This window comes from Cnephaeus nilssonii, assembly GCF_951640355.1.
Source record: "Cnephaeus nilssonii genome assembly, chromosome: 4".
NCBI classification, from domain to species: domain Eukaryota; kingdom Metazoa; phylum Chordata; class Mammalia; order Chiroptera; family Vespertilionidae; genus Cnephaeus; species Cnephaeus nilssonii.
Window position 1 is genome coordinate 57097584 of NC_137075.1, and position 144179 is coordinate 57241762.

General features: G+C 37.6%; 1 protein-coding gene across 5 annotated transcripts; it reads right to left on the bottom strand.

The window, feature by feature from the left end:
• Positions 1-5694: 5694 nt before the first annotated feature.
• Positions 5695-120769, bottom strand: ZNF280D (zinc finger protein 280D). 5 transcript variants are annotated; one of them, XM_079768471.1, is made up of 22 exons: positions 120594-120769; positions 102551-102599; positions 89706-89852; positions 85012-85077; positions 84775-84914; positions 73239-73356; positions 65648-65818; positions 65379-65488; positions 53949-54172; positions 50726-50883; positions 49846-49946; positions 48721-48867; positions 43740-43874; positions 41625-41932; positions 41021-41161; positions 35227-35289; positions 28785-28903; positions 28602-28638; positions 18039-18084; positions 12886-12987; positions 10306-10361; positions 5695-7558 (listed from the first exon to the last, which is right to left on the bottom strand). In XM_079768471.1, exons 3-22 carry the CDS (start codon positions 89839-89841, stop codon positions 6946-6948), a joined length of 2991 nt encoding a protein of 996 aa, XP_079624597.1. In that variant the 5' UTR covers positions 89842-89852; positions 102551-102599; positions 120594-120769; the 3' UTR covers positions 5695-6945. The 5 variants fall into 5 exon arrangements, with proteins under 5 accessions (XP_079624597.1, XP_079624598.1, XP_079624596.1 ...); XM_079768472.1 differs by lacking the exon at positions 102551-102599; XM_079768473.1 differs by lacking the exons at positions 12886-12987; positions 18039-18084 and having other exon boundaries at positions 7333-7558; positions 120594-120768.
• Between the last annotated feature and the right edge of the window lie 23410 nt (positions 120770-144179).

Genomic DNA, 144179 nt, shown 5'->3' on the forward strand with positions numbered 1-144179 from the left:
GAATGCATCCACTGTGGAGAACAGTATGGAGTTTCCTCAAAAAACTGAAAATGGAACTCCCATTTGACCCAGTAATCCCACTCCTAGGAATATATCCTAAGAAACTAGAAACACCAATCAGAAAGGATATATGCACCCCTATATTCATAGCAGCACAATTTACTATAGCTAAGATTTGGAAACAGCCTAGGTGCCCATCAGTAGATGACTGGATCAGAAAACTATGGTACATCTACACAATGGAATACTATGCTGCCACAAAAAAGAAGGAATTCTTACCATTTGCAGCAACCTGGATAGAATTGGAGAACATGCTAAGTGAAATAAGCCAGTCAATCAAAGAAAAATTCCACATGATCTCACTCATTTGTGGATAATAAACAACATTATAAATTGATGAACAAAAAGATAGATACAGTGGCAGTAAAGCATCAAACAGACTGTCAAATTACAGCAGGAAGGTTAGGGAGAGGTGGGGGAGATAAGAGATCAACCTAAGGACTTTTATGCATGCATATAAGAATAACTAACGATGCAAAACTTTGGGTGGTGAGGGCATGTATGGAAGTGGGGTGGGGGGGAGCAATGGTAAGATATGTACACATGTAATACCTTAATTAAAACAATAAAAAAAGAGATATTTCCAAAGAAGATATGCAAATAGCCAATGGGTACATGAAAAGATATTCAACATCACCAATCATCATGGAAATGCAAATTAAAACCACAATATCACCTCACACCTGTTAGAATGGCTATTATAAAAAATATAAGAAATAACAGATATTGGTAAAAATGTGGAGAAAAGGGAACCCTTGTGCTCTATTGGTGGGAATGTAAGTTAGTGCAGCTAATATGGAAAACAGTATGGAGGTTCCTGAAGATATTAAAAATAGATCTACCAGCCCTGACCAGGTGGCTCAGTTGGTTGGAGTGTAGTCCCATACACCAAAAAAGGTTGTGGGTTTGATCCCTTGTAGGGTTACCTATTGGAGGCAACCAATCTATGTTTCTCTCTCCCCCTTCCTCTCTCTAAAAAACAACAACAAAACAAAACAAAACAACAACAAAAAACCCCTACATCCTTGGTGAGGATTTAAAAAAATATAGAACTATCACATGATCCAACAATTCCTATTCTGGATATTTATCTGAAAACACTAAAACTTGAAAAGATATATGCACCCATGGTCATTACAGCATATTTACAATAACCAAGGTATGAAAATATCTTAATGTCCATTGATGAATGAACACCTAAAGAAAATGTAAACATATAAACAACACACTGGAATATTAGTCATTCATTAAAAAGTGAAATCTTAATGGTAAGATATGTACACATATAATACCTTAATAAAAAAATGAAAAACTTTTCAAAAGCAAAAAAAAAAAAAAAAAAAAAAAAAAAAAAAGAAAGTGAAATCTTGTCATTTGCTACATGAATAGACCATGAGGGTACTATGCTAAGTGAAATAAGGCAGACAGAGAAAGATAATACCATATGATCTCACTTATATGTGAAATCTAAAAGAAAAAAAAAAATTCCTGAGCTCTTGGATATACAGAACAGATCGGAGGTTGCCTCATTTGAGAAGTGGGTGAAAAGGGAAATGGGGTCAGAAGACACATATTTCTCTGCGCCACACTGGCCAGGGCTGTAAAGTATATCTTTTTTTTTTTTTTTTGTAAAGTATATCTTTAAATTGCATGCTATATTTCCTATTAACAAAATGATTATCTAATCCCTCCTCTTGAGATAAAATTCCTCAATTCCTGCTTAAAAAAAAGGATCGCGAAGTCCTTTTCTTTAGGTTAAGAAGTCCTCCATGCCATATACATATAACTGTATAAATAATAAAACCAACTATAATTGTACCATCAATGGGAGTGTTATTTGCCAAAAAAAGATATTTTAATAAGCAGCATTTAGTATAAATGCTAAGAACTATAAGTTAGAAAATAACTTTAGAATCAGACAAATTGAGTTCAATCTTGGCTTTGTAATCTTAGGCAAATAACTGCCCGCATAGTTGATTTCCTCATCTTTTACTTTAACAAAAACAAGGTAACTCATATCTTACCAATTCTTTTAAAAGAAATGTTTAGAGAACACAAGATGGCGGCATAGGTAAACACCTAAACTGCTGCCTTGCACAAAAATTTCAAAACTACAACTAAAAGACAAAACGTCTATCACCCAGAGCCACGGGAGGGCTGGCTGAGTGGAAGTTCTACAACTAGAAGAGAAAAAAGCATTCAGTGCACAAACGCTGAAAAGCTTAGGTACGGGGGGTGCACGTGATCTGGCCTGGCAGCAGGCTTTGCTTTCTTCAACTAGAAGGGAGACAAGCTCCCGATTTCTCTGAAATCTAGTTTCTGGGGAGACGTGCGGGACCCAAACTCCTACGGGGAGAAGCTGGACTGTCTGCCATCGGGTGGGAAAGTGAGGGTGGCTTGCTTGCAGAGCTGCGAGCAGGAATAATTGCTAGCTGCGCTGGGGCACGAAACGCGGGGATACTGTCAGAGGCGCAGGGATGGCTGGCTGCCAGCGATCGCTGTTTGCCACGCCCTAGCCTAGTGACGCCCTTAGACCCCACCCCGCGCAACCTACAAACCCACCCAAGCTCCAAGCAGCGGCTTTTGCATATGAATGGCCTTCCCGATAGCAGCTTAACCTAGCAAACTTGCAACCCGGTTCAGACAACTCCAAAACCTCCAAATCCCAAGCAAAGAGAAAACTGTAGTTCTCGCTGTAGCTCCTGCAGGGTGGCCTCAGACAGTAGCTGACCTGCACCCCATTGGAGATCCAGAAGCCAGTGTACCTAGTGGTCAGTGTGAGACACCAGATTTCAACTCCTCACATCCATAAGTGACACATTCGGGAGGCAGACTCAGTGAGCACCAAAGCCCCACTGAAACAAGGCCAGCACCATAAGCATGTCTCCAGCGCAGCAGTTCTTCCATTATAGACACAGCGGGTACTCACAGCCAATTGGCCTAGAGGACAATTTCTCCCTTTGTACCAACAGCAATCAAGGCTTAACCACACTGAGACTTTGCACTCAGCCCACAAAGGGGTGTACCAAAAGCGTCCACCTAGGGTGATTGGGGAGGCTGAGCTACTTGCCCCTTTAGGTCACCTACCACACAAAGCCGCTCCATCAACACAGGGAAGCAGCCAAAATGCAGAAACACAGAAACATGTCACGAATGAAAGAAATGGAGGAAAGCAAACTACAGGACAACTTAAGAGTTCAAAACCACATTTATAAGGTTACTCAAGAATCTTCCAAAAACCGCTGAGAAACTTGATGAGACCTTCAAGGACCTTAATGAGAATGCCAAATATATATATATATATATATATATATATATAGAAAAGGACCAGTCAGAAATTAAGCATACACTGTCTGAAATAAAGAATATACAGAAACTCAACTGTAGATCAACGTACCCCAAGAATCAAACCAAAGATCTGCAATATGAGGAAACAAAAAAAACCCAACCAGAAAAACAAAAAGGAAAAAGGATCCAAAAATATGAAGATAGTGTAAGGAGCCTCTGGGACAACTTTAAGTGTACCAACATCCGAATTTTTGGGGTGCCAGAAGAAGAAGAGCAAGCAAAATATTAAAAACCTATTAGAAGAAATAATGACAGAAAACTTTCCCTACCTGGTGAAAGAAATAGACTTACAAGTTCAGGAAGCGCACAGAACCCCAAACAAGAGAAATCCAAAGAGGACCACACCAAGACACATAATTAAAATGCCAAGGGCAAAAGACAAAGAGAGAATCTTGAAAGCAGCAAGAGAAAAAGTTAGTTACCTAAAAGGGAATACCCATACGACTGTCAGCTGATTTTTCAACAGAAACTATGTAGGTCAGAAGGGAGTGGCAAGAAATATTCAAAGTGATGAACAGCAAGAACCTATAACCAAGATTACTCTTCCTAGCAAAGCTATCATTCAGATAAAGAACTTCCCAGACAAGAAAAAGCTAAAGGAGTTCATCACCACCAACTAGGATTATATGAAATGCTGAAGGGTATTCTTTAAGAGGAGGAAGAAAAACGTAAAGATAAAAATTATGAACAAAAAGATATCAAATACATACCTACCAACAAGTGAATCTAAAAATCAAGTGAATAAAAAGTCTGAAGAACAGAATGGACTGGTGAATATAATGGAATCAGGGACACAGAAAGGGAGTGGACTGACAATTCTCAGGGGGGAAGGTGGTCTGAGGGGTGTGGGAAGAGATTGGACAAAAGTCTTACACCTATGGATGAAGACAGTGGCAGGGGATAAGGGCATGGGGTGGGGAATCAGCTGGAGGGGAGCTATGGGGATGGGAATAAAAGAGGAACACCTGTAATGATCTGAACAATAAAGATTTATTTAAAAATAAAATAAAATAAAATAAAACAAGACTTTGTTTGAACTTAAAAAAGAAAAATAAGAAATGTTTAGGTTCTGGCTGGTTGGGTGGGCATTGTCCAGAGCACGGAAAGGTTGCTCATTCGATTCCCAACACATGCCTGAGATAAATAGGGGGTACAGGAGGCAGTCAGTCTCACTCTCACATCAATGTTTCTCTTTCTCTCCTTCTCACTTCCTTTTTCTCTAAAAGTCAGTTTACTGATCAGCTATTTTGAATACCACTATTCTTCTTTTTTTTTACTATCATTATTCCCATTTTTACCACTATTCTTATAGAGGCAGAAAAAGAACAACCCCAAAGCTCAAAAGGGATTATAGTGTCATTTGGACTTATTTTGGTACAAGGCTCAAGCATAGGCTTGGGAACTAACTGAATGACATTCAGAAAGTGGTACTTATATAAACTTTTATCTACTCCCTGCTCTTCTAAGATTTAAATTACTCCCCAAATCTTTTCTGCTATATAGATGTATGTTTCAACAAGGTTAAGGGTGACAGTTAATGGATCCTTTCCTCCCTATTTTTGTTTAGGTGCAGAAAAAGTGAAAATATTTACACTGCTACCTCCCAAATATTCAAGAAAATACGTTGATAATATATTTTGCCATTTAGCATCTTTAATGTACTGAGCAGATAGAAAACTATAATCTATATAATAAAATCCTAAGCAACTGTTACAGTGGCAAGACCAAAATGACCAGTTGCTATGATGCACACTGACCACGAGGGGGCAGACGCTCAATGCAGGAGCTGCCCCCTGGTGGTCAGTGCATTCCCACAGGGGGAGCACCGCTCAGCCAGAAGCCAGGCTCACTGCTGGCAAGCACAGTGGTGGTGGCGGGAGCCTCTCCTGCCTCTGTGGCAGCGCTAAGGAGCAGTGAGCCGAGCAGTAAGGAGCAGTGAGCAGGCGGCGGTAAGAAGTGAGGGGTCCTGGACTGTGAGAGGGCGCAGGCCAGGCTGAGGGACCCCACCCCAGTGCACGAATTTCGTGCACCGGGCCTCTAGTATTAAATAATATATCTCTTGAAGTGAAAGGATTTAGTAAACAAGTCCATTCTCTGTAAATATTAGCAGTATTTTCCCTTATACTTTAAGTACTAACTTATGATATATCATATACCAATTAAAAATACAGAATAAAATCCTACCACTAACTTTAACATGAAAATTCCTTAAACAAATATAGTTTCTAAAGGCGCCAAAGGTAAACTTATTCAAGCAGTTTTCTGAGAAATAAAATTATTCAGGTTCAATTTTTATTGGAAATATTTACTTAAAAACTACTATATACAGCAGGATTTTAACAGACATTTAAAACATTTAATATTCAGTGAAACAAAATTTAAAGATTCAAAGCACATTTTAAGAAGTAAAAATGTAACATTTTAAATAAAAGTTTATTAGTACTTCAAAGCAAACTATGGTTATTCATTTACTCATTTCTAAATCTATTATTTACTAGATGATTAAAAACAACTGAGAAATCAATTTAGCAGCCATCTTATGGATAAATTAGACTAAATATCCCAAAACAATTTTTTACATCACTGCTTTAGGTCCCATTTGAAGTTTCTATTTTACAATTAAAGAAAATGTCACTTAAACATGGCTGGACTCATGCCAGGACATGTTTTCAGTTGACTGCTTTACAATATCTACATTATTCCATACTTTGGTTTGGTTTCCAGACCATTTTTATGGGTCTATTTCTAAAGATCAGTAAAACAACGTTAAAAGCATAATAACTACAGGAGTTTTAACAATGGGTTTCTACTTTATACAACTAGCAACATCAAGAAATTTCTGCACAGTTCACACTGACAAAAATACAAATATAAATTTATGTTTTAATAATTTCACTTTCACTGAAAGTTTAATTAAGGTAAGCTTACAGCCTGGCAGACTAATACATGTATGGAGGTACACAGATTCAAATATTCTGTTTACATGCTTCTGACAGTCTGGAATGTTATATTAAATCCAAAATTGTTTATGTGTATCAAAATTCTCAAGAGATTCATTAATTTCACACTCTATGCATTTACCAGCATCATACTCCAAATAAAGCTTTATTAACAATGCCAATTAGTCATTAGTTTAAAATTCCCAAAAGATATATGGTTTCCAAATTTCTTCTTTTAAGTTAATTGAGAAGAATATAAAGGTAATAAGGATTTTTAGCTTAGGATTGATGGAAGTTTCACTGCTTTATAAACATAAATAATATTCTAATAATAAATTCATACTGGCAACCAAGTTCCATTTCCTTGAGAACTGTTAAATGAAGCTTTTCTATTTATGTTTTAAAACCTCTTGGAAACTCATACTAATCATGCTATTATTGAACTGATTTCTGTAATAACCTAGGTTGGACATAGAGATAAAGTGTATGAATGATCTCCTCACATTTTTCTATTTCTGAACTCTACTGAGCTCACCTGGTAGCACTGATCTGAATGCTCTTACCATTGATACACTAAAACTGAGACTGACAACTAATTTCAACTTCTTTCCTTTTCATCTGCCAGGTCTGTTGTTGTCTCTGTTGTGCTAGGACTATTTTCTCCAGGAATATCATCTTTTTGATCAGACACTACTTCATCAGACTTGGCTGAAGGATCACTACCTTTCTGAAGAATTTCTGTGGCTTCATACTCAAGTACCTCTGACGGAGTCAAAGGTTCCAGATGAATACTGCCTTGCTCACTAACATCAGAACTAACAGATTCAGGTTCATCTCTTTTTCTCAAAAACTGATCAATGCTCACATCACCAGAGGCTAACCGCAAATCCTTAATATTCTTTGAAGAAAACCTAGCTTCATTGGAGCTTTGATCTTTAATCTGATCACATGAAATTATGTTTTCTGAACTTTGGCACATCTTCAACTCTGTTTCCTGATCTATGTGTTCTATTTGTTTTTCCTTTTCCACTTTATCTTTACCAGTATTTGAAACATAACTGAAGATATTCTTTGAGCCAGTTTCCTTGTCTTCAAGACAGGTATTGTTTTCCTTATCTGGAACTATTATGCTTTCTTCATTTTTTGTTGAGCCTTCAAATGCATTTGCATCACATCCACTTTTTTCCTCTGAAGAAGCTTTATCATATTTACTGAAAAGACAAGGCCATTTATTATCTATTGCTTTAAAATACAATATTTTTTAACATGATCAAAATAAAGACATGCTCTAATTAAAAAAAAAAAAAAAGCCAAGGCCCACTTGCCCACCAAAAAGGAGGGGGAAAAAACACAAACAGGTTCACAGTACTTGCCATATTACAATTAGGAGATGGCCATTTTCTGAGGCAAGAATGAAAAACTTCAGAATCCCATATTAAAAATAGACCTATAGAGTCTAACAACTGGTTTTAGTCCTGGTTATCATTTTCATTTGTTAACATCCTTGCCTGTTTTCAGTTAAAATTTATGCTTTCTTATTAATTTCTAAGAGTACTTTAAATAAGAAATAAATAAATACACTATGTAAAAATAACTATTTTTCTTTTATGACTTACACGTCCTGTTATGGTTACAGTGTCTTTCCCTATGAAAATCTGATAAGCATTCACAAATATTTTCCTAATTTTTAACAACCTAATTAAAGAAAACACAAAAATATGCCTGAAAAATATATGTAAATATACATGCATATATTCATAGATGTGTGTGCATGTTTGTATACATATATGTTTGAGTGTGTTTCTATGTGTTTACTCTTACCCTTATGTGTTATAGAAACTATCTAATACATAATAAAACATTAGAAACAAAAGACTTCTAAGAGGATCTCTAGCCCCTTATCTAGATGTAACAATGCTTATTTTAGTGAAAATTAATTTATGATAACACAAGTCTTATTTCTTACATCAATCTACACAAAATTTAGACTTTTCCCTAATGAAATGACAAATATCAAACCAATGGTATCAAATATTTATTATTTACTAAATTATATTTATACTAGAGCCCTGGTGCACGAAATTCATGCACTGGGGGTGGGGGGATGGTCCCTCAGCCCAGCCTGCACCCTCTCCAATCTGGGATCCCTCTCACAATCCAGGACTGCTGGCTCCCAACTGCATGCCTGCCTGAGTGCCCCTAATTGCTTCTGCCTGCCAGCCTGATCATCCCCTAACCCCTCCCCTGCCAGCCTGATCGATGCCTAACTGCTCCCCCCTGCCGGCCCGATTGCCCCCCAACTGCCCTCCCCTGCTGGCCTGGTCACCCCCAATTGCCCTCCCCTGCTGGCCTGGTCGCCCCTAACTGCCCTACCCTACTGGCTATCTTGTGGTGGCCATCTTGTGACGACATGGGGCGGCCATCTTGTGCAAGGGTGTGATGGTCAATTTGCATATTACCTCTTTATTATATAGGAAGGTGATTTCTCTGTAATGCATTTTGCTCTGATCTGTCTTCACACTATTCTTGAGCCAATACTACATAGTCTTAATAATGATACATTTTACAATGTGCTTTGTTATTTAATAGAGCAAACTGCCTTCATTATACTGCTATTCTCCCTAAATCTAATCATTTAAAAATGTAAAGGATATTTGTACAAGGATGTCCAATAAAATAATGTTGCAATAGTGAATACACAAACAACCTTAATATCTAACAACAGGGTAATAATTATATAAATTATGATATTAATAAATAGAGAAATCAGAACCTTAAACTTTGTCAGTTTCCAAACCAAATGTCATTGGAATTTTCAACTAAGTGTTCATTAAACCCACAACATAATTTGCAAATGGCCTATCATGCAAGTTATTAATATATTATTTTCTATCTCAGTAAATTTTTGTTTTTGTTTTTTTTTAGATCTTACATATTTCTCATTTTTGTTAATATTGTGAATTTACTCTTTTGTCCATTATATTTTGTAACTGGTATATAAAAAAGATGTTATTGGTATATAGAAAAGAATCTCAGCTCACTTTTTTTGTTTCTTATAGGTCAATTACATCAACTGAAGAAAATTATATTTTCCTCATTTAGAGTGGTATAATTGTTATTTTTGTTCAGCTCTTTTTGGACTAACTAGAATTTACAAAAAATGTTAAGTAATTCAGAAGTTACTAGTCTGCTTTTTCCCTCTAGTTGAATTTTAGTAAACTCTTCTCCCTCCCCTCCAGGATTCTATCAAAAATGCTAAGTTAAGTCTAAGTTAAGACCTTTCATAAAACCTTATTCCATAATTTGTTTTTTAAGAGCAATAGATTAATCTCATGAGATTAACAAGCAACCTACTGTAAAATATACAGTAGAAAGATAAAAATGGAGAAATTATTTAATTTTAAGGTAAAATAAAATTATCTTTATCTGGAAAGAGTTATAATTAGAAAGTTAGAATTCTTTAACTAAAAGATTGTGAATGTCTTGTGTTCTTTAGTGTTCTGAGCATTAAATTTTTAAAAACCAATTTCTAAATTTTGAAACTTTAAGTTGAGATGCCACCACATAAATAAGTAGCTTTAAAGCTTTTTGAAAATACTTAAAAAAGATTTTAAAATTACCTATTTGTGATAATTGTCCCCATGTTGTAACTTGTAGCTAATTGTAACTGTTTTCATTTAACAAAGGCAATAAAAATCTGTTAAATTTTACTTACTAGTTAGTACTTTAAAACTTTTTAAACAACTTTATACTCTACATGTATAAGAGTATTTCAAAATTAGGGATCTGTAATATAATTTTGCTATATTAAAATTTCAAAAATTTATTTTAATTAAGTCATTATTAAAATCAATAACATATACAAGTATTTACTCCTTTATTTAACTACAATAATACAACTCAAGTGTCATTTTATACACATACTTGGATTTGAGATTCAGTTTTTCCTTATATTTACCTTTCAGAATTTGATGTTTCTGTTTTTCCTTCAGCCATACTAGGTCTTGCGATTTCCTGAAATAATAAATAATAATTTATCATCATGGATCAGCTTAAACTACTTTTATTATACTAACCTTTCTGGATAAAAGAAATTTAAGTGTGCAATCTTATATACCAAGGAACTAGAAAAACAATTTTTAATTAAAAATACAAACTAGAATAATTCTCATTATCAAAAGTATAATTTTTAAAATTGTTTTTAAAGAAACCTGTACAAAATTCTTTGTACCACAAGTTTCTGAATCAGTCATGAAACAGTTATCCAATTATAAGAATACCTGGTTTCCTTAGATTCTGTTTAAAATATGGACCATAATTATAATCACAGTTCCTTGAACAACACGGGTTTAAACTGTGCAGGTTCACTTAAATGCAGATTTTTCTTCAATAAATATATAGTTGGCACTCTAAATCCCTTGGTTTCGTTTTGGTGGATTCAACCAACTTTGGATTAAAAATAGTATTTTCAATCTGCGGTTGGAAATCCACGGATGTGGAAGGCCAACTGTATGCAATATTTTATACTGTTTTATATAAGGGACTTGAATATCCACGGACTTTGGTATCCTTAGGGATGGGAGTGAGGTCCTGAAACCAACCCACTGCAGATACCTAAGAATAATTATACTATAGTTAAATTTGGGGTTAAGTCTAAAGTTATACACGAATTTTCAACTTTCAATTCATTTTACTGGAATAGAAAACTAGTTACAGTTTTAGACAACTTATATTTGAACAAGTTGTATTCACAGTATTTCTTATACAAACATATTAAGTATAGACACTTAAAATACAAACATTTGTGAAAATTATCATTTCATATGAGTCACAGTAACCCTTCCATTGTCAAACTAAGTAATAATAAATGATAGACAAACTCAATATTTTGCTTATTTCCAATCTTTTAGGGAGAGGAAGGAATAGAATAAAACCTCAGTTTGCAAGAGGCCAGCAAAACAGTTTATGAGTTACCAATTAATAAGCACATATAATGCATGTAGTATGAACTTTATATTCACTATCTCATTTAATTCTCATATTAGATATCATAAATTCTATTTTTATAAATGAAAAATAAGACTTCACAGGTTAAGTAGAGAACTAAAGCAATACCACAATAAGTGGTACAGATTAAAATCCAGATCTAGCTCTTAACCAGTATAGTGACTAAAACAAGCCTGTGATAATGGTATATTAATCACATACATTTATTTCCTCACTTTCCCAAAACCCTGCTACAGTGAGGGCAAAGAAAGAAACCATTTTCACTCATAAAGACCAAGAAAACACCAAAGCAAACTTATTGTCAAAGAGATTTCAACAAATTTTTAAATGGAAAGTGGCTGGAAACTGACTTTACAGTGTGGAGGAAGTTACAACACAATATCTGAGTGGGAAGTGTAAGAAGAGAATCAATTTGTCCAGGCAACCCAAGAAATGTGGTATTTGGAGAAATTCAGTACAATATTCAGTACAGAAAAGGTAAAAATGAAGCACAAAGACTGCTGAGAAATCTAAATGCTTTTTCAATAACTCACACAACAGATACCTATTCTTACACAGTGGCTCAAGGTTAACTCTGAACTGGACACAATGTAAACTTGTGAACAAACACCAGGAACAACAAAGGGCAGGCATGAGAAAAAGAAATAAAACAAAAAAATTAATAAAAGTCCATAAACTGAGTGAAGGAATCCATAGTCCCAGGAGCCAGAGGAATCACTCTTCATCCTACCATTCCCAACTGGAACTTAGAAGATTTCCTCTTTGGAGAAAATTACCAGCCCCAAAGAAAAGATTTCCCATAATGGTTTTGAAACCATACTTTCCACCAACGAATCAGCCAGCAGAGCACCCGATTTTATACGTTAGAGTTTAAACAATTCCCATGCAGACTGTACAGATTGTACTGCAATCCAGGAGGTGACCTTTACATATATAAATCCAGGTAAGCAGTTCTTGAGTGCGGTTCACAGACACCTAGGGCCTCCAAAACACCCAAGGCACATGAGGTTAAAACAAAAGCAGTGGTGGGTAAAAATGCTGGCATCTTAACACAAATCAAAGGAATGGCATTAAATCAAATTTATACTGGCAATCATTGTATTCTTTACCAGCACACACCAGCAGGAAATTTTATTATATGATTTTATTATATTTCAATCCTTTAGTATGTCTTTTTAATATTGTGATAAAGTAGAATGTATGCATAAAGTACTGCATACTGAAAATCAGTCTGTGATAAGCTGTGGGCAAAACCTAGCCATATTTTTTCCATTTAACATTGTTTTTATTTTAAAGAATGACTGGCAAAGTATGGGCAAGAATGACTGTAAAACTATGGGCATTTAAACTTGGCTGTCCAGTAGACATTTTCTTGAAAATTGACAAATTGAACCTGCCATGCCAAAGAAAACAACTGATATTATTTGTTGTTAATAATAAAATTCAAGCCAAAACCGGTTTGGCTCAGTGGATAGAGCGTCGGTCTGCGGACTGAAAGGTCCCAGGTTCGATTCCGGTCAAGGGCATGTACCTTGGTTGCGGGCACATCCCTGGTAGGGGGCATGCAGGAGGCAGCTGGTCGATGTTTCTTTTTCATCGATGATTCTAGCTCTCTATCCCTCTCCCTTCCTCTCTGTAAAAAAATCAATAAAATATATTAAAAAAAAATTTTTTTAAAATAATAAAATTCAAGTAAAAATTAAATTTTAGGAAAGCTTGTATTCACCACTGATGAGATTCATGATAATCTTAATGAACGTGATAATTGATATTATATAATGAAACATGTCAACGTTTGGGAGATTTAAGTAACTCAGTGATCCAATATTATACAAATGAGCAATGCCTGACATAAAATCAACCATGGATAAAATATTCAATCAAAGTTTAAGACAGAATAATAGATTTTAATGTAACGAAGTACAAAAAATGTAGTTAAATGGAGTCGATTACACATTGCAATACATATTTAAGAAAACTTCTACTTGTCTATTTTTAAAAATATATATAATTTTTTATTGCTTTCAGAGAGAAAGGGAGAGAGAGAGAGAGAGATAAGAACATCAATGATGAGAGAGAATCATTGGTGGGCTGCCTCCTGCATGCCCCCTACTGGGTATCGAGCCTGCAACCCAAGCATGTGCCCTTGACCAGAATCGAACCTGGGACCTTTCAGTCCACAGGCCGACGCTCTATCCACTGAGCCAAACTGATTAGGGCCCACTTGTCTATTTTTGATGTAATATTAAAGAAGAATAATCAGAATTATCTGAAAAGATTTTTAAAGTACTGGATAAGTCTGATATTCTTTATAAATTTCAACCAAAACAATATATCACAACAGACTGAATGCAGACACATGAGAATTCTGTTTTCTTCTACTAAACTAGACATTAAAGAGATATGCAAAAGTGGAAAACAATGCATATTGTTTCTTTTAAGTTTATTTTGGGAAACAGCTATTTTTTCAGAAAAATGTATGGTATTTATGTTAACTTCAGGGGAGTTTTATTGACATTCAAAGAACTAAAACCTATCCTCTTCAGACTATTCCAAACAATTCAAGAGGAAGGAACACTTCCAAGCACTTTCTATGAAGCAGGCATTACCCCAATCCCAAAACCAGATAAAGATACCACACAAAAAAAAGAGAATTTCAGGCCAATATCCTTGATGAACATAGATGCCAAAATCCTCAACAAAATTCTAGCAAATCAGATCCAGCATTACATTAAAAAGATCATACATCATGACCAAGTGACATTTATTCCGGGGATGCAAGGCTGGTATAATACCCACAAATCAATAAATGTGATACATCACATAAACAAACTGAGAGACAAAAATCACATAATCATACAAATTGATGCAGAAAAAGCATTTGACAAAATCCAACATCCTTTCTTGGTAAAAACTCTCAGCAAAGTGGGAATAGAGGGATCATATCTCAACATAATAAAAGCCATAAATGACAAACCTATAACCAACATCATACTCAATGGGCAAAAACTAAAACCATTTCCCCTAAGAACAGGAACAAGACAGGGATGCTCACTTCCACCACTCCTGTTCAACATAGTATTGGAAGTGCTAGCCATAGCGATCAGACAAGAAGAAATAAAAGGCATCCAAATTGGAAAAGAAGAAGTAAAACTGTCCTTATTCGCAGATGACATGATATTGCAAATAGAAAAGCCTAAAGATTCCATCAAAAAACTACTAGACTTAATAAATGAATTTGGCAATGTAACAGGATACAAAATTAACACCCAGAAAGCTGTGGCTTTTTTATACAGCAATAATTAACTCACAGAAAGAGAAATAAAAAAACAATCCGATTCACCATTGCACCAAAAAAATTAAGATGCCTAGGAATAAACTTAAGAGATAAAAGGCCTGTACTCAGAAAACTACAGGATGTTGAAAAAAGAAACAGAGGAAGACATAAACAAATGGAAGAACATACCGTGTTCATGGATTGGTAGAATCAATATCATTAAAATATCCATAGTACCCAAAACCATCTATAGATTCAATGAAATTCCATTAAAATACCAATGACACATTTCACAGACCTAGAACAAACTTTCCAAAAATTCATATGGAATAAAAAAGACCCCAAATAGCCGCAGCAATCTTGAGAAAGAAGAACAAAGTTGGAGGGATCACAATACCAGACATCAAGCTATATTACAAAGCCACTGTTCTCAAAACTGCCTGGTACTGGCACAAGAACAGACATAGACCAATGGAACAGAACAGAGAACCCAGAAAATGACACAAGTCATTATGCTCAATTAATATTTGACAAAGGAGGCAAGAGCATACATTGAAATCAAGACAGTCTCTTCAATAAATGGTGTTGGGAAAATTGAACAGATACATGCAAAAAAATGAAACTAGATCACCAACTTATACCATACACAAAAACAAACTTGAAATGGATAAAGGACTTAAACATAAGATGGGAAACTATAAAAATCTTAGAAGAATCCATAGGCAGTAGAATATCAGTATTTTAAGATTTCACAATTATAATTTCTAACACAGTAAATATCAATAATGTTTTAGAGTACTAAAATAGTGCCTTCTGGAGTTCTGAGTCCACAACCTGTATGGCTATGCAAAATAGCCCTGTCTCCATCCCAAACCATAGGGTTTTCTATGAACTTTTTAGTGTTTCATTCTTTAATATATATAAAGAGCTAAAATCACCAAATACTATCTAGCATATGAAAGGAATTAATTTTTAAAGAGGAAATGGAAAGCTATACAAATTACATAGTAGTAACAGTAAAATATTACTGGGGTAGGACAACATTGATTCCACTACATTGCACGTGATAAAAATCTAGAAGATTAATTAAAAGTTTTCCAACATGCATACTTAACCACCTGGATCTACTCAAGGGACTATCCAAATCACATGTATACTTGAAAGAAATACCTGTTCAAACTAATGAAGAAAATAAAAATCCAGGTCCAATCACTCTTACATGGACCCAAGTCCCATACTAATGACCCAATGTAAGAAAAGGTATGCCCATTTTAAGATATAAATACTTTTATCTGAGTCCTACACATAATGTCTTGCTTTCAAACAAACATTATACAATACACAGAAAAGCAAGGTGGGGCAGAGGGTGGGGATGCACTAACAAGAGACAAAGCAATCGGCAGAACCAGACTGACATATGACCCAGCAGTTGGAATTATGGGGTGGAAAATTTTATATTACTATTATTATTATGTTAAATGCTTTGGTAGAAAAAGGAGGACAACATGTATGACTAGAATGGGAATTTTAGCAGAGGGTCAGAAACTATAAGAATCAATGCAAATGCTAGAAAAAAACAATCCATAATGACAGATGAAAAATGCCTTTGATGGTCTCATCATTAGACCTGACACAACTTAAAAATAAACCAATAGGTCAACAGATAGAAATTAACCAAACTGAAATACAAAGAAAAGAGTATGTGTGTATTGGGGGATGGGGTGTAGAAACCAGAACAGGCATTTAAGAACAGGGGCTAACATGAAATGATACAACACATGTGAAACTGGAACCCCAGAAACTGAAGATACAAAACAGCTTAGAGAACACCACTCAGTATAAATGCAAAAAAAATAAAATAAAAAAATAAAAAAAATAATACAAAAATGCAAAAATAGATAAACATATAAATAAAAAAATGAACAGACCAAACTTAGTCAAATCATGTTCAAAATAATGAAGACTAAAGATAAAATCTTAAGGGCAATCAAAGAAAAATGACATGTTACATACATACATAGAAACAAAAGATAAAAATTACAGTAAGACATTTCATCAGAACATATGCAAGCCAAGAGACAATACAATACCTTCTTTAAACTACTGAAAGAAAACTGTCAACCCTCTATACTGACAAGAAATATATTTAAAAAAATGGAAAAAAATTTTAACAGCATTACTTATCAGTAGATATGTAATGAAATATATAGCAAAGAAAGTTCTTTAGGCCAAAGGAATATGATACTAGACAGAAAAAAAGAGCTCCATAAAGATATGAAGACTACTGGAAATAGTAGACATGAAGGTAAATGCAATATTATTTTTTTTAAAGTTTTTAATTACCAAATAACTGACTAAAGCAAAAACAATAACATTGTATTCTGTCTTTAAAAGTTATATACAGTACATGAGAACAACAGGGAAAAAAACACAGAAACTACCAATATCAGGAATGAAAGAGAGGATTAATCACTGCAGAACCCACAGACATTTAAAAGAATAAGGGAATACTACAAACAACTCTATACACATAAATTCAACATCTCAGATTAAATGTTCCAATTCCTTAAAAACCACAAACTACCGAATCTACTCAAGAATAAATAGATAACCAAAATATCCTACATTTATTAAAGAAATTTATTTGTAGTTAAAAACCTTTCATGCAAAAGAAAACTTTCTGTGGTATAAAAGCTACTTGGAAGAAGGCTGCTACTTCTGCCTTGGTTTTACTTTCTCTGTATAAGACATAATGCTATGCAAAAGATAAATGCTAAACCTGCCTCACTTAATTATACTCAGCAAAAACATCACAAATAATATTAAGTAACATTTTAAAAAATTAACATCAAGAAAGCAAGCACTTGAGCAAAATTATTTCTAACTTTAGAAATTTCTCATTTATTAGACTGCCCAGTAAATAACATTTATATGATAACCCTGAGTGTTATATTCATAGTGCCTGTTTAAGATAGCTAAAACATAGTTACCATATATCCAAAATATTTTCACTTAAAAAATTAGTTAAATCTTTGACAGTCTAAGTCCCCCCCACCCCCCAAAGTTATATCATTTGGAAAGATTAATTTTCCAATGTACCAAATGTTAGAGGTTTTATGGATTTCAGAATTTTAAAATCATAAATTTATATTCATTACACACTAGTTGAATTAAACAAGCAAGTGAAATATATGTCTTTGTCAAAACAAAACCACCTTACAATTTTACTTAAGATTAGATATTTTTATATCTAATAAAGTTTCTTTTAAATCTCAATTTTTTCCTGATAACATGCCAACAATTGTTATTGATGTAAGCCCATTGAATTAAACCTTTTTCTGAAAAACCACACCAATAATGCTTTCTAATGTATAAATCTTTAAAGTATAAAATAAGACAAAATTTACCTCAGACACAGGTTTTTGTTCCTTAATGGGAGCTTCAGTTTTTAATCTTGAAAACAAAATAAGTATTGAATTTTTTATAATTACAATGAAAACAGATAAAACAGTACAATTTAAAATAAATGGCATAATACATTAGTAAGTTTCAAAAAAAGATTTACTCTTTAAAAAATAAAAGTATGATATATGGTAATTATATGTGATATGCATTAATACTGACTATTATTATAAGACTTAAAATGTGAGAGAATATATATTACCTATGGTGAAGTTCAATAATAATGCAATTTCAGTATCTATTACAATTAACTTACCTAGAGGTAATAAAAATCATGGAAATTTAGAATTTTGGAGGACATATTCTCTTAAAAACCTTTATAAGCACAGTTCAAATATTAACTATAAATTTTTTAAAACTTCTTAATTTCTAAAACTATATTAATTGTAACTTCTTATATTAACAAAGGCATATGCCACCTATGAAACTTTTAAAATAATCAATTCAATATAAAAACTAACTTTTCCAAAATATTTTTATTTCAGAAACTGTTTTTTTTTATTTCAGAAACTGTTGATGACTGTATCATTTGCTGATATTATATATTAAAATCTGCATAATTAGGAGGCTTACCTGATCTGAAATGCCATTAACAGAGTTGAGTATTTCACAACTTTATGAAGGTTTAATAGCTACACTTAAGTATTAATATATTTAACATTAGCAACAACTATACTAACTTAAATTTCATGAACACAAATGAAGACATCTGTGTCAACCATGCTAAAAGCTACTCTCATAGTTAGTATCTGAAATATGGAATTGGTAAAAACCCTTTTTCTTTATGCATTTTCTTAGGATAAATTTTAAAAAATAGGTCTATACAATGCTAGTGCCTTACTATATTTTAATAATGTAACTGTGTACAATTACTTACCTATGTTTTAGTTATTACATAAAATTACAAATAATTTAAAATAGAGCATGTCCTTTTGTGCATGAGAACTATATTGGTAGTATATTAAAATAACTAGAACTAAGTTACTAAACAAATGTAAATGAATAAAATTTGCACAAAAAGTGAGCAAAATGCACAAATGTCAATTGTTTTCAGGTTAAAGATTTGTAATTCTCTCAAGTATTTAATTGTGAACAATATTATTTATAAAAATGAAATAACATCAAATGTACAGTAAAACTTCACTGCTTTAATGATTTTATATATGGAAAAATAATAGTTTTAAGATTAACATGTATAAAGCAGTAAGAAAACATAAAAATTAGTCTGATGAAACAAGTAGGCATTGGGTTAATGAGGTTTTGAAATAAATTTGTAAATTACAATTGATATTTGTTTCTAAGCATTTAATAATCTTAAACTTAGTTTGAAAAACTGAAACAAATTGATCACAAAGTAATTTAAGAGTATTTTATAAAAGCCTTTTTCTTTTCAGCCTATTGTTGAAAATGTTATCAAAGACCTTACATTCTTAAGAAACATCATGATAACCATTTACACATATGGCAATCCTAATAAATTGATGTTATGAAGCAATTAAAATGAAAGCTACTTATTAAGCATGTGTTAATATTATTGCATTTCAACTGGCGATATTGAGTCCTTATCATTTCTGCAATGGAGGTTGGTAACAGAGTTTTTTTGTTACTCTCCATTTTACTGGCTAAGAAACTGATAAATGAGAACAAAATAAATTATTAAAACAACTAGCCTTAAGAAGTTTATCAAAATTGGGATGCCAATTTTGTTTGGGGTTTAACCATGTTGGTATTCTGTTTAATGAATAGAATTATAATAACCAGTAAAAACATTTAAAAAAAAACAGATCTAAAAATATTTAAATGTACATTATCTAAAATTTCATTGAATTATTACCTTCATCACTAAAATGTATACATTATTGTAACTATGAAAGCATACTTAAGATTAACAAATTATAATGCACTATGAATACATCATTAACATTTTCTTTAAAGAAAGAAGTTTTTACCTGTAATTTTTATTCATTAAAGATACTTGCTGAAATAGTCATCATTTGAGATATTCAATTGCTTGGTAGAAGACAGTGAAATTTGCTAAGCTCAAAGTTCTGAGCTAAGAATCTGCCATTACATAATTACACTTTTTACCTGTGAATGTTGTCATAATTTTTTATAGAAAAATGTTGTGTAGCATTTCAACAAACACTATTTAAGACTTCAATGTAAAGAAAACAGGACTGACTGGTGATCAATTTCAACAACAAATAATTAAAGAACATGATTGCAAATAAGTAATTTTTCTTCTGTATATAAACCTGCTGAAATAAACTTTCTGATTTATTTCTCAAGGACAATCTCTTCCCTCTAAAGTTGAAAATGAAACAAATGTCCCTACTTGCATTATTCTGCAGGTCAGATGATCCAAGGTTACATGTAAAATGAATATTTTGGGTCAGTTACATTAGTATATTCTTTTGAAGTTTCATTCACACTATAAACATACCATTGGATGGGGAAAGGAGCTATAAGGGAGAAAATGTTGATTCATTTCAGCCAGGCCACACTCTTTCCAATAATATTTAAAAGCCAAAAATTTCAATGCAATTTTCAAAATTTAATCTTCAATTTAAGAATATTTGTAAGCATACTATAAAAAAAAGCTGGAAAGAGGTTGTACAACTAGCTAGTAGTAAAGACAACCAATTCTTAATACCCTACACTTACTAGTAGACATTCAGGATTAAATTTAAGATACTAATCAACATACTAATAAATAATAGTAAAAATCTAGTGCACCATTTCTGATCATTTGTTCTGAGAGGTGTTAACAGATATTATATATGGAAAGGGTAACTGAGCTAAACATTTACCGGGCTGCACATACATCAGGTAACTGTGCTAAGAGTTCCAGTCCAGTTAACACACAGTCCCTCCTTTCAAGAAGTTCACTGTCATAGAAACATATTGAAGCAAATGTTTACAGAATTGTAAAGTGCTAGAAAAGAGACATCTTATGACTCAGTGGGTGTATAAAGAAAGGACTAAGTTACTATGAAGGTGAAAGAGGACAGAGTGATTACACCACAGTGAACTTGGTTTGCAGCAAGAGCAAAGCTCTGGCCGGTGTGGCTTAGGTTTGTTGGAGAACTGTCCTGAACACTGAAAACTCATGGTTTCAATTCCCGGTCAGGGCATATACCTAGATTGAGGGTTCAATCTTGGTTGGGGTGCAATATGGGAGGCAATCCATCAATTTTTTTCATCCCTCTCTCTTCCCTTCTCTCTCTCTCTAACAATTAATGAATATGTCCTTCGGTGAGGATTAAATGAAAAAAAGAGCAAAACAGGGAAAGGGATTCAAGGCAGAGTAAAGGCAAAGAAATAAACAAGATGGCAATTATATGATACCTTGAGTGATCCCATATGATTGGTTGTAGGGAACAAGGAAGAGTAACTTGAAAATGCAGAAATAGCAAGGGCCATTTCAGGAAAAGTCTTGATTGCCATGCTAAAGTGTTTATGCTAAGAACTTTATTCTAAAAGGAAAATTAATAGGAAAATATGATCAGATTTGTGCAACAGGAAGAGAAAGGACATATTAAAAGAGGGTAGGCTCTAGTCAGGCGTCCATATAAAAAGAACAGTTAATGGCTGTCTTAAGTAAAGCAAGGAGAAGACAAAGTTTAGGCAGATGGTAAACAAGGTAAAATCAACAGAATAGAAGTGCCAACTTGATAAATGTAAATGAGAAGCGCAAATATGAGCCCCCAAATGTCTGCCTTGAGTCACAAGAGAATGGTAATGCCAATAATCAAGAAAGACAATTCAAGGAGAGAAAAGCATATGTTGTAGAAAAAAAATGAATTCCATTTTGTACATACTGAATTTGTGGTGCCTGTAGAACATTCATATGGAAATATTTACCATTCAGACCTGTTCAGTTTTGTATACCTCATCCTTAGGAACAATTCAAATCATAACTTCTGTACAAATAACCCCAAAATCATCATCCAGAGCATGACCAATGTCAAATAAATATTCTCTTCTATATTCACATATTAAAGAATCTCTGTAACTTTAATTTGTATTTCCTTGACTTATTTGACCATGGAAACATTTTCCCCCAGACAATTTATAAATAATTGACATTAGTTCTATAAAACAGAGTTTGGAAAATACTGACCTAGTTACCTTCTTTTATAGAAATATAAGAGAATTACTTTATTATTAGAGTATATGTAGAAAGTTAAATGTACTTAGGAACAATATGAATGATTTAATTTTCTCAAGGTCAAAAAGCTACTGGGGATAAGAATATGTAGCATTCTGAATTCATCTTCTCAACAGAACAAATTATGACATGTAGTTATAACCAATACTGAATAACAGAATCTCAGAACTCTAGAATAAGTCAGCACTCATATTTACAAATAGAGAACCAAGGCTCCAAGGGCACGTGAGCTCCCTTGGTTTTCCTCCATGTCATTAGCCACTCTTTTCAGTTTCCTTTGGCAATTCCTCCTCATCTTCCTAACCTTTTATTAACAGACTAGAGACCCAGTTCACGAAATTCGTGCACGGAGAGGGGTTGTCCCTCAGCCCAGCCTGTACCCTCTCCAATATGGGACCCCTCAAGGGAAGTCGGACATCCCTCTCAAAATCCAGGACTGCTGGCTCCCAACTGCTTGCCTGCCTGCCTTCCTGATTGCCCCTAACCGCTTCTGCCTGCCAGTCTGATCACCCCCTAACAACTCTGCTGCCAGCCTGTTTGCCCCCAACTTCCCTCCTCTGCTGGCCTGGTCACCCCTAACTGCCCTCTCTTGCAGGATTGATCACCTCCAACTGCCCTCCCTTGCAAGCCTGGTCCCTCTCAACTGCCCTCCCTTGCAGGCCTGGTCTTTCTCAACTGCCCTCCCTTGCAGGCCGGGTGCCTCCCAACTGCCCTCTCCTGCTGGCTATCTTGTAGTGGCCATCTTGTGTCCACATGGGGGCAGGATCTTTGACCACATGGGGGCAGCTATACTGTGTGTTGCAGTGATGATCAATCTGCAGATTACTCTTTTATTAGATAGGATAGAGGCCTGGTGCATGGGTGGGGGCCAGCTGGTTTGCCCTGAAGGGTGTCCTGGATCAGGGTAGGGGTTCCCTTGGGGCGTGGGGCGGCCTGAGCAAGGGGCCTGTGGTGGTTTGCAGGCTGGCCATGCCCCCTGGCAACCCAAGCAGAGGCCCTGGTATCTGGAATTTATTTTCCTTCTTTCCTTCTACAATTGAAACTTTGTAGCCTGGAGCAGAGCCAAGCCTGGGGCTCCCTCCGAGGCCGGCAACCATTTCTGTTGGGGTTATAATTGAAACTTTGTAGCCTTAAGCGGGTGGGCCCGGCCAGGGTGTGCGGAAAGCTTTGCTTCCCCTGTTGCCGGCGGCAACCCTGGCCTGCTCTCTCAAGCTCCATTCTGCTGCCATTTGTTTGAATTTGTTTACCTTCTATAATTGAAACTTTGTAGCTTGAGTGGAGGCTTAGGCCTGGCAAGGGCAGGCGGAAACCTTGGCTTCCTCTGTTACCTAGGAAACCTTGCTCTCTGTGGCTGTAGCCATCTTGGTTTGGGTTAATTCGCATGCTCGCTCTGATTGGATAGTGAGCGTGGCTTTGTGGGTGTGTCGGAGGTATGGTCAATTTGCATATTTGTCTATTATTAGGTAGGACTAGTGGCCTGGTACACGAAATTCATGCATGGGGGGGGTGTTGGTCCCTCAGCCCAGCCTGTACCCTTTCCAATCTAGGACCCCTCAGGGCAGTGGTTGGCAAATGCGGCTCTTTGGCCCCTTGAGTGCGGCTCTTCCACAAAATACCATGGCCTGAGCAAGCCTATTTTGAAGTGGCATTAGAAGAAGTTTAAGTTTAAAAAATTTGGCTCTCAAAAGAAATTTCAATTGTTGTACTGTTGATATTTGGCTCTGCTGACTAATGAGTTTGCCGACCACTGCCTCAGGGGATGTCCGTCTGGGATCGGGTCTAACCCCAGCAAGCGGACATCCCTTTCGCAATCCAGACTACTGGCTCCTAATTGCTCACCTGCCTGGCTGCCTGATCACCCCTAACCACTCCTCCTGCCGGCCTGCTCACCCCCAATTACCCCCCCGCCGGCCTGATCGCCCTCAAGTGCCCCCCCCCACAGCCTGATCGCCCCCAACTGCCCCTTCCCACCAGCCTGCTAGCTGGCAACTGCCATCCCCTGTTGGCCTGCTTGCCCCCAACTGCCCCCCCCCCATCTGCCTGCTTGCCACCAACTGCCCTCCCTGCCAGCCTGCTCACCCCCAACTGCCCGCCCCCACCGGCCTGCTCTCCCCCAACTGCCCTCCCCTCCTGGCCTGATTGCCCCTAACCACCTCTGCCTCAGCCCCGCCACCATGGCTTTGTCCGGAAGGACATCTGGAAGGTCTCCTGGTCTAATTAGCATATTACCTATAGATTCCTCAGAGCTCAGTCTGTGGTCCTTGCCCTCTCTCTATCTCTACTGTATCCCTTAGTGACTTCATATAGTCCCAAGACCTTTTAAATGGAATTACTTTTATTTTGGGACAATTGTATATGCACATGCAGCTGTAAGAATAACATAGAGATTCCATGTACCCATTGTGCATTTTTCCTCAATGATGACATCCTACAAAATTATAGTACAATATCATAACCAGGATATTGACAGTGATTCAATACATCGATCTTACTCATATTTCAGCTCTCCTTGTATTCATTTCCATGACACTTTAAAATGCTAAATGATATTTACCACCTAGAACACGCCACTAAACGAATACAGGTTAATGTCATCTCCACTTGATTCTAATAGTTATCTCAAACTAAAACATGTAGCAGATCAGTCCTTATGGGACTTCCCTCCTGAGTCTATTTCTCCAAGCATTTTCTACCTTATATAATATCAATGCCATCTTTCCAGTCGCTCAGACCAGTAAGTGTGGAATAATTCCCAACACTTACTCTCATATTTCACATCCAAATCATCAACAAATTCAAAATATATCCAAAATCAAACCTCTGATGGCCTACATTGCAGGCAGCTTAGCCCAGGACCCCGCCATCTCCTACCTAGATTATTACAACAGCCCCCCTAACTAATCTCTCTGATTCTGCCGTTGGTCTTCTTCAGTTAATTCTCAAGACAGCAGCTAGAGTAATACAGCACTCTTCTGTATTTAAGGTCTTATTGTTGATTGTGAGTTTTACTGAGGTATAAAACACACCTCTATTCAAAATCCTCTGAAGGCTTATCTGAGTTAAAAAGCCAAATGCCGTACAATAGTTGGTAAGGTCCTATACAACATGGCCCACACTACTTTGCAGGCCCCATCTCCTACTAGCCTCCCTCTTGTTCAATCAATGGCAGCCAAATAAGGCTCTTTGGAGTCCCTCCAGGTCTTTACCTAAATATCATCTCTCAGTGAGGCTTCCCTAACCACCAAATTTTAAATGGCAGTCTACAAACTGCCATTTACTCCTTATCCACCCTTCCCTAACTTCAGTTTTCTTCATAGTATTGACCACCATTTAACATAGTATATCTTTTAATTAATTTTTATTATCTTTCACCACTAAATCGTAAGCTCCATGAGGCAGAGATTACAGTCCATTTCTTTAGCACCTAGAACAGGGCCAGGCACAAAGTGGATGCTCAAGAAATAATCACGGAATAAGTAAATGAGGTCCAAAAGAGGTGCAGTGTTTTACCAAAATGTGACAAAAAGGGCAAGAATCCATATCTCTGCAGTTTAGGAGCCACTTTTTCTAAGAGTGCTAATAGGTTCAAAATGCCCCAATCTCAGCTAATAGGTTCAAAATGTCCCAATCTCAATTTTTATTCAGTGGTAATCAAAAGCACACAAGCATGGAATGGTAATTTATGATCAGGTGAATAAACTATTTAAAATAACTTGGTCAGACTCAAGCTAAAACTCGTTAGCACCAAATTAAATCAATTGTCTAAAATAAGCAAGTTTGGTACTTAGCACCTTAAGTGTTTTATTTAAACCTCTTTTTTTAAAACTTATAGATGACAGAACTTGAAGAGTTTAAACAATAAAATAAAGTCCTAGGGAAGAACAAAAAGCAGTACTCCTTTGCTGTTATATCAAGAATGTATTTAATCCTATTTTTAAACTATAACCAAGGCAGAATAGATATCTGTAAATGAAAAAGGAATTTATGTTAACAATGGAAAGATGTTGTTTCTGGGCAAAATTATAAAGTATTTTTTTAAATTGCATAGAAAGATGAATGATAAAACTTTCCTAGAGACAGATAAAGAAATAAAAACTAGTATATCACCAAGTCAATCTATAAACCACTTTCAGAACTTTTGTATAATCATTAATATAGAAATTAATTTGGTAGTTTAAAACTAATGGATTAATTTTTTTATTATTAATTGCAAGGAACACATTACATAGTAAATAATCATTGAAACTGGCTTTAATTTTTTCAAAGTAAAATAGTTCTCATTTTAGAGTAAAGAAACACAACTGAGTCATACTTTTAGAGTCTGTCCATCCTTATGGCAACAAAAGGTTATTTGTCTTTAAAATAAACAAATGTCAATTTTTTAATATACATGCATATGTGAAAAAATATATACATGAAAAAAACAAGTGCATTGTTATCCCCCATATATTTTTTCTATTTTTTTTTACATCCTTACCTGAGGATATGTTTATTGATTTTAGAGAGAAAGGAAGAGAAGGACGGAGAAAGAGAGGGTGTGTGGGGGAGAGAGTGATTGAGGGGGAAGGGGGGAGAGAGAGAGACCTATGTGAAAGGGAAACATCAACTTGTCTCACAAATGTGTCCCAATTGGGGATCAAACCCGCAACCTAGGTATGTGCCCTGACCGAGAATCAAACACACAGCCTTTTTTGGTGTACAGGAAGACACTCCAACTAACTGAGCTAACCGGCTGGGGCACCCCCATATTTTTTTAATGATACCTTTTACCCAAAAAACTTCATTAATGGTTAATTAGATACTATGCATTAGCCAGACAAATATGTAACTTTAAAACTTGTTTTAATATCTATAAGAGGTTTTGGTATTCTTTACAGCTTAGAACCCATAATCATTAAGATATTATTAATAATAATCCCAAAATAAGAGAAAATACAATAATATCTAATGGTATAAATAACATCCAAATTAAAAAGCTCTAAGTAAGGCAGCCATAGAGAATCTGTAGAGAATTATAGGGAATCTCTTGGAAGTCTTGACAAAACAGAGCAAACACTAAACAGATTTAAAGAATAGTAAAAAGTATAAAAACAAACATCATAATATCAGTAAATTTGGAGAACAAAAAACAAACGATTAAAATTAAATTAACTTATTCAAAATAAAAAAGCTGAGAATCAGTATTGTTGAAAACTATAGAGCTAGAACTGGGTAATATATTTTAAATGACAATAAATATAACTGCAATTTTGGAACATAATTGTAGAGACCTGTTGCTCCAAGGACATGAAAATAACTATGGCTTCCTAACAACCAAAGCTTTTATACTCCTTGGACTGCATTCCTGCAAGAGGAATATTAAAGGGCAATAGCCAAAATGACTAAACTTCAACTTGGACTGAAGTATTGATTTGATGGGCTTTTCTTGGCCAGAAGTAACCCACCAGCTTAACATCAAGAGCCAAAGAACCCAGTGGAAATTTGTGCTCAATTTGGTGGGCTTTGAGGCCATCTCTGGGTAAATTAGCATCAACCTTATGGGAGGCCAGTCTTGAAGTAAGGAAGTCTCCTCAAGACCTGATTTCTTGAGACCACAATCTAGAGCAGGTCCCACTGTAAAATTATTCACATTCCTTGGAAAGAGAGAATAGGCACCAGTTGTGTCCATCGAAGGGGGACACTGTCCAGGTGTACCCTGGACATTTTTTGAAATCTCTGGGTTGCTTCTGCATCTGAAAAATAAGAAAAATAGCACAATGACAGACAACGAAAGAGGAAAAAGACAATCATCGGGCCTAAACACTTAAGGCCTATAAGAAATTAAGAAAGCAGACAAAATAGACAAAAAGACAAACAGCCATATCATTTGAAATGTATTATTCTGAAGGCAAGTACAACAGAGAAAAACACAAATTATTTTAAGCAAAGTAAGAAATGACTGTAGCAACAAAAGTTATTTTGGAAAGAGCCAACTGGAGAAAACAACATATGTTAAGATATGTCAACCTGACACAAAGATAAGGTGGAATAAAGAACCTAGTCTCATTTGAAGCTGAAAAAAGCTGAATAATGAGAGCTAGTGTCATGAACTTGGCTGCTTAACTGCCTTTGTGTAAGAAAACATCTCAGAACTTTGAACTTAGGAAATTCCAACTTGTCTCGCACCAGGTCACGAGCTCCATAGAGCAGGAACCTATTTCAACAAGCAGCTTTAAAAAGAACAAAAAAAAAACACAAAATACTTTAATATTTTTCATTTCTATTAATGATACATTTAAAAATGCAATAATGCTAAAATCCATCAAAATAAAATGCACTGAATAAAAATTAAACTTACTCAGAAAGACGTTCAGAAGTTGGGATACGAGCAGAAACTGAAATTAGAAAAAAAGTTTTCTATTTAAAACTGATGAAATATGATGAGAGCAATGATTTTATTAAGAACCTACTATATTGTGGCTGACCAAAAATAATGAGAAAAAAAAATCGAAAATCCCAACACAATTGTCTATATACATACCTTTCTTTACTACAACTTGGCAAGTATGAGTTTCCTGCCGACTCAAGTGTGCCGCCATATTATCTAAGCCAGAAAAATCAGCTAGGAAATCACAATCAAGGCACACCACAGTAATGTCCCTAAAATAAAAAAAAGCAAATAGTATAAAAGAAAAAGTTTTTTTATATTTTATGAAAATCCATAAATAAGTTCAATGATTATTTTTTCATAATTGGCTTTCTGTGTCAAACTGTTGATTTTATTTGTTATATAAACTTGGTATAACAAAAATAATTCTCTAGAAAATGGCATAGCCATATCCAAATTATGTTATTATTTATTTACAGAAAGTATTCTTTTTATAAACTTTTACTTCTCAGACCAGTTGCTACAAGCTGGAAGTTAAGAAACCTAAAGCCTAGGGTTGGTTCCACTAACAACTTGTGTCACTGCAACAAGTCACAATCCATCTGTACCTCCACCATCTGCAATGCAAGGGTATAGTAATCATTCATTCAATACAGTATATTTACTAAGGCTGTCTTTACACATACGGTACTACTACTGTACTGTATTGTGAATATAAGTAAAAAAAATACAGTCTGTGCCCTAACAAAGCTATAATCTAGTGTTTTATTTAGGTGAGAAAAAAATTAGAAGAGAAATTTTAAGGTTTTAAACATATACATCATGTTGTAGCTGTATCAATTGCATACTATGTGTTAAAAGTTTTTCCATGTATTATTTTTATTCTTATCACAACACATATTACATTATTCTCACTTAACACTGAATTAATTAATTAAAGTGAATTAGTTATTTCACTACTGAAGTCCAAAGCTTGAGTTCCCAATTATCCTTGCACTGTGAACTGGCCCACTTGCTGGGGCCTGAACTACTCGTTTCCTTACCAAACACTGAGTGCCATAGTTCTTAAATGAAATATGTAACGATTATGAATTTTCAAAAAGCCTAGGAAACAATTTCCAGTCATCAATACCTTCTGTTGCATTCAGGAACAGTTTTTAGACTCATTAGAATAAACTATGTAGTATTTGCTATTTGAAATATTTAAACATAATTGGTACATTACAGTATGTGACAGTGCCCTTAAGGTTCTCACTAAAAATGTGTTTAAACTTTTGATTTTTAGTTGAAAGGTATTTTTAAATATTATTAAGCCTGCAAAAGTATGTAAATGTTTCCAAAAACTTAAAAATTCACTATATGTTTAATTTATTATATTTTAAGAGTTAAGAACTTGGGAGCTTGTTGAGTCAAGCATGTGAAGTGCTGTTTAAAATAAAAGAAAATATATTAAATGTATAAATGATGTTAAGTTGTTTAAAGGAACTGGAGTTGCAAATGGGACTGTTTAAAAAACTTAGTCTGGCCCTAACCGGTTTGGCTCAGTGGATAGAGTGTAGGCCTGCAGACTCAAGGGTCCCAGGTTCAATTCCAGTCAAGGGCATGTACCTTGGTTGTGGGCACATCCCCAGTAGGGGGTGTGCAGAAGGCAGCTGATTGATGTTTCTCTCTCATCGATGTTTCTAACTCTCTATCCCTCTCCCTTCCTCTCTGTAAAAAATCAATAAAATATATTTTTTTAAAAATAAAAAACTTAAGTCTGTTCAACTTAAATGAATCTTACCAAACATTAAAGGCCCTCTAGAAAGTGATTATTAAAATGTACTTGACTTCTAAATGCAATGTTTTTAAGCTAAACTTAAAAGCTTAAGGGAAGTTAAGATTTAAATACTTAACTTTAGTGACTAAATGTGTGTGTGTATGTATATATGTATGTTCTTTTCTATTAACAAACTGCCCTCACAGACACTAAAAGTGGTCTCAATGGTAAGAAGTAGCTAAATGCCTATTCTACAGGATACAGTTAGGGTGGAATGCCTAAATCAAGCCTTCTCTAAACAAGGATTTGTAATTACAAATTTATAATAAAACTAGAGGCCCAGTGCACGAAATTAGTGCACGGGGGGGGGGGGTTGTCCCTCAGCCCAGCCTGCTCCCTCTCCAATCTGGGACCCCTCGAGGGATGTCCGACTGCCCATTTAGGCCCGATCCCAGTAGGATCCAGCCTAAACGGGCAGTGGGACATCCCTCTCACAATCTAGGACTGCAGGCTCCCAACTGCTTGCCTGCCTGCCTTCCTGATTGCCCCTAACCGCTTCTGCCTGCCAGCCTGACCAGCCTGATCACCCCCAAACCACTCCCCTTCTAGCCTGACTGATGTCTAACTACTCCCCTGCCAGCCTGTTTGCTCCTAACTGTCCTCCCCTGCAGGCCTGGTCACCCCTAACTGCCCTCCCCTGTATGCCTGGTCCCCCCCAACTGCCCTTCCCTGCAGGCCCGGTCACCCCAACTTCTCTCCTCTGCTGGCCTGGTCACCCCTAACTGCCCTCCCTTGCAGGCCTGGTCCCTCCCAACTGCCCTCCCCTGCTGGCCTGATCACCCACAACTGCCCTCCCTTGCAGGCCTGGTCCCTCCCGACTGCGCTCCCCTGCTGGCCATCTTGTGATGGCCATCTTGTGTCCACATGGGGGCAGCCATCTTGTGTGTTAGAGTGATGGTCAATTTGCTTATTACTTTTTTATTATATAGATTCCTTGATCTGGGAAAATGTGTAGGAGGCTCGGATTACTATGTTTGGGTCATCATTAGACAGCAATGGTCTGCACAACGAAAGGAGAATGAAAACCAACTCTAGAGAAAATAAAAAACAAGATCATCCTGCCTCAGTGGATTAGACTAGAGAGAAGCCATGTCAGTAAGTGATGGCTTTCTGTTTCCCTTTTTTGTTCTGGCTGTACCTCCTCCTCTTAGGTGCCCATAAGATTCTTTAGAATCCTGCTAATGTATTATTTTTGCTTAGGTTAAAATAAAGATCATGTAATGCTATCATTGTTATTGTCAATTTAACAAAGTATAAATATACTTTTGAAATTCACCACATACTTTAAATATTTGAGCATTTTACCAATATACAAATACAAACAAGTAACATACCATAGACTGACTTCTTCCATGAAGTTCTAGTCTAACAGTCTCCTGCAAGAATGTCAAACTCAAAGGCTAACACAGGCCAAATAAGCAAGGTTTAAGTTAATGTGGGCCGCAAAAAAACAAAAGCTTCAATTTCATAGAAATGTAGGTTTATTTCAATAGAGACATGCTGAATACAAAGAGGTGAAATAAATGAGTAATCGTTAACATAAAATAGAATATTTTAATAAAAATTAATATTTTTTTCTTAAACATTAACTTACCAGACACTGAATAACTGTACAAATTAATAAGTGTAACGCAAATAAACCTATTTTTCTTGTTCTCCGAAAGTGAAATATTTTCTGTTGTGCACACCAAACAAGTCAGTCCAAGACTAATGACGTGGCCATCGGCTGCTAAAATATTCGCTGCTAGTATTAGTGGAGAGAAATGGTGCGCCTGCATGTAAGGCACATAAGGGAAATGAATGCAACCTGATTATAGTAATCAGTCACTAGCGAATGCTGGAGTTTGTTATTAATAATTATGTGTAACAGAATATTGTAAAAATTAAGTTACGAAATTTTTATTAAAACATTTCTTACATACTGTTATATTGGCTGGGCAGCAAAAATACTTGTTGTAGGCCACATGTGGCCACGGGCCATGAGTTTGACATGCTTGGTCTACTGTATATTTACACCTAGATGTCACACCGGCATATCAAAACTGGCCATAAAACGAAAATCATGTATTTCCTCCCCAAATCAACTCCTTCTGTCTTTCTTATTATGCCATTTCCTCTAACAATAAAGCTCAAACTATAGTTATCTCTGTATCTCCTCTCTTAAAACAGTCAATATGCCAAGCATTTTATAGTATTAACAATTTATTGAGTATTTAATTCTATGCCAGCCTAACAAATTTAGACAAGCATCTCATCTAAATCTTACAACCACCCAAGAAAAGTATTCATTATCTTTTTATAGAGGATAGTTAGCTTAGTATTCTACCAAGAACACAGAGATGGTTATGGTCAGGATCAGGTTTTCAATTGAGCACTTTGATTCCAGAGTCCATATTCTTAAAGATGATGCAATACCACCTCACCATTTTACTCAAGTCCTTATTAAATCATTCAAAACTAGCACAATAGTCCTAATCTAAGAATTCATGCATCTAGAACTCACCCTCCTGTTGAAGGTGAGAAGGGTATCTTCAATTCAATGTTCCTTAAGGTATTACTTGATTCTATATAAAACATCAATGGTTCTCGAGTGCCCTCCAAATTAAGCCCAAACTCCTTAGCCTTATTTTCAATGCTTTCACTGGCTCTAAGCTCAAAACCACTGCCCCAGACTTCAACCTTACTATATTAATTTCATGTTCCATTCATTTGCTACTAGGTATCCCATCTACAAGCCTTTTATTTTTTCATTTTTGCACTATTATTCATGCTATTTCTTCCAATTTCAATGCCACTGTATCTCTTCTATTAGTATAAATAATATTCAGCCTTTAAAGCAAAGTATAATTAACACCTATCAGATAATTTCAAATAATCTCTCTCCCCTTTGAAAAAAATAGCCTTTACTGCACTTATTAAAATCTTCCTTGCATTATTAGTTATTTATGTTCACCTATTTCTCCCATCCAATAAATTGTATATTCCCTGGAGACTGGTTCTAAGACTTCATTACTTTCATCTTTACAGGAACTGTATATTATGTACATGATAGATACATAATAAAGAGATAAAGAATGAATATTCCATTATAATAAAGGAATAATTATAAAAAACATTGTTCTATGTAATTATAAGTATGCTATATTCCATTCATAGGAATTGACTTATTTTCAATTTGATTCCTATTGAAGTAAAGGGGGAAAAATCCAGATTTTTAAAATAATATAGTTCACTTAAAAACAGAACACACAATTAAGCTTGACAACAGTGAGATAAGAATAAAACTAAAATCTCATTTTTGAATGCAAAACTTTTAATTCTTATAAAAATTTTTAGTAAAGGCAACATCTAATAAACTTAATCTATTTCACTGAACTCAATTAATGTTTTAAAATTAGCACTAAAATACTTTTTAAACTGAATCAAATTTCATTTCCCTATAAGCTACTGGTCCAACATCGTAGATGGGAGCTATTGTACACATAAATCATTTTCAAGCTATACTTTAATTTATTCAACAAATATTTGCTGAGTACACTAATCAACGCATGGCATAGACAAAAATCTAAACCACAGGATTCGAGTAATAGGACACAGAAAATTAAAAAGATAAAGCACAAAGTATATCAGATGATGAAAGATGATCTAAAGAAAAATTAAGCAAAAATGGAGGTAGGGAGAGATGGAGTGAAGCACAGGGAAAAGAATACAATTTTAAATTTTTGTTCTCTATTTACTTCATCTTGGCACCACTTGTTATCACTGAAACAAATTTAGCAAAAGAATATAGGCTATTCATACCTCTAGTCTAAGGACAGTAGCAGTAATTTAGATTTCCAAATTGGACATCCCAACATCAGGTTAGAAAAAAAAAAGGTAATAAACCACAACGAGTTACCACCTTACACCCACTAGATAGCTATAATAAAAAAGAGATAATAACAAATGTAGGCAAAGATGTGGATAAACTGGAACCCTCATATCCTGTTAGTGAGAATATAAAATAGTTGAGGTACTTTGTAAAACAGTCTGGCAGATCCTCAAAGACTCAACAGTTACCATATAACCCAGCAATTCCAATCCCAGATATATACTAAAGAGAAATGAAAAAGACATGCCTAAACAGAAACTTTTACACAAATGTTCATAGCAGCATCTATAATAATAAAAGCATAATATGCTAATTAGACTGGACATCCTTCGGGACAAAGCTGCGGTGGAGGGTGGGGGCCGAGGCGAGGCAGGGGCCGAGCCCCTTGCACGAATTTCGTGCATCGGGCCTCTAGTTATTTATAATGGGTTCAAAGTTAAAACAACCTAAATGGATAAACAAACTATGGTATGCCATACAATAGAATACTATTGAGCAATAAAAAATGAAGTATTGATATATACAGATGAACATGTAAAATATGCTAAATGAAGCCAATCACAAAAGATCACATAATGTACCATTCCATTTATATGAAATTTCCAGAGTAGGCAAATCTATACAAATAGACAGAAGATTAGAGGTTACTTAGGGATTGGTGGAATTGGAAGAAAATGGGGATAACCTTAATGAGTACAGTTATTGTTTGCAGTGATAAAAATGTACTAATAGTAACTGTGGCGATGGCTGCACAACTCAGTGAATATATTAAAAAACTATTAATTGTACAATTTAAGTGTGTGAATTGCGTGATATATGAATTATATCTCATTGAGGATATTATATCAAAAATTTAAGTCATAAAATTTTTCAATAGAAAGCATTTTAAAAAATCAACTAGTTACCTGAGATTTCCTGAAAGCTTCTTAAAAATACAAAACCTTTTACTTGGGCGGTTACTGTGAAAGCTGGAGAGACAAAACAGATTTTATTAATTTTATTCTATAATAGTCACATTAATTTATAGCTATATTTCAAGTCTATATTTAAATGTCTAGTTTTGAGTAAAAGATCATGGTATAAATAAAATGTTTGTCATCCCTGTGTAATTCCATATTTTATCTTACATTCCATTTTATCTATTTATTTTCTAATGACACAAATTTCTCTATGTATTTGCTCATATGATCAGTACTCTCATCATTACACAAAAGTAAATATTCAAGTTTTTAAAAAAGTAAAGCACAAATTAATTTTTTTATCTGTTTAAGAGTTGAAAGCAATTTTAATTTTTTGCTAATGTTTTTACTCTAATATGAACAGTTAACAAGAATAATCACTATTTTTTAAATTGTTTTCCAATCTTAACATATTTATGTTGGGAAAGGGGGATAGACTCTAAATGATCTTCTTGCAAGTAAACAATACTCAAGCTAAATGCCACTGTTTACCATTTATAAAATCAAACATTTAGAGTTCTTTGCAGTTACTAGCAGGGGTTTAAAAAAAATTTAAAGCAAAACTCATGAGTTAAAATAATGCTTTCACTAAGCATAGAACAGAAAACCACTAAACAACCTATGTAACCAAATATTGCTTTTATATACCCTTTTATATCTTTTTATTGATTTCAGAGTGAGGTAGGAAGAATCATTGATCAGCTGCCACCTGCATGCCTGCTTTTGGGGGTTAAGCCAAAACCCAGGCATGTGCCCTGACCGGGAATCCAACTGTGACCTCCTGGTTCATGGGTCGACGCACAACCACTGAGCCACACTATATATCTTTTTAAATATGGCAAGGAAAGCTTCCCTGTACTAGAAAGACAGGATTAGTTTAACAATAATATAACTAAAAGTGGAGTCATGGATTTAAAATCAGCATTACCTGGGGACTGTACACAGGCAACGAGCTATCACAATTACTTAACTGTCCTTCTAATGACAATTATTTAGAACCAATAAATCTATACAAAATATACATTAAACTCAAGCATATCTTGTAAAATTTCAGTACTCTGTCTTATTTATTGTATAGGAATAATATGATTTTACCAACATCCCTTTTCTTTGGTAATTTTTAAAATCACTCTTCAAAGCCTAAGTGAAATATCAACTATAGGACACCTTCTCTTATTTCTTCTTTAAAGAATTTGTTCTTACCTCCTCTGTGCTCTCATGGTAATTTGTTTATCACATTAAGCTAGGTAAATAATGTATCTCTCCTACTAAATTGTGAAAATCAATGGCAAGGACTTTACCCACAACAGCTAATATTGACAACTTAGAAAAAAACAATAGCTATAATTACTTGAAAGCTGCCTAAGTGCAAATCATATCATTAAGCACTTTAATTTTACATTTCCTTTAATAATCAAAGTAATTTTCATTTGAAGAAAATAAAATTGGGAGTCAGGTTAAGTAACTTGCCCAAAGTCACAAAGAAAATTAATAAATTGTGAAGCTTAGATTAAAATACAGATTTGTCTGATTCTTCTCCACAAGCCTGTCATACTTCTTAGCAAACAGCAAACTCCGCTAGAAAAAGATATATTAAAATACAGTACTTATGTCTGTTAACTTTATTATATGTAGAGAAAAAGCCTTCTTATACATCACGTTGAGGGAAATTCCAACATACAGCAATTTGTTTGGATTATTCTAGGAAACTCCTATTGCTACCTAAAAGCTAAAAGTAAGTAAGGTGCAATAAAACCACCACACTCAAATAATGCTCCACTTAAATTACATGCTTAATGATGATCTACCTTGAAAGAATCTTATTCCAAAAATGCTCCAATTGCATCACTATTTTGAATATCCTCTTTTGAGATTTTATGTAGAGCCTTTTATAATTATAACAAATAATAACTATCAATTGCTGTTTGTAATGTTGTAGATGTCATCGTAAACACAAAGAGCCCTGTCTTTCAAGGAGATATACAGACACAAACAAATGCAATAAAAGGCAGAATCAATGAATGGTCCACAACTCAAAGGAAGGAATGATCCCTGTGAGTGGTTGTGGTGACCAAACACTTCAAAGAAGGTTAACTGAAAGGAAGGACAGGGACGTTCCAGGAACTAACAAAAATAAGAAAAGCCACTATAAAAAATGAGTACAGGAAAGAGACTTTACTCTGGAAACTTAGGGGGATGGGAGTCTATATAGAAAGAATGACTGGGGCAGATTTAAGACCAGTGGGAAAAAAACCAATTGAGAGTACAGAGGTGGTATGAATAGGAATTAAACATACTCATCCTCTGGAGAAAATGTAACTTCTGTACCTACAGAACTCAAGGTTATAATAAGAACCCAAAATTTGCAATGGTACTGATGGGCCAGGCCATTCAATGGGAGATACCCAAGGCATTGAGACAAGAGCACCAGTGAAGTAGACAAAAAGAAAAAGGGATCTACCACACCCTAAGAGTGGCAATGAAAGCTTTCAGTTCCATATGAAGTTAACAATGAATAAGAGCTTAGCATGTGTGATGACAATGAAATGCAGGGTTGGAGCTCACTGAGGAAGTGGGAAAAGGGTATGGGAGTCAGGCTCATTAAAAGTTTTGGAACAGAATAGATTTGGAGGTTGTATAGGACAAGTGGGAAGCTATGATAAATGAGAGTTGGAAGGGTGGAATGACACAAGATTTTCCAATTTGACCCCCTGTAAATTAAGGGCAGATTTAAAGCCCCATTTTGGGCAGCAGCATATTTGTCACAAAATAAGAGGCTTCACACAGAAGTATACTGAGAGAAAGAATGCCTGGGGCCTGGTTTAGAGGAAATGTAATATAGGTGCAGACCACTGCAATAGTTGGGAGGCAGAGTGGCAAAATTCAGGAGGTGGGTGTTCAGAAAGCCATGCAAAGTGGCAAATCAAGAGAACTTCATGAGCTTAAGAAACTTGGGACAGTGAGTTATTTCCAGCTGGTGTTCCAGTCATACAGATGATGCCCTGAAAGAGTTATCTGGGTGGTAGTTGTATCGTTTCTGCAGATTATATAATGTTTGGCTTAATTTTGTTCCTTTTAGATGCCAGTGAGTCAAAGGAAAAATATCTATAAAAATAATTAAAAATATACAGTTGATATCTGGAAAACTAAGCATTAAAGGGGAAAGATTTAAAGCTGAAAGGTAAAAGTGACAGTGGTTATCAACAAAGGAAATGTAAAGAGGCAAGAAATGTTGAAGGAAGAAAAGGCAATGAAATAGAGGAGTAGCCAAAAAGGAAAAAGAAAAAGAGTGGTAACAATTTAATAGAAGCTGAGGAGGATAGTTTCAAAAGTGAATGACAACAATGTCAAAAACTCTGAAGTCGTGTAGTAGTAAGAATTTTAAAAAGTGAATAAATGTGGTGCATAAATACATGACAGATAATCTTTAAAGGGCATGGTTAGTTGGCAGGTGGGAATGATACTCAAATTTAAGGGTAAAGAAATAAGATAGTAACAAACACTGTGTACCAATGTAAAACAGTGAGAGAAGGACAAGAAATAAGGAAAGTAGGCAGTAAGACAAATCTCCCTCCTCTTAAAAAAAAAAAAAAAAAAGGGGAACCTCAAAATGTGTGTAGCCCTAGCCGGTTTGGCTTAGTGGATAGAGTGTCAGTCTGCAAACCTAAGGGTCCTTGGTTCTGGGTTCGACTCTGGTCAAGAGCATGTATCTCAGTTGCAGGCTCCTCCCTGGCCCTGATTTGGTCACGTGCAGGAGGCAAATAATCAATATGTTTCTTTCACATCAGTATTTCTCTCTGTCTTTTCCTCTCTCTTCCACTCTTTCTGAAAATCAATAGAAAAATATCCTCCAGTGAGTATTAAAAAAAATGTGTGTAAACAGAAGGAACCTGGTTAAGAGAAAGAGATAAAGTAGCAAGTTAACTGAATAAGGTGGTGGAAGAACCAGAAGAGATGAGGAACAGGGTTAACTTTGTAGAAGTAGAACATCAGGGTTAACTTTGTAGAAGTAGAACATCATTATTTCTGAGATCAATGTCTAGATGAAGATAACAGGAAAAAAAATTGTTCAGATATAAACGAGTTAGGTAAAGAATTCTAGAAGAGCCCAGCTGGTAGTCCCAAACGAGTTAGGTAAAGAATTCTAGAACAGCTCAGCTGGTGTGGCTCAGCTGGTGTGGCTCAGCTGGTAGTCGCAAGAGGTCACCGGTTGGATTCCCAGTCAGGTCACATGCCTGGGGTTTCGGACTTGACCCCCAGTAGAGGGCGTGAAGGAGGCAGCCATTTGATGTTTCTCTCTCCCTCTCCCTTCCTCTCTTTCTAAAATCAATAAAAACATTATTTTAAAAGAATTCTAGAACAAAAACAAAGCAACAATCAAAACAGATCACCCTGAGGGTGAGGTTGACTATAAAGTTAAGAGGAATGCTGCTGGACTTTGGAAAGAGGAGTCAAAGCCCTGAAAGTGAAAGGGAAATAGGAATTCAAAAGAAATAAACATATATATGATGAGATTATAATGATACAAGGTAAAAAGGGGATATAATAACTTAAAAGTTGATGTAAAGTGCTTGCACAAATAAGTAAGGTATCATAGGTTAGGCTAATCAAGGGGGGGGGGGGTGGGAGGAAGGAGACTGTGAGAAAGGTGTGGAAGCAATCAAGAAAGGTGAGAGAGCCCTAACCGGTTTGGCTCAGTGGATAGAGCGTCGGCCTGCGGACTCAAGGGTCCCAGGTTCGATTCCAGTCAGGGGCATGTACCTTGGTTGCGGGCACATACCCAGTGGGGAGTGTGCAGGAGGCAGCTGATCAATGTTTCTCTCTCATCGATGTTTCTAACTCTATCCCTCTCCCTTCCTCTCTGTAAAAAATCAATAAAATATATTAAAAAAGAAAAAAAAAGAAAAAAAGAAATGTGAGAGAATTGAGAGGAGCAGCTGATAATTACCAGAAAGTAACATAAAGGTCATGTTATGATCTATGAGAAAATCACTTTCATTATATTTTAATTCTGACTTTTTAAAAAAGAAACAACCAAACTAGTTTATATCTGAACAATTTTTTACTATTTTTAACAAATAAAATCCATCCTAAAAGATGATTCTACTAATAAGATACAAATGAATATGATCTGTGAGGCTTTCTCTGCATAGTGTACGTATGTACCAGGTACTCAAATAATCTAAGTTGAGTGAATTAATGAAAAAATTCCAACAATGGCATCATAACTAGAATAGTCTCTCATTTTACTGATTGAATGCAAGGATAGATAGCTTGACAGATAGGTGGACAGAGGGATGAGAGAGAAACAGATTCAATCAAGTTCTTAGCACCACTGAAAATCCTGGAGTCTCTCAAAGTGACTGCTCTGAAGAGAATAGCACTCATGAGATTACATGCATTTGTTTGGTAAATATATTTGAAACATTTACATTTTTATCTTTAAAAATAACCATTTTGAAAGTCCTATAGGAAAAAGAAATTCCCATTGAAAATCTGTTTCTCTAAAAGACCCATATAATTTCTTTAGTCTAAATGTTCTTACAATTTTAGTTACAGTAATTTTATGAGTTACTATGCTGGAAAACAGTACCAAGCATTATCCTAGAAATTCTCTATTGCTAGATGTTTTTAACTCCTTGAAGAGAAAAATTGGTTTCTAATAGGATAACTGTTTTCAAAAACCAAACCTGATATATTATAATTCAATTGGTAATTACAGATGTTTAACTCATCTTACCTCATCATATGATTCACATATGCTTTGCTACAGCTAGTGTTGTATCTGCAAAAACTACAGTGGACATATGTAGGAAAGTGATTTGAAAAATCTTTTATTTCGGAACAACACTCAATGCACCGGTGAATTCCCAGACGATACCTTATGGAGATATAAAGAAAATGGTAACAATATATTTTAAAACAAAAATAATAAGGGAGAGCTTTATTCATGTTCTGTTAATTAAAACCAAGCTGTTTAAATGAAGATATTTAAACACAGACTTATAACTTGAATATTTGCTATGGAATAACAGCTAGGATTAGTGTAACATCAGTTAATGCTTGTCACTGGAATAAAAGAAATTAACCAATTCAAATGTCATAAGATAGAAGCACAACATATAATAATAGCAATATAATAGATGAATATTATATGAAAAATATAGGAAAGTACTGTTCAACAACAGTTGTTAAAAAAAAAACAACTTTTATTATTTGCTTGGTCTTTATGCCATAAGTAATAGCATATGAAAGTTGAGAGTTGTGTACATTTAGATTAAATAAAGGTTTTACTATTTTACTTAAGATTAAATTAGTATTATATATCAGGAATAAAAGATTACCTTAAGTTCCTCAATGCTGTATTGACTTTACTTTTTCTGTTGCTACTAGCCAAAGTGCTTTGTTTTTTTTGCATATTAGAGACTTTAGATTTGAATTTAGATTTACTTCCATTAGGCTTACTTGTAGTAGGTTTACTTGCATTAGATTTAGTTGTAGTAAGTTTACTTGTGTTAGATTTTGTGGAATTTTTAGCAGTTACACATTTTGTTCTTGGAGGTGAGGCCTGAAGGATAGAAGTGTTTGTACTAATGGAAGGTACAGTTGAAGATCCTGATTGAAGAGGTCCAACTGAAGCTCGAATAGTAACCTACAAAAACAGAGATAATATTTACTTTAGATAATTAACCCTTGCAAAAGTATTAAAATATCATGTAACAAAAAGTTAAATATCAAGTATTTTTAAAAGAGTAAGTATAAACTATAATTGGATAAGTCTTCCAATTATTTTAAATATTTAAATGAAATAAAAATTTGATATTTATTTACTTATACTTTTATATTGATCAGTTTAATGTTGTTATTAATGAATAATTAGGAATTATATGGACATTAAAGAGCACATTCCATAGCTATTTTTATGCTCTGGTATAATTTTAAAAATTCATACAGAGGTCAAAATTTAAATCTTAAAACCTGAAAAATAACTCTAGAAAGGCCTGCATTACCCTTTGCCCTGCATTACCCACAGTAAATGTGACCTCCTCTTTCCAGGGGCTCATTTAGCAGAATTTATGTTTACAAAGGTTGTGGGAGGGGCTACACAATTCAATATACTTCATGGAGAGTGTAATAAAATTTAGAATTTCCTTAAAGAGAACTAATATAAAGCTTATGATATAATATTCAAAAATTATATTAGTTGACAATGGAAAACACAAACGCCTACCAACATTCTCATTAATCATATGACTATTCTCCCCTCCATATATATATTATGAGTAGTCTATGAGGAAGTCCTATAAAACATGTTTGGTAGCATACAAAAGCAATGGACTAGGAATCAGAAGATTTGAAGTTAAATCTCATACAACTCCTTCGTAGCCATGTGGCCTAGAATAAGTAACTTATCCTCTCTAAGCTTCTTTACCTATATACTATGGGGCAATACCTGCCTTGTTTATCACACCAGATTGCTGTATGAATTAAATAAAAGAATCTATGAAAAAGCATACTGAAAGCCTAATTCTAAGGTGCGAGAAAAACATTTAGTATCATTATTATTAATATTATTATTGCTATTATCATTAATAAGGGAAAATATGAGAGAGGACTGCACCGCTTACATTCGTGTTATGCATGTCTAGTCCCAGCATGGAATGAATGGATTGCAGGGAAGGATGCTGGATAGCTTCTCTTGCTCTAGGTCTTCAGAGCATGGCTTTATATTGTTTAGTTAATTCAAATAACAGACATACCCACATTCAAAGGTAAGTACCCAAAGCCAAATATAAATGTTTTGGGGATTATTTCACTTTGGATTATCCATGCCTCTGTTTCCCTCCACTGGAGCAAATATTCAAGAGCTGACTGTATATAAAGAAGTCAGAAAAAAACAGGAATATAAGGCAAAAAGGGAAAGGTAAAATACAATCATCAGTATGTAGTCAGACATGTGTTTGCTCACTTAAAACACAATGCTATCCAGCAGCAGAACTTGTTTCTCTGAGAGTAGACTCAGTAATAACAACTTCAATAAACATCTAAGACCCTATGGCATTCAAAGCACTATACTAGATGCTGAGGACACAAAGATAAATAAATCATGATTCCTGATTTCAAATAGTTTAGCAAGTAAAACTCATATATATATACTGCCTACAAGAATAGCTCAAAAATAGGCTATATAATATTGACACAAACCAGTGACCCAGGCACTTTTTACAAAGGAATACCATTCTAGCATAGCACACACCAACTACTGAAAAAAACAATGGTTAGGTTTTTTTCTAAACATAAGAATGCTAAAATTAAAAAAAAAATGCTAAAATTTGACATTGGAGTCTTCATAAAAATCAGAAACCATTTTTTAAAGTATTATATTCAGTAGATAAAACCAGACAGGAATTAATTTTATTATCATACCATATGTTAAAATACAACATATTTACACTCACTTTTGTTCCAGGAGGTAGTCCTTCTAGCTCTTTAGGTTTTATAAATGTTCGGTGATGCTGAGTCTTGTGATCCATTTTCTCTTTGCAGGTCAAAAATTGCAGTCTGCATTTTGTACAACGATGTATTCCTTTTTTCTGTTTAGAAAACAGGAAAAATAATTTCTGCAATCACAAATCCTGTGTCCAAAAACTGTTCTGATTTAACATTAATGACACCTATATAATTTTTAAAATAGTATCTTGTATCTCTCATCATAAATATTAGTGAAGTATTATTTCAATTTTTAAAATACTCTTTGCATTAGTATTTAGGTTTCAAAAATGTCTGTTACTGTACAGAAGTTGAACATAAAAGTTATATCAATAGCTTCTAATGAAAGGGATCTCAATAGTGGTATTAAAGTTCCATTAATTATAATTTTAAAGTATTTAGACACAGGATACTATAAAAATGAGCAATACTATGTTTTTATCCCATAAAAATATAAATTCTCATTTTTGCTCTTTCTGATTGGTTAAAAGATGGTAAAAGAAGTTCAAGTATCTAACCAGACATTTAAAGAAAGTTGTTATAGAAATGTTTGTATAAAGCAGTGCTAGCTAATAAAACTTCCTTCAATTATGAAAATGTTCCAGAGCTGTACTTTCCAATACAGTAGCCACCAGCCACATGGAGTTAACTGAATACCTGAAATGTGCTGGTCATCTGAGGAACTAGACTTTTCATTTATTTAATCTTAAATAGTCACAAATGATTAGTGGCTACCACATTGAATAGTATGAATATGGAGGGATAAATCAAAACTATCCCTGATACAGTTACTGAGATACCTTGACTGAGTGCCTCCTTAAAACCAACCCTGTCACTATAGATGGGAAATAGGACCCCAAAAAAATCTAAATCATTTCCCCATAACTACTAAGTAATATTGCCAGATTCCTGACCTAACATTCTTTCTACTACATAATATCAACTACAAACTTTATCTATATGGTCTCATTAATTTAAAAATTATTTATGTATATACATATAAATATCATACATATTAATGATATAAACTTAAATTATCACAAAAGAATGTTTTCTCTAAAGTTGCAATCTGCCAGATAAATAATTACCATTTAAGTATAATCAATCACTTATTAACCTCAAATAAGGTAATATCCTGGGAAGCACCTAGCACAGTTACTGGTACACAGCAGGCATTTCATAAGTTCTTTACAAAGTTTGAAATCCAGTTCCCAGAAATACTTTCTATATCTATAATCACTCCTTAAATACCTCATCCAGTTTCAAGGCTTTAATACCATCTATCCAACTGCTTACTTAACATTCCCATTTGATGTCTAATATACATCTCAAATCAACATGGACAAAATTGAATTCTGAATTTCCTCCCTATATCCTTGCCCCCCAAAATCTGTTCTTTCCTGAGTCTTCCCCATATGACAGTATGTGAAAACCTCATTCTTAGGACAAAAAACTTGGTCACTCTCTCTCACCCCCGATACCCAACCCATTAACAAAATCTGTTGGCTTCACCTTCAAAAACCTTCATAATATTTCCACTTCTCATCACCTCCAACCACGGCTACCATATTGGTCCAAATAACTCACCTGGGGCACTATAATAATCTCCTATCTTCTCCCTGTCATGTTCTTTCCTCCCTGTAGTGTATTCTTCCCATAGCTGTCAATGGTACTACAACATGGCAAACCTTTCACATACTTATAATGCTCTGAGGGCTTTCTAAAGTCCTGATTCAGATTTACAAGGCTCTACAAGAACAGGCCCATATTCTATTGCTAAAACCTTATCTCCTACTAGTCCTCTTATTAGTTTACTCTGCTTTGGCCACAACTGGCCTCTTTGGTTGTTCTTGAGTATAAATTCTTAAAATTTATACTTTTCCAGATTTCCACATGGCTTACTCCTTTACTTCCTTCCAAGAGGCCCTTTTTATACCACTCTATATACAAAATGGCAACCACTCCTCCAACACTTCCCAATCCTTGGCACTCCTTATCCTCCACATTTCCTTCCACAGTAACTATCACTAGCTAACATGCAGATATGCTCAAATATAAACACACATTTTTTATTATCTTTCTCCACAATAATCCGAATTCCAGAGGATACAAACTTTGTTTTGTTCATTGCTACAAAATACCTAAAACAGCTCCTGGCACACAGTAAGGCAACCAATAAATGTTTGTTAAATAAACCGATAGTGAGGCAGAAAGAAAGTGTCAGAGAAAATGCGTATGAGCAGCAGGTACAATTTAATTAATTCAAAATATCTGACACTCCATTCAATGAACATTTGTCCAGAGCCCTGAAAGAGAATACATTAATCTATTATTCCCTTAGTTGGACACAAGTCTTGGACATCCCATGTATATATATATGCATTTCAAATTGCTGAGGCTGATATTTTAATAACGTGATGTTCAGTCAACAACAAAAAGTAGTGATCATTCCAAGGGTAGGTAAATAATTGTCTATGTTTAACTTTTGACAAGCATACTACATTATTTGAGAAAATTGAGGGATTTGAGGGTAATTCTGACTATAAGTATTTTCTGCCCTTATACATTAATACCAATGTGAAATCTGACTCTGTGTGAAAGCAACAAAAGGTTGAGCTCTGAAGTCAAATTTTAACTCTGCTTTTTATTAGGTAGTGTGACAGTGGAAAAGTTACTTTCTCTAAAACTTATCTATAAGAAATAATAACATACATAAAGTATAAGGATTAAGAAAGATAATGCATATAAATCATTAATGCTGCTGCCATAAATGATTGCATATTGTTTTAACTGCTTGTGATTTTTATTAAAGATCTAATGAGCATATTTAACACATCCAAAATCACTTTCACTATTTTAAGTCATACAAACTGGGTTGTCAGCTCTAAAATCATCCAGGACTTAATAATAGAACCTCTTAAAGAAAAGTACAACCAAAATCTTCAAAGACAATAAAATGAGCCACAGGGTCAACAACTCTTATTGTTTAATACTGCACTAATAATGTGTTATCAATTACAAGTTTATAATCCTGCTCAGCTAAGGTTTTCCAGTCTTTAGTCAATAATTATATAATTTGTAAATACCTTAAAGAATGCCTGATTATCCTTCTTAATAGATTTCCCCCTCTCTACTGCTATCTACCTCCTAAGTACTACAAACAAACAAACAAACAAACAAACAAACAAACAAAACCCTGGGAACCCAAAGCAAATTAAGACATAAAACTTAGGGTACAAAAACTGATTATAAATCACAGAGACCACAAAGTAGGCCCACTCATTTCTTTCATAATTATCATTCTTCCACATCAAAATTTTACTCTGGAGCTTAGTAAAACATATGGGAAAAATTACACAAAAAGCCCCATAATAAAATAGAACTACTATCTCATATCTCATTTTCCCTTTCACAATTAAAGGCCAAACATTAGAAAGAGTACCAGAAGTAGTGTTTCCCAAACTCTGTCCTCAATAAAAGTTAACAGACATTCTGAAAAGATTCTGTGGTCAAATAAGTTGGGGGTGGGTGGTGGGTGATAATACATACTTATATCCCTTACTTGGAAAGTTATAATGTTTTAACCTATTAAAACCTGAGAAGTCTATTTTAAGAAACAGACAAAACTGTTTAATTTTATAAATACAGGCATTTCCCAAATTTATTTACCAGTAACAATTTGGGGGGAAACATCTATTAACACATAATGGAACACTGTTAAGGAAACCTAGAACAAAAAATCTTGACAGAACTTTTCAAGTATGGGTAGCATCCCAGTCACAATATAGATAATTCCAAATTCATTTGGAAATTATTTTACAATTTTTCCCAATTAAAAACCGTAAGTCAACTTTATGATTATCTAATGATAGAAATGGAAAGCAAAGTGAGCAAGCAATGCTAAATAAACTGCCATGTCAATTTAATCAATAATAAAAATATGGCCCTAACCAGATTGGCTCAGTGGATAGAGCGTCGGCCTTCGGACTGAAAGGTCCCAGGTTCGATTCTGGTCAAGGGCATGTACCTTGGTTGCAGGCACATCTCCACTAGGAGGTGTGCAGGAGGCAGCTGATCGATGTTTCTCTCTCATCGATGTTTCTAACTCTCTATCCCTCTCCCTTCCTCTCTGTAAAAAATCAATAAAATATATTTTAAAAATATGATGAGCACCATTAGTAGTGAGGTGTCAAAACTTGGTTACATGATCAGATTCCTAAAAAACAGATTGTGTTGCATCAAAGTTTTCAGCCCAAACAAAGGATGGTTTAATTGCTTCATGGAAAAGAACCAGTAAGCAAAAAATCAGAATTCAAGATAAAGGTATAAGCACTAATCCTGGGTCCCAAAAATTACATAGCAGAACTGGCAGAAGTCACCCACAAAACAAATTATGACCTAAATGCAGTTCTTTGGCAGTGCTCATATATCCAGCAAAAAGTGTCATTACTATTTCCTTTGTCACCAGCAGCTATAAAAGACCACTGCTGGTCAATGATGACAACATGTTTTCTCAGAATAAGGGGGCTAGAAAGTAGCAATAAAGTAGTAATAAAAAGGAAAATAAGATTATGAGTCCCCAATCTTTTCTTTCTCAGTTCAACTTCATCTTTTCCCATGTTCCTATTATCTACCTTCAAAATCCCATAACCACTCTCAGATCCTGAGATATTTGATCTTTTGGATATTCCACTCATCTTCCCTTTTTTCCTTCAATCCTTAGGTTTTCTATTTCTAGCTATCTTTCAGAATTTTCATTTATGAGCCACAACATCACCAGAAAGGAAGCAAGGTAAAGTGGAAGTTTCCCAAGTAATTTAGCACAAAATGCAAATTAACAGTGTCATTTGGAACAATTTTACTTCCCTTATAGAACAAATCTTACGTTTCTAAGTCATAATCTATCTTTTAGCTAAAACAACATGAACAAATAAGAACTGGTCATCTCACCTGATGCTTCATATAATGATGCATATAGGGTGTGGCAATTTTAATAACTTTGAGGCAAAATGGACATAGCAAGTTCTTAGTGTTTTCGTGGGATGATCTAAAATGAGTTTCTACATCAGAAAATGATGACGATCTATAATTGCAAACCTACAAACAAAAAGAATGTTAAGTTTACCTTGAAAACGTACTTGATATACAATTATAGCAATAAGTCATTTATTTGGAAGAACATTATGTACAACTAATTTAGCTCTGATGCCTACACAACCAAGAATCCCATTAACGCAAGCACTAGAAGATGATCTTTGAGACAGAAAAGTTATCTTTCCAAGTTTAGGAATATTTCCCAAAATATAATTAGAGTCCCTTCTTTTCATTAGATGTTTTTATGTATCACCCCCTTTTCTGACTTTTCTCAAGCTGACACTTCTTGTACTATAAAGTTTTTTCTGCTATGTAAAACAACATCTTCCTTTAGATTATAAATTACCTCCAGGCTATGGCAATGGCAATTTTTTATCATGCTTTCCTATTCCTTCAAATTCTGGAAAAATACTAGGCCCAGAGAATTTTGTAGTATGCTCTGTATCTAAAATAATTTCATATTTCCCTTGTATAACTATATTCTTCCCTATATAGTAAGATAAGTTCATAGTTTGTCTTTTCCCCTAAGAGCTTTTCTTTGTCCAGTATAGGAATGAGTAAACAATGGCTTGTGGGCCAATTCCAAATCTCTACTGACCCTATATACAATACATGAATTATGTCACAGGACTTTCTACTAAAAAATCATTTACAAGAGGAATTTTAACAGCAAATTTTATCTAAATGGTTAGAAAATAAAAGAATGTATTTCATGACACAAGAAAATTATATGAAATTCAAATTTGTGTGCATAAATAAAGCTTTATTGAAACACAGCCACATTCATTCACTTACTTATTTTCTGTGGCTGCCTTTGTGCTATAGTGGCAGAGTTGATTAGTTGCAACAGAGACCGTATGACCTTTAAAGCCCCCTTTACAGTATAAGACTTGCTGACTCCTGGCCTAACAGGTTTAAATCTTGTAACCAAAATAACAGAAAACAAACAAACACTAAGTACACAATAAAATATGTGTATACCTGGCAAATATATGGCATTTCACCGGGTTTATGATTGTCCTTCATATGTTGTAAAAGAATATGCTCTGTTTCAAATGATAATTCACAGATTTTGCAAATGGCTAAAAGTGGGGGTGGGGGAAAGACATTACATCATTTCAAGATATATAAATACACACACACATATCAAATCATTATTTGTACACCTAAAACTAATCAAATGTATGTCAATTATACTTCAAATTATTTTATTTTTTTAATTTTTCAAATAAAGTATCCTTTTGAGGCAAACAAAGATATATATATATATATATTTCATTTTATGCATCTATAAACAATAATAGTAACAGTAACAACAGCAGACTTGGTGGTGGTGGTGGTGAACAGTTAGTTTTACAGTTAACTATGTTCTAAGGCACTTTACTTACAATAACTCAATTCCCACAACATTATGAAGCAGGTATTTCTATTATTACCATTACTCAAATATTAGGAATAACTTGCCTGAGATCAGATAGCTGTATTAAGAGGAAGATCTGGGATTTGAACTCAAGTGGTCTAGTTCCAAAATCTATGATTTTTAACTACCACTACTAGTTCCTTTTCTTATTCAAGTTTAAATAAAGGGCATTAATTTCATATTTGAAAACTATGATCTAAGGCTTCTAACTTAGCCCCCCACTTATAACGTGCAGGTTATTTTCCTTAATTATTTACAAGAATGACTTTAATTTTTGTAATTTTTATTTAAAAGTTTATATTAATCAAAATGTAACTTTTTCCATTTTACCCTCAAATTCCAGTCTTATTCTTATTGTTCTAACAAGCTTAAGAGGTTTTCTCAGAATCAATATTGACAAAATCAGTAATATTCGGAACTTAAAATGAAACTGTAACTTACTAGAAAATTCATGGGGTGTGTGTGTACTTTCAATGTGACATTGCAGTTGAAATGGTGTGGGAAACTGACGGTAGCAGTGCTGGCAGGTGGTGTGGTTTTCCCAGCTTTCACTGCTCTGCTTCTCAAGTTCCAAATGGTGTTTCATGTGGTTCATAAACCTATAAATGATTGTCAACAGGTGCAAAATTCAGATTTAAAAACAAAAATCTCACAAATAATTATCTGAATCTTAGAATATACATATATTACATGAAATAAAATCCCAAAAGCCTTAAATTCCTCTAGAAAAGTGTGCACTTTAAATAATCACTTTCATTAAGTGACTACATAAACATCTTTTTTAATCTTTGTTTTAAAAATCCATTAATGTAATTAATCTGAAATATCACTAATTTGCTGTAATTTAATAATTTCAGATTTAAATGTTTTTTTAAGGTGAAACAGCAGGCTTCTTTTTCATACATGAAATACTATTTACATTTTTCAATAAAATACTAAAAGTAAGGAAACCCACCAAAAGCAGCTACTCAGTTATGAGAGTAATCCTTTAAGGCCATGAAGATATACAATAGATTCCAGTTGCTTAAAAGACAAATTACTGGTATTTTTACTTGTGTCTTAGTTTCTAAATGTATGTACTAGCAATTTTAATGCCTACAATTATAAAAAACTTTTTGTTTTATTTAATGATACTGGTTTACTGTTAGCACAGACTGTTCATGTTAACTTGCGGACTGTACTCTTTGTAGGCAAAGTCCATTTTTCAGTTTTACATCCTGCTATGTCAGCTTCCCTAAAAGGCTTCTTATGAGTAGGAACTATGACCTTCAACAACAGAGGGTGCAATATAAAAGGGAATACCAATTTAAAAGAGCTTACTGAAGCTTTTTGCTATAGTTTAAAGTAAAGTTATTCAATCAAAATAACAATTTTTAGGCTGGAGCAACTATTAACAATTATTCACTTTGAGTCCCTAAAGGAAGTAATCTTAAAACAAAGTAATAATGTCATCAATATGGATAGTAATCATCATGAAGATCATAACATTTATCTCTTTTTCACATATTCACAACACTACTTCTCTTTAGAATAGGTTATGACACTCCTTGAAAAACCTTTTGTCCTCCTTTGGTTTTAGTATCAACTCCATGAACACCTAGAGAAAATCCTAGACTTGGCTAAATATTTACACATAGAGAAAAACGAGCCATTAAAATTTCAGCTTACAACTTTAAGCAATTAAAAGTTTATCTATACTTAACTAGCAAGCTTCCCCTCACTTATTATATGAGCCCCATCAGGAGCTCATACTACTTAAAAAACAGATGGAAATGAGGGAAACAAAAAAAAATCCAATCCTCTTGCAAGGATGTTCACAGAATAAATAAAACTAAGTGTTTTTGGTGAGACTCAATGTAGGGAAAAAAAAATACCATACCACAATATGTTCAAAGAGCAAAGCGTAAAAACCTAGATCTATGAGTATTGTGCCATTCTCTACAAGTATCAATTTGCCTTTCCATTTTTTTTACCATAGGTAAAATATTATTTAACATATATAACTTCTTCTATTATCAAGTGTTTCATTAAAGTTACATTTAATAAATAATCAGTATTTCAAAAAAAAAGCTCAATTCCTGGACGTTATAAAAAATTGTTTTTGTTTAAAATGTCTATATAATTCTGATATTCTAGAAATATGTAACTAGTCTTCTGAAACAATAGCAAAAAAGAAAATATTTTATTTTCATATGTTTAATACTAAATGGGCTAATCTTAAAGGAAAAGCCAAAAAACTGTTGCTGAAATAACTTCCAACATAATATACATAATATTTAGTTATAACAAGGAACTAAGTCAGTGACCATATTTCTATGCAATTTAATATATTTACTAGCATAACTTTTTGGTGTATTCTACTATCAAAATGGTGAGAATATGGAAACATGTGACAATTCTATTGTATACTATTTCAGTGTTATATCACAAAGTACAATACCACTTCTGTTAAATGGCTAGAACCATTATCTACTAATGGCTGTTAAAGTTTACTAAAAGGAGATAAATGTGAAAACTCATATGAAATAATATATGTGAAAGAACTTTGCAAACTAAAACACTACCATAAACAAAGCATTAATAATTGCTATAGAAGTACAGGATAGCATAGTGTATTTCAGGATTTTTCTGTCTTCTTTTGAACCCAATAGGAACTGACAGGAAAATAAAATAAACACTGGGTCCAGAAGTAAAATACTGATGCCTAAGAATGCTAATTATAAATAATAGTTACCAAGGATAAACACAGAAAGGCATATTTATATATGTTTGTGCACACAAACACACAACTCACCTAAGGGGAAGTATAGAAGCACAATTAACAAGTAAAATGTTAATGATAGAATCAAGGTGATAAGTATACAGGTATCCACTGTAAAATTTTAAAAACGCTGCTAAATGTTTAAAAATATTTTACAATAAAATTATGGAAAAACAACCTTACCTAATATACATGTAAAGCTATATAGCCAATGAAAAATATTGATCAACATATCTTATTACTTTGTTCTTTAACTCATTTATGAGATGACAGCTACTAGAGTTTGCTGTGTAACTCAAAGATTATGAAGTCTAAGTTTCTAAAATTTATAGCATTCATGAAGAAAATCTTCAAAATTCCACTGGAAATTAAATCTCTAATTTTTAAAGGGGTTACATTTTAAAATAAAGCAGACATTCTTTCTAAAGAACTGGTACTTCTCTAAAGAAGATCATTAAAGTACTTACCTTACTTTTTATGCAAGGTATTTTAAAAAACATAAATATCAATTGACAAATTGGAGCATTAAATTAGTATCAAGAAAGTCAAACTGGGGAAAACATAAAAAAGTGGTTCTTATAAAGAAAAATAAAATTCAAAAGCAGCTAAAAATACAAATTATCTCATGAAATTCCTAGATCACAGATAATATAGGGAAAATAAGTTAATTTTGCTTTATTTGAAATAATGTTCATCCTTTCTTAAGTTATTTATAAGAAATACAAGTATCTCCAGGAGTCAACTCTAAAACACAAGAATGGACAAAAGCTTTTCAACAAGAGAATCTGCTTTTGTTCTTCGTAGGAAGTGTTAAAAATCTATGGCACAGACAAATATCAGATAAACACAAAAATTTTATCGGCAGCATTCCAATTTTCAAATAGAAATAAAGTATTTACATACCTAATATTATTTTTAAGAATTTTCAAGCAACTGAAGCATTTAAAGGTTGTGTGAGTCTTCTGTTCTTCTTGGACATCTCCTTCATGTTTTCCATAATAAAAGTCATTAACTAACATGATCAATTTTCCTTTCTCTGAATCGACAGTGTTATCTTTATCTGCTGTACTTGAAAATTCAGTTTTAGGCAGTCCCAAAAAGTTATTTATCATGTCTGGACAACAGTACTGAAAGAGAGAGAGAAAAAAAAAGAAGCCTTCTTTACCCTTTAAAAACACAGATACCCCCAAATTTTCTGTGTTTAAATCCATTGCCAGACCATATAAAACAATGCTTGGTAATGTAGCTAGAAAAATATTCACCAAAAGTTTGTGGTGCATATACAAGTCTAAAACAATTCAAAAAAAGAAAACCTTAAAATCAGAACTTGCTATTGATCTACAAGTGTCTTCCATGCAATTAACCATTTCAGATGTATTGATAATAATAATTTAAATACTTTAATTAAAACTAAACTAAAAATCACTTATTTCATATCCATGTCAAGAAAGAGTCTAGAAAGAAATTGTAGTTTTATGTGTCATAATGTGTATGTTAATTATTAAGTGACATAGTAAATTTCATAATCTGTGGTTGGAACTGGACATTGAGCACAGCTAATCTGCATTCCCCATACTCAAAGTGCTGTACAATGTATGGTGAAAAAGAAAGAAATATCAAGTATGTCTTGAAAACATCAACAGTTACATCTTGATATATAGAATGGTTAAATATTTGAAGGGGAGATTTAATTCCTCATAAGTAAAATCAGCATATTACATAAACTGATTTTAATATGGAACACTTTCATACATGAGCTTTTTTTCCCTGGCAAGATATAACTAATTCAATTATTTACATAATTTTTAAGTGCAAAATTTCCCTACAGCAGATTTTCTCAGAGGAAGACCTACATTAGAAAAATCAGAAATGCTAGTCAAAATGCTAATTTCTGGGCCCACTTCAGACCAATAAACCACAGTGTCAAGAGGTAGACCCTAGAAATCTGCATTTTTAATAGCCATCCAGATAATTCTTTTAAAACATAAACCTACTGACTTAAACTCTTCCTAAATGTGTTATTTAGTAAATTAGTAGCAACATCAGAAAGTTTGAAAATCTAAAAGCAACTCTATTCCATTTCTAAGATAACAACATCCACTTCCTCTCCTGTCACATTGAAATGTTAGATCATCAGTGAAACTTTCTGTGTCACATGAGAAGCTGGGCCTTTGATCCAAAGCAGACCTATAACGTTTCCTTCAATTGCACTTATTTTGTTCACTTGTCAGTTTTGAAACCTATAAAGGAAAAGAGACCAACAAAAACCAAGCCCACAAAATCTGAAGTACACCGAAAAGAGGGGGAAAAAATACTGAATAAAATGGACTGAAAAACAGGGACAAAAATTAAGTGTTTAAGAGTTAAGGTTGTGCCCATAAACTAAATCAAGATAAATATATTAGCTCTCCAATACAAAATGATCATCTGCAGTCCACTACTAAGAATAAACACAGTGGGCCCTAGCTGGTTTGGCTCAGGGGATAGAACGTCGGCCTGCAGACTGAAGGGTCCTGGGTTCGATTCTGGTCAAGGGCATATGCCTGGGTTGCAGGCTCCATCCCCAAGAGGCATCCAATCAATGATTCTCTCTCTCTCTCTCTCTCTCTCTCTCTCTCTCTCTCTCTCTCTCTCTCTCTCTCCCTCCCTCCCTCCCTCCCTCCCATCCATCCTCTCTGATATCAATAAAAATATATTTTAAAAAAAGAATAAATATAACAGAGGAAAATGAAAAAGGTATTTCTAGATTCTTCTTGAGACACATAATATTTAAGAGCTCAAACTTAGGAAAGTCAAGTTATTTCTAAGGACTTTTGTCAGGCTAAATTTCTTCTTAAAAATGCTGTTTTTTACTTTAAGGAGAAAAAGATGGTTCAGAGTAAATCTACCAGCACTATTAGAAAAACGATTCAAAATATATGTCTTACTACTACGAACCATGTTATTAGTAGCATCAGCTTGACAGACAAACTTATCACCTTTCTACAATTTTACTAGAGAGGATCTCAAACAATGGGAAAATGTTATAATGCACAAAAATGATATAATACAGGATAGTCTCCCTAACCTTATATATTCAAACATTAAATCTGACTTTCAGACTGTAGAAGTTATTCTGAGTCATATGTGATACTTCATTCTTTTCTGAAACCAACAAAATAATCTAGTAATCTATAGTACAATGTGCTGCAAGATTTATATTCTTTAAACATTTCTAATTTGGTACATTTATAAAAGTTAAATATAACTTAACTACCCATTAATTATGATACGTATAACAAATGATTAATTGCTTGCTGTTCTATTTTCTTTTTTTAAAAAAATACAGAAAAGTAAGATAGGATCTTCACAGTATCTTTTAAACAAGGTTTCATATCCTTATAAAATAGCTGAATTGATAAACCACTGACAACTAAGAATGGACAAAGTGAATTGAACTAGGTTAAAGGATTTAATAACTGAGAAGACAGCAAAAATATCCTAAACAAAATATTCAAAAGGCAAGACAGAAACTGAAGAAATGAAAACTAGTCTTGATTTAAGGTTTTATAGGAAGACAGGGTAGTTATGGATATGCACGGCTGACCTATGGTTCAAGATCAATTGGTCATCTTTATTAAACCCTAGCCCTTCACTATTGCCCCTGGTTTATCCCTCCTTTTCATGGGTTAGACATTCTGCAATATTAAAAACTTTATTTCAATGTACTGTAATTTGACAAACAGCAGACACCATCTGAACTTCATTCTCATTCCTTTCCATTGATAGACCATGCTCTGTTACTTATTCCTGTCCATTGATAAATCATGTTCTGTTTCTTTGTTAGTACTAAAAAATTTAGATAGGATTTTCAGAGCAAAGAAGATAGGTACCATTTTTAAATAGTAAAATAGTACTTCCCTATATGATTATCCTAGGTAAGTCTAAATTTCCCCCTTCTTTTTCTGGGATTCATCTGAAAGCCCCAGCAACCAAATTCTAAAAATTTTATTTTCATTGAAACTAAGTGCCAGACTAAACTCCACAGACTCCACATTGAAAGCACTGCTCAAAGCAGCCAAGTTCAGACAGAAGACATGCAGTTGGACGTAGATCAACTCAGTCACAGGGCCTAATAAAGATCTTAGAAAGCCTCAGCAAAAATATACATTCTAAAAGTGAAAGGCACATATTGAAGTCCAAATCTATATTCTTTGTTTGCAAAAATGGGTATGGGTGCTGGCGCAAGGAGGATGGCAGAAGTCCCCCAGGACTCATTTGGTAGAGAGAAGTAGAAAAGGCAATGCTACTTATAAAAGCAGACACACAAGTCACACTTTCAGGAAGCTTTTTGTCCAGCAAAGAGTAGTAGGCTGTGAGATTATCCTGGAAACCTATGCTCCTCAATAGGAGCCTTGCACAAAACAGTTAGCCCAAGAAATCCAATTTGTTCAATTATAGGAACTTACATCTACTGGTAAACAAAAATATTTTAAATTAAAAAGAAGGAAAATGTAAATTTCTGACAAAAAAAAAACTGGAGCAGATGCATGCAAGATGGTTAACAGGCTAAAAATTTTGCTATAGTTTGTAAAAAACTTAATAAAGCATGGAAGATCCCATGGGCAAGAGGAAATGGCAAGACAAAAAGAAGAAAAAAAGAGAAGCAAAACTGAGGTGGAAAATCAACTTATAGAGAGATAAAGACAAAGTAGAAAGAATAGAATATAGTGGTAAATAGACACTGTAAAATAAAATAAAATAAAATAAAATAAAATAAAATAAAATAAAATAAAATAGATGGCACGGGCTAGTAATGAGAAAAACATATAATTGCTTTTTAAAGAAAGAGTTAAAACTACTAGAAAGAAAATGACAGCTATGCCAGACCAAAAACATTGAACAAATATACTGGACAACACTCCCCCAACAAAAGAGCAAAACAACTTTATGGAAAAAATACTTAAAAATATAAATCAAGAAAACTGCATTAAAATAAAGGAAGACACCAATATAGAAGTTGAAAAAAACATGTATGCTAGAGAAGAAATTGACCCAAAATTTACACTAACCAGTACCAAGTCAGGTTAGTATAAATTTATCAGTCTTCCAAAATAAAAAATCCTGTGAACAGCCAGGGCAAAACATCAAATTACTTATGAGCAGCAAACTAATTAAGGCTTATCCCAGATTTCTCAACAGCGACATTCAATATTGTAAAACAGGAGCACCACCCACAAGATCTTCAGATTGGGATCCAACTTACTTTATAACTGGCCAAACTGGTGTTTTTTTTGGGTTTTTTTTTTACAAAAATGGAATACAGTGAACACGAAAGAACTCAAAGAATGCTGTTCCCAGGACCTTCTTCAGGAAATTACTAGAGAATGAACTTCAGCAAAACAAGAAACAACCAAAGAAACCATGACAAAAATACTAGTGATGAACACTGAATATATTTACTGTAAAAGAGGTATTAAGACAAATGTGGAAATAAGGTTAAGAAAATCAAATGCAAACAAAGGATATAGCTTTGTGCTTCAATATGTTTATTTCACCTTTAGAATGCATATATTTGCTCACAATAAAAAAAATGATACATCCAACAAGTAAAAACTGGGAAGGAGATAAAGGACAATGATTATGAAATTTAGATAGTTCACAGAGTGTCACATATATGCTAGCAACACATCGAGAAATATCATTTAAAGCTATCAAATAAAGTAGTATACGTATGAGAATTTTTAATTATAGAAAGGTAAACACTAAGTTGTAAAGTCAGGTAGGAAAGGAGAAGTAAAGATAGACGGGTTAACAATAATTTTAATAGTAGAAAATGGCCAAAGGAATAGAGTACTGGAATTACATTAACAAAATTATGAAAGATAAACAGAACAAACAAAAAAAATCCAAACTACATATATACATACAAAGCAAGCACATAGTGAAAAATATTTTTAAAAGATAGGATAACAAAAAATTGTGACGGAATGAAGATCATATAAATCTATCATCAGAGAATATCTATCTATCCTATATAATAAAGAGGTAATATGCAAATTGACCATCACGCCAACACACAAGATGGCTGCCCCCATGTGGCCAAAGATGGCTGCCTCCATGTGGACACAAGATGGCCACCACAAATAGCTGGCAGGAGAGGGCAGTTGTGGGCGATCAGGCCAGCAGGGGAGGGCAGTTGAAAGGGACCAAGCCTGCAAGGGAGGGTAGTTGGGGGCGACCAGGCCTACAGGGGAGGGCAGTTGGGGGGGACCCAGGCCTGCAGGGGAGGGCAGTTGGGAGGGACAAGGCCTGCAGGGGAAGGCAGTTGGGGGCAACCAGGCCTGCAGGAGAGGACAGGGGCAACCAGGCTGGCATGGAAGGGCAGTTAGGGATGACCAGGTCAACAGGGGAGGGCAGTTAGGCCGGGAGGGGAGCAGTTAGGCATTAATTAGGCTGGCAGGGGAGTGGTTAGGGGGTGATCAGGCTGACAGGCAGAAGCAGTTAGGGGCAATGAGGCAGGCAGGCGAGTGGTTGGGAGCCAGCAGTCCTGGATTGTGAGAGGGATGTCCGACTGCCCCCAAGGGGTCCGAGATTGGAGAGGGTGCAGGCTGGGCTGAGGGACACCTCCCCACCCCATGCACAAATTTCATACACCGGGCCTCTAGTTTATATATAAAAGCCTAATATGCAAAGTGTCCCCTCGGGAGTTCGACCAACCAGGAGTTCGATCATTCGCTATGACATGCGCTGACCACCAGGGGGAAGTTCAGAACAAAGGAAGGCCCCAGCCAGCATCAGGCAGCCAAGGAAGGGAGGCCAGCCACTACGGACCTATCCATGCATGAATCTCATGCACTGGGCCTCTAGTGTTTAGTAAATAAATTTAACTCAAAAAATATTTTCATATAGGATTGCAAGGGAAAAACAAATATGCTGAAAGCAAGACACATATTTAAAACAAAATGATGCAGAACTGTTAAAATAAAAGGATAAACAAAGAATATATCAGGCAAATGGAAACCTTAAGAAAACAAGGGTTATAAACCTAAAAGGCATTGAACATTATGACAAGAAAGGACATTTTATAAACATGATAAAGGATGTGTTATAAGAGTTAGTTTTATATTACAAACAACAGCATCAATGCAATCTTAACATGGAAGTACAATAATATATCAAAGAAAATACTGGTAATCAAATATGTAGACTGAGGTATGGTGTTTTCTCAATTCATGACAGCTCAAGTAGACAAAAATAAGTGAATATATAGAAATATAAATAATGTAATTAATAAGCTAGATATGATACATAAATATAAAATGGCCTAAAAAATACAGTATACCTACTTTTAAGTTTCCATGTAACATTAAATGGCACACACACTTTCAAAAAAGAAAAATTATTTGTGAGAACTTGGGTTTCATTAACTGGCTATAAAAAAGTGAGAAAAAAAGCCCATCTCAAAAAATTTCCTAAAAGTAAACAAAATCACTATTTAAAGCTTAGTAGTCCAGGTATGAGGTGATATTTCATTGTGGTTTTAATGTGCATTTCTCTGATATTAGTGACTTTGAGCATTTTTTCAAGTGTCTCTTGGCCATTTGTATGTCTTCTTCGAGAAATGTCTATTCAGGTCTTTTGCCCATTTTTTAATTGGATTATTTATCTTCTTTTTGTTGAGTTTTAAGAGTACTTTATAAATTTTGGATATTACCTCCTTATCAAATGTATCATTGGCAAATATGTTCTCCCATTCAGTCAGTTCCCTTTTCAACATGACACCTATCAGAATAGCTATCATCAAAAACTCAACAAGCAACAAGTGCTGCCGAGGATATGGAGAAAAGGGAACCCTAGAGTTCACTGCTGGTGGGAATTCAGATTGGTGCAGCCACAATGGAAAACAGTATGGAGTTACCTCAAAAAATTAAAAATGGAACTTCCATCTGACCCAGAAATCCCATTTCTGTGAATATATCCTAAAACCCCCAAAACACCCATCAGAAAGAATGTATGCACCCCTATGTTCATAGCAGTATTATTTATAATAACTAAGATTTAGAAATAGCCCAAGTGCCCATCAGTAGATGAATGGATAAAAAAACTGTGGGACATTTTTACTATGGAATACTATGCAGCTGTAAAATAAAAGAGGGATCTTTCACCCTTTGGGTCAGCATGGATGGACCTGGAAAATATTATGCTAAGTGAAATAAGCCAAAACTGAGAAAGACTAATATCACATGATCTCACTTATTTGTGGAATCTAATGAACAAAATGAATTGACCAACAAAGTAAGACCGGAAGCAGGGAGGCATGGAACAGACTGACATACCTCGATGTGGGGTTTGGGGGACAAGAAGAAATAAATCAAAGAACTTATAGGCTTATTTGCATAGCCCATGGAGATGGGCAATTGGGGGGGAGGGAGGATAGAGGCAAGGAGGAGAGGGAGAAAGGGGTGGGGGAAATGTGAGATATCTATAATACTATCAACAATAAAAAAAATACTAAAATGTTTTTAAAAATTAAAAACTTAAAAAAAAGCTGAGTGGTCCAGCACATGGTCTCAGATAAGTAAATTGTTCATATTACTGTAAAATTTGACTTGCATTTTATGTATTTTTCATTAAAAAAATTACTTAATTGGTATAGAAAAACCATTTACATATAATCTAAAGATCAATTTTTCAAAATGGAAATTATTTTAAAGATTTACTTAATTATTTATTTATTTTAGAGAGAGAGAGAGGAATAGAGGGAAGTTGAGATAAAGGGAAGGAGGGAGGGAGGAAGGGAAGGAGAGAGAGATCAATTTGTTCCATTTATTTACACATTTATTGGTTGATTCTTATATGTGTTCTGACCAGGAATCGAGCTCACAACTTTGGAGTATGGGGACAATGATCTAATCAACTGAGATACGGGGCCAGGACCATTCAAAATGGAAATTATTATAATACTAAAACATTAACTGATATATAAAAATGCATAAGCAACAAGGTAAAAACTCTACATACTTTTAAACTTCCCTGTCCTAGGATAACTATATGATATAAACACACAATAAATTATTCATATTAGAGTTAACTTAATTCAGTATGTCTTAGAGACCTTCTGATATCATTATTTATTATAGAAATTCATCCTTTAAAAAATGCTGCCAGGGGTTCTATTATATGATACTGTATAAAGTTTTGATTGTTTCTAATACAGTAATAACAAATAATGTTAAAATACATTTTGGAAGTAAAGCTACATTTTGAAAAATAATTGACAGTTTCCCCAGATTCATAAATATATATATCTATATGCTACAATTTGTATACAAAATAAAAAGAAAATAAAAACAATTGTGTTTACCTGTGTATGCAAGATAAAAAATAAGCTAATACAATTTTTTTTTTTTAGTGTTTTACTGGTAAAACCAGGTACATAAGACAGGAGTAAGTTTTTTATTTGTATGCTTTTGTAAATTTTTTCATTTTTAATCATATGACTGTATTACCTACTCAAATAATTAAATAAAGATAAATAAAGCATTTAACCCTTTCTTTTTTATTTATATACAAAACGTAAAACATTAAGGTAACTCATCAAAACATTACATAGATAGGAAAATTGAAAGCACTTGTACAGGTTAATCTATTCCAGTGATGGCGAACCTATGACACGCGTGTTAGCACTGACACACGTAGCCATTTCTGATGACACGCGGCCGCCAGAGGCCGCATGCCGAGGATGAAACATTTGCTGCTCCTGAGGATGAAACATTTGCAAAATAATGTTTTTTCCTCAAAGTGACACTACCCGAGTTATGCTCAGTTTTTTGGCGAAGTTTGACACACCAAGCTCAAAAGGTTGCCCATCACTGATCTATTCTAATAAAAGCCTATGTGGTCGTCACGCCCTCATGCCATGATGCCCTCATGCCTTAACAATCCATCACCAGGAGGCTGCGTGAGCAGAGGGCGTGCACGGGTGGGCGGGGACTTGACACTGTGCGCGATGGAGAGGCAACACCGGGGGTCCCGCGGCTCTGCGCAGCATGGAGGCAGGTCCCGGCGGCTCCACGTGGCGACACCGGGGGTGTGACACCCGGCTTGAGTCTACCTCTTTGGGGCAATCCATCAAGGAGCCCTGGATGGGTAGGTAGGGCCTACCTCTTTGGGGAGATCGATCACAGGGCTCCCGCACTGTGAGAGGGCAGAGGCTAAGCTAGGCTACGGAACCCCCCCAACTGCACGAATTTCGTGCACCAGGCCTCTAGTTCTCATATAAGAACAAAGCACAAAGTACAGTTATCAGGGTCTACAATTTAGGAGCTGGAAGTACTGACAGTCAAAATAGTTTTGTACATGAATATATTGTATTTACTATTCCAAATATATTACCTTTTTCTACTTGTTTTGTAAAACAAATTTCAATAAAAATTTGTAAATCTCTGAAATAGTGAAAAAGAACTTTTTCTTAGTTATTTCTTTACCATTGCACCCTTCTCCTTCCTTTTCTTCACATAATCTACACTGCCTTTTCTTTCCTTTTACTCCTTCCTGACATTTATACTGGGCATGCAAGAAGAATACAGGCTATCTTTACAAAGACAGAGCAGAATACTATAAAATGTAATAAAATATTTTAAGTGAAGTGTTATCTAAATCTTATATTTCATTTGTACTTTGCAGAATTTTTAAATCTAATTTTAAGAGCTTCCTGTACCAATAATAGCTCAAATTGTTTTGTAATAATTACACAAACAATATTCTGGATTGAGTTAAAACATTTATTTTATATGAAATGCTCCACCATTTGAATTTTATGTTTGAGTGAAAATTAAACGTAAAACTCTGATTTTGATTGTGACATGTACATACTAGCATGGATGGACACAAAATTAACTGAAGAAACTGTTAAGTTATACAAAATGTTTAACATAAAAAAAAATGTCAGCTTTTTAATGTTTGAAGCATGGCATAGTCTAGTAAATAAAATAATCTGATTAACGCATTTTTATTTAAAATTAGAATACAATAAGCATCGTATATAATAAAGAGGTAATATACAAATTGACCTTCATGCCCTCACAAGATGGCTGTGTAGGACCAGGCCAGCAGGGGGGTTAGTGAGGGATGACCAAACGACTGAACAAGCAGGCTACATGGGGAAACCAGGCCAGCAGGGGGGTTAGTGAGGGACAATCAAACTACTGGACAGCAGGCTGTGTGGGGCGACCAGGCTGGCAGGGGGGTGAGGGACGACCAAATAACTGGACAGCAGGCTGTGTGGGGCGACCAACATGGCAGGGGGATGGGGGCAGTTGGGAGCAACCCGATGGCAGGAGGGGGCACTTAGGTGTGACCAGGCCAGCAGAGGAGGGCAGTTGGGGGCAACCAAGCTGGCTGGGGGGGGGGGGGCAGTTAGGAGCGACCAGGCCGACAGTGGGGGGGGGGGGCAGATGGGGGACATTAGGCTGGCAGGAGGGGCAGTGAGGGGCAACTAGGCTGGCAGGGGGTGCAGTTAGGAGCAACCAGAGTGACAGGGAGAGGGCAGTTGGGGACGACCTGGCCAGCAGCGGAGTCAGTTAGGGGTGATCAGGCAGGCAGACAAGCAATTATGAGCCAGCGGTTCAGGATTGTGAGGGATGTCCTCAGGATCGGGCCAAAACAAGCAGTCTGAAATACCCCCAACGGGTCCTAGATTGGAGAGGGTGCAGACTGGGTTGAGGGGACCCACCCCACTGTGCACGAATTTTGTGCACCAGGCCTCTAGTTCTATATAATAAAAGGTTAATATGCAAATTGACCGAACGGCAGAACAACCAGTCACTATGATGTGCACTGACCACCAGGGAGCAGTCGCTCAATGCAGGAGCTGCCCCCTGGTGGTCAGTGCACTCCCACAAGGGGAGCGCTTCTCAGCCTCAAGTCAGGCTCACAGCTGGCAAGTACAGTGCCAGTGGCGGGAGCCTCCCCTGTCTCCGTGGCAATGCTAGTAGGGATGTCCGACTGATGGTTTAGGCCTGCTACCCATCAGTCAGACATCCCCCCTGGGCTCACTGACTGCGAGAGGGCACAGGATGGGCTGAGAAACCCCCGAGAGCAAGATTTTGTGCACCGGGCCTCTAGTACATTATGATGTATATGAACTTAATTTTTTAAATTTAATGATTAAGAAGGAATTTTAAAATCTTCTATGAAAATAATGATTATTCATATAAATTTTTACCTGTTATATGGAAATATCAATAGGAAATTTCTTATCTAAACAGCTGAACCATTAATTACTATAAATCAATCAATATTTTTAGGGATTTGCAAACCTTTTTAAAATCAAACTTTGAAAAGTTTTACCTTCATGTGATTTTTCAAAGGATCCAAAAGATTGAAATGAATATTGCACTTTGGACAAGCTCTTGGAAAAGGTGTTCCATTTTTAGATTGAGTTGATGAGTTATTTGTACCTAAAATAAAGTCAAAATGTATGGTTCAAGATTTATCACTTTTTAACCTTAAATAACCACTAATAGTTTGTAAATTTACTATAATTTCTAAATTGTATGTATATATGTCTTTCTTATATGCCACATTTCATATTTACCTTTTTTTTTTTTCATATTTACCTTTTGATGACATAGCCTGGGGAGATGTCACTGAAAGAGACTTAGCTGAAGGAAATACAGCTGAAGAATTTGCTCCAGAAACACTTTCACTGGGCTTAGACTTTTTTGGATTAACACTGATTACTTCAGAAGTACAAGGACGTTTTGGTAATAACGAACTTTCATTCACACCTACAATAATTTAAACAGTGGAAAAAATATTTTTAAACACTTTAGAATATTGCTTATAATTAAATAAAAATACTTTAGAACTAAAGTAAGGTATTATAACTGAATTATTATATTAAAAATGACAATAAATTATAGAAACTGATGTGATTAAGTCAGGAAAATTATGCAAACATCTATATATACTCAATTCATAAAATAATATTTCTATGCAAGAAAATATTACTTTGAATACATATATAAACAGCTATGCTGAAAGAAGTCAGACCAAAATATATCCAAAAAAAATTAAAATTAAAGCACAGAGAATATTCCCAATTATGTTCTTACAAATGAATTATCTTTAAATGGGTAAGGACATTAAAGTTTGTTTAAAAAATTTTTTCTTTTATTCTGAACATTTAGAGACTCTTTACAAACTTTTGATTTAACAACTGAAAAGTTCTTTTCCCATGTTTAATGAAAAGTTCTTTTCCCATCTAACAAAGAAGTAGTCTATTCATGGTTTCAAATTATATTATTCATTTATTCCAAAGTGAAATCAACTTCTCTTGAGTGCCAATAATTCATTCATTCATACAAACGGACTCATAATGAAAGGAGTTAAGTTTTGAAGTTATGTTCCCAGAGCTTCATGGGCTCCTCTTAGGGACAATTATACATGTCTGACTGAGAAACTGACCTTTTATTTTTTATAAGACTGTTACATAAAATTATGTTTGTACAAAGATTTCATTTCTAAAAAGAATTTTAGTTTAAAAACCATCACCTTAAATCTAAGAGCTATTAGTCTTATTCCGAGCATTATCAAGAAAAATGAGAAAATTTAGGCCAGGTAAAAGTTCTGAAAATAACATACAACTGTTCTTGGTAATAAGAATTCGAAACCTGCACATTATATTTTAATGCTCCCAACTATACACTAAAAGTAGAATAAATAAAGTAAATATATCAGAAATATCCCAGCCTTGCTCCCATAAGACTGTCAGTTCATTTATCAACAGAAACTTTGCAGGCCAGAAGGGATTGTCAAGAAATATTCAAAGTGAGGAAAAGCAAAGCTATCATCCTATATAATAAAGAGCTAATATGCAAATGGTTGTCACACCCTCACATCGGGGGACCTGAGGCCATGACCCCTCGCCCCAGCGCCGGGGGACCTGAGGCCGCACCCCCCACCCCACTTGGCGGGGCTTGACAGGACACCTGAAGCTACAACCCCTGCCCAGTGGGGCTTGATAGGGGACCTGAGGCTGCGCGACCTGAGGCTGCAACCCCCACCCAGCGGGGCTTGATGGGGATGGGGCCAGCCGGGTCTCGGTCTCGTGTGATTTCAAGGCGTACATGGGTGGGCAGGAACTCAACTCTGGGTCCCAAAGCATCCCTCAGAATCTGATAGGAGGGAGATTTTCATATATATTTTACTAATTTTCTTTCATCGTTGACACTTCTATTATAAAGGGCAAATAGCAATATTAAAATACTTGCTCTAATTAATTCCCTGTTAATGTGCACGAATTTCATGTACTGGACCACAAGTCTATATATATAAAAGCCTAAGTGACCTTTCAACCGTTTGACCGGTAGCATAACACGCAATGATCACCAAGGGGCAGACACTCAACACCAGGCATGGAAACATGAAACAGACTGATGAATTTCAGAGGGAAGGGGGAGGGTGGGAAGAGATTAACAAAGATCTTATATGCATACTAGAGGCCCAGTGCATGGATTCGTGCAGCGGTGGGGTCCCTCAGCCTAGCCTGTGGGAATCGGGCCAAAACTGGCAGTCCAACATCCCCCAAGGGGTCCCAGATTGCGAGAGGGTGCAGGCCAGGCCGAGGGACCCCACTGGGGCAGAAATCCGTGCACTGGGCCTCTAGTCCTACCTAATAAAGAGAAAATATGATAATTGACTGCCACACCCTCAAAGATGGCAGCACCCACAACCACAAGATGGAGGCGCCCAATCCCCTCAGCCCCACCGGGGCGGCAGACATAAGGCAAGACCAGGCCCGGGCCCGGCTGCTCCGCACACCTGCCTCCAGAGTTCCCCAGTCCCCTCAGCCCCCAGCCCCCCAGGGCCGGCCTGAGGAGCAGGCAAGCCTCGGATGGTGACTGCCCAGCTGCCCAGGGCTGGCCCGAGGCACAGGCAAGCCTCGAATGGCGGCTGCCCAGCTGCCCAGGGCTGTTTGAGGCTTGCACTGCCAGCAGTGGCAGTAGCAGAGGTGTGATGGGGCGTCGTCTTCCCCTGATCACCAGGTCGCTTCCCCCCATGAGGGCTCCCGGACTGTGAGAGGGTGCAGGCCGGGCTGAGGGACTCCCCACTCCAGTGCATGAATTTTCATGCACCAGGCCTCTAGTTCTATATAATAAAAGGCTAATATGAAAATAGAGTGAATGGCGGAACATCCAAACAACTGGTCACTATGATGAGCGCTGACCACCAGGGGGCATGCAAAGAACACAGCGGGTGTCGGCAGCAGGCAGCAGAGCATGGAACATGGCAGGTGTTGGCCACTGAAGGATGGTGGAGCAGGTGAGCAGGAGCGCCAGACCAAGGCGGGGCACCAGTCACTATTATTGGGGCAAGCCTCTGGTGGTTACCGAAAATTCTTTACTCACGCGTGTCATGGTCCCACTTGGCGCTCGCACCTGCTGCCGACAGCGGCCCCGCTTGCACCCACTACCAGAGCTGCTGCTCGCACCTGCATCCAGGGCTGGCCTCAATCGTTTGGTGCCTTCAGCGGGTGTGAATGGCTGCTGCTGCCCCAATTGCCCCTCAGGGCTTCTCCACCTACCCCTGCTCCTGAGGGGTGATTGGGGCCAGCAGCCACCTCTCGCACTCACTGACAGCACCAGAGCAGCCCCCAGCCCTGCTTGCACCCGCTGCTGGTGCTGGCCTCAATCGCTCCACGCCATCAGTGGGTGCAAGTGGGTCCAGAGCTGTCAGCGCATGGGAGCGGCAGCAATGGAAGCGGAGCTGCCAGCACAGAGGAGACTGGGGACTGTGGCGGGAGGGGACAGGAGGGAGTGCAGAGGATGGGCCAAGACCCACCCCTGTGCCCACCACAGCCTCGCAGCCTACAGTTCCTTTCAAAGTGCACGAATTCGTGCACTGAGCCCCTAGTTTAGAATAAAATGACAGATAAAGAACTTCCCAGGCAATAAAAAGCTAAAGGAGTTCAGCACCATTAAACTAGTACTATATGAAATGTTTGGGTCTTGTTTAGGAAGAAAAAATATATATATATAAAAAATATGAACAATAAAGTGGCAATAAGTACAAATCTATCAATAATTGACTCTAAAAAAAACAAGATAAACGAACAAGCAGAACAGATACAGAGAACATTTTGACGACTGCCAGAGCATCGTGGGGTTGGGGGTAAGGGTGAAAAAGGTGAAAGGATTGAAAAGTACACATTAGTTATTACAGAATAGACGTGAGGACATAAAGTACAGCATAGGGAATATATCCAATATTCTAAGAAGTATGCATGGTGTTAGATGGGTGCGAGATTTATTGGGATGATCACTTAGTAAGTTATGTAATGTCTAATCACTGGGGTGTACACCTGAAACTAATATATGTCAACTATAATTGAAAAATAATGATTTACAATTGGAAATAAAAAAATAAATATTCCAGGCTCTGTCACTGACTAGCTATATGTATTCTTGCCTTATTTAATTAACTTCTCTGAGCCTCAGTTTCCTCTTTTGTTATTATACCTTGTTTTACAAAGCTGTTTTAAGATAAAATAAGATAGAGCATTTAAAGCACCCAACACAATAGCTGTCACACAGAAACCATTCAGTAATAAATAATAGATATAATCATTACTAAAAAATATTTCAGATCTTTAGAAGAAAAAAATTATTCTAATAGATTCACCTATCTGCTTTTTAATAAGGGGAAACATGTCAGAAAAATAAGCCATTATATTAATTGGCTCCTCTGTTTCATCCTTTGAGATAACATAAAAATGATTTTTTTTCCATCTTCAAAGCACATAATTACTAATGGCTATACTATGGGGACCTGGGAAAGATTTTGTAATCACAGTAGCATTCTCATAAGATGCTCAGGTTACTTGAAAAGCCAATGAATACTGGTATTTTGGATTAAGCACCTGATTATATAACAGGCTGAACAATAGAAATAAAACTGTTTTACTTCAAAAATATTTTTAACATAAGAAATAAAATCCCTCTGCATTTAAGAGTTTTAAATTCAGACCATTTAACTTATTTATCTCTGTTGTCTTTGGTTTATATTGTTTCCTATACTCAACAGCCCTTTCTCTGCCAGTAAAAATCCTATTCTCATTCAAGATCAAGTTCAAATCTAATCTCCAGCATTCGTGATCACCTAACAGTGGTCAGTTAATCATGCTACTGAACACACAGTACATATTGTCATTCACAGCAACTATTTGTTGTCAAGTCCTTTAAAGCTCATAATGCATTTTCACATTTTATCTTATTTGTACTTCAAAAAGCTCCGAGTAAAATAGAGAAAGAATTAAAAATTTATCTCCAAATGGCTGATTCCATGTCTACAGAATGCACTAAATAAGAAAAATAAAAGTTCCATTTTAATAACATGAGAAAACTAAAGTGTAAAGACTTGATAAAGACTACAAAAATCTCAAGACTAACATTTCTAAATCATCCTACTTACTGCTCAGGCTGAAATCTTTCTTCAGTAGGAAACTTAAAGATTAAGTGCCACTGTCTTTACTGCAAGAAGTTTCAAGAATTCAGACCTTTCCTATGAATAAAGTCCATGTGTTTTATAAAACTCGATTTAAAACAACTATTTTTTTTTCCATGTTCCTTTTGGTTCCTACCTATTTTTTATTTTTATGGATTGACTTGAGAGAGGAAGGGGGGGGGGGATAAAAGGGGAGAGGGAGGGAGAGAGAGAGGGAAAAGAGAGTGACAGGAAGGAGAGAGGGAGAGAGAGAGGTTTGTTGTTCCATTTATTTATAGATAAATTGGTTGATTCTTGTATGTGCCCATTCAGGGGATCCAACCTGCAATCTTGGCATATTGGGACAAAGCTCTAACTAACTGTATCGGGCCAAAGCTGGTTCCTACCTATTTTAAAAACTAGATTTCTACAAGTATCACAAGTAAGTGACACCCAAAGAAGTGAGTATCAAATAACTGTTATCTAAATAGAAAAGCATTTTAGCCACTAATATTACTATTAAAACATTGGGGGAAGTTTGGTAAATTTTCTACATTGATTTGTTAGAAAATAATTTAAGAAGTCCCAAAAACCTTGTGTATCTCTATTTAGTTAAATATTTGAAATATTTCAAAATTGCTAATATACAAAGCATAACTGCTTTGATTACAGGTAATTTTCAATTATATAAAATTTTTTCATAGCAAACTATTTTATATACGTTAATGAAGATTTTTGTTATCTACACTAATAAAAGAGAAAGATGCAAATTGACTGTATCTCCACGACGCCCACCAGCCAATCAGGAGTGACTATGCAAAGTAACCTGACACAGATGGAAGGTTAATTTGCACACATGGGCGCGGGACCCAGGCCACTCCGAGTCTATAGGCCCTGAGTGGCTGGGATCCCAGAACGCCCTTGGCCACCAGTGGCCTACAGGAGCTAGCACCAAGCAGCCCAGGTCACGGGACGAGTGGCCAGGGCCGTCAACTGGGCTGGGTCCCAGGACAAGCGGCAGGGAGCACCAAACGCAAGCAATAAGCAGCCCAGGTCCACGCACCTCAGCCCAGCGGACACAGTGAACACCGGGCCGCCAGGCTTGGGGGCGTGCCCCCAGCAGCCAGGGACACGCCCCTAGCCCAGTGGACACAATGCAGGGGATCCTCTGCGCATGGGCTGCAGAAGAAACCGCTTTTCTTTTCTTTTTTAAAAAAATATATTTTACTGATTTCTTACAGAGAAGAGGGGAGAGGGGTAGACTGTCAGAAACATCGATGAGAGAAACATAGATCAACTGCCTCCTGCACACTTCCCACTGGGGATGTGCCCCCAACCAAGGTACATGCCCTTAACAGGAATCAAACCTGGGACCCTTCAGTCTGCAGGCCGATGCTCTATCCACTAAGCCAAAACAGTTTGAGCGTAAACACCTTTTCTGACCGGCTTATTGGCTAAGCTCCCTGTACACAGAAACTTGCAGTATTCTTGGTAACTTGGGTTATAAGAATCCAAGAAGGTGATCTACGGTTTTTCCACCATACTCCTGGAGAAAAAAATGAAGGTCCGCTGCTGGAGGGGCTAAGAAATATCATATCCTGCCCTAGCCGGTTTGGCTCAGTAGATAGAGCCTCAGCCTACCAACAGCAGGGTCCAGGTTCGATTCTTATCAAGGGCATGTACCTAGGTTGCAGGCTCCTCCCTGGCCAGGGCCCAGGTCAGGGCTCATGTAGGAGGCAAGCAATCAAAGTGTCCCTCTCACACTGATGTTTCTCTCTGTCTCTCCCTCTCTCTCTCTCTTCAACACTCTCTAAAAATCAATTGAAACATATCCTCAGGTGAGTATTAAAAAAAAAAGAAAGAAAGAAATGTCATATCCTATGAAAGACACATCTTGAAAATGCCTAAAGAAAGTTGTCATTTTTTCATGGTGAAGGGACTGGAGTCTGTGTTGATGAAAACACCTTGGCAGTTGCGGTGGCTTGCACTGGCTGCAGAAGTGGGGTGATGGGGATGGTGCCTTCCTCTGTTCAGCCTGGTCACCTCCCAAAGAGGGAGGCTAGACTGCAGCTTAGGAAATCCCCTGAGGGCTCCCAGTCTGTGAGAGGGGGCAGGCTGGAATGAGGGATAACCCCCCCCCCCAACCCAGTGTAGGAATTTCATGCAGCAGGCCCCTAGTTAGTATATAATCAAAGAACTTTAACTCTTCTTCAAGGGTATTTCATTACTCCTTCAAAGACTATTTAACGAATACTAACTATATACAAATTTATTATAACCACTTTATAATAGCATTCTATAATCATATTTATCATATGTCAATCATTAAGTTAGTAGAAAGACACTAAGTTAATTAAAACATTAACTATAATCATACTTTTTCACACTCATCATCATAGAAGGTAATTAGTACTTCCTTTAACAGAGTATTCAGGTTATCAGAGGACTTCTCTAACTTATGGAAATTATTTTCAGCGCATGTTTAGTGCAAGTGAGAACAATCTCAAAGTCAATTAGCCTACTTAATTAAAAGGAAGAAGTAAAATATGCTATCATTAAATAAGATTTAAAATGACCCAAGAAAGGCATGCAAGGTTAGCACCATTCTACTTTACTATATAAAAAACTGAACATGAAGAAAAAGACTTCAAACAGAAAGTCTATTTCATATGCATATTCACCAAGTTTCTTTTTATAATTTTTTGGAAAAGTGCTAAAACCAACCTGTTATAGAAAGTGTCGGTCCCCCTTGGTAATGTGATAATCCTGTATCCTGGGTCAAGTCAAACAGCAACTCTGTAGAATTACTAGATGCAACTCGTGATGAGTTTGTTATGTAACCCTGTTAAAATATTTCAAAGGAGGAGTATTACATTTATTCAACACAGTTATAATTATCCTGTTTCATACTTTTATAAAAGTAAATTTAACTGCATGCACTATTATAATAATCATCTTTGATGACTCAATTACTAATAACTTATAAAACACAAAGGTAATTATTACCATCTGCCAAAATTACCATCTTCTAAAGCTGAAAGCAAACTGAGAGTTGGCTTATTCCTGACTAGTTAATTAAAACGAGGGGGCAAGTTCTAGCATAAGTTTTTTTTAAATATGTTTTTATTGACTTTTTACAGAGAGGAAGGAAGAGGGATGGAGAGCTAGAAACATCAATGAAAGAGAAACATCGATCAGCTGCCTCCTGCACACCCCCTACTGGGGATAAAGCCTACAACCAAGGCACATGCCCTCGACCAGAATCGAACCCAGGACCTTTCAGTCCACAAATCGACGCTCTATCCACTGAGCCAAACCAGTCAGGACATCTAGCATAATTTTTTCAAGGTAAAATAAATATATAAACCCATTTTAAGTCAATGAGATTACTGTACTTTATAAAGCTCCTAAAAATTCAGTATTCCCATAAAAAAGCAAGTAACAAAACTTAGCAAAATCTTTGGGTAAATGCAAGGAAAAGTAAATACGAATTTAAAAACTTCTACACCTGTATAAACCACCACCCCCCCACCCGACAAAATATCAGGACAAACAAACTGGGGATCAATCTGCAGTATTACCCATTAGGGTTAGGCATGATTATATCACACTAGTGGCCTGGTGCATGGATTCGGGCACATTGAAAGGACTTCAATGGTTTTAGCATTTTATATCCATAGTTATTTGTTATATGTGTTCATTTTATATTTAGTGTGCCTTTTTAAAATTGTTAACTATTTTTGTATGTATTTTACACCCTTGGATTGCATTACAGACATACCATCTCTCAGCAAGTCAAAATGCTGCCAGTTTTATTAACTTGAAGCCTTATCTTCTTGATACGACATTAAAGAAACAAGAGTAGTACTATTTCAGGCGTTAAAAGAGGTAAATTAATTCCAAAGGGAAAAAATAGATTGAGCATCTTGGGTGTTAAAAACAATGTTCAGAAACTTAAGGTCTAAAATAGTGAATTAGTTATACCCACAGTCCTCAAGTTCAATTGTTATAGTGACTCTCTATGACAAAGTCAGATTGAATAGTGTCCAAAAGGAGATACAGACCAAATGCTGTTTGACTTTAGAGGAAAGAGCTCATGCTGTTAAGAAGAACCTTGCCAGAGAAACCTTCCTTGAAATAACTTTAAAATTGGATCTAGCAATATGCTTGGGATTATATAAGTTGGAGATCTATATAGCCAGGGAAAGCAACTCCAAGCAGAGGAAGCACTTTGAACAAGGTAAGGGCAAGACTCAATAGGGACTTACATTATATACACTTAAGGAGTGTTGCTCTAATGAGCAGCATTTTCTCTATCAAATCACAACAGTCTTTTCCTGTATCTCTTTCAGATATATTCTATTTTCTCCCAGCTTTCAAATTGAGCTGTGACATATAACATTGTGTAAGTATAAGGTGGCAATGTGATAATTTGATAAATGGGTCTATTGGAAAATGTTAAAAAAAAGAAAGTTTGTTACAAGAAATATTTTAATATCGCTATTTGCCCTTTCTCTATAATAGAAGTGTCAGAGATGAAAGAAAATTAGTAAAATGTATATAAAATAACACATAAATTGATTAATAAACAAACAATAACAACATGATATAACAATTACAAAGACATGATATAAAAACAAAAACATTATATAAAAAATTAATAAAAACAATGGCTGATAAATTGATTAAACTTATTTTAATATCTCCCTGTATACCACATTAAGAGTAAAAACACTTTCAGAATGCTTGACTAATTTCTCTTCTGATGAAGTATTTACAACTTTAACTTTAACATCCCATGCTCTTTGAACTCGAGAGAAAGCAATGTATAACTGACCATTTCCGAAAACAAGTTCAGGTAGGAATCTTCCTACTCTGTCTAGAGTTTGTCCTTGTGATTTATTAATAGTCATTGCAAATGCTGGCATCACGTAAACTGTCTTCAAATTAATTTAAATGGGAGGCCAATGTCAGATGGGGTAAATCAATTCTTGGAATCAGAACCTCTTCTTCCGCAGATCCTGTTAATACTTCCGCTTCAATTATGTTAGGTCGCAATTTTTTTATAAGAAATCTAGTACCATTACAAAGACACCATTTACTATTAAGATTTTTCAGTACCATGATGATTGCACCAATTTTCAATTTTAATTTATGACACAGCATTCCCGAAGGAGTAATACTGTTAAGAAACGTGATAGGAAAATTCCTTTTCCGCATCATATGTTGAATCAATGGAATCATCAGGCAAATAGGTGTGAAAATCTACATCGAGTATATCCAAAATTTCTTCTTTTATTTTATGAACATGCTCATTTTTAGGACAAAGAATCGCCCATTTAGATATATTTTTAATATTATCTATAGATATACTATTTCCAAAGGTAGCTTCAATAATAGATCCATTACAAATCATTTCATGGGGAATTTAAATAATATCCAATCCAAGAGCTTTATATGTATCGTGCATGTGTGAGTCGTTTATTTTTAAACGAGAGGCCCGGTGCACAAAATTTGTGCATGGAGGTGAGGGTCCTTTCAGTCCAGCCTGCACCCTCTCCAATCCTGCATCCCTCTCGCAATCCGGAACCACTGGCTCCAAAGCACTCCCCTGCCTGCCTGCCTAATGCCCCTAACTGTTCCCCTGCTGGCCAGATCGCCCATAACTGCTCTCCCCTCCTGGCCTGATCCCCCCAACTGCCAAACTGCTCTCCCCTCCTGGCCTGATCGCCCTAACTGCCACTTTCTCCCTTCTCCCATGGTGCCAGCCTCTTCCCTTCTGCCTTCTCGCGCGGCCTCTGCAAAAGGGACTGCGGTGATGGACCAGCCCTCAGAAGGATGTCCAGAAGGATGTCCAGTCTAATTAGCATATTACCCTTTTATTAGTATAGATGGTATGAGTTTTAGAATCATCTTTGTTGGAAAAAATGTATAAGCCAAGGATCAGGAAGAGAAAGAATGGGTTCTTCACTCTTTCCACCACAGAAACCTATGGTGGGCCATGGAATCTCCCATCTCACAGGGTAAAGACAAAAGCTGCCTGATCGGCAAGGTGAACAAATAAGAAAAACTGGCAGGCAGGATTTAGAATGGAAGCTGTTTAAAAGAACGATCTAGGCCAGCTGGAGGCCTTAGGGCTCAAGGGAAGCTCCAGCCCTTCCATGAGGATGGTCCCAGTAAGCAGAATGATCTCAAGAAGAGTAAAAAGTATGAGATGAATCATGTGGTAAAGTATAAGGCAGTGTAAATTTACATTAACACACATGTTTAGTATAACTAATTATGAAAAGTGTGGTTATATAATTTAGAGATATACTGTATACTCCAATACTATTATATATTAAATATACTGATACACACAATATATTCAAATGCTATTTATAAAAGATCATCATTGAGGAGAATAAACTCTGTGACTTCTGATCATTCTATACATCATAACATCTAACATGCAAAAGCTTTAAGATTAGCAATGCTTAAAAATTTAAAGGGGCCCTGGACAGTTTCGCTCAGTGGATAGAGTGTCGGCCTATGGACTAAAGGGTCCCAGGTTCGATTCTGGCCAAGGGCACATGCCTGGGTTGTGGACCAGATCCCTCCCCCCAGTAGGGGGTGTGCAGGAGGCAGCCAATCAATGATTCTCTCTCATCATTGATGTTTCTATCTCTCTATCTCTTTCCCTTCCTTTCTGAAATCAATTTTTAAAAAAACTAAAAGGAAAAAGTCACTTTAAGAATGGGCAAAGGACATAAACTGAGACACTTCAAAAGCAAAATACAGCCTGGCCGGTTTGGCTCCGAGGCTGAGCATCAACCTCTGAACCAGAAGGTCATGGTTCCATTTCCAGTCAGAGCACATGCCTGGGTTGCAGGCTCAATCTTCAGTGTGAGGTGTGCAGGAGGCAGCTGATGGATGATTCCCTCCCATCACTGGTGTATCTATCTCTCTCTCCCTCTCCCTTCCTCTTTCTGGAAATCAATAAAAAAATATTTTTTTTTAAAAAAAGCAAAATACAAATGACCAATACATAACAAAAAATTTTTTTCCAACTTACTAGTCAAATAAATACAAATAAAGGCAATGGCAACTTGTAAGTACTGAACTGGCATTGTTTTAAAGATGATAATATCAAGACACTTGGGGGAGAGGGCAAGTGCCGAGGGGTAAAGGGAGGCCGGGGGGAGGTCAATGGAGAAAAAAAAAGGAGACATATGTACTACTATTTGTAATACCTTAAACAATTAAATTAAAAATATATGTGATAAAGTTAATTATTAGTTAATATACATTTCAATAAATAAATAAATAAATAAATAAGATAATATCTAAAACAAACACTATCCAGGTCATGAAGGACAGAATCAGTAACTACAGAAAATGATGAGAAGACTAAGAAGAAATAACTAATTGCTATAACTACCTATGATCCTGAATAGGATCCTGGGAATGAAAAATGACATTAATGGAAAAACTGGTAAAATTCAAATAAGGTCTGCAGTTAGTTAATGTTGACTACTGATTATGATAAGAGAGATGTTAGTATTATGGTAAACTGGGTTAGGGGTATATGGAATTTTTCTTTTTTATGGAACTTTGTATTATTTTCCATGTAAGTCCAATATTCATTTGAAATCAATTAAACATTTAAAATTTTAAAAGTAATGATAACATTTTAATAGCAAAGAAATTTAAATGCAAATAAAGTAATAGTAAATGTTATCATTACTTTTTAATTTTTGCAAATAAAGGCAATGGCAATCTATATGTCCAACAATGGCAGAATGGTTAAAAAAACTGAAGAACAAACTATCATGCAACCACTAAGATCATATTTTTTAGAAGAATCCAAAGAATATTCAAAGTAGAATGTTCAGTGAAAAAAGAGGGATACATGTCTGTATATAGCATTTGGCTCTGATTTGATACACTGTATACCAGTGGTCGGCAAACTCATTAGTCAACAGAGCCAAATATCAACAGTACAACAATTGAAATTTCTTTTGAGAGCCAAATTTTTTAAACTTAAACTTATAACGCCACTTCTTCAAAATAGACTCGCCCAGGCCCTGGGTATTTTGTGGAAGAGCCACACTCAAGGGGCCAAAGAGCCGCATGTGGCTCGCGAGCCGCAGTTTGCTGACCACAGATCTATACTATCTGAGGAGGAAAATATTCAAAATACATCTGTCTCTTTCTAAACTTTCCCCCCAAAAATAAACATTATTTTAAAGTAAAAATGTAAAAGTTTTGTTTGTTTTGTGCTAATAAGTTGAGGAATAACTACATTTTTAAAATTTTGTTTTGCTACCAACTTTTCTATTGACATGGATTTGTTAAATTATGAAAACAAATGGGTGAAGGGAATCAAAGGTAAAAAATTCCACCCATAAAATAAGTCACAGCAATGTAATTTACAGCATTGTAACCACAGTTAAAAATAGCCCTGGCCAGTGTGGCTCAGTGGTAGAGCGTCTGCTGCTCACCGACGGGTCTCGGGTTTGATTGACACTCAAGGGGACCTTTCTCGGTTGCAGGTTTGTTCCCCGGCCCTAGATGGGGCACCTCCCAGAGGCAACCAATTGATCTGTCTCTCACATCCACATTTCTCTCCCGGCCTCCTTCTTCTTTTCTACTCTCTAGAAATCAATGGAAAAAATATCCTCTGGTGAGGATTAACAAAATATCAATAATAACATACTGAATATTTGAAAGTTGCTAAGATATTAAAATTTCTTATTTAAAAAAACTCCATACATATGGTGATAGTTGTTAACTAGACTTACTATGGATATCATTTTGCAATATACTATAAACAAATAATCAAATATTTATGTTGTACACCTAAAATTCATATATTGTTAATTATACCCCAAAAGTAATTAATTAAGAGAAAGAAATGGGTCTTTCTTATCACAGCCTGTACACATTGCAGATCTGTGACTAAATAAATGAAGGCTATTGTTTTAGAAAAAGTTATAGAAATAGGTATTGAAGTAACCCAAACCACCCTTAGTATTTGAGGCCTAACAGGAAGATAGCTGCATTTGAGCTTTACCATATAGTATTTAAAAAATCAATAATGCCAGTCATATGACTTAATTGTAACCAACCACAATCTCAATTCAAGATAAATATTTTCTCCAAATATTTGCCCTTCAAAAAATGGAAAATATTGACTTGCATTTTCCAAAATAGTACTTTAAAAGAAATATAAAGTTAATACTGATAACACTTTCTTAGGGGACAACTCTGGTTAATTACCACAATTTCAGAGCCCAGGTTCATGTTATTCAACATTAACTGATTAAAATAATTCGGCAACAGGGTATTTTAACATTTTATAAAATAGTTTGGAAAGATATCAAATACAACAGTAAGGCATTAGACTGGGATTAAGAAAACCTGCACATTTATTTATGAAACCTTGGGCAAGTCACTTCTGAGCTTCAAGTTAGTCACCTTTCAAATTTAAATGTACTTGCACTTTAAATATACTTGCACTACACAGTACATGTATGTTTCAAATGTACTTGCAATTCACAGTGAATGTATGAATTAAATCAAGTACTTGACTAATAAAGGCCAAATATTATACACCATTCTATAAATGTATAGACTGGCTAGTTATGTAAGGTTCCTGATATAGCACCAACTTCTTATTGCTGGGGCTATAATTAGAACCCAGATCTGATTACAAAGCCTATGCCCTTAGGCTATATCACACTGACTTTATAGGTGATAATAGATCCCTGCTATCTAAAGGAGATGCTAAAGTATAGAGACATTCCATAAAAAAGTAAACATGCAAAAACATGACATAAAATGGAAAACTATAATTTATTAACAACAGTTGCTTCCAAAATTCAGAGTAAATTCCCTTAAAGTGTATTCTCAATTCATTCCAGAATACATCTGTCATTCTTAACTTTAAATGCACATTAGAATCACTTGGGAGAGTTGTTTAAATGCATAATTTGAGGACCCACCCAGACCAATTGGTAAAATCTCTTGTTTAAATACTCTCCAAGATTGGGAAACACCAATTGAGGTGCTTTGATTTAAAAACTATGCCCATATAAATAAAACACCATAATTTAGAAAGTTTTAGTTTCTAACTTTTGTAACACCAAAGATACCACCCCACACTTCATTTTTTTTCTGTCTGAGTCCAATGCTGGAAAGATTTCTCTAGCAAACTGAATTAAATAACTAAAATTCTATTTTTGGTTTTCTATTCTCCAAATGCCAAACAGCTTACGATAAGCATTAGAAAACTACTGACTTAATGTGATTCCAACTAATAGCAAATAATCTTTATATTTTGGGTAGCTTTCCATCTATCTTAGCATTCAATATAGCCTACGGAACTTAAGAAGCCAAAATTGAGAGTCAGTAGTCTGGGTAAATGTCTCATTTTAGAAATAAAGAAAGTGTGGCTCAGAGAGGTTTGACAATGGTTAAGAGGAAGGCAAAATCAGCATTCAAGTCTCTTGCTTCAATCTAAGTCTTTTAAATACTAGTTTAGGGCTCATTTCACTATTAATCATTACTTCAGAATGCTGAAACCACAGAAAAGAATTCGCAAAGGGGGAGGAGGAGTTGGTGGGAGGTAGGTGTCTGCCCAAAGACATTCTTATTTTTTATGATATACTGTATAACATCTTCAAAATATAAATGGAAGGTGCATTTATTCAGCCATAGTTTGTAAAGGCTGTAGTCTTCCTTTTCATTTTTATGTAGGCTAAAGTTAAATTTAATAACTCTTCTATAAAAGATACCACCTCAAAATATCTATTTTTAGTGCTAAGAGGTAAGTGGATTACCTTATAGTAATAAGATATGAAATACAGAAAAAAATAAACTATTAATACTAAAAATATTTGGGGTCAATTGTGGTGTTAAACCTGATTATTTGCAAGAAAATGTATAGGTGCTTTGGTAGTTGTTTCCCTTACTGCCAAAACAACATAAGGAAAATTTACTATGTCTCTAAGGCCAATGTCAAATAGCTTATTATAAACATGAAAAAAAAAAAAAAAAAGAGTGAATTTGATTTTAACTTATAGCACAGAATATATTTTGGGTAACTTTTTGTTTTAATACTCTAACTCCTTGGTTTTAGGACCGCTTTACACATTTAAAAATTACTAAAGACCCAAAGGAGTTTTTTATTCAGGTGGGACATATTCATTAATATTTGCCATATTAGAAATTAAAACAGAAAAATTTAAAAGTATGTATTAATTTTATTTTAATCAAAACCTGCTATAGTCTGATATCTACTTCTGCTTTTAATTTGTTAGGAAATGTTTGGTTGAAAAATATAAAGAAAATCTGGCTTTATAAATATATATAGTTGAAAGGGGGAGTATTTTAATAGCACTTTAGGATAACTGTAAATGCACTTCTTTAATACTACACCAAAATTCAACAGTTGCTATTTTCTTAAAGGTTTGTTGGAATGCAAAATCTTACTCCTTATCACTAAACTTTGTATCTTGTTACATTAAAATCTATTAGTCTATCTTACACTTTGAAAGGATCTTTCTTTCATGCATGATTTTGTGACATCATGCATTGGTTATATGGAAAATACTGGTTTCTTTGAATTATGCACATCTTCCAAATCTTGACAGAGGTCAGTATACAGTAACAAAAAAATTTAATTATTAATACTACCTATAAGTAACTGGACTGTATGGTTGCGGGTAGAACTCGAGGGCTGCTTTCTCTCAGAGGTGCTTGCAGTGATTACCGAGAGACACTGAGACCCAGGGGCCTTTTAGGGCAGGGCTGACGGTCAGCCATTGCTGTTTGCTCCGCCCTGAGACCCCGCCCCACCCAAGCTGTGCGCAGAGGCTTTTGCATATGAATGGGCTAGTCCTTTGAAATCTAAAATTACCTAACAAAGTCAGAGACCCAGAACATCCAAAAGAAGGACCAAGGCCCCACAGCAGCTTGCATTGCTTCACAGCTGGGCCTCATCAGGGCACCTCCAAACCCCAAACAAAGAAGAGGAACGTGCAGATCTCTCCGTAGCTCCTGCTGGGTGGTCTCAGGCAGAGGCTAAATTTGCACCTCCTAGAAGATCCAAGAGCCAGTATACCCAGTGGTCAGAGTGGGACCATCCAGATTACAACTCCTCAGATCTATAAGGGACACACTCAGGGGGCAGACTCAGTGAGCACCAAAGCCCCACTAAAGCAAGTATTGCCCCATACGGGTGTCTCCAGCACAGAAGTTCTCCCATCATAGACACAACTGATCCTCAGACAATTGGCCTGGGGGTCAATTCCTCCCAGTGATACCAACAACAATCAAGGCTTAACTACAACAAGACTGTGCACACAGCCCACAAAGGGGTGCACCAAGAGTGACCACCTCGGGTAACTGGGGAGGCTGAGCCACCAGGCCCTATAGGACACCTAGCACACAAAGCCACTCTATCAACTCAGGGAAGCAGCCAAAATGCAGAGACAAAGAAACAGGTCACAGATGAAAGAAATGGAGGAAAGCAAACTACTGGCTATGGAGTTCAAAACGACGGTTATGAGGTTTTTCAAGAATTTTCTAGAAAAGGCCGATAAATTTAGTGAGACCCTTGAGGATATGAAAAAGGCCCAACTAGAAATTAAGCATACACTGACTGAAATAAAGAATAATATACAGAGATTCAACAGCAGACTAGAGAATCCTAAGAATCTAGTCAAAGATTTGAAATGCAAAGAAGCAAAAAACACCCAACCGGAAAAGCAAAAAGCAAAAAGAATCCAAAAATATGAAGATAGTGTAAGGAGCCTCTAGCAACTTCAAGCATACCAACATCCAAATTATGGGGGTGCCAGAAGAAGAGAGAAAGATATTGAAAACCTATTTGAAGAAATAATGTCTGAAAACTTCCCCCACCTGGTGAAAGAAATAGACTTACAAGTCCAGGAAGCGCACAGAACCCCAAACAAAAGGAATCCAAAGAGGACCACACCAAGACACATCATAATTAAAATGCCAAGGGCAAAAGATAAAGAGAGAATATTAAAAGCAGCAAGAGAAAAACAGTTAGTCACCTACAAGGGAGCACCACTACGATTGTCAGCTGATTTCTCAAAAGAAACTATGCAGGCCAGAAGGGAGTGGCAAGAAATATTCAAAGTGATGAATAGCAAGGACCTACAACCAAGATTACTCTACCCAGCGAAGCTATCATTCAGAATTGAAGGGCAGATGAAGAGCTTCACAGATAAGAAAAAGCTAAAGGAGTTCATCACCACCAAACCAGGATTACATGAAATGCTGAAAGGTATTCTGTAAGAAGAGGAAGAGGAAGAAAAAGGTAAAGATAAAATTTATGAACAACAAATACATATCTATCAACAAGTGAATCTAAAAATCAAGTGAATATAAAAAACTGATGAACAGAATAAACTGGTGAATATAATAGAATCAGGGGCATAGAAAGGGAGTGGACTGACAATCCTCGGGGGGAAAGGCGTGTGGGGAGTGCAGGAAGAGACTGGACAAAAATCATATACCTATGGATAAGGACGGTGGGGGAGAGGGGTAAGGGCATGGGGTGGGGTGGGAACCGGGTGGAGGGAAGCTATGGTCGGGGGGAAAAAGGAACTACTGTAATAATCTGAAAAATAAAGATTTATTTTAAAAAAATAAAAATAAATTTAAAAAAGATAGGCAGCAAGGGAGGGCAGTTGTTGGCAATCAGGCCTGCAGGGGAGGGCAGTTGGGGGAACCAGGCCTGCAGAGGAGGGCAGTTGGGGGTGACCAGGCCAGCAGGGGAAGGCAGTTAGAAGTGACCAGGCCAGCAGGGGAGGGCAGTTAGGGGTGACCGGTCCAGCAGGGGAAGGCAGCTGGGAGGGACCAGGCTTGCAAGGGAGGGCAGTTGGGGGCGATCAGGCCTGCAGGGGAGGGCAGATGGGGGGGAACCAGGCCTGCAGGGGAGGGCAGTTGTGGTTGATCAGGCCAGCAGGGGCGAGCAGTTGGGGGTCATCAGGCAGACAGGGGAGCGGTTAGGGGGCAATCAGGCTGGCAGGCAGAAGCAGTTAGGGGCAATCAGGCAGGCGAGCGGTTAGGGGCCAGCAATCCCGGATTGTGAGAGGGATGTCTGACTGCCTGAGGGGTCCCAGATTGGAGAGGGCTAAGGTACACCCCCCTCCCACAATGCACGAATTTTGTGTACCCGGCCTCTAGTTTGTAAATAATATCCAAGGTATGCCTGAGCTGACTGTGTAGTTTCAGAAACACTTACATGTTTAGACAAAGGCTGAACAATAACAGAATTATCTGAAGATCTAGATTCAGGATGAAAATTTACTGGCGAGGCAGCTACTGGATTTGATGTTGGGTTCGTGTAGTGTTGACTTGTAGGCTTGAATGCAGCAGTAATACCTGTATTTCAAAATTACAAAATATATTGAATATATTTCTTTATAATCAATATCAAAATACTTCACTTTAAAATTAAAAGAGTAAAATAATACTGTACCTCGACTGAGTGCGCCATTCTTTATTCCTCTTGAGTATGAGCTGGGGTTTACTCTATTCAAAATATCTAAAAAAAATTATATTTATTTTAAAATTTGTTTGTTTGAATGAAATATACATTAAGATAATATAAATCATGAACTGAAAACAAATAGATTCCTGAAAAAAGTTTATAAGTTATCACTAATTTTAAAATACAGTTAAACATATATATATATATATATATATATATATATATATATATATATACACTAAAGGAACAAGATTATAAGCTTTAATTGTTGCATAGTATTAGAACAACCTTTTTAACTATAACTCAAAATCCAAAGGCCAAAAATAAAAAATTGTTAAATCTGACTAAATATAAGTCAAACCTTTTACATGGCACAGAAATATTCCACATTAGTAAAACTTTTCCAAAAGTACATTCATATACAACTTATAATTGAAGTATATGTCTTTCTTTGAGTGATGATAGGACTGTATATACACTCAGGTTCATATAACTCAAAATCAAAACCTTGCCCAAGCTCCATATGCCACTCACATCCCTTAAAGCCTTTACATGACCTTATGAGGGATCTCATTGCATTATCTGCACCATTACTCTTGATTTCTGAAAGGGAAACTATCAGAGGCTACAGACTAAAATGAACCTACAGTTTACCAGAGTATCTTATAACTTAAGGAGTTTCAAATCTACCACTAAAACAGAAGTCAATGTGAGCCTAATATGACTTTCAGGATCAGTTTAAAGCTCCTTATTCTTACATGCATATAAACTCTTTAACTCTTAGGTTACTCAATAATCAAACTAAAATTTGGAAGCGTGGGTTTTGCCTAAAATTGTTGGTTAGAAAAAGGTAAAAGCACAAACACTCGAAACATCATTAAAATGTCCTTTTCTTATGTCACAGTAAAAAATAACCAGATCCCATAAAATAATCCTATAAAGTAAAGGGGCCACACAGAAGTAGGCCTATTATCTGATAATGACAATGTAGTGTTCTATAACTAAGCCCTACATATGTCTTATTGAAGAAACAACTCTGCTCCAATAACTTAACACCATTTTCATTCTGAAATTCAAGATTAAGTATTTACCCAAACCAACAAAGAACGATTATTAATTAACATTTTATGGCCTACACATAACCAACAATACAATCATATAAATTCTATATCTTAACAGTTCAGAAAAGAAATTCTATTTTTTGACGTAATTATTTTAAAACTAATATACACTACTAGAGGCCCAGTGCACAAAATCATGCACCAGCGGGGTCCCTCAGCCTGACCTGCAAGATAAGGCTGAAACCAGTTCTCTGACATCCCCCAAGGGGTCCCGGATTGCGAGAGGGCGGAGGCCAGGCCAAGGAACCCCACCAGTGCATGATCGGGGCTAGGGAGGAACTGATAGGGGCTGTGGAGGGACACGGGAGGTTGGCCAGCCAGGGAGGGACCACGGGATGTCTCGAGGGCGTGTTCAGCCCATATTGGCCAGACCCCAGGAGCAAGCTAACCTACCGGTTGGCGCGTCTGCCCCCTGGTGGTCAGTGCACATCATAATGAGCAGTGAGTGACTTTAGCATATCATTAGCATATTATACTTTGATTGGTTGAACAGATGATCAGACACTTAGCATATAAGGCTTTTATTATATAGGATTCTAGTTGAATACTGTTAAATCATGTACAATCAGTATAAAATCAACTTGAATCTTAACTGTCATGTTTTCAATAAGAGAAGTTCAATAACAATTTTACAATATGGTAATATACCAGTATAAAATATCACAATTACTAGAAACAATAATTAAAGAGAATATATAATTACTAGAGGCCTGGTGCATGAAATTTGTGCACAGAGGGCGGTTCCCTCAGCCCAGCCTGCACCCTCTCCAATTGGGGACCCCTTGGGGGATGTCAGACTGCCTGTGGGATTGGGCCTAAACATGCAGTTGGACATCTCTCTCGCAATCTGGGACCACTGGCTCCTAACTGCTCACTTCCTGCCTGCCTGATCACCCCTAACTGCCTTCCCCTGCTACCTGGTTGCCCTTAACTGCCTCTGCCTGCCTGCCTGATCGCCCCTAATTGCCCTCCCTGCCGGCCTGATTGCCCCCAACTGCCCTCCCCTGCCAGCCTGATCTCGCCTACAGGCCTGATCTCGCCCCCAACTGCCCTCCTCTGCTGACTAATTTGGTTCTGACTGGTTGGTTTCTATGCCAGTCAGCATCAAAACCTCTGCCTCCTAGGCAGCCACTGGCTCCCCACAGCACCCAGACTGGGTTCTGATTGGTCGTTTTATATGCCAGTCAGCAGCAGAAGCTCCACCTCCTAGGCAGCCGAAGGCTTTCCACAGCACCCACATTTGGTTCCGATTGGTCGGTGTCTATGCCAGTCAGGTCAGAAACTCCGCCTCCTAGGCAGCCATTGGTTCTTCACAGCACCCACATTTGGTTCTGATTGGCTGGTTCCTATGCCAGTCAGCATCTCTGGTCCTATCAACGGGGCCTGATCAAAAAGGCAGGACTGATCAGCAGCCCCAGTGGAGGCCTGGAGAGAAATGGAGGCGCGGCTGCTAGCCAGACTGGGAGAGAGAAAGAGGCAAGTGCTGATCAAAAGCTGCCACAGAGGCAACAGATCAGTCCCTGCTTCTCTCTTCAGGCCTCTCTCTGGCCCTGATTCGCAGCCCCCTCAGGTCCGGTTGGTCGAGCCTTGGTCATTACTGGTGGTTACAACCCAGGGATTTTATATATTAGGACTAGCGTTCCCGTTGCAGGAAAAATCCTGCAATAGGGTTTCCTGCTGCACTCTACCCCGCCCTGCCTGCTCTCCTCCCTTGTCCCCCGCCCCGCCTTCTCCGCCAGCCCGCCCGCTCTCCTTCCTTTGCCCCCGGCCCCGCCTCCGCTCCTCCCTTCTCCCCCCCCCGCTCCCGCCTTCTCCGCCAGCCTGCCTGCTCTGCTTCTCCGCAGCTTTGCTCCCTTCTGCAGCTCTTGGCTTCTTTCTACGCTGTCTTGATATGCAAAATAGCCGCCATCTTTGTTGTGGTAATTTGCATACTCATCCTGATTGGTTGGTGGGCGTGGCTTGGCTGGTGGGCGTGGCTTGGGCGTAGCGAAGGTGCGGTCAATTTGCATATTTGTCTATTATTAGGTAGGGTGTTCTACTATGATCAACAAGTATCATTCAATTTATAATCAAAGTGGCACTCCAATTAGAACCTCCATGAGAGATTATTAATTTGCCAGAGGAAGTGGTATTGAGAATTAAATTGTTAAGTTATTATCCCTCTGATAAAACTGAATAAAAGTGCCCTTACAAGTTTAGGGGAAAGAGAAGAAAGTTATCAGGCTTTCCAAATATTTCAAAGTAACCTCTTTTTTTAAAAAAGCGCAAAGAGCAAGGGATTCTTTTTTAAAAATACCTGTATTTTTATTGACTTTAGAGACAGAGGAAGGGAGAGGGGGATAGGAATAGAAATATGGATGGGCTGCCTCCTACACACCACTACTGGCAATCCGACAACCCAGGCATGTACCCTTACCAGGAATCGAACCGGTGACCACTCAATGCATGGGACGTCACTCAATCCACTGAGCTACACCGGCAGGGCTAAAGTAGCCTCTTAATCACACTTTTAAGCACTGTCTTGGTAAGAAAATCTAAAATTTATACATTATTTCTCTACACTTCTATATATATATATTTTTTTTAAATATATTTTATTGATTTTTTACAGAGAGGAAGAGAAAGGGATAGAGAGTTAGAAACATCGATGAGAGAGAAACATCGATCAGCTGCCTCTTGCACACCCCCTACTGGGGATGTGCCCGCAACCAAGGTACATGCCCTTGACCGAAATCGAACCTGGGACCCTTGAGTCCGCAGGCTGACGCTCTATCCACTGAGCCAAACCGGTTTCGGCACACTTCTATATATTTTTGAGTGAATATATTTAAAGGTGTTATTGCTCTTTGCTTTAACATTATAACAAGGTCAAATCCAATTTCTCTAACTGAAATCTAGAATCTACAAAGGTATCAAGATGTTCTGTTAAAAAACCATAAAGATTTGTTTTAACTGCTATGTCATCCAAATATAGTAGTTGTAGACAGTGCCCTTCTCTTTCATGAATATAAATGCAAGTTGCTGGAAAATAGATGTGATCAGAAGCACCTATTAGCATACAGGACAGAGACTGCAATCATTCACTGCCTATACATTTTGTATCTATGAATGAATGACATTGCGATAAGGCAGTTGCCTGGAATTGAGAACCCCTATCTGAGAATAACACAAACTTATTTAGTACATTCTGACATTTAAAACAAAGTATTCTAAACGCTTTTTTCCCTCTACTTCCGAGTTTAAGTGGAAAAAAGAATAAATAGAAAATTTAGCTCCACAAAAATTATGATTTCTAATAACAAAAGACCTCCAATGTCACCAGCTAATCTTAGTCCATTTCTTTTTCTCAGATCTGATATTTTAACCTCTTACCTCCTCCCTCAAGTACCCAATCACATCCCCACCCTGTTTCTAAAATTCTTACTTACCTCACACCTAATCTTTCATTCCCAACTCTTTACAGAGAAGCAAGGACATAAGTACCTCTAAGCCAGTTTGTAAATTTTTTCCATTAGAAACAGTATTTTATAAAACTTGGCTTCACTAAAAGTAAATGCTTACTTGAAATTGCTGGTTTTGAACTTGATATCTCTCCAACAAAGATCGGTTCATCATCATCATCATCCTCAACCTCTTTTACTTTCTTCTGCCAGGGTTCCAACTCTTCTTCTTCACATTCCATAAAGAGTTCTGCCATTTTTGACTTACCTAATTTTTAAAAGGAAAGCAAATATTATTTTCAAAAAGAAAAATACATTTTTAATACATAGTATATTTAAATTCTACTTTAATAATCCTAGTAGCAATTTCTGAACTGATATTTGTAGTTAGTACATGGTAGCAACAGTGAGAAACTCAGAACTCATTCTCCTAGATGTTAGATAACTAGATAGATACATAGGTATTTAGAGATAGAAATAGGTAATGGCTGACTAGTTAGTTACAGTGGACCGAAAATTTAGGTACAATCAAAGTGAGTTTCAGTCGTATGCCTGAAATATGAGTATATCTACAAAAATTATTTCACTTAATCATTATCTGAAAAAATAATATTAACAAAAAGGAGATAAACTTAGAATAAGAGGCAATAGGTGGGGTTCTCTCTCTCAAGAGCATGCATACACCTTTTCCATCCTTCTCTCATTCCCCAACAAAGCATGTAACCTTTACCTTTCTCTCTCCACTGGCCTTTCTTTTGCCTTTGTAACTTGTTTCCTAAAACCATTTCTTCTACAGTTCACTTCTACCTCTATGACTCTCTGAATAAACTTTTGCTTATAATTTGAAAAAATGAGGCAATAAGTGGAAAATATACTACAAAAACTGAACCAAACTTAGGAATGCCAGGCATAAATAGAGCAAAGCAGGAATGAGGTGCTAAACAAAAACAGGGAACAAACTCAGGCTTATTTCATGCAGGGCAAATTTCTCACCTGAAGATACAAACCAAAAAACATATAGTAAATAATAACAATCCTAGATGTTCTGACCAAACACAGAGTCCCCAGGAAGCATTTTAGTGCCTTGCTCTTATATGGATGGACAACCAATAAGCACCATTAATTTCAGGAAAACCTCCTGTTTTCAGACCAAAATCAATAAAACAGATAAAAGAATCCTAAAGAAAAGAGGCAACACAGACAGCAAGAAAAATATTAGAAAAAATATAATTAGCATATTTAGACATATAAGACAAGAAGGAATGTTATAAAAAGTAATATTCAGAAAACAAAATATAGGATTAAGAATATGATAATCAAAAATTTCCAACTCAGTTTTAAAAATACTGAAAGCATAAACAAGATTGATCAACCTTTAGCCAGACTCCTCAAGAAACAAAGAGAGGACCCAAATAAGTAAAATCCGAAATGGAAGTGGTGAAGTAACTGACATCACAGAAATACAAAGAATTATAGGAAAATACTATGAGCAACTATACGCCAACAAGCTGGAAAATGTGGATGAAATGGAAATTTCTAAAATAAATACAATCTTCCCAAACTGAATCAAGAAGAAGCAGAAAACCTGAATAGGCCAGTAACTGAGGACATAGACGCAATAATAAAAAAATTTCCAGCAAACAAAAGCTCTTGTCCAAATGGCTTCACGAGGGAGTTCTACCAAACATTCAAAGAAGAACTAACACCTATCCTCCTCACACTATTTCAAAAAAATCCAGGAAGAAGGAACACTTCCAAACTCTTTTTCTGAGGCAGCATTATCCTAATTCCAAAACCAGATAAAGACATTACAAAGAAAGAGAATTAAAGGCCAATATCCCTGATGAACATAGATGCTAAAATCCTCAACAAAATATTAGCAAATCAGATAAAGTGATATATTATAAAGATTACACAACATAACCAAGTGGGATTTATTCCAGGGATGCAACTATGGTACAATATTCAAAAATCAAAAGAACTAATCCTGGAGATCCAAGAGCGTGGGGGACAAGAAGGCAGTGAGGGAGATAGTGTGTGAGTGAGCGAGAGAGTGAAAGGGGAGTGCGTGGATGTGCAGGGAGTGTTTGTATGTGTGAGTGAGGGACAGTTATATTCCACAGGTCTGTAGGGGACTGGTGGACCAGGCTCTACTACCGCCTTATATCTGCTGTCTACAAGAGACCCACCTCTCAGAACAAAGGACTCACACAAACTGATAGTGAAGGGATGGAAAAATTTTTTTTCAGGTGAATGGAAATGAAAAAAAAGCTGGGGTAGCAATACTTATTATCTGACAAATTAGAACTCAAATTGAAGGCCACAGTAAGAGATAAGGAATGCCACTTCATACTAAAGGGAGCAATTCAACAAGAAGATATAACTCTGGTAAACATATATGCACCCAATACAGGAGCACCTAAATACATAAAAAAACTTCCGGAAGATATCAAGGAAGAGACTGACAACAATACACACATAGTAGGAGACTTTAATACCCCAGTAACACCACACTGGATAGATCCTCTAAACAAAAAATCAGCAAAGAAACATCAATCCAAAATCACTCACTAGATCAGATGGAACTGACATCTTCAGAACCATTCACCCCAAAGCCACATAATATACATTCTTCTCCAGTGCACACGAGACATTTTCAAAGATAGACCACATATTGGGACACAGGCAAAGTCTCTTCAAATTCAAGAAGATTGAAATCATATCAAGCATGCTCTCAGATCACAATGGCATAAAATTACAAATCAACTACAATAAAAACAATGAAAAAAATCAAACACTTGGAAGCTAAATAGCATGCTATCAAACAATGATTGGGTTACCAAAAAAAAATAAAAAACATACTGGCTGGTATCAAACGACAATGAAAACACAACAATCCAAAATCTATGGGACACAGTTTCAGCAGCCTTAAGAGGGAAGTTCATAGCTCTACAGGCCTACATTAAAAAAAAAAAAAAGTAATAAATTATCTGACCTCTAACCATACAACTCAAAAAGTTAGAAAGACAGCAACAAGAAAACCCAGAGTGAGCAGAAGGAACAAAATAATAAAGATCAGAATAGAAATAAACGACAGAGACAAAATAAAAATAAAAAATATACATATAAAAGATCACAAAACCAAGAGCTGGTTCTTTGAAAGGATAAACAAGATTGATGAACCTCTATCCAGTCTCATTAAGAAGCAAAGAGGACCCGAATAAACAAAATCAGAAAGAGTGAAGTAACAACCGATACTATAGAAATAGGATCATGAAAAAACACCATGAACAACTCTATTCCAACATAATGGACAACCTAGACGAAATGGACATATTCTTAGAAAAATACAAACTCCCAAAACACAATCAGGAAGAATAAAAAAACCTGAATAGGCCGAAAACTACCAAAGAAATGTAAGCAGTAATCAAAAATCTTCCAGCAAACAAAAGCCCGGGACCGGACCACTTTACAGGGGATTTGTACCAAGAATTCAATGAAGAACTAAAACCTATCCTCCTCAGACTATTCCAAAAAATTCAAGAGGAAGGCACACTTCCAAGCTCTTTCTATAAAGCCAACATAACCCTAATTCCAAAACATCACAAAAAAAAGAGAACTACAGGCCAATATCCTGCTAATAAAATCCTCAACAAAATTCTAGCAAATCAGATCCAGGATTACATTAGAAAGATCATACACCATGACCAAGTAGGATTTATTCCGGGATGCAAGGATGGTACAATATCTGCAAATCAATAAATGTGATACATCACATAAACAGAGAAACAAAAATCACATAATCATATCAATCGATACAAAAAAATCATTTCACAAAATCCACAACCTTTCTTCATAAAAACAAAGTGGGAATAAAGGGACCATACCTCAACATAATAAAAGCCTTATATGACAAATCTACAGCCAACATCATACTCAATGGGCAAAACTAAAACCGTTTTCCCTAAGAACAGGAACAAGACAGGAATGCTCACTTTCACCACTTCTGGCTAGCACTTCTGTTCGATATAGTACTGGAAGTGCTAGCCATAGCGATCAGACAAGAAGAAATAAAAGGAATCCAAATTGGAAAAGAAGTAGTAAAAATGTCCTTATTCACAGATGACATGATACTGTACATAGAAAATCCCAATTACTCCATCAAAAAACTACTAGACTTAATAAATGAATATGGCAATGTAGCAGGATACAAAAATAACACTCAAATCTATGGCATTTTTATACACCAACAGTGAACTCAGAGAAAGAGAAATTAAAAAAAAAATCCCATTTACCACTGCACCAAAAAAATTCAGATACCTAGGAATAAACTTAACTAAGGAGGTAAAAGACCTGGACTTGGAAAACTACAGGACATTGAAAAAGGAGACGGAGGAAGACATAAACAAATGTAAGAACATACAGTGTTCATGGATTGGTAGAATCAACATCACTAAACTATCCATACTGCCCAAAGCAATCTCCAGAGTCACTGCAATCCCCATTAAAATACCAACAGAATATTTCAAAGACCTAGAACAAACTCTGCAAAAATTTATCTGGAATTAAAAAACAAAAGACTCCTGAATAGCCACAGCAATCCTGAGAAAGAAGAACAATGTTGGGGGAGGAGATCCAAGATGGCGGCGTAGGTAAATACCTAAACTGCTGCCTTGCACAACAATTTCAAAACTAAAACTAAAAGACAAAATGTCTATCACCCAGAACCACGGGAAAGCTGGCTGAGTGGAAGTTCTACAACTAGGAGGAAAGAGAAAAGAGCATTCAGGGCACAAGTGCTGAAAAGCTGAGGTATGGAGGCGCACGCGATCCGGGCTGGCAGCGGGCGTTGCTTTCTTCAACCCAAAGGGAGACAAGGTCCCGATTTCTCTGAAATCCAGTTTCTGGGGAGACGTGGGGGACCCAAACTCCTACAGGGAAAAGCTGGACTGTCTGCCATCGGGTTGGAAAGTGAGGGTGGCTTGCTTGCAGAGTTGCGCGCAGGAATAATTGCTTGCTGCACTGGAACGCTGGACACGGGGATGCGGTCGGAAGCGCGGGGACAGCTGGCTAGCAGCCATCGCTATTTGCCACACCCTAGCCTGGTGACGCCCTGAGACCCCGCCCCGCAAAACCTACAAGCCCACCCAAGCTCCAAGCAGCGGCTTTTGCATATGAATGGCCTTCCCGATAGCAGCTTAACCTAACAAACTTGCAACCTGGTTCAGACAGCTCCAAAGCCTCCAAGCCCCAAGCAGGGAGGAGAGGACTGTGGTTCTCACTGTAGCTCCTGCAGGGTGGCCTCAGACAGTAGCTGACCTGCACCCCATTGGAGATCCAGAAGCCAGTGTACCTAGTGGTCAGTGTGAGACACCAGATTTCAACTCCTCACATCCATAAGTGACACATTTGGGAGGCAGACTCAGTGAGCATCAAAGCCCCACTGAAACAAGGCCTGCACCATAAGCATGTCTCCAGCGCAGCAGTTCTTCCATTATAGACACAGCGGATCCTCACAACCAATTGGCCTGGAGGTCAATTCCTCCCAGTGTACCAACAGCAATCAAGGCTTAACTACACCAAGACTTAGCACTCAACTCACAAAGGGGTGTACCAAAAGCGTCCACCTCAGGTGATTGGGGAGGCTGAACTACTGGCCCCTATAAGTCACCCACCACACAAAGCCACTCCATCAACACAGGGAAGCAGCCAAAATGCAGAAACACAGAAACATGTCACGAATGAAAGAAATGGAGGAAAGCAAACTACTGGACAACAGAGAGTTCAAAACCACATTTATAAGGTTACTCAAGAATCTTCTAAAAACCGCTGGGAAACTTGATGAGACCTTCAAGGACCTTAATGAGAATGCCAAAAAAATGGAAAAGGACCAGTCAGAAATTAAGCATACACTGTCTGAAATAAAGAATGTACAGAAACTCAACTGTAGATCAACGTACCCCAAGAATCAAACCAAAGATCTGCAATATGAGGAAACAAAAAACACCCAACCAAAAAAACAAAAAGAAAAAAGGATCCAAAAATATGAAGATAGTGTGAGGAGCCTCTGGAACAACTTTAAGTGTACCAACATCTGAATTTTTGGAGTGCCAGAGGAAGAGAGAGAGCAAAATATTGAAAACCTATTAGAAGAAATAATGACAGAAAACTTTCCCTACCTGGTGAAAGAAATAGACTTACAAGTTCAGGAAGCGCACAGAACCCCAAACAAGAGGAACCCAAAGAGGACCACACCAAGACACATCATAATTAAAATGCCAAGGGCAAAAGATAAAGAGAGAATATTAAAAACAGCAAGAGAAAAACAGTTAGTTACCTACAAGGGAGTACCCATACGACTGTCAGCTGATTTCTCAACAGAAACTATGCAGGCCAGATGGGAGTGGCAAGAAATATTCAAAGTGATGAATAGCAAGAAAGTACAACCAAGATTACTCTACCCAGCAAAGCTATCATTCAGAATTGAAGGTCAGATAAAGAGCTTCACAGACAAGAAAAAGCTAAAGGAGTTCATCACCACCAAACCAGGATTACATGAAATGCTGAAGGGTATTCTTTAAGAAGAGGAATAAGAAGAAAAAGGTAAAGATAAAAATTATGGTAGATATTCACATATCTACCAACAAGTGAATCTAAAAATCAAGTGAATAAAAAATCTGAAGAACAGAATGGACTGGTGAATATAATAGAATCAGGGACATAGAAAGGGACTGGACTGACAATTCTCAGGGGAAGGTTGTCTGAGGGGTGCGGGAAGAGATTGGACAAAAATCTTACACCTATGGATGAAGACAGTGGCGGGGGGTAAGGGCATGGGGTGGGGAATCAGATGGAGGGGAGCTTTGGGGGAAAAAAACAGAGGAACACCTGTAATAACCTGAACAATAAAGATTTATTTAAAAAAAAAAAGAAGAACAATATTGGAGGGATCACAATACCAGATATCAAGCTACCAGGTGTACCGGTTAATAATGCGGATTTTGTAATCAAAGAAAACACAATAATTTCAAGAGAAACATCCTAAGTGCTTTATTCAAAGTAATGTCCATTGCTAGCTACACATTTCCCCATCGTTCAGGTAATTTGTGGATACTGTCCCAATAGAACTTTTCTTGTTTTGAGGCAAACCATTCAGAGACCCAATTTTCCACTTCTTTGTACGTTTTGAAGTGCTGCTCAAAAGTGCGTGTGCCATCGATCGGAACACGTGGTAATCTGAAGGAGCAAAGTCTGGTGAATATAGCGGGTGGGTTAATACTTCCCAGACAAGATCTTTAATGTGTTTTTAACTGGTTTTGAAGTGTGTGATTGTGCATTATCATGAAGCAAAATTACTTTGCCGTGTCTTCTAGCACATTCTGGTCGTTTAATAATCAAAGCATGTTTCAAATTGCTTATTTGTTGTCGGTAGCATTCAGTATCAATGGTTTCACCTGGTTTTAGAAGCTCATAATACACCACATCTTCCTGATCCCACCAAACGCAGAGTATTGTCTTCTTTCTGAAGCGATTTGGCCTTGCAGTTGATGTTGATGATTGACCTGGAACAACCCATGATTTTGTGCATTTAGGATTCTCAAAATAAATTCACTTTTCATCACCAGTCACAATTCAATGCAAAAAAGACTTTCTTTCATGCCGTTGAAGCAACATTTTAGTGATGACTCTTCAGTTTTCCATTTGTCTTTCGTTCAGTTGATGTGGCACCCATTTTCCTTCCTTTAAAATCTTTCCCATTGCTTGTAAACAATCGGAAATTGTTTGCTGAGCAACGTTTAATCTTTCTGCAAGTTGTTTTTGAGTTTGACACGCATCTTCATCCAATAATGTTTGTAATTGTTGGTCTTCAAACTTTTTGGTTGACCTGGACATTCTTTGTCTTTCACATCAAAATCATCACTTTTAAAGCATTTAAACCAGTGTTCACAAGTATCTTGAGATGGAGCATGTTCACCATAAGCTTCCTGAAGTATATGATAACTTTCAGCAGCACTCAAAATATAAGTAATGAATTAAAACTTCCCACAAATGCTCTTTTTTTGGCACGAAATTCAACATTTTTAAGCATAAAAATAACTATATTAACACCTTTAGAAAATTTGACATATGAAGTTTTAAAGCTTGCTGTCAATACAACAAAATAGCATACATATCAAACCGCATATATAGCAACATGTGTGTCACTCCATCTATTGAAAAAAATCCGCATTATTAACTGGTACACCTAGTATATTACCAAGCCACGGTTCTCAAAACTGCCTGGTACTGGCACAAGAACAGACATATAGACCAATAGAACAGACCAGAGAATCCAGAAATTGACCCAAGCCATTATACTCAATTAATATTTGACAAAAGAGACAAGAGTATACAATGGAGTCAAGACAGTGTCTTCAATAAATGGTGCTGAGAAATTTGGTCAGATACATGCAATAAAATGAAACTAGATCACTAACTTAAACCATACAAAAAAACAAACTCAAAATGGCTAAAGGATTTAAGTGTAAGACGGGAAACCATAAAAATCTTTGAAGACTCCATAGACAGCAAAATAGCAGACATATGTCGTAGCAATGTCTTTACCTATACTGCTCCTAGGGCAATGGAAACTAAGGAGAAAATAAACCAATGGAACTACATCAAAATAAAAAGATTCTGCACAGCAAAAGAAACCAACAAAACAACAAGAAAAGCCCACTGCATGGAAGAACATATTTGCCAATGCTCTCTCAGATAAGGGTTTAATCTCCAAAACTTACAGAGAACTCATACAACTTAACAAAAGGAAGATAAACAATCCAATAAAAAAATAATGAGCAAAGGACCTAAATAGACACTTTTTGAAAGAGGACATACAGAAGGCCAAGAGACATATTAAAACATGCTCAAAGTCACTAATCATCCGAGAGATGTAAATCAAAACGACAATGAGGTACCATCTCACACCTGTCAGAATGGCTATCAACAAATCAACAAATGACAAGTGCTGCCAAGGATGTGGAGAAAAAGGAACCCTCTGGCACTGCTGGTGGGAATGCAGACTGGTGCAGCCACTGTGGAAGACAGTATGGAGTTTTCTCAAAAAATTAAACATGGAACTTCCATTTGACCCAGTAATCCCACTTCTAGGACTATATCCCAAGAAACCAGAAACACCAATCAGAAACGATATATGCACCCCTATCTTCATAGTAGCACAATTTACAATAGCTAAGATTTGGAAACAGCCTAAGTGCCCATCAGATGAATAGATTAGAAAACTGTGGCACATCTACACAATGGAATACTATGCCACTATAAAAAAAAAAAAAAAAGGAACTTTTGCCGTTTGCAACAGCATGGATGCAACTGGAGAGCATTATGCTAAGTGAAAAAGTCAGTTGGAGAAGATAAATATCACAGGATCTCACTTATGTAGGATAGAATGATCAACATAAACTGATGAACAAAAATAGATCCAGAGACAAATGGCGGGGGGGGGGGGGGGGTAAGAGATCAAAGGACTTGTATGCATGCATATTAGAATAACCAATGAACACAGACACTGGGGCAGTGGGGGCTTGCCCTCAGGGGTAGGAATGCGGGGGGGGGGGGGGGGTCAATTGGGAAAAAGGAACCATATGTAATACTTTAAACAATAAAAAAAAAGAACTAACCCTACCATCTGTAGTCTCCAAAATTATAAGAAAATAAATTTCTATTGTTTAAGCTATCCAGTCCATGATACTTTGTTGTGGCAGCCATAGAAAACTAATACAAAAGACAATGAATGGACTTCCTCATTCTTTGTAACAGAATACTGCCACTGACAATACAGTGGCTCTACTCATTCACAGGTAATGCATTCCAAGATCCCCAGTGTAAGCCTGAAACCAAGGACAGTAATAAACCCTATATATATAGTACTAGAGGCCTGGTGCATGAAAATTCGTGCACTGGGGGGAGGGGGGATGCCTCACCCCGGCCTGCACCCTCTCACAATTCGGGACCCCTCAGGTAGGGTCCCTAGGCCAGGCATGAGATCAGGGCCTATCGGGGCTTTCTTTCCCTGGGCTGCAGGCAGCTGGCCCCACCCCCACCGCTGCCACTGCTTGCCATCTGTGCAGCGCTGCCCCCCATCCCCTGCCACCAGTGGCTGGGGTACAATGGCTTGGCTGGTCTGGGCCTCCCTCTTTCTTTGCTGGGGGGCAGGGCCAGCCCTGCAAGGGGCCATCTGCATACCTGATTGCCCCTAACCACTCGCCTACCTACCTGATTGCCCCTAACTGCTTGCTTGGGGGCAGGGCCAGCCGTCGATCCACCTGATCTCCCTTAACCACTTACCTGCCTACTTGATCACCCCTAACAACTGGCCTGCCTACCTAATCTCCCCTAACCAATTGCCTGCCTACCTGACCACCCCTAACTACTTGCCTGCCTACTTGATCACCCCTAACTGCTGGCCTGCCTACCTGACCACCCCTAACCACTCTGCCTGCCTGCCTGATTGCCCCTATCCACTTGCTTGGGGGCAGGGCCAGCCCAGCAAGGGGCCGTCTACCTACCTGATGACCTCTAACCACTGGTCTGCCTACCTGTTCACCCCTAACCCCCTCTGCCTGCCTGCCTGATTGCCCTTTACCGCTTGCTAGGGGGAGGGGCCAGCACTGACTTCCGGTTGGTCAGCCTCTGGTCTTTACGACCCAGGGTTTTTATATATTAGGACTAGAGGCCCGGTGCACAAAATTCATGCCGGGGGGGGGGGGGGGGGTTGAGTAGTCCCTCAGCCTGGTCTGCACCCTCTCCAATCTGGGATCCCTTTCGCAATCCAGAACCACTGGCTCCTAAGCGTTCACCTGCCTGCCTGCCTGATGCCCCTAACTGCTCCCCTGCTGGCCTGATGGCCCTAACGGCTCTCTCCTCCTGGCCTGATCCCCCTAACTGCCTAACTGCTCTCCCCTGCTGGCCTGATCCCCCTAACTGCTCTCCCCTCCTTATCTGATTCCCCCTAACTGCCTATCTGCTCTCCCCTCCTGGCCTGATCCCCCTAACTGCCTATCTGCACTCCCCTTCTGGCCTGCTCCCCCTAACTGCCTAACTGCTCTCCCCTGCTGGCCTGATCCCCCTAACTGCTCTCCACTCCTTATCTGATTCCCCCTAACTGCCTATCTGCTCTCCCCTCCTGGCCTGATCCCCTTAACTGCCTATCTGCACTCCCCTCCTGGCCTGATCCCCCTAACTATCTATCTGCTCTCCCCTCATGGCCTAAACCCCCTAACTGCCCATCTGCTCTCCCTTCCTCTCCGTGCCTTCAGACCCCAGATGCAGGAGTGCTGAGAGCTCTCCACTGAGGCCCCACCCCCGTCCTGATACCTCCTCTCCAGCCCGGGCAGCACCACAACCCTGCGTGCATCTCCGCCAGGGGAGCCGTCACGGCCCATCTGACAACCTCCTCCGGGCCAGGCGGCGCGGCAGGCCTGCACGTGTCTCCATAGGGTAGGGGTCCTCAAACTTTTTAAACAGGGGGCCAGTTCACTGTCCCTCAGACCGTTGGAGGGCAGGACTATAGTTTAAAAAAAAACTATGAACAAATTCCTATGCACACTGCACATATCTTATTTTGAAGTAAAAAAACAAAACAGCAAAAACACCCGCATGTGGCCCGCGGGCCGTAGTTTGAGGACGCCTGCCATAGGGAGTGGTCTCCGCCTCCGAGGCAGCGTGACATTAGCGCTGGGCAGGCCTGCACGCACCTCCGCTGGGGGCGGAAGTCCCCATCCGGCCCACCAGCTTCTGTGCGCGCAGCCTGTTGACCGGTTGTAACTGGGACACCGTTAGGACCAATTAGCATATTACCTCTTTATTATATAGATTATTATATAGATGTTTTTCCTCTACACATACATATGATAAGTTTTAATTTATTAATTAGGCACAGTAAGAGATTAACAACAATAATAAAAGAGAACAATAATAACAATATGTTATATAGTAAAAGTTACGTGAATGTGGTCTTTCTCAAAATATCATATTGTTCTGTATTCACCCTTCTTCCTGTGATACAATGCCTACTGAGGAGATGAAGTGAGGTGAATGGCTTAGGCATTGTAAGAGCAATAGGCTACTTATTAGGGTTATTTGAACACAAGCACTGATATCTCCACAGTTTATCTGATAACTGAGACAGCTGTGTAAGTGACTAAGTGACTAATGGACAGGTAGCATTATGCAGTATGGATACACTGGACAAAGAGATGATTCTCCCAGGTCTGGATGGATTTGGATGGTGAGATTCCATCATGCTACTCTAAAAGACACTCAATTTAAAACTTACTGTTTATTTCTGGGATTTTTCGGTTTAATATTTTCAGACTGTGGTTTACTACAAGTAACTGAAACCACAGAAAATGAAATGTCAAATAAGGGGCAACTACTGTATACCTAGAATATATTGTTAGGAGAAAATTTTTAAGACACGTAATAGCTTTATAATTTTTTTAGAAATAATTATTTTTGTCTATGCATAAAAGAAACATACGTAATTATGTATACTAAACTGACAATAGTAGTTATCATGAGCATGAGAAAACACTTCGTTTCTACTTTACTCACTTTTTAATTTCCATTATTTGTTTTATGTGAGCATTTGTTACTTTAACAATTCTAAGAGTTTTTATCTTTAAGGAAATATGCCTACCTCTCATCCTTTCTCCAGAAGGAAAGTTATTAATACATAAGCTATGTATACTAGTATCAGTTATGGCAGTAACAATTCAGTAACAATTACTTTTTGGCTAAAAAGGGTTGTCGCCAATCAAGTTGCAGAGTTGACTTTCTGTAAATTGTCACATATGTACTGACACATGATATCAGTCTATTTTATGAGTCATTTTATGTAATGCCAAATATTGAAACATGAAACTTGGAATTCAGAAATTCTTGGATCTAATTTATCTCCAAACTCACCATGTGACTCCAGACAATGCACCAAGTTATATACTGTATGTTCTCCTTCCTATAAAATAAAAATACCTAATATAAGAGTGAATTTCATTAAATGTACACATATTTAAAATTTTTTTTTAAAAAGTTCAATTTTAAAGTTTGATGTTTGACATATACATGTAACTTATTTACATAACTGGTTCATTCCTCAATGAATCTTAATTTAGTAAGCAAAATGGTGATTCCATTAAGCATTTACTACTTGAATAAATCTGAATTATTAAATTATAAATATTTTTTAAATGAATCCTTTGGTAAAAATGAGGAATCACTTCATAATGTATTGTTTAAGTAAGTCGGAATTTTCAAATACTAAGTGATCTCAATCTTTTACTGCTACCTATTCTTATTTCAGATATAACTGAAATTATTTCCATAAGAACACATAATTTTAGACATGCTTTAATTTATATTTTTCTGGTTTTTATCAATGAACTTAAAAAGAAAATTAGTTGGATATATTTTATCATAGATTAACTTATTCAAAAATAACTACTCATACATTGCCTTCTGTATGCAAGGTAATGTGCTAAGTTCTAGGGGGAAAAAATAAAGATGAGTATGTCACAGTCCATGTCTTCAGAAATCTACAGTCTAGTATGTCTATAATTCTTTGGGCTTAAAAAAGACATTTGTCGGGTTGGTTGAAAATCACCTGCGACCTTGACCATGGCCATGGCTGTGGGTGAGATTCAGGGCCCAGAGCCACGTGGGGCCTAAGCTCACTGTCCACTCGATGTGAAGAGGTGAAACCCAGGCCCCGACACGTGCAAAAAGTAAAAATGACATTTGAACTACTTTAAGAATGTGTTTTCTGGATTCACACACAAGCATGAATTTTACAAAATATACAATATTTTTTTAAACTAGTTTAATTATAAAGCAAAAGAGTTCAAAAATTAGATAGCAGATATCTAAAATATTGAGAAACACAGCTAATTCAACCTTCATATTGCTTTTTATCCTCAGGCTGAAAAAGCAAGTTTTCCTGCTTTTTAATTTCCAAGGCATTTGGTCTGAACTGAAATAGTCCACAGGGAGAAAAAAGTATTATTTTAACTTCATAAGTAATTACTATAAATGGTTGAACTATTATCACCAGAGACTCTATGGAATCTTGTTTTTAACTAAATTCACCAAGTTTTAAGGTCTCACTATTTAAGTCTCTATATCAATTATTTGAATAATTGTAGCTTGTTCCTAAACTAAAATTAGTGTTATGTATATGTCCTATAGATAAATACATGACAATTCTTGCTCAGCATCAAGCACCTACTAGTACCAAGAATACAGAATATTTTTAAGAGCCACAATTACACAGCCTATGAGACTCATTATATTATATTAGAGACCCAGTATACAAAATCCATGCACAGGTAGGGTCCCTAGGCCTGGCCAGCGATCAGGGCCAATTGGGGCCTTTCAGCTGCCAGCCAGGGTCTTCCTTCCACGGCTGCTGGAGGCTGGCCAGGGCTTTCCTTCATTCTGTGCTGCCCCCTGTGCATGTCATAGTGAGCTATTGGTCCCTAGTCGAACTCCCTTGGGCACAATTGGCATATTAGGTTTTTATATATATAGATTTATGTTAAATGACTATATAAATGTAATTTAGCAAAATCCTAAAATATTCCATTTATAAATATTTAATCAATAAATGACCTGTCTATATGAATAAGATATGAATCACTGTCTATGACTATAGAGGTAATTTTTAAGATAACCTCTTCCAAAGCTATAGGACCACTAGAGGCCCGGTCACGAAATTCGTGCACGGAGGGGGGTTGTCCCTCAGCCCAGCCTGTACCCTCTCCAATATGGGACCCCTCAAGGGATGTCCGACTGCCCGTTTAGGCCCGATCCCAGGGATCGGGCCTAAACGGGCAGTAGGACATCCCTCTCACAATCCAGGACTGCTGGCTCCCAACTGCTTGCCTGCTTGCCTTCCTGATTGCCCCTAACCACTTCTGCCTGCCAGCCTGATCACCCCCTAACCACTCTGCTGCCAGCCTGTTTGCCCCCAACTTCCCTCCTCTGCCGGCCTGGTTACCCCTAACTGCCCTCTCCTGCAGGGTTGATCACCTCCAACTGCCCTCCCTTGCAGGCCGGGTGCCTCCCAACTGCCCTCTCCTGCTGGCCATCTTGTGGTGGCCATCTTGTGTCCACATGGGGGCAGGATCTTTGACCACATGGGGGTAGCTATATTGTGTGTTGCAGTGATGACCAATCTGCATATTACTCTTTTATTAGATAGGATAGAGGCCTGGTGCAGGGGTGGGGGCCAGCTGGTTTGCCCTGAAAGGTGTCCCTGATCAGGGTGGGGTTCCCTTGGGGCGTGGGGCAGCCTGAGCAAGGGGCCTGTGGTGGTTTGCAGGCCGGCCACGCCCCCTGGCGACCCAAGTGGAGGCCCTGGTATCTGGAATTTATTTTCCTTCTACAATTGAAACTTTGTAGCCTGGAGCAGAGCCAAGCCTAGAGCTCCCTCCGAGGCCCGCAGCCATTTGTGTTGGGGTTATAATTGAAACTTTGTTGCCTTAAGCGGGTGGGCCCGGCCAGGGTGTGCTGAAAGCTTTGCTTCCCCTGTTGCCGGCGGCAACCCTGGCCTGCTCTCTCAAGCTCCATTCTGCCGCCATTTGTTTGAATTTGTTTACCTTCTATAATTGAAACTTTGTATCTTGAGTGGAGGCTTAGGCCTGCAACGGCTGGCAGAAAGCTTGGCTTCCTCTGTTACCTGGGAAACCTTGCTCTCTGTGGCTGTAGCCATCTTGGTTTGGGTTAATTTGCATACTCGCTCTGATTGGATGGTGGGCGTGGCTTGTGGGTGTGTCGGAGGTGTGGTCAATTTGCATATTTGTCTATTATTAGATAGGATAGTAGCTACTTAGAGACTTAAATTATACACTCACAAACATACTATAAAGTTAGAAAACCTGTTAACATAATTACAATCTGTACTTTATTGTTTTCTTTGTTTCAGCTTTAACATACTATCTAATAAAAGAGCAATATGCAAATTGACCATCACTCCGAGACACAAGATGGCCACCCCCATGTGGTCAAAGATGGCTGCCCCCATGTGTACACAAGATGGGCACCACAAGATGGCTGGCAGGGCAGGGCAGGGCAGTTGTGGGTGACCAGGCCGGCAGAGGAGGGCAGTTGGGGGAGACCAGGCCTGCAGGGGAGGGCAGTTGGGGGTGACCAGGCTGGCAGAGGAGGGCAGTGGGGGGAGACCATGCCAGCAGGGGAGGGCAGTTAGAGGTGACCGGGCCAGCAGGGAAGGGCAGTTGGGGGGGACCAGGCCTGCAGGGGAGGACAGTTAGGGGCGACCAGACTGGCAGGGGAGGGCAGTTAGGGGTGACCAGGCCAGCAGGGGAGGGCAGTTAGGGGTGACCAGGCCAGCATGGGAGGGCAGTTGGGGCAATCGCGCCGGCCAGGGAGCAGTTAAGTGTCGATCAGGCTGGCAGTGGAGTGGTTAGGGGGTGATCAGGCAGAGACAGGCAAGTAGTTGGGAGCCAGCAGTCCTGGATTGAGAGAGAGATGTCTGACCGCCCGTTTAGGCCCGATCCCACTGGGCCTAAACAAGCATTTGATCTAGTACATAGCAAACACTATAGCATACGTGTGCCATGTACTAGATATAGTCCTATTTACTCTCTGATAAAAGATTAAGCAATTACACAAATCACAACTATAGAGTCTAAACATAAAAAAAGAACAGTAGGCTAGTAGACAGAAGAACAAGTCATAGCCCCAATACTGCCACAACTTTTAGTCAAGTCACCTTACAATTCTGGGTCTAAGCTCTTAGTTCAAATGAAAGATCTCTAGGGTTCAATTCAGCTCTATACTTTAGACTTTACTGTAAACTGTTACTTTATTTTTTCTAAATAGTAAACAACTCTATTAATTTTTTAAAAAACACCAAACAGATCTGTCAACAGCTTTACAAACTAATCACAAGAGAAAAAAGATTTCAACCAATTTCCCATATTTCCAGAACATAGTGGCCTGCAGTTGTGTTCCATAAATTGTAATCTTTAAACATTTATTAACCACAAACAGTAAAACTTGCTGAAGAATGAATGTCAAGTTCTGGCTCAATCACTTATTAGCTGTATGACACTGGGCAAGTTAGTTCATCTCTGTGCCTTGCTATATTTACTACATATATCTTATATTACAGAGTCATAATGAAAAATAAATGAGGTAATATACATAAAGCACAAGCTCAGTGCCTGGCACACAAAAATCATTCATTAAATTTTAACTCTAAGCTAAATGCTATTTTAAAGAACTCTTAAGAACAGACCACAACTTTGTTATTATAATGGAATTTATGAGCTGGGCATTTACAAATCATTTTGTTATATAAGATCTTCATTATAGTCATATTTCTGATGTTGAAATTTTAGCTTTATATGCCTTCCGGAATGTGGCTGTCAACTCTATCTTGCCATATTTTCAGCTTTTTAAAAAAGCATTTATTAACTAGTTAAGACACACAGAACATAAACATAATACCATACAATTCACCAACATGGTTAAATTATATATGTGCTACTGATCTCATAAAATAAGACAAGTATCTAATTAAAAAATACTAACACAGAAATGCATAAAAATTAATATCTGGATAAAGTGTTTATACCATTATCATTTTAAAAAACAGAGAGTATTACGCTAAGTGAAATAAGCCACTTTGATTCTACATACATTCCGATATTATAATTTCTTTAAAAATCCTTTTTAAAAATGAGTAGGTGATAAAGAATACAAAAGTTAATGGGAAGAAGTTCTCCATCTCCTCAAACTCTAAAAATTAGTTATTCAATTAAATAATCCAAGAAACCACATTATAAAGTCAATCTTTGTTTTTTTCTCAGGATAAAAATGATTTAATTGGGGGATGCACTCCTATCCAAGAAGCTGACAACACCAAAACCAGATATGATGAACTAAACATAAAAGGAAAAATTTAAGATAATTAATGTAATCATTTCAAATAGTAAAATTTTATATTCAAAATAAGAATAGCATATAAAAATAAAGTTTAAATCAAATTAGTCTAAGATTAACATGCCAGATGTAAGAAACATTAAACCTTTCACAATTTTGCTTATATACTTAGGAGAGTTATTTTTAGTGGAATGATTTGTATGACACAGAAAAGTTTGATCTGTTACTTGTTTGCGCTCTCAAATTTCCCAAGAAATCAGGCATCAATATCATTTCACTAATATTAAAGCTTTATGTTGTTTCATTTTACAAACAATTCTTTCATTTTTGTCACTAGTGGATACTGAAATGCAGGTCCATAATTTAGAATTCTAATCCCAAATGAATAGAGCTTTAAGGATTCAAAGTGGGTTCTTAACTGTAAGTAACATTCTAATGTTTCCAACCCTAGTTTTGTGATCACAAGAATTTCCAACTATTTCAAGTAGATACTAGAAAATTAATTTTAATATCCATTATCTTAAAAATACTGCACAACAACAACAACAAAATACTGCACAACAAAAGAAACCAGCACCAAAATAAGAAGGGAGCCCACTGTATGGGAGAACATATTTGCCAACACACCTGGTAAGGGGTTAATTTCCAAAATATATAAAATACTCATACAACTCAATGAACGGAAGACACACAACCCAATAAAAAAATGGGCAGAGCACCTAACAGATTTCCTCAAAGAGGACATAAAATGGCCAAAAGACATATGAAAAAATGCTCACCGTCACTAATTATCAGAGAGATACAAATTAAAATGACAATAAGGTATCCCCTCACACATGCCAGAATGGCTACCATCCATAAATCAACAAACAACACGTGCTAACAAGGATGTGGAGAAAAAAGAATCCTAGTACACTGCTGGTAAGAATGCAGACTTGTAAACCACTATGGAAAACAGTATGGAGTTTCTTCAAAAAATTAAAAATGGAACTGCCTTTTGTCCAGTGATCCCACTTCTAGAAATGATCATGTGAAGCCAGAAACACCAATCAGAAAGAATGTATGCACCTCTATATTCATAGCAGTGTTATTTACAATAGCTAAGATCTAGAAACAGCCCTAGTGCCCATCAGTAGATGAATGGATTAAAAAACTGGTACATTTACACACTGAAATACTATGTAGCTATAAAAAAAAAGAATCTCTTACCCTTTGAGACAGCATGGAGGAACCTGGAGAGTATTACGCTAAGTCAGTGGTCGGCAAACTGCAGCTTGCAAGCCGCATGCGGCTCTTTGGCCCCTTGAGTGTGGCTCTTCCACAAAATACCACGTGCGATTGAAACTTTGTGGCCCATGCGCAGAAGTCGGTTTTCGGCTCTTAAAAGAAATTTCAGTTGTTGTACTGTTGATATTTGGCTCTATTGATTAATGAGTTTGCCGACCACTGCGCTAAGTGAAATAAGCCAGTCAGAGAAAGACAAGTATCACATGATTTCACTTATATGTGGAATTTAATGAACAAAATAGGTCCAGAGACATTGAAGCATGCAACAGACTGACATATTTCAGAGGGAAGGGGGAGAGGTGATAGTTAATCATTGAACTTATATGCATATATGCATAGCCATGGCCAGACAATAGTACAGGAAGGCCTGGGGCTGGCGGGGGGGGGGCCGTGGAGGGAGTCAATGGGGGTTGGGACATCTGTAATACTTTCAACAATAAATATAACTTTACAGAAAAACTTGTTTTATATCACTTTATATTTATCACTGATTGATTTTATTATGGAAAGGAATGGTAATAAGATTTGAAAAGCAAAGAATTTTGATGTCTACTTTGGCATTATAAGACAAATCACAAATAGAAAACTTAAATTGTAAGCATTAAACTCATATATAGTTGAGAGACCCACAACTAAAATTTGATAGAGTTCTGGTCTTTGAATATGAAATTTTATAAATGAATAAACTTACTAAAGTTTTTTTTACAAACATTAAGTAGATCAGTATCTCCTTTTATGCCTGTTATTTTAAAGAATGCTCTAATGTTAGAAAACTAAGTATATTTTTTAGAATAAGTCCAGTTGTTAAACACCACAGACATATTCTTGAAAAGGGCACATTTCAACCACACAAAATGCACAATTAGAAACATCAGATCACTAGCAGCTAAAATACTACAGACAAAATACTAAGGGGCATAGAAACTTGAGATGATATCTCATCAAAGCTCATTCAATTTCTGAAAGAATCAAATTTTTTCTTAAGGAAAATACTCCATTCTGAAAATAGTCACTCTAAGAAAAGGACAGAGAGGCCTAAAAAAGGGAGAATGTGGATATACATTGTTTTATTTTTTTAAATAAGAAAGAATATGGATATACAGTTTTGTTTTTTAAATAAGGGAGAATATGGATATCAAGTTGTGTTTTTTTTAATAAACCAAAAACTTCAAATGTCATTTTTTAAAAGATTACACATTCAGGAATCTTAACAGGCAAACAGAGAAGGAGAAGGGTTGGGACTTGGTCTGGAAAAAAGTGGCCTACAAATGAGATCAGAACTAGGATAGAAAAAAATCTAGGTCCTAAAAGAAGTTTCCCTGGCTATTTCCAAGAATAAAGCTCAATTCTTCTGTCCGCCACCCTGACTTAGAGAAAAAACTTCATTCTCTGAAGGTAGGTACTCAAAGAATTACCACTTTAATTCTCTGAAATTAGAAATTCAGATGAATTCCTTAAAGCCTGAAGGGGATCAGAATAGACCACCCCAAAATATGTCACTTTGGCATAAAGACTGTTTTGATCTGAATGCAATTAAAAAACAGAAAACACAGAAAGAGCTCTCTGCCCTCCCCCTATCTGTCTAAAAGAAGGACATAATTTTCCTGTTATGAAGGTTTTTCCCTTCCCCTCTCCCATACCAGAAAGAAAAACTGCCATTATCACTGGAAACAGAAAGTCAGCACCAAGATGGATCTATACAAACAAATCTCACTAAAAACCCCTTATCTTCCATGAGTTTCCCTTAAATGTTTACCTTCCTATAAATTACCACTCCTTACAAACCCAAACCCTTTTCTTTTGTCCTGACTCTTCTCCACAAAATTATCATCCTTCGTTAAAATGGTACATATTAGCCTTAGTGTCTACACTTACTTCTTTTGTCTTCATTTTTTTTCTATGAAGACCTCCATGAACATAAAAATTAAAATATTGACATTAAATAAAATGTGTATACCTCTTCTTCTGTTGATTTGCAGATCCTAGGCACTTAACCTAAGAATAAAGGAAAGGGTTTTTTTTCCTCCACTAAAGGCAAAACAATCCTCCAAATTAGTGAGCTCAATCAGATTTTCTAAAAACAATAAAAATATCATATAAAAAATTAAGGCTTTAAAAATAACACAATCATTTTCTGTCTAACATAAGGCACAATCCTCAATGCTGGATAGAATATGAAAAAAGTCCCTACCTCAAGAAACTAGTAGGAGGATTATGATAAATATACAAAATAGAGCATGGCAGAGTAATAATAAAACTGTTCAGTGTAGAGGGCCGCCTAGGAAGGCACATGGGCATTTCTTTTAATTGTTGCCAGCTGAGTCTGAAAAGATTGGCAGAGCAGCGTCTAGGATGCACATTTCCCCAAGATGGCGGAAAGTGTAATCAGCTTGGCCTTCATATCAGCCCAGGCAGGGGCGTGTCTAGATATGTAAATCCAGACAAGCAACAGGAATGCTAGGGCCTACTTAAGAATGCAAATAAGTTGATGATACTTCCTGGTATTGGGGGTATAAAATAAATGCACTGGGAGGGGTCAGAGTCATCATGGCAGTCCTGCCTCTCCATCAGAGAGGATGGCGTCCCACCCAGCTCCCAGCTTTTAAATCTATTTCTGCGTCTTCTTTCCTTCTTTCTATTATTTCTCAATCCCTGGCCGCCTCCACTTAGAACCGGTTTGTTCATCTCTCTTTCCATGCTGGACACGTTAAAGAGAGATCCCCGCCATGTTTGGCCCCTGCAGTTCAGTGTTATAACAAAGATTCTTAACAAGGTGTTGAGGAAACCACAGAAATATGAAATGTGCAAAATTCTGTACATACTTTAACATTTTCAGGGAGCATCATATTCTCATGAGGGTCTATGAACCAAAAAGGCTAAGAACCTCTATTTCAGAAGGTTACAAAAAAAATCACATCTAGCTGGAGAATTTGGATATGTTCCACATAGAAGAAACATACACATTAATCCTTACAACAAAGAAGTTTTTCTTAGGTTTTTTTTTTTCCCAGTAAAAATGTTCATTAAAAATGATTCAATCATACAAAAGTATACGCAGTAAAGAGTATGAATCCTTGCCCACTGACATCCTGCCTCCTGAAATGAGACACAACTGTTTAAACTTTTTTCAAGACTGAGACTGGTTTAACGACAGAACAGTCTATCAGCCCAACTTCTGGCATGTGAAACTTCCAGGGAAGTTTCAGAGAGTAGAACTGTGGGGGTTCAGAATGAGCTACCCCCAAGATCAGTCTCTGTGATATGCAGATTGTTCTGAGCTAAAGGCAACTTTAGCTGCAGGCTGGAGAGAAACTTCTGCCCCTCCCTTTAACTACCTATAAGAACTTGAATTAAGGGCCTTACCCATAAGAGATTATCAGAGATAACTTCTTTTGCACGGCAACCTTCTATTTACTAAATATCTTTTTTTCTCATCATCATCATGCAATGACCCTGTGCTGAAGCCCCCAAGATGCATTATTACCTCATCCCTAACTCAGGAAGTCTTATGTACTTCAGTCCCCCTTTCTATTTTCAACCTCTCCTGCATGCAGGGTCTCTGACTCTCTCATGTATATGGTGTTCCCATACCTATGTATGTATTAAATTTGGTTATATTCTCTCGATAAACATTTAAAAGTGTAAATCCTTATTTCTTCCCCTGCCCTATTCCCAATGCTGCTCATCAGAGTTTTGGTGTGTGATGCAATGGATAATAACATGTGCATGAAGGCTATGGGCATGGAATTTAAAAACTCAAAGGAAATTAGGTCTACTTCACATAATCAAAACTGACTTCCTTGAGAAAGTAGTGATTAAGTTGTTATTTGAAGAATGAGTTGAGGTTAACTAGGAAAATAGGAAAAGGAAGAAAGCATTCCACACAAGAAACAGCATGTACAAAAGATCTATAGCACAGCAAATATGAGAAACTGCAAAGAAACCAGTGCGATTAGAAAAGAAAAGCAAGGGCATATATGCATATATAGTAGAAGGTTCAAGATAGGAGTCAAACAAAATTGTACTTTGGACATCACATTAAAGAATTCTGTCCTTATCCTAATAGCAATGGAAAGCCAATAAAGAGATTTTTTTAAAGCCTCACCCAAGGATATGTTTTTATTTTTTTAATATATTTTATTGATTTTTTTTTAATTTTTTTTTTTTTACAGAAAGGAAGGGAGAGGGATAGAGAGTTAGAAACATCAATGAGAAAGAAACATCATCAGCTGCCTCCTGCATACGCCCTACTGGGGATGTGCCCGCAACCAAGGTACATGCCCTTGACCGGAATCAAACCTGGGATCCTTTAGTCCGCAGGCCAATTCTCTATCCACTAAGCAAAACCGGTTAGGGCAGGATATGTTTTTATTAATTTTTAGAGAGAAAGAGACTGACAGAGGAGAGAGGAGGAGAAAAGGAGAGCGGAGAGAAGAGAGAGGAGAGAGAGAAGAAACATCTATCAGTTGTCTCCCGTAGGCATACCCTGACCTAGGTATGTGCCGGACTGGGACTCAAACCTACAATCTTTTGGTGTACCAGAAGACGTTCCAACCAACTGATGAGCAACCCAGCTAAGACCGGACCTCCTCTTAAACTCTAGACTCTCCATATTCTCTTCCTCCTTAAATAATGTAAAATCCAATTTTCCATAAAGTTTAGACATCAGCCCTACAAAAATTATTTCCTAAAAGACAAATCTAACAATAAATTCCATTATTTCCACTATCAGTTCTCAGTAATGGCCTATAAGATAATCAAATATTAAACTCTAACGCTAACTTCTCAACTATTTCCCAATCCTTCATCTCTTAAGTGTTCAAAACTGCTATATGGATATATAAACTTATCTCAAATTCCAAAGTGAATATAACTCCCCCCCAAAAATCAGTTCCACAGTATTACTCATAAATGCTACTGAATTGTACACTATAAAGTGGTGAATTTTGTTATGTGAATCTTACCTCAATTTAAAAACATTGGTTCTGCTCTGACTGGCTCAGCTGGTTAGAGCATGAGCCCATAAACCAAAAGGTTGTGGGTTTGATTCCAGGTCAGGGTACATATCTAGGTTTTGGGTGCAATCCCCAGTTGGGGCGTGTATCGGAGGCAACATATCAATGTTTCTTTCTCACATTCATGTCTGTCTCTCTCTCTCAAATCAATAAATATCCTCAGCTGAGGATTTTAAAAAATAAATAAAATAATTAGTTCTACCTTTGCACTTCTCTTTTTCTACATGTGAAATTGTCATCCTTCTGATCTTAAGTCCTTGGAGTTTTTTTTTTCAATGTCTCCTTCTTTTGCTCCTCATATCTAATCAATTCCCCAGTCTTAGAGAATCTTCCTTCAAAATATTTCCCACAACCACCCTTCTCTTTCCATTCACTAAACACTTGTTCAGGCCCTTACCTCATACCTATTGTAACAGATTTACTTTATAAGATTCACTTTTAACATGGTCTCTGAGCATCCAGATTTATCTGCTTTCATCCAAGCAATATAGAACCACCAAATTAACAATTTCCAAAAATAATGCTTTCAACTGTATCACTTATCAATTCCAAACTCTTCAATAACTCGTCACCAACCTATGCACAGCTGAGTTATCATAGTCTTAGAGGTTTCCAGAATGTAGTGAGGTAGAGAGTAGGTCAAAAGCTCTAGGAACTGGTGCGTCCACCAGTGGTTGGTGCTGCCAGGCAATAAGGCTATTCTTGCACTATCTAGCCCAAGAAGAGAATATGTAATCCCAAAATAGAAAGGCTGAGATTAAAGTGAGGGAAAACGAAGGCATCACATCTTACAAAATGAATATACAGCATCTGGCACCCAGTAAGTATTACAATAAATGAAATCAACTTTTTCTGAAACTCAATTTCCTCAATTATAAAGGATGGATAATGATGATATACCCATCTCAAAGAAGTATTTGTCTTGATGAAATATGATAACTGTGCATATACTTTATAATCTCTAAAATGCCACAATAAATGATTAGAAAGACATCTCTTGTTTTATAACTTCTCAAATGAACATAAGTACTAGCAATGTAGTGTCAAAAAAGTAGTGACAATTTTCTATTTACATATTTCTATTCAACAAAGTTGGAAAATCTGTTACTTATTTTTACCATGTAACTTTAAAAAAGCCATTTCTATGTTTCATTTTGTTTATAAGGAATCTTTAGCAGTTGGCAATACTGTAGAATTGAAAAAAAGATAATCTATACCTTGAATAGGAAAAGCCAACTGAGGAATGAATGAGTGAGTAAACAAAACAGGAGATAGGGATTAGAACATACCTAAAACTCTCGGACCCCTCTCAAAGCCTCTCAACCCTCTCAAGATTTTGCATCTCAAAATTACCTATCAAATAAGAAAAACACAGGGGTAGAGCCTACAAGTTAGGAGCAAAGTATTTCATAGACTAATGATCTTTGCTTTGGTTAGTAGTCCTCAAACGAAAGGCATTCAGGAAGTTGTCATACCGAAGAAATATTAAATTTGGCCAAAAAAAAGAAGTGTGTGATTAACTTCTAAGGATGAAATATCTTCCTTTGAGTCCAAGAAATTTTAAAAATATACTTTAATTTACTTTAAAATGACTATAATAATACCATTAAGTATTAATATATTTTAGGAAAAATAATTATATTTTCCCAAACAAAAAATTGAGAGAAGTGGCACTGCTTTACATTTTTACAAACCTCATTAACACCTGTCTTAATAAAAAGAGCTGGATTCTCTTATCTGTTTCTGCATTCAATCTGTGGCACTATTTCGCTCTGTTGAACTGAAGAAAATGCAGCCTCGCAAGATAAATAGGTGGTAAAGGGAAAAACTTGCAGAACCTTTGAAAGTGTCTCAAGTCCCCAGACCACACTTAGAGAACTGCTACACTAGATAAATCAAGTCAAAACCATTATTTAAACGGCATGCTAAATTACTATATTGGCTGTATTAGCTAGTCAAAATTTTGAATATACCAATCCAAAGAATAAAGTACTAATTTTAAACTGTTATATTCAGTTGATGAACACAACACTAAATAAAGGCACTTATAAAGCAAGCATTAATTATGTATAAGGCATTGTGTTTAATAACACAAAGAAACAAAATCAACATCATTCCAAATATCACATATTGTTTATCATGGTGTACTAAACCAGAAAAACAGAATGTTCACAATGAAAATAATTGAAATAAAAAGTATTTTTGGTTTAACCTAGTTCACCAAAAGGCCTAAATATTACATCCTGATCCTACAGTGTTCCATTCAATCATGTTTTACTATGAAGAATCTCTAAAGGTAAAGTTTGGAAAGATGAGAAGAAAAAAAAATTTGGAACTTTAAAAAATAACTTTCTAAGTACTACCTGCATTCATTCAAGATGTAGTACAAAAGGCTGACAAACCTATCGCGACAGTAGGAGAGGCAGACAGGTTTAATGTGTGTGTTGGAAAAGGGTGGACCTCTGTATCTCATTGTCCAAATTAATTATTCACCTTCAGTATACTGTCAGAGTCCATAGGAACAACTTTAGGGTATTTTTCTCTTTTTTTCTTTTAGTTTTTTATTTTCTTTCTTGAGCAGTTATAGTTGTAACCTTTAATGTTATCCTGAGATCTTCAAACAGCAAAGGGGAAATTTATTACTTTTAAATAGAATAAAACTATTTTATCTTATGATTACTATGAGTCGACAGAATCCTTTTATAAATCTAAGATACATTATGGGATCTTAGTGATTTCAGTTTTCCTACACCTTGAAATATTTCATTAATTCCATCATCTTAGATTTCACCATTGCACATCAATTATTACCAACTATGCTTTAAAAAAATAAAACTAAAGTAATAAGAAAATAGAAGATTGATTTAGTTGCCTAGAAGGATAATCCATAGATGAAATAAATCATCATTAATACATTATACTTCATTTTCTTTTTCTTTTTTTTTTCAGTTTGTTTTGCACAAAATATTGCATCACCTTTCAAAAAATGAAAGGCATAAAAGACTGAAGACATTATCTTTGTGGTCTGTGCTGGGAGGAAAAACTTTACTTCTACCTTTTTAGGTTGCAGTAGCTGGAGACCTTCAACTTGAACAAAAGACAGAAAAAGCATACAATTTTTATTAATGTTTACATACATGAGAGTTCACTCCAGAGGGGTAAAATTCAAAGAAGCAGTTAGGCTCAGGGGCTTATATACCATTTTAAAGGAAAGAGGATTTGAGCTTTGAGAGACAAATCACAGGGAAGTACTAACTAGGAAATATATAAAAAATAAAGAAATATAATGAAAGACAAGGGTTATTTTAGTTAGGTCTGTTTATGCAAACTCGCTCAGCATCAACTCTCCATCTCAAATGGTAAGAGTGTCTCTTTCCTTCCTGGTATGGGGGAGAAGGGTCTGACACAAAAGGAAATTTATGCTCTACTTTAGGCAGACAATGGGAGGGCAGAAAACTCTTTATCTGTTGATTCTCAATTGCTTTCTGTTCAAACTAATCTTTATGTCAAAGTGGCACATAATTGGATGGCATATCCTGATCCTCTTCATCTGCTTTTAGTTTTCACTGAATACAGTTAAAAATTCAGAACTTCTTATTTTCTACCCATAATAGGACAAAAGAAAATTGACAAAGGAGACATTTCACAATTAGATGAACCTGAAGACCAAGGCAAAGATGGATAGCAAACACTTCAGACTCTAATGACAGAGAAATTTGGGAAATCTCAGACTGAGTCTTCAGATAAGATATCCAAAACAAATTTTCTCCAACTCAACCATCAATGAGTAAACAATATGCTTCTAAGAACTAAAAGTAACTTCTCATCTACTGTCACATATGAACCTGGAACATATTTATCTTGTAAATACTGATTTGAGATATCAAATACTTCCCTAATTAAGTTCTAGCTTATCATTCCTTTTGGGTCTTCATTTTGCATGTACATCATCAATGAAATATTTGAATGTTTTGAAACCTTTGATGGTTCATCATTTTATTGAAGAGAGGGTAGGCATCTTCTTTGCTTCATAATTGCAAGATAATCTCAGTTTTAGATTTGTAGACACCAATTAGAATAATCAATCCAATGAATTAAAAAATTTCTGTATCATATTTCCTTCTAGTCGCCATTGTATACATTTGTGTTCAACACTTGTCCACTTCTGAACTGTATCAAGTTGAATTTTAGGACACACACATGAAGGATGAATGGTCATATGCCCTTTTAGCAAACAGCATGGTCTGCATTCTTGTAAATACACTGTATGACTTATTAAGTAAGTAATCCTGCCAAAAATATTAAGCCTGATCTATTCAAGGAATACAGGCAATTGAGGGTACAATATAAACCCAAAGAGAAGAAAACTGTCAATAAAATACAGAATGTGGGATATGCGACAAGATCACTGGCCTAGTCTCTTCAAAAGGTCGATGTCATCACACACACACACAAAGACGGAACAACACTAAATTAAATGAAACTAACAAATGTAATGCATGATTGGATATTGATAAACGATTAAAAAGGCTATTTGGGGAACTACAGGGAAAATGTGAATACTACAAACATATACTAGATTGTAGGAATTATTAACTTTAAGTGATTGTGGCATTGTGGTTATATAGAAAATTGTCCTAACCTTATGATATACATACTGACACATGTACCTTACTGATTACTTCAGTAGTGAATCGTCATATCTGCAATGGACTTTTGAGAATGTTCACCAAAGAGAATGTGAAATGAACCCAGTGAGCGAGGTGGTTGAGCATCCACCAAGGAGCCACATGCCCAGGTGGTGGGCTTCATCCCCAGTAGAGGGTGTGCAGGAGACAGCTAATCAATGATGTTCCTCTCTTATCGATGTTCCTATCTATTCCTGTCCCTTCCTTTCTCTCTCTCTAAAAATCACTAAATATATGTTGATTTTTTAAAAATATTGTGAAATGGGTAAATAAAGCAAATGTGGCAAAATGGTAATAACTATTAAAACTTTGGAGTAGGTGTGTTCAAATGTGCCATCTTCAACTTTTTCAAAGTTTGGGGGTAAAATACGGTAACATGAAAAATTAAAAACAAAATGGTTGCAAGGTTCAAAAATGAATTCTTAAACTGTAAAACAAGTGGCAAATGAGTAGTATCTAAATTCTGTAGGTGAGCCTCCTTGCCTCTTCTCACTGCTCACACTCTCTTAAAAAACAGAACATAATTGAACACTAAATGAGGAATCAGAAGACCTAAGGCTCTAGAATTGGCTCTATCACTTCCCAGCCATGAGCTCATTAAAGAACTCTCCCACCCAAGCCGGTTTGGCTCAGTGGATAGAGCATCCGAGGGCAGACTGAAAGGTCCTGGGCTTTGAGTCCTGGGGCACATGCAGGGGACAGCCAATCAATGAATCTCTCTCATCATTGATGTTTCTCTCTCTCTCTCTCTTCCTTCCTCTCTGAAATCAATAAAAATATATTTTAAAAAAACACAACTCTCCCGGAGGCTCTTTCCTCACCTTGGTTTCGGGGTAGGTCTTAGGGGGTATCAATGACAGATAACAAATGTTAAAGATACTTGTAAGGTTGTTTGCACTGATGTTTTAAAACATCCAAAGCACTTAATTTTCTAAGCAAACCTGCGCCTTCGCAGGCACAGCAAGTGTCTGCTGCAAGACAGCTGGAGCTGGCACAGTAACCCCCCAATGCAGGACACCTGACAAATGCCCAGAGGCAGCTTTTATACGACAAAACTCTCCTTTCAATTTTCTGTGTAATGGCACCAAATTCTTAGGACACAAACCTGAAAACCATAAACAAATTAAAAATAGATTATAAATTAGAATTAAAAAACAACAAAACTAAATCTTCGCAACACAAAGAGAGAGCCCCGTGGAGGAAGGTCTCCCGTGCCTGTGGGAGCGGGTTCACTTGGACGTGTGTCCTCTCTAGCGGATTTCTCCGGAAAGCGTGATAACTTGAGACAACTTGGGAGGAACCCCTCGCATCGCCAGGGCCGGAGAACACCTCCGAGTGAGATGATTCGTTCCGTCTCACCAAGTGAACGAAGCCTGCAAGCTCATTCGAAAACTGTGTCTCCAAGTACACGTTTTCCCTCGGGGCCCTTTTCCTGGGGACAATACGCCGGGACGGGGCGTCCGCGGCGGAGCAGGGAAGTGCCTGGGACCCGAGGAGGGTGTGCGCGGGCCGGGCCGGCCACCTGGGCGGGGACCCTGGGCCGCGGCTCTCCAACGCCCGAGCGTTCCAACCGCCCGTCGTCTCCACCGACGACCAGGAGGCTCCGGGGAAGGCTGCCGCGAGAGGAGCCGCGTCTCCGCCCAACATCAGCACAAAATGCGCGGAGACGACGGGAGTGGGCTCCAGCGAGAAAAGCCACCACCCGGCTAGGGCCACCCGGGCGCACGGCCTCGGGAAGGGAGGAAGGGAGGGAGGCGGAGGAGGAGGCGGAGGAGGAGGCGCAGGAGGCGGCGGCGGCGGCGGCCTGCGCGGCCCCGGCCTGCGCCCCAAGCGGCCGCCGAGCCACGCCGGGATGCCTCCCACGCCAGGGCCGGCGCAAGATGGCGGGCCGCCGGCCGCCGCGCAGCCAGTCCCCGTCCCCGCTCCCTGGCTGCTCTCGGCGACCCGCGCCGGCCTCGACACCCCCAGCCCGGCGCCCCCGGAATGAGGCGGCGCCGGCCGCGCGGGAGGGCCTCTGCCTGCCGCAGCGCGGGGCGGGCGGGGGCGGGGGGCGCTTACCGTGAGCGGAGCGGATCGGCCTGACTGGGGCCCTGAGGAGGAGGAGAAAGAGGAGGAGGAAAAGGAGGAGCGCGAACAACTACCCGGCCGCGACGGCGGCGGCTCCCATTGCGGAGCAGGCAGCTGAGCCGCGGGGAGGGGGCCGAGGGGTTCGCGAGGAGCCCGCGCGCTGCCTCATGGGTAGGCTCCGGGTCGGCCTGGCTGAGTCCGGGTTCCCGGTCTTCTCGGCGACCCGGAGGTGGGCTGGCATGTGCGCCGCCTCGCAGGCCCTCGAAGGCCGGCCGGCCGCCCCGCCACGCGCCCGCCTGGGGCGAGGCCCTCTGCCTGCCGGTCGGCTCCCCAACCCGCCGGGGGCAGCATTCCCGAAGTCGGGGCTGGAACGAATCCGAAGGCGTGGAGACGTGCGTTGGGGGCCGCCCTCTGTGTAACAGCTAGTTCTCTGCAGGCTTGGGGAGGAAGTGGAGGGAGAGGGGCACCACTGAAAAGCAGCACAGTGCCGAAGGCGCGAAGACATCACCCAGAGGAGAAAAAGAAGGGAAGTCATGTTCTTTTCATAATTGGCTGATTTTACGAAATTTGTTTCAAACAGACAGTTTTGCTGGTGTCTCCTTTAAATTCCTAACTCTGTCGTATGGATGCCCATAATAACGAGAGAGAAAAAAGTTAAGAGACGTGCATTTACAAGAACATTTGCCAAGAAACTGCTTGCACACATACTTAATAGACGTTGTGTTCTAACCTGTAAGGAACGTTTCCTCTCCCACTTGTCTTCACAATATCAATGGCAGAATGGTCCAGCTCTCAAGAGTGACCTGCATTTGAAATCTTGCCTCTTGTTAGATCCTGAACACACACACACACACGATCACTGCACACAACATTCAATCAACTGAATACTACTATTCTTCCTACCTATTTGAATTAGTTTCTTCTTCCTCATTATGACTGCTCCAAGCTCTTCCCTGCTGTTTATCATTATAGTGCCTTCCTTACTGATTACCATTCCCAGATCCATCTTCCCAAAAGGTGACTCGAATCACCCCTAGAGGCCTGCCTGGTATGGCTACAAATAACCAGGACCCCTTTTCCCAACTGGGCCAAGGATATCCTACCCAGTTTTCCCTTTCTTGCTCACCTTGAAAATACACTTTATAAGAAAAGACACAAAAGAATAAAAATAACAAACATGGAAAGCTAAACGGTCAAAAATCTTGGCATGATTTTAAGTCATTATATTTCAAATATAGCTCCTAATATTTGAAATATAGTGACTTAGCAAAGCATGTTGAAGTATGAAAGTGAACTTAAGATTTCACTCTGTATTCTAGAGCCTGGTCCTCAATTTGAAGAGACAGAAACTTCAAGTTGTTAGCACTGTTAACGTAAAAACATTCAAACCTGTAAAAAATTTTTGTGAGTTTATTTGAGCCAAACTGTCAACAATTGCCAGGAAGCAGAATCTCAACAGATTGGGATAACGCCCCAGAGAATGGTGGTTTTTCATCTATTTTTATACATTGCAAAGGAGGAGACGTGGGTGGGTTACATGAAATCCATTGGTTATAGATTAGAGAGGCGGGAGAAAGCAAAGTGGGGAAACCTCTAGGATTGGATAAAAAGTAAAATGATAGACATACTTCTTTTACTTAGGTGGGTACAGGATAATTAATAGTCAACAATTAACATGATAATAATAACAAGGAACTTATGGTCTCCTGTCCTGCTGCCCAGGGCATTTGGTTGTGGCCTGAGGGATCCCGAAAAAGGGAAGTTACAAGTTACCTGACATTTTAAGGATATGTTACCATAGATGCAAAAAGACAGATAGACTCAGTTAAGGTAAAGGTTGACCTTGTCAGGGAAGATACCGGCCTAGAATACCCACCATAACTGCTTTTAGTTTAATTTCAGACCATCCTTTGTGGTTACTTTAGGTCTGAGATTGCAAGACCGCCATGCAGGCCTCCCCTGAGCTTGTCAGGTCAGCATGTGGCCCCTTTGGTCCATAGCCCTCAGAGCTCATTTAAATCCAGGGGGATGATTCATGCCAACCAAACTAGAGACTAATATATAAACCAAAATCCCAATTTAGTCCTTTTGTTTTCTTTCCTGAAAATCATAACTGCCATGAAGACCAGAAAACTCTGGTCAACACATTGTCACTCAAAAGGAGCATTTACATGAGAATCCAAAATATAAAGGATGTCTGATAACTATGCAATCAACACTCAGGAAGTAATTTGGATGATTTGTCTTCTCAATCCTTAAAGTTCCTCCCTTGGCTTCTAGAACTTGTGTCTCTTGATTCTCTTGACTTACTGTCCACACCTTCCCCTCATTTTTTAAGAGTTTCTCTTCCACTGATTTGTATTTTCTGCCCCTTTCCATTCTGTACACAACTGTCTAAGGCTCCTCATAGTACTCATTCCCCTTAAGTGAGATCATGTTTCAACTGTTCTCTGAGTGTAATGGATATAGGTGATCTCCCAACTTCCATTACACAACTCTGTTCTCTTCCACTCATTCAATTTGGGTGGAAATACCACCCCCACCCCCAACTCCAAAATTGATCCCACTAGCCTAAAACTATCAGAATCACCCGTTCCTCCCTTGGAACCGGTTTTTGTTTCAAAAGCCAATCAGAGTGAAGCACAGGACTTTTGTGTCAACAAAAGAGAAGATTTTTCTTTCTCTGGATGATTTGGTGTTCAAGTGTGAATACTGGAAGAGTTACAAACTTTTTTTTTTTTTTTTTTTTTTTTGCTACTTGGGAGAGCCAACTGAGAATAAGACTAACATGCGAGCCCTAACTGGTTTGGCTCAGTGGATAGAGCGTCGGCCTTCAGACTCAAGGGTCCCGGGTTCGATTAGGGTCAAGGGCATGTACCTTGGTTGCGGGCACATCCCCAGTAGGGGGTGTGCAGGAGGCAACTGATTGATGTTTCTCTCTCATCGATGTTTCTGGCTCTCTATCCCTCTCCCTTCCTCTCTGTAAAAAAATCAATAAAATATATATTTAAAAAAAAAAAAGGCTAACATGCGAGGGAGAGCTGGGCGAATCAATCACAGGGGAGAATCATCATAAACTTTCAAATCAAACTCAACATGAACCCATCCTACCTCTGGACTTCTCTGTTATATGAGCCAATAAATTCCATTTCTGTTTAAGCTGAAGGAGTCCAGAATAAGCCACTGTAGCATAAAAATTATTTTTAGCTAAAGGCATTTGAATTCCTGAAATCCCTTATCTGCCTTAAAGGCAGAGCCTCCCCACAAAAAAACAAACACAATTATCATAAATCTCCTCCCTGGGAGCAACTAGGAAAGATTGATTCATATCTTTAGAAACCATGAGAATTGTCACCACACCTAAACCACAACATTGTCACAAACTATCTACAATCTATTCCCCTAAGGGCCCATTTATCTTTCCTAAAAGTTTCTTGTTTTCCTTCTTTCCCCCTTCCACCTTCTAAAAAGTGCTTTGTTTTCACATGTCATTTTACCCCTCCCCTTCACCTATTGAAAGGATATATAAGCCCCCAATTCTAATGTCCCCTGTGATTCACATTTCTTTGTGAAGTCCCCTACATAGTATGTGATTAAAATGTTTTTTCTCTTGCTAGCCTGTCTTTTGTCAGTTTCATTCACAAACCTCCCAAAACTAAATCTAAGAAGGTAGAGGAAGAGATTTTCCTTTTTGACAAAGCCTATTTGAGTTAGGTTTTCTGTTCCTGCAACTGAAAGGAACTGTGGTGTAAACAATGATAAATATTTACCATCTTTTTTTTTTTTTTCTTGTGTACCTAGGAAACCCACAGTTCCTAGCTCCCTTACTTCCACGTTCTGGCCAGTGGAATGCAGACAGAAGCAGTGGTTGCCCAATCTAAGCCTGACCCTTAAAACTTTCAGTGATTTATAGTTCCTTTTTGTTGTTTATACATCAGTCTGCCAGATACAGAAAACTCTAAGGCTGAGGAACTAAGGGATGAAAGCAAGAAGAGATGGAAGGACCCTGGGATTCTTTTTATTTTTATCCTCACCTGAGGATGATATGATTTCATTAATGAGAGAGAGAGAGAGAGAGAGAGAGAGAGAGAGAGAGAGAGAACTATCAATGTGAGAAAGAAACATTGAGAGGTTGCCTCCTACACACATCCCAACCACTGATTAAATTGGCAACCTAGCTATGTGCCCTTTCTTGGAATCGAACCTGCAACATATTGGTGTATGGGATGATACTCCAACCTCTTAGCCACCTAGCCAAGGCAACACTGTTATCTTACCTAATATCTTACCTAATAATAGAGAAACATGTAAATTCACTGTACCTCCACTATGCCCACAGCCAATCAGAGTATGCAAATTAACCCAACAAAGATGGAGGTTAATTTGCATACATACCTGGGTCCCTGGAACCTCCTTGGCACCCAGGTCACTCCCAGTTGGCCATCGGAGGGGCCGAGCCTGCGATTGGAGGGGCGGCGCGTGGGGGGGGGGGGGGTAGATAGGAGGGGCGCTTCCCAAGCCTAAAGCCTGGGTCTTGGGAAGGGGCCAAGCCTGCGACCAAACACAGACCATCCAGAAGTCAGCGCTGGGTTGCCCAGCTGCAGCCTGGCGACCCAGCACTGACTGCCCAGGTGGCTGAGACCCAGAAAGTGAGTCAGGGTCTGATCTGCAGCCTCAGTGGAAGCTGTTGATCAGTGTACTTACCTCTCTCTTTCTCTCCCTCTTTCTTTCTGATCTTCGCCAGCAGCCAGGCTTTTCTTTCTCTCCCACCTCCCAGGGGGCTGCTGTTAAGCCCCGCCTCTTTGATCAGGCCCAGAGATAGGCCTGGAGATGCTGACTGGCATAGGAACCAACCAATCAGTACAAAAGGTGGGTGCTGTGGGGAACCAATTGCTGCCTAGGAGGCGGAGCTTCTGACGCTGACTGGCATAGGAACCGACCAATCAGAACGAAAGGTGGGTGCTGTGGGGAGCCAATGGCTGCCTAGGAGGCGGAGCTTTTGATGCTGACTGGCATAGGAACCAACCAATCAGAACTAAATTGGCCAGCAGAGGAGGGCAGTTAGAGGTGATCAGGCTGGCAGGCAGAAGCAGTTAGGGGCAATCAGGCAGGCAGGCAGGTGAGCAGTTAGGAGCCAGTGGTCCCAGACTGTGAGAGGGATGTCTGACTGCTGGTTTAGGTCCAATCCCTGGGATCAGGCCTAAAATGGCAGTCGGACATGCCACAAGGGGTCCCCAATTGGAGAGGGTGCAGGCTGAGTTGAAGGAATCCCCCCTCCTTGCATGAATTTTGTGCACCGGGCCTCTAGTTCTTAATAATTGAATGAGCACATCCACCACACTCATTGGGCTGATTAGAGCAAAACATAAACCTTTGTTGGGTTATGATACTGAGATTTGAAGGTTGTTATGTCAACATAAGAAACCTCTGAACCTGTAGAAAAAAATTTTAAGTGCTTATTTGAGCCAAGCTGACCTATGCTGGGGAGCAAGATCTCAGATGCTCCAAAGAATAAGAGTTTTGAAGCTTCTTTTATGCATTTTGAAATTTAGGAAGGAACCTATGCAAGGTAGGGATTGGATTACAGGATAGTTAACAATATTATGTGCTCTTTTGAGGATGGTTATTTCAAAGGTGTGTTAACCTAGATGACCAGAAACAATGGTTGGAGTTTGTTTAGGCCAAAGATGAACCTTTTACTAAAGAAGTTATATGCCAGGTTTCAAGATGGTGGTGGAGTAGGTTTATCTTTCTTGCTCCCAGAAACAAACTGGAAATAAAACTAAATTGGGGAACATTCACCCTGAATTACCACCTGAAGACTAGCTGAAGAGGAGCCTTCTAATAAGGAAGGGCAGAAACCACTTTTAGACTGGTTGGAAGGGCAGGGTCTCGAGAGGGGCTGGCCCAACTCCCACATTTGGCAGGCTGAGGGTGAGGAGAATATCTCGGCTTCTGGGGGGAAGAGGGAGGGTTCTCTGAGAGGATTGAGGTCCAGACCCCAGGCTGAGCTCCCCAAGCCAAAGCACAAGAGCCTTGAACAGCGGCCGGCATACCATCCAGTGCTAAAAGGTGGTGGAGCCACTACCAGGGAAAAAGGGAGTCTGTTGGAGACAAAGCCACTTTTTTTTTTTTTTTTTAATCAAAGCACTAATTTTTGTTTGCAGCCACTCACCTGAGGCTTTGGTGGAGGGAGGGCAGTGCAGACAGGAGTCATCTGAGGAGAGGCTGGGGTGGGAGGCATTGGGGGGAGCAGTAAAAAAAACGGCAGCTAGAAGACCTGCACTCAGTCATACCCCTTACTGCAGCAGCCATTTTTCCTGAGAGGCTCAAGCCCCTCCAAGCAAAACAGCCTACAGAAAGGCAAATACCCTTGAAGATACAGCTTGCCCCACCCTCAGGAATCCCACTTGCCCCCCTTGCATCTCGGTCCTTGCTGAGGAAGCAACAGCAGAGGCCAAGCCTATTGGTCTGGACAGTCTCAGGCCATCAGTGGCTGGCTTTGGGGTGGGGCCATTCCCCCACTGTCTAGGAACCTGATTGGTACCTCTGCTTCACGGAGAGCTGATAGAAACTTGCTGCTTCCAGCAGTCCCCACTGGATTGCATATGAGGGGCTCCGCCCTGCTGATATCAGGGAAATATTCTGAGACAGACTCAAATGTGTGGCTCTGGGATGGGGGAACATACCCACCATCTTCCCTGAAATCTGAAGGGGAACTCCCCCTCACATGAAACCCAGAGGTGTCATCCTCCTAATTCCACCAAAGCCCTTTCAGAAACAGTCTTTCCAGTGACTAAGTTAGACAGCTGACTGGCATGGAGGCAGAGCTCAAGTGCCTTGGGATATTTGCTGATTGGCCCCTGGACCCCCATGCTGCTAACAAGCTGACCCTAGAGTGCAGATTGGCCCCTTCAGCAAGCCAAGCCCTGTGGAGGCAGCCATCAACTGTGGATCATTGAAGCTTCCAACAGGTTGCCCAGAGCCAAACATGGACAGCTTCTGACAGTGGCTAGCACCAAAGTACCTCCCAGGAGACCCAGGAATGGCATACAAACCAGCCTCAGTCAACATAAGGGCAGGATCCAAAGGTAGCTCTCATGTGGCACAAAACTTTGTTAAGACAAACTCCACTTGGCTTTTGTTTTGTTTTGTACTTTATTTTCTTTTTCATTGCTTTGTTCTTATTTTTATCTCTCTTTGGTCTTTCATAACTTTTATTCTTCTCTTTCCTTTTCTTACTCTATTTTTTGTTCTTTCTCCTTTCTTTTCTTTTTTCCTTTTCTTATTTTTCTCTTTTGTCTTTCTCTTTTTTTCTTTTCATAAATTTTTCTTTCCTCTTTTATACCATTTTCCTTTTCCTATTCTTTATTCTCTCCTTTCTTTCCTTTCATATTCTTTTTCTTTCACTTTTTTAAAAAATATTTTTTATTGATTTTTTACAGAGAGGAAGGGAGAGGGATAGAGAGTTAGAAACATTGGTGAGAGAGAAACACTGATCAGCTGCCTCCTGCATGCCTCCTACTGGGGATGTGCCTGCAACCAAGGTACATGCCCTTGACCAGAATCGAACCTGGGACCCTTCAGTCCGCAGACCGACGCTCTATCCACTGAGCCAAACTGGTCAGGGTTTTTCTTCCCCTTTTTTCATCTCAGATCTTTTTTCTTTACTTATATTCTTGTTCTCTTTTGTTTTTCCTAATTCTCTTTCCTTTTGTGATATTGCTGTTGTATGGGGTCTTTTTGCATGTTTTTGTTTTGTTTCTTGTTTTGTCTGTCAGCACCTGCAGAACAACTCACATTATATGGTTGGTGCTGAGCCTCACAGTCAGCCAGCCTGCGGGGAGATCCCACTTGTGAATGGGACAACAAAAATCAAGACCCAACAACATAAGGAGAGATGAAATAATCCACATAAGGGAAATTCCTAGAGGATCCAGCTCAGGAGATCAAAGACACTCACCACTAAGTCCCAAAGGATACTTCCTACATAAGGCCGTCCCATGAAAACTGGGAGGCATAGCAATTCTAATACATAGAATCAAACACAGAGACAGCAAAATGGGGAGACAAAGAAACAAATCCCAAATGAAATGGAGGCAAGCAATTTATCAGGTATAGAATTCAATGTAAAGGTTATAAGCATGCTCAAGGAACGTAGTGGAAACTACAACGCATAGAATGGGAAGTAGAAACCATGAACAAGAACTAGTTGGAAATGAAGAATACCATATCAGACATCAAAAATACACTGGAAGAAATTAAAACTAGATTGAATGAAGTTTTGGATCAAATTAGTGATGTGGAAAACAAGGTGGGAAAAACACCAATTAGAGCAGGAAAAAAACTTTTTTTAAAGCAGGAGGATAGCTCTCTTTGGGGCAACATGAAATGTAACAAAGTCTGAATCATAGGGTGTCCAGAAGGAGAAGAATATGAGCAAGGAATAGAGAATCTATTTAAAGAAATAACGACAGAAAACTTCCCTAACCTGGTGAAGGAAAAAGTCACAGAAGTTCGGGAAGTATAGAGAGTCCCAATCAAGAGGAATACAAAGAACTGGTCATTGTGGCTCAGTGGTTGAGCATTGACCCATGAAGAAGGAGGTCACAGTTTGATTCCTGGTCAGGGCACTGCCTGGTTTGTGGACTCAAACCCCTGTAGGGGTGCGCAGGAGGCAGCCAATGAATGATTCTCTCTCATCATTGATTATTCTATCCCTCTCACCCTCTCTCCCTCTCTTTCCTCTCTCTGAAATGAATAAAAACATGTGTGTGTGTGTGTGTGTGTGTGTGTGTGTGTGTGTGTGTGTGTGTTTTAAAAAGAAGAACACTAAGAGACCCACACTAAGACACATCATAATTAAAATAACAAATATTAAAGATAAAGCAAGAATCTTAAAGACAGCAAGAGAGAGACAGAAAGTTACCAACAAGGGAGTTCCCATTACAGTGTAAACTGATTTCTCAACAGAAATACTTCAGGCCAAAAGAGATTTACTCAAAGTAATGAAAAGCAAGGAACTGAATCCAAGACTACAGTATCCAGCAAGGCTGCATTTAAAATGGAAGGCGAAAATGCATGGCCAGTGTAGATCAGCGTTGAGCATTGACTTATGAACCAGAAGGTCCCAATTTGATCCCTAGTCAGGGCACATGCCTGAGTTGTAGGCTTGATCCCCAGAGGGGATTGCAGGAGGCAGCTGATCAATGATTCTCAGTCATCATTGGTGTTTTGATCTCTTTCTCCCTCTTCCTTCCTCTCTGAAACCAATAAAAATATTAAAAATAAAAAAAAAAGATAGACCATATGTTAGGACACAAAATAAGTCTTAACAAATTCAAAAATATTTAAATCATATCAAGCATCTTCTTAGACCACAATAGCATGAAACTGGAAATCAACTATATTAAAAAACACTCAAAAACATTCAAACATATGGAAGCTAAGTAGCATGTTATTAGACAATGAATGGATTACCAAGAAGATCAAGCAAGAAATCAAAAACTTACTAGAAACAAATGAAAATGAACACACAGCAACCCAAAATCTATGGGACACAGAGAAAGCAGTCCTAAGAGAAAAGTTCATAGCATTACAGCCCTACCTCAAAAAAACAAGAAAAGGCTCAAATAAACAATATAATCCTATAATGAAGTGAATTAGAAAGAAAACAACAAGAAAAGCCCAGAGGAAGTAGAAGGAAGGATGTAATAAAGATCAGAGTGGAAATAAATGACCTAGAGACAACAACAAAAAAAAATCAATAAACTCAAGAGCTGCTTCTTTGAAAAGATAAACAAGATTGATGAGCCTTTGTCAGACTCATGAAGAAACACAGAGAGTACCCAAATAAATAAAATCAGAAATGAAAGAGAAGTAACAACTGACATCACAGAAATACAAAGGATTGTAAGAAAATACAATGAACAACTACATACCAAAAAACTGGACAACCCAGCTGAAATGGACAAATTCCTGGAAAATACACAACCTGCCAAAACTCAATCAGAAAGAATCAGAAAACCTAAATAGGCCAATAACAACTAATGGAGTTAAACCAGTAATCACAAAAATCCCAGCAAACAGGGAGTTTTACCAAACATTCGAAGAAGAACTAACACCAACCCTCCTCAAACTATTTCAAAAAATTCAAGGAGAGGGAAGAGTTCCAAGCTCTTTTTATGAGGCCAGCATTACCCTAATTCCAAAACCAAATAAAGATACTACAAAGAAAGAAAATTATAAGCCAATATCCCTGATGAACATATATACTAAAATCCTCAACAAAGTATTAGCAAATTGGATTCAGCAATACACTAAAAGATCATACACCATGACCAAGTGGGACCTATTCTGGGGATGCAAGATTGGTTCAATATTGGAAAATCAATAAACATGATACATCATATAAACAAAATGAAGGATAAAAATCACATGATCATATCAATAGCTGCAGAAAAGGCATTTGACAAAAGCTAGCACCCATTTATGATAAATACTCTCAGCAAAGTGAGATAGAGGAATCATACCTCAACATACTAAGGCCATATATGACAGACTTACAGCCAACATCATATTCAATGGGCAAAAAACTAAAACCATTTTCCTTAATATCAGGAATAAGACAGAAATGTCGGCTCTTATTCTATATAATACTGGAAGTCCTAGCCACAGTGATCAGACAAGAAGAAAACATAAAAGGCATCCAAATGGAAAGGAAGAATTAAAACTGTTATTTTATATATACACTAGAGACCCAGTGCACGAAATCATGCGTGGGTAGGGTCCCTAGGCCTAGCCTGCAATCAGGGACATCTTCTGCCTGCTCGCCAGTCTCCAGTCCCACCCTGCCACCTCCACCCACCCTGGTTCCCTGTTGGCCAGGCGATTTATCTGAGCCTGTGGGCTGGGGGAGGGACCAAGAGGTCAGAGTTCCACCTCACCAGTCCCCAGTGCTGCCCCACCACCACCCACCCTGGTTCCCCATGGTTCCCTGTTGGCCATCCAGCAATCGGAGCTTGCGGGCTGGGGGGAGGGACCAAGAGGTGGTCAATGCACCTCATAGCAACTGGTTGATCAGTCGTTCTGGTTATTACGCCGTTACAGTCACTGGCCTTTTATTATATAGGATATGGGTTGTTGTTGTTTTTTTTGTGTGTGTTTTTTTTTTATTGATTTCAGAGAGGAAGGGAGAGAGAGCGAGAGATTAAAAACATCAATGATGAGCAAGAACCATTGATTGGTTGCCTCCCGCATGTCCCCACTGGGGATCGAGCCTGCACGTGGGCATGTGCCCTTGGCCAGAATCAAGCCCGGGACCCTTCAGTCTGCAGGCCGACACTCTATCCACTGAGCCAAACTGGCCAGGGCTAAAACTGTTATTATTCACAGGTGACATGATATTGTACATAGAAAACCCTAAAATTTCACTCGAAACTGCTAGATTTAACAAATGCTTTTGGCAAAGTAGCAGGATACAAAATTAACATCCAGAAATGGATGGCATTTTTATACACCAATAAAGAACTATTAGAAAGATAAATTAAAAATAATCCCATTTACAATTGCAAAAACAAGAAAAAATATGATACCTGGGAATAAACTTAACCCAAAAGGTAAAAGACCTATTCTTGGAAAACTATAGGACATTGAAGAAGGAGATAAAGAGAGATACAAACAAGTGAAAGCATATACCGTATTCATGGGTTGGAAGAATTAACATCATTAAAATGTCCATACTACCCAAAGCAATCTACAGATTCAACACAATCCCTATTAAAATACCAATGGCATATTTCACAAATTCAGAACAAATATTCCCAAAATTTATATGGAACAAAAAAACAAAAACAAAACACACACACACACACACACACACCTAAATATCCTTAGCAATCTTGAAAAAGAACAAAGTTGGAGGGATCACAATACCAGATATCAAACTATACTACAAAGCCACTGTAATGAACACAGCCTAGAAGTGGCACAAAAACAGGCATATAGGCCAATGGAACAAAACAGAAACCCCAGAAATTGATCCATGCCAATATGGTCAACTAATATTTGACAAAAAAAAGGCAAGAGCATACAATGGAATAAAGATAGTCTCTTCAATAAATGGTTGGGGAAAAATGGACAGGTACATGTGAAAAAATGAAACTAGACTACAATTTAACCAACTTATACCATACACAAGCATAAACTCAAAATGGATAAGAGACTTGCCCTGGCTGGTGTGGTTCAGTTGGTTGGCCATCGATCCATGGACCAAAAAGTTGCTGGTTTGATTCTGATCAGGGCACATGCCTGGGTTGCAGGCTCAATCCCATATATATTAAAAAATGTAAGCTATGAAACCACAAAATCCCTAGAAGAAAACATAGGCAGTAAAATCTCAGACATTTCAGACGGTAATATTTTCACCAATACATCTCCTAGAGAAACAAAGGTAAAAAATCACAAATGTGACTACATCAAACTAAAAAGTTTCTGCACAGCAAAAGAAACCACCAACAGCCAAAACCGGTTTGGCTCAGTGGATAGAGCGTCGGCCTGCGGACTCAAGGGTCCCAGGTTCGATTCCGGTCAAGGGCATGTACATTGGTTGCGGGCACATCCCCGGTGGGGGGTGTGCAGGAGGCAGCTGGTCGATGATTCTCTCTCATCGATGTTTCTAGCTCTCTATCCCTCTACCTTCCTCTCTGTAAAAAATCAATAAAATATATTAAAACAAAAACAAAAACAAACAAACAAAAAAAAAAAAAAAAAAAAAAAAAGAAACCACCAACAAAACGAAAATGGAACTCACTGTATGGGAGAACATATTTGCTAATGATATATCTGATAAAGAGTTAATTTCCAAAATATACAAAGAACTCATACAACTCAACACCAGGAAGACAAACAATCCAATTAAATAATGGGCAAAGGATCTAAATAGTCACTTCTCCAAAGAGGAAATACAGATGACCAACTGACATGAAAAAATGCTCAATGTCACTAATCATTAAATAAATGCAAATCAAAATGACAATGAGGTATCATCTCACACCTGCTAGTACTGGCGAGGTTGTGGAGAAAAGGGAACCCTAGTATACAGTTGGTGGGAATGCAGACTGGTGCAGCCACTGTGAAAAACAAGATGGAGTTTCCTCAAAAATTAAAATTGGGACCACCATTTGTCCCAGTGATCCCACTTCTGGGAATATATCCTCAGAATCCCGAAACACCAATCAGAAAGAATATATGCACCCCTATGTTCATAGCAGAGTTATTCATACTAGCTAAGATCTGGAAACAGCCCAAGTGCCCATCAGTAGATGAGTGGATAAAAAAAGTTGTGGTAAATGTAAAATATAATATTATTTGGCTATAAAAAAGGACAGCATGGGTGGACCTGGAGATTATTATGCTAAGCAAAATAAGCCAGTTAGAGAAAGACAAATATCACATGATCTCACTTATATTCGGAATCTATGAACAAAATAAATTGAAGAACGAAATAGATCCAGAGGCATGGATGCATGGAACAGAATGACAGATCTCAGAGGGTAGAAAGGAGGAGGGGACGGGAAGAAATTAAGCAAAGAACATATATGCATAACCCATGGGCAAAGACAATAGTGTGAGGAAGGCCTGGGGTGGGACGGGGGCTGGGTGGAAGGGAGGAAAATGGGGACATCTGTAATACTGTCAACAATTAAAAAAACATAAATTATAAAAAAATGAGAGAAGGTATATGCCTGGAGTGTGACCATCCACCATGACCTGCCCAATTAGGAATTTATGATCAGAACACCCTGTGAGGTTACTTTCTGTAGAACCCCCCTTTCTTTTAAACTCACAGTCATAAAGCTATAATCATGAACCTTGATTAATAATAGAAATAGTGGTCTATTATAAAAAAATGTCTAAAATATGTGGCATTAGTTTATAGTAGTCATGTAGGAATTAAGGAAGTATATAGTAGGCTGGATAACTGAAGATTCATATTAGGCAGTTGCTACACTGTTACCTACAATACTTTAGGATGCAGATCAGTACAAGTACATAATTTGTAGTGCTAAGGGTAGAATCAGAAAGCAATATTAATAGTAAGTGTTGGTGACTTTCAGAAAAGACTAGAGGCCCGGTGCACAAAAATTCATGCACTGGGGGGGTCCCTCAGCCTGGCCTTCCCCCTCTCACAGTCCGGGAGCCCTCAGGGGATGTCCTACTGATGGCTTAGGCCCACGGGGAGTGGGCCTAAGCCGCAGTCTGGCTTCCCTCAGGAGGCGACCCGGAGATCAGGGGAAGGCCACAAAGCTGCCTGAGCCTTGGGCCCCCGATGTACCTCCATCATGCCTCTGCTGCTGCCACTGCCGGCCACAAAGCTGCCTGAGCCTTGGCCTTCACAGCCACTGCGGCTTGCCTGAGCCTCTGCCAGGCCCTTGTTGCCTGAGCCTTGGGCCCTCTCAGCGGCAGCCGCCATTTGCATTTACATCTTCCTCTATCTCTTTTTTCAGTGTCCTGTAGTTTTCCACGTATAGGTCTTTTAACTCCTTAGTTAAGTTTATTCCTAGGTATCTTAATTTTTTTGGTGCGATGGTAAATGGGATTGCTTTTTTAGTCTCTCTTTCTGTAAGTTCACTATTGGTGTATAGAAAGGCCATAGATTTCTTGGCATTAATTTTGTATCCTGCTACCTTGCCGAATTCATTTATTAAGTCTGTTTTTTGATGGAGTCTTTCAGGTGTTTTTTTTTTGTTCTTTTTTTTTTTTTACCTTTTTTTTTTTATTGAGGTATTATATGTGTACATATCTTACCATTGCCCCCCCCACCCCACACCCATACATGCCCTCACCCCCCAGAGTTTTGCGTCCATTGGTTATGCTTATATGCATGCATACAAGTCCTTCGTTTGATTTCTTATCTCCCCCACCTCTCCCTAACCTTCCCCCTGCAATTTGAAAGTCTGTTTGTTGCTTTACTGTCTCTGTATCTATCTTTTTGTTCATCAGTTTATAATGTTCTTTATTATCCACAAATGAGTGATATCATGTGGTATTTTTCTTTCATTGACTGGCTTATTTCACTTAGCATAATGTTCTCCAATTCCATCCAGGTTGCTGCAAATGATGAGAATTCCTTCTTTTTTATGGCAGCATAGTATTCCATTGTGTAGATGTACCACAGTTTTCTGATCCAGTCATCTGCTGATGGGCACCTAGGCTGTTTCCAAATCTTAGCTATTGTAAATTGTGCTGCTATGAACATAGGGGTGCATATATCCTTTCTGATTGGTGTTTCTAGTTTCTTCGGATATATTCCCAGGAGTGGGATTACTGCGTCAAATGGGAGTTCCATTTTCAGTTTTTTGAGGAAACTCCAGACTGTTCTCCACAGTGGCTGCACCAGTCTGCATTCCCACCAGCAGTGCACGAGGGTTCCTTTTTCTCCGCATCCTCGCCAACACTTGTCGTTTGTTGATTTGTTGATGATAGCCATTCTGACAGGTGTGAGATGGTACCTCATTGTTGTTTGATTTGCATCTCTCAGATAATAAGTGACTTTGAGCATGTTTTCATGTGTCTCTTGGCCTTCCTTCTGTCTTCTTTTGAAAATATTCTGTTTAGGTCCGTTGCCCATTCTTTTATTGGATCATTTATCTTCCTTTTATTAAGTTGCATAAGCTGCCTGTAGATGTTGGAGATTAAACCTTTATCAGTGATAGCATTTGCAAATATGTTCTCCCATGCAGTGGGCTTTCTTGTTGTTTTGTTGATTGTTTCTTTTGCTGTAAAAAAGCTTTTTATTTTGATGTAGTCCCATTTGTTAATTTTCTCTTTAGCTTCCATTGCCCTAGGGGCAGTGTCAGTGAAGAAGTTCTTTTGGCATATGTCTGAGATTTTGTTGCCTGTGGATTCCTCTAGTATTTTTATGGTTTCTGGTCTTATGTTTAAGTCCTGTATCCATTTTGAGTTTATTTTTGTGTATGGTGTAAGTTGGTGATCTAGTTTCATTTTTTTTGCATGTGTGTGTCCAATTTTCCCAACACCATTTATTGAAGAGACTGTCTTGACTCCATTGTATGTTCATGCCTCCTTTGTCAAATATTAATTGAGCATAGTGGTTTGGGTCGATATCTGGATTCTCTATTCTGTTCCATTGATCTATATGTCTATTCTTGTGCCAGTACCAGGCTGTTTTGAGAACAGTGGCTTTGTAATACAGCTTGAAATCTGGTATTGAAATTCCTCCTACTTTATTCTTCTTTCTCAGGATTGCTGTGGCTATTCAGGGTCTTTTTTTATTCCAGATGAATTTTTGGAGAGTTCTTTCTAGGTCTGTGAAATATGCTGTTGGTATTTTGATGGGAAGTGCATTGAATCTGTAGATTGCTTTGGGTAGTATGGACATTTTAATGATGTTGATTCTACCAATCCATGAACATGGTATGTTCTTCCATCTGTTTACATCTTCCTCTATCTCTTTTTTCAGTGTCCTGTAGTTTTCCACGTATAGGTCTTTTAACTCCTTAGTTAAGTTTATTCCTAGGTATCTTAATTTTTTTGGTGCGATGGTAAATGGGATTGCTTTTTTAGTCTCTCTTTCTGTAAGTTCACTATTGGTGTATAGAAATGCCATAGATTTCTTGGCGTTAATTTTGTATCCCGCTACATTGCCGAATTCATTTATTAAGTCTATTAGTTTTTTGATGGATTCTTTTGGTTTTTTTATGTACAATATCATGTCATCTGCAAATAAGGACAGCTTCACTTCTTCTTTTCCAATTTGGATGCCTCTTATTTCTTCTTCTTGCCTAATTGTGATAGCTAATACTACCAGTACTATGTCAAACAGGAGTGGTGAGAGTGGGCATCCCTGTCTTGTTCCTGTTCTTAGGGGAAATGGTTTTAGTTTTTGCCCATTGAGTATGATGTTTGCTGTGGGTTTATCATATATAGCTTTTATGTTGAGGTATGATCCTTCTATTCCCACCTTGTTGAGAGTTTTTATCAAGAAAGGGTGTTGGATTTTGTCAAATGCTTTTTCTGCATCAATTGATATGACTATGTGATTTTTATCTCTCAATTTGTTTATGTGATGTATCACGTTTATTGATTTGCGGATATTGTACCATCCTTGCATTCCTGGGATAAATCCTACTTGGTCATGGTGTATGATCTTTTTGATGTACTGCTGGAATTGATTTGCTAGGATTTTGTTGAGGATTTTGGCATCTATGTTCATGAGGGATATTGGCCTGTAATTCTCTTTCATTGTGTTGTCTTTATCTGGTTTTGGTATTAGGATGATGCTGGCTTCATAGAAGGAGCTTGGAAGTGATCCTTCCTCTTGAATTTTTTGAAATAGTCTGAGGAGGATAGGTTTTAGTTCTACCTTGAATGTTTGGTAAAACTCTCTTGTGAAGCCGTCTGGCCCCAGGCTTTTGTTTGCCGGAAGCTTTTTGATGACTGCTTCAATTTCTTCCATAGTTACTAGCCTATTGAGCTGTTTAGATTCTTCCTGATTGAGTTTTGGAAGGTTATGTTTTTCTAGGAATATGTCCATTTCCTCTAGGTTGTCCAGTTTGTTGGAATAGAGTTGTTCGTAGTATTTTAAAACAATCCTTTGTATTTCGGCGGGGTCTGTTGTTATTTCACCTCTTTCATTTCTGATTTTGTTTATTTGGGTCCTCTCTCTTTGCTTCTTGGTGAGCCTGGCTAGAGGTTCATCAATCTTGTTTATCCTTTCAAAGAACCAGCTCGTGGTTTTGTTGATCTTTTGTATAGTTTCTTTGGTCTCTATGTCGTTTATCTCCGCTCTGGTCTTTATTATTTCCTTCCTTCTGCTTACACTGGGCTTTTCTTGTTGCTCTCTTTCTAAATCTTTGAGTTGTAGGGTTAGGTAATTTATTACCATTGTTTCTTGTTTTTTGCAGTAGGCTTGTAGAGTATGAACTTCCCTCTCAAGACTGCTTTCGCTGTGTCCCATAGATTTTGGATTGTTGTGTTTTCATTGTCATTTGTTGCCATGATGTTTTTTATTTCTTCCTTGATCTCTCTGGTAACCCAGTCATTGTTTAATAGCATGCTGTTTAGTCTTCATGTGTTTGATTTCTTTGGATTGTTTTTATTGTAGTTGATTTCCAGTTTTATGCCACTGTGATCTGAGAAGATGCTTGATATGATTTCTATCTTCTGGAATTTGGAGAGACTTTGCCTACTTCCCAACATATGGTCTATCTTTGAAAATGACCCATGTGTACTTGAGAAGAATGTATATTCTGTGGCTTTGGGGTGAAATGTTCTGAAGATGTCAATTAATTCCATATGGTCTAGTAAGTCATTTAGGATTGATGTTTCTTTGCTGATTTTTTGTTTAGAGGATTTGTCCAATGGTGATAATGGGGTATTAAAGTCTCCTACTATGATTGTATTGCTGTTAATCTCTCTCTTGATATCCTCCAGGAGTTTTTTTTATGTATTTGGGTGCTCCTCTATTGGGTGCGTATATGTTTACCAGAGTTATTTCTTCTTGTTGGATTGCTCCCTTTAGTATTATAAAGTGGCCTTCCTTATCTCTTGTTATGTCCTTCACTTTGAGATCTAATTTGTCAGATATAAGTATTGCTACCCAGGTATTTTTTCATTTCCATTCTCCTGGAAAACCTTTTTCCATCCCTTCACCCTCAGTCTGTGTGCGTCTTTTTTTCTGAGGTAGGTTTCTTGTAGACAGCAGATATATGGGTATTGTTTTCTTATCCAATCTGTTACCCTATGTCTTTGATTGGGGCATTTAATCCATTTACATTTAAAGTTATTATTGATAGGTACTTATTTGTTGCCATTTTTATTCTATACCCCTGTGTTCCTTCTTTGCTTCCTATTTCTTTTTTTTACAGCAGACCCTTTAGCATTTCTTGCATTGTTGGTTTGGTGGTGATAAATTCCCTTAGTCCTTTTTTGTCTGTGAAGCTCCTGATTTCACCTTCAATTTTGATTGATAGCCTTGCTGGGTACAGTATTCTTGGATTGAGACCCTTCCTTTGCATGACTTTGTATATTTCATTCCATTCCCTTCTGGCCTGATGAGTTTCTGTTGAGAAATCAATTGCTAGTCTGATGGGGGTTCCTTTGTATGTAACTTTCTGTCTCTCTCTGGCCGCTTTTAAGATTCTTACTTTGTCGTTGGTGTTTGCCAATTTAATTATAATGTGCTTTGGCATTGGTCTTTTGGGGTTCATTTTGCTTGGGACTCTGTGAGCTTCTTGGATTTGTGTGGGTTTTTTCTTCCCTATATCAGGAAAGTTTTCTGTCATTATTTCTTCAAACAGGTTTTCTATTCCTTGCTCAGTTTCCTTTCCTTCTGGAACCCCTATTATGAGGATATTGTTTTGTTTGGTGTTGTCTCAAAGTTCCCTTAGGCTCTCCTCCTGCTTTTTAATTTTTTTTTCTAGAAGCTGCTCTACTTGGGTATTTTTTCCCATCTTGTCTTCTAGCTCACTGATGTGGTCCTCTGCTTCTTCTAGTCTATTCTTGATGCTTTCTATTGAGTTCTTTACAGCAGTGATGTCATTTCTCATTTCTTCTTGGTTCTTCTTCATTTCCTCTTGGTTCTTACTCATATTGTCAAATTTGTCTTCCATTCTTTTCAGCCACCTTATGACCATTTCTCTGAATTCTTTCTCTGATAAGTTGCTGGCCTTTAATTCGTTTACTTCCTTTTCTGGTGATGCCTGCTTTTCTTTCATATGCGGGCTGTTTCTTTGTCTCCCCATGGTCTCTCTTCTCCGGATGTCTGGTTATGTAGTTTTCTCTCTCCTGCGTTGATTTAAAGGCACAAAATACAACACAACCAGGTACAACACACAAGGCACTGAACAGCGATGTATTCACAATATTAATAACCTCCAATAAAGGTGACCACCAGAGAAAGGCAAATTAGGGGATAGGAGAGAAAGAAGAGTAAAAAGAAAGAAAGAAAAAAAAGGAGTGTCAAAATGAAGTTTGGAAAAGGAGAAAAAAATAAGAGAGACTAGAATGAGACTAAGAGAGAAAAGAGGAACAAACTATATATATGGGAGAAAATTCCAATATAATAACCACTAATCACAGCAAATGCCAGCAACAAGTACCTGGAGATTAATACAACCTACAACACCAACTAATATCAAGTGAGGCAAGGGAAAACAGATGTAAAAAACAAACAAAAACACAGCAAACAAAACAAACAAACAAACAAAAAGAATAAGCACAACAATCTCACAAAAGAGCATAAAAATTCGCTATAGTCAACATTCAAGCAAACAACAATGAAAGGACAGAGAGAAAAACAGTTTGTTTTTTTTGATAGTTAAGACAGCGAAGAGAGAGGTGCGTATGCACTTGGAGCAGGGGATTGGAAATTAGATATATATGTAGGGTGAAATTTTAGCAGGGGGTAAACAGAAAGAATAGGGAAAATCTAGAGCAGGAAAGGGTTAAGATAAACAGGACACCAAAAGGGGAAAGGTTAGGAAGAGAGTGATGGCATAAAGGTAGAGTTGAGATAGAATAAAATGATGGTGAAGGAAAGATGAAAATAGACTGTAGAACACTAATCCAGAAGTAAAATAAAGAGAAAATAAAATGACACTTAAAAAAAATAATTTAAAAAACCCCAAAATAAATAAAGTAAAAAAAGGTAAAATAGTAGTAGTAATAATGCTGATTGCAAATAAAAATGTAATAATTAAAAAGGTAAAATCAAGTAAGAAAAAAATAAAAAAATAGTTTCTTAAGTAAATGATGCAAAAAATGAAAATTAAAAAATGAAAATTAAAAATTAAGATAATAAATAAAAATAAATAAAATGTGCAGTAGTGAAGGTCATTCACTTCCTCTGTTGTTCTGTTTGGCATGCCTGTTTCCCAGTCCAGACAGTATTGCAGTTCCCTGCGTTTCACTGCTCCTCAGTGTTGTAATCCAGTCCTGATTTTTAGGCAGGCGGTATCTTAATTTCTGGTATTCCTTTATCTTTGATTACACTAGGGTCAATTTGTGATTCAGCCTCTGGGTGGCAGTGTTTCTGGGTTGACTTCCAGGACTCTAAGGCCTCTCTAGCCTTTTTTTCTCTGTGGCACCCAATACCGGTTTGCAGAGGCTGGCTGGCAAGTTCAAGCAGACTGCACACCCCTGAAACTCCCAGGCTATCCCTCCGCAACAGATCAAAATGGGTTGCTCTTTGGAGATCCCCCCTGTTAGCAGCTCTGAGGACCCCTTCCACAATCACGATCACACTGACCCCAACAGCCACAGACTTCTCAGGGCACAGACCTCCCTGGTCCTCCAGCGTTTTTCTCTCCCGCCAGGACTAGATGCCTCACCCTATCCCGGCGACATCTGACCTTTCTGTGGTGGAGTGAAGAGCTCCTTTGAGTCCAAGCTTTCGCGCCACCTGGGACCAGTGTTCTGGGGCTCACAGCTGTTCGGTGGTCGCCACAGTTGTTGATTTTCAGGCCTCCGACAAGATCCACTTTCCCTTTCAAGATGGCGAGGTTTCCCATCCGAGCCGTAGCTCTGGGAAGGGACCTGGACTGCCGTGGAGGCTGCCCTGTCAGGGGAACCCCGTCCCGCAGTCAGTCCCCCACCTTCTCCTGGAGTTCAGCTGTCCCTTAGCTTGCTAACAAACACTGCCCGTGCGACCCTCAGCTGTTCTTTCTTTCTGCTCCGGGAAAAGGCTCAGAACACGTCTGTCTATTCTGCTGCCATTTTCTCCTCCCTCGAGAGTAAGTTTTAGGCTTTTATTAATATAAATTTTTTATTGATTTATAGAGAGAGAGGTAGGGAGAGAAAGGGAGAGAGAGAGAAACATCAATGTGAGAGAGAATCATTGATCTGCTGCCTCCTGCACATCCTCTACTAGGGATTGGGGCATGTGCCTTGACCAGAAATCCAAGCAGTAACCTTTGGGTGCATGGGACAACGCCCAGCCAACTGAGTCACACCGGCTAGGGCTGTTGGTGATTTTTAAGTGTGATTTGCAAGGTACTACCAGAAAGAGATTAGCATAGAATAGAATAAACTGTTTTACAAGCAGAAATGAAAGGGAATAGAGAAAGTCTCACATTTGGGGGCTTTGCAGGGTTGGAAAACACATTACTTCCAAAGAGAGAGATGCCTTTAAAAGGCTTTGAGCAAAAAAGCCCTAGTAGGATTTCAACAAAATGACTCAGCCCTTAGGACAAGATCAGATTACACATGGTGTATCTGAGAGCAACTATTGTTGCATATAGCCTCAAAGTAGCAGCTATTATTTTTTCCCCAGCTTTACTGAGGTATAACTGACCAAAAAATTGATACACTTAAAGCAGGCGTCCTCAAACTACGGCCCGCAGGCACATGCCGGTGTTTTTGCCGTTTTGTTTTTTTTACTTCAAAATAAGATATGTGCAGTGTGCATAGGAATTTGTTCATAGTTTTTTTTTTAAACTATAGTCCGGCCCTCCAATGGTCTGAGGGACAGTGAACTGGCCCCCTGTTTAAAAAGTTTGAGGACCCATGACTTAAAGTGTATACCATGATGATTTTAAATATATATCCATTGTGAAATGATTACCACAATCAGGGTAATTAACACAGTCATCACCTCACATAGTTACTGTGTGTGTGTGTGTGTGTGTGTGTGTGTGTGTGTGTGTGTGGTGAGAAAGCTTAAAATCTACTCCTTTAGCAAATTTCAAATATACAATACCATACATATTATGCTGTGCATTAGATTCTTAGAACTTAGTCATCTTGTAATTGAAAGCTTATACCCTTTACCAGCATCTCCCCAAAGCAGCAGCTATTAAATTGAGAGAGAGAGATTTGGTAAAGAGAAATAAGGCAGCTTTTAGAACTATGTCTCCAGAGGGAATATTGGTGGTGCTTCAACCATTACTCCTGGATATTTATCCACCTTTCTGGGGTGCTCCCTTTGCAGCAAGTTTCACTGGGCTTTTACATGCAACAGCCGGGATCTGCAGCTCTTCTTTAGAGAGCTACACTTAGGCTATTGGAGTCACTTTGCCTGCTTTCGAAGAGACTGGAAGTACCTGGGGATTTATATGCCCTTAGGGCCAGCTCTTAACCAAGGACTGATAAATGCAGGATTGTGAAAGCTCTAATTCCCCTGACCTAGGTGGGAACAACTTTGAGACATAATTTACACTCCAGAACTCCCCTATAGAGTCAAGCTGACACTACCCTCTGGGTCTTGTCTAAAGTTGTACCCTTGCCTATGTGCATAGTCAACTATTACTCAAGCTCCAAAGCCACCCTTCAGCTTTGTGATGCTTGCGTCTGGGAATCTTCAAACCAATTTTTTGCTTTGCCAGCTGCTCCCTGTTAGGTTCTGCTAATAGAGAACACTAAAAGGAGACTGCAAGGCTGTAGGAGGAAGAAGGGATTGCTTCTTCCTGTTTACTTCTAATTGCTTTATGTTCCTAATGAGGACTAGTGAAGAAAAAAAAATGAGTCACTATAGTAAAGCTGCTGAATTACTAAAATCAAGTAGGTTGAGGCATGAGGAAATGATTCTGTTCTTGTTTTAACTAGCTTGGAAACTTA

Coding starts and splice junctions, on each gene's coding strand:
- ZNF280D (XM_079768472.1), bottom strand. CDS start 89,841: ATGGCAGAACTCTTTATGGAATGTGAAGAAGAAGAGTTGGAACCCTGG. Junction 54,173..65,378: donor CTTTGAAAAATCACATGAAG/GTAAAACTTTTC, acceptor TCTCTCTTTCAG/TACTGTTGTCCAGACATGAT. Junction 50,884..53,948: donor ATTCTTAAAAATAATATTAG/GTATGTAAATAC, acceptor AATCATTTATAG/GTTTATGAACCACATGAAAC.